Source organism: Macaca fascicularis, chromosome 2 (genome assembly GCF_037993035.2).
Source record: "Macaca fascicularis isolate 582-1 chromosome 2, T2T-MFA8v1.1".
Classification (NCBI taxonomy): domain Eukaryota; kingdom Metazoa; phylum Chordata; class Mammalia; order Primates; family Cercopithecidae; genus Macaca; species Macaca fascicularis.
In genome coordinates this window covers 141,343,275-141,487,453 of record NC_088376.1, presented here as the reverse complement: position 1 = coordinate 141,487,453, position 144,179 = coordinate 141,343,275, and the positions used below count along the sequence as shown (strand labels likewise).

General features: G+C 39.7%; 2 protein-coding genes and 1 long non-coding RNA gene across 7 annotated transcripts; 2 read left to right on the top strand and 1 right to left on the bottom strand.

Annotated features, from left to right (window-relative positions):
* Positions 1–65,398: 65,398 nt before the first annotated feature.
* CRBN (cereblon) lies at positions 65,399–95,009 on the top strand. Of its 2 annotated transcripts, XM_005547651.5 has the most exons (11): positions 65,399–65,469; positions 69,788–69,894; positions 70,795–70,997; positions 72,127–72,276; positions 77,222–77,381; positions 88,743–88,805; positions 90,228–90,312; positions 90,982–91,097; positions 91,554–91,618; positions 92,466–92,597; positions 94,000–95,009. In XM_005547651.5, exons 1-11 carry the CDS (start codon positions 65,403–65,405, stop codon positions 94,178–94,180), a joined length of 1,329 nt encoding a protein of 442 aa, XP_005547708.1. In that variant the 5' UTR covers positions 65,399–65,402; the 3' UTR covers positions 94,181–95,009. The 2 variants fall into 2 exon arrangements, with proteins under 2 accessions (XP_005547708.1, XP_073888848.1); XM_074032747.1 differs by lacking the exons at positions 65,399–65,469; positions 69,788–69,894; positions 70,795–70,997 and adding an exon at positions 72,405–72,545 and having other exon boundaries at positions 72,125–72,276.
* TRNT1 (tRNA nucleotidyl transferase 1) lies at positions 91,614–122,754 on the bottom strand. 4 transcript variants are annotated; one of them, XR_012431365.1, is made up of 10 exons: positions 122,718–122,754; positions 120,520–120,694; positions 107,676–107,869; positions 104,475–104,613; positions 100,396–100,522; positions 98,509–98,702; positions 97,424–97,677; positions 96,951–97,231; positions 95,973–96,112; positions 91,614–92,642 (listed from the first exon to the last, which is right to left on the bottom strand). XR_012431365.1 is itself a non-coding variant. In XM_005547653.4 (9 exons), exons 2-8 carry the CDS (start codon positions 120,665–120,667, stop codon positions 96,968–96,970), a joined length of 1,320 nt encoding a protein of 439 aa, XP_005547710.1. In that variant the 5' UTR covers positions 120,668–120,694; positions 122,718–122,754; the 3' UTR covers positions 95,972–96,112; positions 96,951–96,967. The 4 variants fall into 4 exon arrangements, 3 of the variants coding, with proteins under 3 accessions (XP_005547710.1, XP_045241796.1, XP_073888849.1); XM_005547653.4 differs by lacking the exon at positions 91,614–92,642 and having other exon boundaries at positions 95,972–96,112; XM_045385861.2 differs by lacking the exon at positions 91,614–92,642 and having other exon boundaries at positions 95,972–97,231.
* On the top strand, positions 108,704–123,146 carry LOC102116851 (uncharacterized). The gene is made up of 3 exons (XR_001488848.4): positions 108,704–108,768; positions 116,003–116,040; positions 120,484–123,146. It is a non-coding gene; the product is annotated as an uncharacterized lncRNA (long non-coding RNA).
* Positions 123,147–144,179: the final 21,033 nt, after the last annotated feature.

The following is a 144,179-nucleotide window of genomic DNA, read 5'->3' as shown; positions in this document are numbered from 1 at the left end:
TTTCTCCCTTTAGTCTTTAAATGTCCCTGCATGAAATGAGCACAGTATTTAACACCAGAAAATAGGAGGGAGCCACCTTCCACCTTCTTCTGAACAGTAACAGCAGTCATCTCTATTATAGAAATGTAAACATTCCTGTGGTCCTTTAGAATATCTCCACAGTCTAAATGACTTTCAAGCTGAGTAAGTTTTAAGTTCCTTAAATAAAGTTATTGAAAATGACCTAATAAGTTGCATGCAAAAATTTAAGTACTCTACCCATTACAACCTATTATACTACAACAAGGGAAACATGTATTAGGAATATTTCTTTACTGCACTTATTTTACATAGCGCAGACCTGATGACAGAAACTAAGCTCCTTGGATTAAACTGCTTCAACCTGACCTGATTTATTGGTCCATTTTTAAGTTATAGCTAGCTGCACATGAGTATGAAACGTACCTTTTTGGCCTGAGAAAGTGTGAATGCATATTCTAAATGCAATGTTTCAAAGTAGTGTTTTACTATTATTTTATTTATGCTAAAAGTTTTTTAAGTCAAGTTTTATCAGGGTTTCTGGAGCATAGTTCATGATATATGTGAGTATATCCATCTATACCCCCACATGTAGATGCTGTTGACAGCTGTTGTGATACCTCAGTTGTTGCCTTCTTAGTTTAAAAGAATGTAAGCAAGAGACACACAGTGAAGGAGACGCAACATAGAGCAGTTTATTGCAAAGGAGAAAGAATGCTCTGAAAGTTAGGTGCAGAATAGACATTACACCCTGAGAGAGGATTCAGGACAGCTTGCTCCTAAGGATGAGACAGCAAAGATAGGCACTAGGGAGACCCCCTTTGTGGGAGTCTTACATGATAATTCACAAGTGGTTGGGAAGAGGTGTTACTGGTAAGCATGTTCTGGGTGATCCTCTGAGTGTACATGCGCAGTAGCTATACATTACTTGTTCACATGTTGCATGTCTCATTATCATCTTAAATCTCTACCCTGGCTGTGTTTTTTACTATTATAATGAGCAAAGGGTCAGTATGAGAACTGGACAAATCAAAACGTGCGTACTCTCTACAGGGGAAGTTTCCTACCGAAGATAGCTTTGCTTGACCGAACTTGAGTACAGTGCGAATGCTGAAGCTTATTGGCCTGACTGTAGGGTTGCCACATCCCAAGAATATGGTCATCACTTTTTTGACTTCCTATCCTGCTTCAATACCTACATACATTTGCTATATACCGTTAAAAGAATGTTTGTGGTGTCCAGCTGCTTTGTGTGTATCAATCTTAAGCTGTGTGACCTTAGACAAGCTACTTAATCTTTCTAAGAATTAGAGATAAGATGAATAATCACATATATCTCATGAACTTATTTTGAAGAATAAATTATATAACCACTGGAAAATGATAGATATAATAGCCTGCCCACAGTGAGCACTTAGTACACATTATCTATTGTTATTCACAGGACAATCTCATTTACGCAAAGTGCCTTAGCAATATAAAGGGGAATATAAAAGACAGTCAGGGAAAAAAATGGTCTCTGTATTACTTTCCTGCTTCTGCTGTAACAAATTATCACACATATGATGGCTTAAAACAACATGAATTTACTATCCTACTGTTCTATAGATCAGAAATTAGTTTCAATAGGCTAATATCAAGGTGTCGGCAGGCTTGCATTCTTTATGGAAGCTCTATGGGAAAATCCATTTCCTTGCCTTTTCAAGCTTCTAGAGTGACCCCTTCTTTGAGCTTCAAAGCCAGCAATAAATGGATGATCAAGTTTTCTACTGTATCACCCTGATATTCTTCTTCTATCCCTCTGCCTTTCTCTTATAACAGCAGTCCCCAACCTTTTGGGAACGAGAGACCAGTTTCATGGAAAACAGCTTTTCCATGGAGTGGGGTTGAGGCAATGATTTCAGGATGATTGAAGCACATTACATTTATTGTGCACTTTATTTCTATTAGTATTACATTGTAATATATAATGAAATAATTGTGTGACTCACTATTATGTAGAATCAGTGGGAGCCCTGAGCTTGTTTTCCTGCAACTAGATGATCCCAGCTGGGGATGATGGGAGACAGTGACAGATCAGGCATTAGATTCTTATGAGGAGCACGCAACCTAGATCCCTTACTTGACACAGTTTATAGTAGAGTTTACACTCCTATGAGAATCTAATGCCACTGCTGATCTGACAGGAGACGGAGCTCAGATGGTAATGTGAACAATGAGGAGTGGCCGTAAATACAGATGAATCTTTACTAGCTCATGTGCCACTCACCTCCTGCTGTGCGGCCCAGTTCCTAACAGGCCACGGACCAGTACCTCTCTGTGACCCAGGGGTTGGAGACTCCTGTCTTATAAGGATTCTTGTAATTATATTGGTCTTACCCAGATAATGAGGACAAACCTCAACATTCTTAACTTAATCATATTTACAAAACCCACATATTCACAGGCCATGGGGATTCACAGGTCATTCCCTTTGTCATGCAAGTGCACATAGTCACAGGTTCTGGGGATTAGAATGTGGACATCTTTGTGGGAGAGAAATTATTCAGACTACCACAGTTTATGCCAAATATATGCCATAATAACCACATATTAAGGTTCATGGAGTCTGCTCATTAGAGAGTTCTAACTCAGAGCTTTTTGTCTTATTTTGAGGCTATTCTCATAAACTTGATACTTTATTTCTTTGTGGCCTAGTACCAATTGGAAATAGTCAATTATTTGGTGTTTCAGGATAACATAAATTTAAAAAATAAGAAGAAGAAATAGTCAATTGTGTGTGCCTGGGAAAGGCTGGGAAATTAGGAAATTAGGAAAGGCTGGGAAATTCTGCCCACGTCCCATTGTCCCTTCCTTGGTCACGTGCCTGCCCACTCCCCAACTCAAGGAAGAATAGAAAATATCAGCTGATGCTCAAGAAAAAAAAAAAAATAGTAAACTCCCCCAAACCAGTATCTGTCAATCTGTCACATTTTCTGTCTGTCATAATAATCCAGTTGAAAAGGAAAGCAGAGGAGAGGCTAAGAGAGTAGAAGTGACTGAAAGGGAATACAGAAGCAACTAAGAAAAGCTTTCACATTATAGTTTGCTAAAGGTCCATGAGGAAGAAAGCAAGGGTCTTTAGATGACCTTTGATGCATCTGGCATCAATGACTTAGTCTGGTTTGGTTTGCAGAGCCTTGGTCACTGGGCATACTGTTTCCTAAAAGAGCTCAGAACCACTGTACAATATCCCAGGCTAGATTAGGAGACCAGTGAATAGACCCATGTTCAATGCAAATAGAAGTATTCTTCTACTGAAAATAATGTAATATCCAGAAGATATCAAATTTATCTTTTCAAACAAGTAAAAGGAATATCCAGCAATACTTTTCCAATAAAGGAAAATATTTTCCCTTTTTGCTTTCTATAGCTAATTAAAAGCAGAAAGACACTAGAGGACTGAAAATTGGCCCGAAAGCACAGGCTGAGTACAGTGATTGAAATGATCGAGATGAGTTTTCTAGTATATTTCTTTCCTTATCACAAAACCTCCCTATTACTTCTAGAAGCAATAACTTTTTTTCCATTCTTTTGTAATTTGTTTTAGATAGCATTTTGATTATCAGGTCAACTTTTCTCTGAGTTTGAGGAATTGGGAAACAAAGTTTGAATGCAAAGTTGCCTCCAACTTACTTGGAGTGTTTTGGTAAAGTAAAACAATTGGAGAAGAAGGGAACAAACTGGGCACTCCTAAGGAAAATAAAAACATCAGGCAAGGTTATGAATTTTAAGCCTTGTGTAACCTTTGCAGCATGTCAGAACTTAGAGATCATCATCATCATCTTCCGCACTTTCAAAATGACCATGACAATATATACTAGCCCACAAGTCCAGTGCTAGGAGAAATGAAGGTACTTGACTGAAGTAGGTTTAAAAAATATTGTTCACCTAAGAGGCATCTAATATCCTAACTTCTGTGTTTTAAAACTTTTTTATTTGGCTTTCATGGGACTTTGAGATTAGAAGAGCCTGGACCTGTCAAAACCCAAGAATAAATCAGTACTGAATGAAACACTTGGTCATACAAATAAAAACATTTTCCAGCCCTAATTAGAGGATATACATTTCAATTAGAATGACCCCCTACTGCCAACGTAAGTTGATTAGATGAGATTAATATTTGTAAAACTCCAGGTGAGCCACTCCTTGGAATCAAAAAATTGCTTTTCTGCAAAATGGATTGTGAAGTACAAATGATATATTAGATAAGAAAGTATAAAGTAGCCTAAAATACTACACAAATGCACACTGTAAATGTTTTCAATGAATTTGTTCATGCACAAAAGAGGTATCCTTACTATTGTCTAAAGGTGGGCAGGCCTATGCAAACCTATCCTCAAAGTCCAAGGAAGCTGAGAGGCCAAAGAAAGAGGCTGACAAATCCAGTTTCTCAAAAAGAATCATTGAATAGGGACTTACAAACAGAAGCCATGTCTGGGTCTTATGCAGTAGCAAGACAAGATGGTAGATCCCCACGCCATTAGCCCCAGACTTGGGGCTTATATGCCATAGGGAAAGGGCATATGTGCTTCAGAAGGGATGCATAGAACAATTGCTTAAGGGTAGGATTTATGATATGTACACTCTCTTATACAAGGAACAACAGATAAACTAGAAATCTTGAAGATTTCCAGAACTGGAGTTAATCAGAAATCAACATGGCAGATTAGCATTCAAGATGAAGTTGCTATAGCCTCCACACTCCACCTCCATAATCTATCTCTGACAACTTCACATGCCCTCCTCTTCCATGATGGCCCCTGAGGCTTTAGGGAGGATGATTTACATCGTATAGCTTTAGCAGCAGTGAGTTGGCATTGGAAAACAGATTGGGCCCAGTGGGATTCCAAATGAGGAAGGTTCACAAGCTCTGTAGAATCATTTCTTGGTCTTCAGAATACTATGGCTTTGGTTTTCTCAGGAGAAGTAAAACAGTGAGAGATACATAACATTAATAGTTTGAATAGTAGAAATATAATGCACACGAGGATTACAATCAAAAGAGAATTGGTATGCCTGAATGAGAGCAACAAAAAAGAACCTGGTCCATTAGGGACCCAACTAAAAGCATCATCAAGAAAATTAAAACCCAGTAGTTCTTTAGAGACTTCTTATAGCCAGGAAATTATCCAGGATTTAAAAACTCAAAAACAATGGCTAGGGCTAGAATCTAATAATTAATGGGTCTACTATAGTTTTCTTCCAAAACGTATTTTTTTCTCTTTAGTTTCCCCATTTCTCCTAAGGATAAATTATAGTAGAACTAATTTATTTGGAAAATAAATTTTAGTCTTATTTTACTTGGCCTGGTTATTTGCATAAAGTGCACAAGAATAGTGATTAGCCATATAGGCTTCCTTTAAGTTGACTTTGCTGGAACTTTCATAAGGAATTGCAGATTAAACTTTTTAAAAGCCTTAAGACTAGGAAGCCAAGCTAAAGATTCACCATTTGACTGTGCTTGCAATGCCTGCATGAACTGGGTGAGTTCCTGTCTTCTTGAGTTCCCCAAATATCTTGATGTTCTTGGGCCTATCAAAAAATGGCATTCATTACTTGCCACAGTTCAGGAACCTTGCAAGGGAAACATATAGACAAGGTACTAGGCCAGTCTTTCCAAAAGGCTTTTTATTGGCTCTGTAGCATCAACATTAATTCCTCAAAGCAGTCTGGTCCTATATGAAAATATGGCATTCCAGTCAAAGCCTTGGTAAAATAACCAGTGTCTCCAATTGTGTCCTGTTACAAAAAAAGAACCTGATTCTTATTAAACTTACATAAATAATTATATTGCCATAAAATAAGAATACTTATAAATAGTTTCCAAGATCTGGAGAAATAAGGTAGAGAGAAAAGCAAATTTTGCTCACAAAAGTATGCTTTACCCAATCTATGTTAAGCTATTAATTGCTCAAAAGAAAAAGGTTTTCTTGACTCTTCTTCAATCAGAGTAGCAGCCTTGCAAACAAGATGTTGTCTGTTCACATTGGAACTGCCATCAGCAAACAAAGCAGCTCTTTGTCAGTCAGGTGAGAGCTATTTATTGGGCACTGTAGAATCCAGCATCTCCGTAGAATCCAGCATCTCCTCACATAGTCTACAGTCAGTCATAGGGAAAAGGAGGCTCTCTGCTCGTATTTCCTTCTTGTGCTGCCCATGTAGCATGATCCTACATAAACTATTTATATTTTATTATGGAATTCTTTGGGGTACTTGTATTAGTCAGGGTTCTCTTAGAGGTACAGAACTAATAGGAAAATATATATATATCTGAGTCCCAAAAGTGAAGAACTTTGAGTTTCATGTTCGAGGGCAGGAAGCATCCAGCATGGGAGAAAGATGTAGGCTGGGAGGCCAGGCCATCTTTCCTTTTCATGTTTTTCTGCCTGCTTTATATTTGCTGGCAGCTGATAAGATGGTGCCCACCCAATTAAGGGCGGGTCTGCCTTTCCCAGCCCACTGACTCAAATGTTAATCTCCTTTGGCAGCACCCTCACAGACACACCCAGATTAATACTTTGTATCCTTCAATCTAGTCAAGTTGACACTCAGTATTAACTATCACAGCACTGCTATCGCCATCAGAGTATTTCTCTGACATCACTCTAGACTGCATGGGTATTTCAGGTGCCAAGCTCATGTTATGTCCTCTAGTCATAGGGTTGGCTTCAGTTAATGTCCCATAGCGAGGTAGTAAATGCCCCTCAACTGGAAATTCTCTAGTCCAAAGTCCTATTAGTTGTCATGAGGAGGTGGCTCACAGGCTTTTGCCATAAACCCCAATGAATGATCCATGAAGGTCTATCAAGTAGAGAACTTGTCCCTACCAGCACTCCAGCATCTATTCTACACTCTGAGGACTCAGGCAGTCTTACTGGTTCCCATTTAGCGTGTTCAAGTAACATTTCTCAAATGGCACGTTTACATGCCTTCAGTTCTGCAATACTAGGTAAGGGAAACATTTCCCAGTCAGACACAATGCCTATTCCCATAAAACATTTAGGTGAAAAGACACAACTACTTTACATAAAGCTTAAACATTTTAACTTTTATAATCCTATCAGTCTTTGCATTCTTATGTGCTAGTCCCAGAAATTTTTCTCTCTACCTCCAGACCATTTTACCCTCTATGGTGAAAAAAGCTGTGGGTTCCCAGCAGAAGGTTGAACCCAGGCCCCTTTTATCAATCTTTATCTTGATTGACCTGCCTCAGCATTGCCCTAGGCATTTGTGACTCAGCTTTCTCATTGTAACTCTGCCTTCTGAATTTTTTAATTTCTCTAATCTGGAGTAAATACAGAAAACTGATTTGGGGCTCTTTAACAATGGGGGACCAGCAGGGGCTCCCTTTGGCCCACTCAGCCTTCAATAGTACTGTATTAAGAACTTTGTTTTAACACCATCAGCTTCCATTTTATTCATTTCATGTCTTAATAACCATCTAAAGATTTCCACCCTGCTGAGACTAGTCCCATGACTCTCCCTTTCTTTTTGTGTCTTAGTTTCACCCCACCTGTGTTTTTAAATTTACCCACTTTTTTTTTTTTTTTTTTTTTTTTTTTTTGAGCATGCTGATAGGAGCTTTTTGTTCCTTTTCTTTTCCTTTCTTTCAGACAGGGCAAAACTATGCTGCCCAGGCTGGTCTTGAACTTCTGGACTCAAGTGATCCTCCCGCTTCAGCCTCCCAAAGTGCTGGGATTACAGGCATGACCCACTGTGCCTGCCCTAATTTATCTTATTTTTAAATAACTGTTTAAAATGTTTTACCTTCCTAGGATGAGTTATTTGATTATCCCTCTGCCTTTCCCCATTTAAGATTCAGAGGGGAAAGCTGAGACAGCAAATTCAATAAGACTCCTTGAACTATTGTTTGATTCTGTAAGCATTTATCATGACTTGGGTAATGGGCATATTCAGCAAGTGAATATCTCTGTTATCATAAAGCCAGTCCCCCATGGTTTGCATACAAAGCATATCAGCCACCTCTAACACTAGCTCTCACCTGTGACTGTCAGCCATTACACATACCAAGGTCAAGTTCTCTCACAATACAAAGTAATCTTTGGTACTCCCAAAGCCAAAGAGATCAGTAACATCACACAAAAGGCAGCAGGGTTTAGACATGAGAGGAATCTGTCTGCTTATAACACTTAGGGTTCCATGAGAAAAAAACAGAGTTTTCCCCAAAAAAGAGGAGTCTGGCACTGTTTCTGTTTTCCCCAAGTCATCCTAGGGTGTCAGAAATTCCTTTTAAGTCCCTCATGTGGCATTGATGTTACTGGGAAGGGGTCCTGATGCAGACTTCAAGAAAGGGTCTTGGATCTCGCACAAGGAAGAATGCAGGGCAAGTCCATAAAGTGAAAGCAAGTTTATTAAGAAAGTAAAGAAATAAAGAATGGCTTCTTCATAGGCAGAGCAGCCCCAAGGGCTGCTGGTTGGCTATTTTTATGGTTATTTCTTGATTTTATGCTAAACAAGGGCTGGATTATTCATGAGTTTTCCAGGAAAGGGGTGGGCAATTCCTGGAACTGAGCATTAATCCCCTTTTTATACCATACAGGGTAACTTCCTGACGTTGCCATGGCATTTATAAACTGTCATGGTGTTGGTGATAAGGCTTCTTGAACTGTTGTTTGATTCTGTAAGCATTTATCATGACTTGGATAATGGGCATATTTAGTGGGTGAATATCTCTGTTATCATAAAGCCATCATTTTAGCATCCTAATGCATTATAACTAATGTATAAAGACCTATGGGTACGACTAGAGGTCACTTTCATTGCCATCTTGGTTTTGGTGGGATTTGGCCGCCTCGTTTACCACATGCTGTTTTATCAGCAAGGTCTTTGCGACCTATATCTTGCGCTGACCTCCTAGCTCATCCTGTGATTTAGAATGCCTAACCTTATGGGAATGCAGCCTAGTGGGTCTCAGCCTTATTTCACCCAGCCCCCATTCATAATGGAGTCACTCTGGTATGAACGCCTCTGACATTGAGAGTGGCAAGAGAAAGGATAGACAAGGAAAAAGAGAAACAAAAATAATTCAATTGACTGAGAAGTTTTACAGAGAGAGCAGAGGCCTTAGAACAAAACATATCTATACATATATAGCCCAAATATTATTTTTAACTAAGTTGACTTTTGACTCTGAACTCTTTAACAAACATTTTTTCTAATTGTAATTCCTACTGAAGTCATTTTACTTTGCTTTTGCTGCTGGCTGGGCTCCGGTCAACAAATGGACAGCCTAGAGAAGCAGCCGTCTTACTGTAGCAGCAGTTCACCGCCCTTCCTTACCACCCTGTGATAGACAGCTCTCCAGTAACCAATCACTCTAAACACGCTGGCATTTTCAGCATGTCTCTGTACTTGTGCACAGTCTTCTAAAAAGTGAGCCCCAGCACTTTGGGAGGCCAAGATGGGTGGATCACAAGGTCAGGAGATCAGAACCATCCTGGCTAACATAGTAAAACCCCGTCTCTACTAAAAATACAAAAAATTAGCCAGGCGTGGTGGCAGGGGCCTGTAGTCCCAGCTACTCGGGAGGCTGAGGCAGGAGAATGGAGTGAACCTGGGAGGTGGAGCTTGCAGTGAGCTGAGATCACGCCACTGCACTCCAGCCTGGGCAACTGAGTGAGACTCCATCTCAAAAAAGGAAAAGTGAGCCTCACCACTCCACATACAAAGGGCTGCCACCCTAGGATTTCCCCTGCAGATGCTTCACTCTGTTTGCCCACTTCTTAGCCTCTCAGCTCCTGGCTAACTTGCCACATGTTTTGTGGTGGACAAGTAACATGGTGTGAATTTAGATCCCCACCTAAATCTCATGTCAAATTATAAACCCCAGTGTTGGAAAAGGGGCCTGGTGGGAGGTGATTGGCTCATGGGGATGGACAACCCCTTGCTGTTCAAATTATAGACAGTGAATTCTTATAAGACCTCATTATTTAAAGGTGTCTGGCACCTTCCCCTTCACTCTCTTCCTCCTGCTCTGGCCATGTAAGACCTGTCAGCTTCCCCTTCGCCTTCCACTATGATTGTTTCCTGAGCCCTTGCCAGAAGTAGAAGCCTGTACAGCCTACACAACTGTGAGCCAGTTAAACCTCTTTTCTTTATAAATTACCCAGTTTCAGGTAGCTTGCGTGAGAACAGACCAACACAGCACCTTCCCCTAAAAGTCTGAGGAAGCCGAGAGGCCAAATAAAGACGCTGACAAATCCAGTTTCTCAAAAACATTTGATGGTGACTTAGATACAGAAACCATATCTGTGTCTCAGGCTACGGTGAGACAAGATGGTGGATCCTCATGCCATTACCCCCCAGACCTAGGGCTTATACACCACAGGGAAAGGTCATATGTGTTTCAGAAGGGATGCATAGGACAATTGCTTAAGGGCAGGATTTACGTTTCCTCTTATACAAGCAACAATTGATAAATGAAATCTTAGAGGCCTTCCCAGAACTAGAGTTAATCAAAAATCAACATGGCAGATTAGCATCCAAGATGGAGCTGCTTTAGTTTCCACAGCTATAGATCAGGTATAGCATGGACTTTGGAATCAGCCCTGCATTCAAATCCACTACTCAATGGACATGAAAACTTGAGCAAGTTATATAACTTCCCTGAGCCTTAATTTCCTGTTCTTTTATTGGGAATAATAGGAACCTCACAGAACTACCAGGAAGATTCAATAACAAGGGTCTGGCACAGCACCCAGCACATGGTAGTGCCTTCAGTAAATGTTCGTTTCATTCACTCGTTGCCTCAACACAAGGGTTGATGGCTATCATTGAGAAATGTGTGTGCCCTTGATGTAAGATGTTTGCATGCAATTACCAAAAATCTGAACCCATAAATAGAAGTCACCATGTGATCCAGTCTTTGCCTAGCTGAAGCAGGACACCACAATATACCTCCAAATAATCAAAAGTTTTAGTGACCCAGCAGGGATTTTGCCAACTTTTGTTGGAGATGATGAACCCTATTAAATAGATTGTTTACCTACCTGACAAGTCTTTGTAGCTGAACTTCACAAACTTCTTGGTCTAAGAAATGAAATTAGAAATGTCAAGGGAAGAAATGGCCTGTGAATTTTCTACATGGTAATAATTTGAAATAATGCATCATTTTATAAAAACACAGAGTTCACTTTTATGAAAAATTGCTAACTAGCCTAGAGACTCAGTCTCAAAGAAAGCCAGACCTTGTTTTTGAAAATTGGCACTTAAAAATATATATATATTTTTTGACCAGACATAGTGGCTCATGCCTGTAATCCCAGCATTTTGGGAGGCCAAGGTGGGCAGATCACTTGAGGCCAGCAGTCCAAGATCAGCCTGGTCAACATGGCGAAATCCCATCTCTACTAAAAATACAAAAATTAGCCGGGTGTTGAAAGTGGCACACACCTGTAGTCCCAGCTACTCAGGAGGCTGACGCAGTAGAATCACTTGATCCCAGGAGGTGGAGGTTGCAGTAAGCCTAGATCATGCCACCGCACTCCAGCCTGGGTGACACTGCAAGACTCCGTCTCAAAAACAAAAAAACAAAACACACACACACACACACACACACACACAAACAATTTTTGTTTTCAAAAGCATTGTTGTGCCAACTACGTTCCAAGCATGCGAACTACTTTACATAAGTTATCTCATGTCATCCATACTGGACAGCTTTATGAAAAGGTACAGCCACTGTCAGAGGGACTAGGCTGCAAAGCAGGACTGTTCTGTTCTAGAGGCCATGCCAGCAATGACTATGTAGCAGAAACTACTCAACACACAAGATGTTAACAAACACTCTTTTTGATCAAAAAACCATGAGATAATTCTGATTATACTCTGACTTCAACATAATAACATGTGCATGGTGCCTAACTCTTCCCACCCAAACCAGACAAATTCTCAGATAAAGTAGGAAAGTATCTCCCAGAATGGAGGATTGCACCTCTGGTTGTTTGAAAATGTTTTTAAGTGGTACATGACATTAAATAACATTGACTAACATGTAACCTCTTGATGGGTTCTTCCTGCCTGCTGCACAAATACAGACCATGGCATTGCAGTAAGGAAAGTTTAATTGACACAAGGCCAGCCACACCACACAGGAGACTGTTATTACTCAAATCAATCTCATTGAAGGTTTGTAGGTTTCGGTTTTTTCAAAGGCAGTTTAGGGGAAAGGGTAGGGGTGGCTAAGCAGTGGGTGCTTGCTGCTGATTGATTGGGGGTGCAATCATAGAGGTGTGGAAAATGGTCCTCCTGCATGCTAAATTGCTTCTGGGTGGGGCCACAGGAGCAATGGGTGGGTCCAGTTGGAGCCACCATTATAGGTGTCAGACATGTAAAAACCTGAAAAGATATCTCAAAAGGCCAATCTAGAATAGTGATATTATCTGCAGGAGTAACTGGGAAAGTTGCATATCTTGTTACCAGTCTACACCTTAGCAGAATTTAGGCTCCTCTCCGCCCCCTGGCCTGGTGGTCTCTCACCTTCACAAAGGTGGGTGATTTTTGAGAAGGGCTATTATTTAAAGTATAACCTAAACGTCTTCCAAAGTTAGCTCTGCTTAAGGCCAAGAAAAACTAAGGCAGCTTGAAAACTAAAGGCAGGAGGTGGGTTGGCTAGATCAGATCTCTCCCACTGCCATGATTTTCTCACTGTTACAATTTTTGCAAAAGCAGTTTCAACATAATGAGAAAATCACTCCCTTACATTTTTTATACCCCCATCCTTTGAATACCACAAGGAGAACCTGTCATCCTCATGTTAGCATGTCTTCAACACATTGAATACTTCTCAGTCTCTCCAGTTTGATAAATAGAGCACAGACCTTAGGCTATGATGAGATTTCTGCAGCCAATACTATGGAGTTAGAATTTAATACTTTTGCTGTCTGTATATGTATATTTTTAATTACCTTCTAGTTAATGCTGAGCTTCCATTTATGAGAGTAGATTAAATGTTTCCTTTTTAAATAAATTTATTTCCACCGATAAAGGGAAATAGCTTTAAGAAATATTAAATAATAGAGCAGGTAGTATATAAATTATCAAAGTTCTTAAAATTAGTACACAATGATGGGAAAACACATTAACAGGGTATTGGAATGACTAAAAATTTGGGAAGTTCTCAATTGAAATACATTAGAAGAGTCCTTCTAGAAGCCACTAAAAAACGGTGAATATTACTCTTAAGTAAAAGTCCCAGCCCCAGCAGTACTCAACAGGAGGAGCAATTTTATATACCTGGGAGACACTTGATGATGTCTGGAACACATTGATTGTCGCTTTCTGGTGTGGGGAGGCAGGATGGAGGTAGGAGTTGTGCTGCCTGCATTTAGTAGTAGAGGCCAGGGATGATGCTAAATATACCACAGTGTACAGGACAACCCCCATAAGAAAGAATTTTCCAGCCTATGATGCCAATGGTGGCAAGCTGGAGAAACCCTGCTGTCTCCTGACTGTAAGTGCTGGAAGTGATCCAGAGGCTGACACTTGTCTTCTCTGAAGGCCAAGTTCCTATCTGACAAAGTTCATACATCACATTATAATTGGCAATTCTTGTTGGGCAATTTGCCCTTTGGTTGCAATTCCTACTTGTTTTAGACAAATGATTAGATTGTAAAGTAGCTTCTATTTTAATTTATAATTCAGAGAGTATCCCCGCAGTGATTTGCAGTCCCGCCCCAGTCCTATTATTACCAGATGTGAGGGCCTTTTGCTAACCTTTTTAAATCATTTCATCTTTAAAAAGTGAACCTCATGTGGGTGGATCTGATCCAAAGATTTTGAGGGTTTTCATTTTAACTGTTTAAAACATTTCATTGCAGATTTTCTACAATTTTTTTTCTTTTAGTTTATTCTATGTTTTTATTTTTAATCTATATTTTACTTTAAAAGTTATTCCTAGGCCAGGCGTGGTGGCTCATGCCTATAATCCCAGCATTTTGGGAGGCCAAGTTGGGAGGACTTCTTGAGCCCGGTAGTTCAAGATCAGCCTGGGAACACAGTAAACCCAATTTCTCCAAAAAATGCAAAAATTAGCCAAACGTGGTGTATGCCTACAGTTCCAGCTATTCCGGAGGCTGAGGTGGGAGGATAGCTTGCACCTGGGAGGCAGATGTTCCAGTGAACCAAGATCACACCATTGCACTCCAGTGTGGGCAACAGAGCCAGACCTTGTCTCAAAAAAAAAAAAAATATATATATATATATATATATATATATATACACACACACACACACATATATATTTCTATAATGACATGCAATTTACCACATGCAATTAAACAGATGTGATGTCTGGATTCTGAGCCTCAATTCTTATTATTGGAGAATGCACAGGCAGTTTGGTCTGAAATTGTACAAATTTTGGTCCATACACAAAAACTAAATGTTCAGACTAACACGTGAGTTTATTTTCTTGACTTTTTCTCCCAAATATAAACTATAGAAAGAAAATAGTAGTTTATTGAATACATCTATCACTGAAAAAAGAAAATTAGAATTTTACTATAATAAGCTTATCCTGTGTGTGGTAAGTTTAACTTACTCAGTGGAGAAGAATCGCATAACACTCACTCAAACAGAGAAGAATCAGGTAATTAAAGAGTATTTGTTTGTTTTTTTTATCCTAGAATTATTTAAGTAAGAGAGGGAAAAGTCTTGGAAGCACAAAAATATTTACTAACAATTTACTGCTTACAAAATTAGCCCCTATCCACAAACAGAGACCACTGTCTATGTTAGGTAGCACCTTATTGATTATTTGTCAATTCTGTGCTGCAACAATGCAAAGCAATTGTAGACCAAATAAATCTTGCCCCCAAAATGCAGTATTTTGTAACACCGATGAAAGAGAGAGAAAGCTGCTCTAATTGAACACAAAGCCATTTGACACATAAGGATCTAGTAAAGTCAGATGGTTAACAATTAAAAGAAAAATAGACAAGAATGATTGCAAGATAAATGCTTCAGAGGAGGATGATTTAAGAACAAAAGATGAAAGAGAGGCTCTTGGGAAAATTGATGAAGCCTTCAAACACTTTCACGTAAGTGCCCCCTCTTGATTACCACACTGTGAAAATCAAACATGAAATAAAAGATATTGTGTCTTCTACCACTGAAATTAGTCAGAAAAAATATCATGCTTGTCCAGAATCAATCACTGCTTGATTCATGGTGTGTTCATTCTGACATCTTATGCATAGTTGCATTTATAATCTAAATGATGGTAACTTTGGAATCAAATTTTGTAATTTTCTTCTCATTTTTTGAGATAAAATTCCAATCAAACATTTCACAATTTGGCATACATTTTTGGTCCCCATTTTAATTGCGTTTCTTTTAAATGGTCTTTTTCCAGTGGAGCATCACTTCCTGTAATGGGCCAACTATCACTTCCGGGAATAGAAGCTCATAAAATGATAGAGTTGAATTTTCAGAAGCCATCATGTTTACCACTCTTTTCCAAACAAAGAAATTAAGACTGAATGAGATCATTACCTGTCCTAAGATTATAAACAAACTCTATGAATCATTTTAATGGAGTATAAATATCACAATTTGGCTTATAATAAATAAAATAATTTCTAGACAACAAGGATGATTCTTTTGAAGACAGTGCTTCTAAATTTGAAATCATTTCCTTTTGTAAGAACCACTACTACTTTGCCATATTTTTGCCAGTCCCCTTCATGTTTTCAGTAAAAGGGTGAGAGACTAGGAGTTGTGAATTCTGTATCTACCACTTCCTCTGGAATTGTCATTCTCTGCTCATCCTACAAATCTGTTCCAGCTCAGTGTTTATTTTTATTTTCTCCTTCACTTACTGTAATCTGTGGTGGATCATTATGCAACTAATTCAAATTACCAACATATCATTCTAATAATCTTTTTAACTACACTAAAGTGAATATGGTTCTGATTTAGCAGACACTTACTGTCTGGTATAGGAAACCATGTAAATGTACCTGCTTTGCTCATGCTCCGAGGATGATGACAATATCATGTTCTAACTGTGCTTTTTTCTCCCCATTTCCACCCCACTCAGCATGCCTACCTTTCCAGTTGCCCCAGACTTCTCAAAATGGTGATCCATGACTCAGAAATGGCCTATAACATGTTTTCTTCCCAAACCTATGTGATTTTTAAAAATTTGAATTAGTGGCCAGCTTCGAAAATTGGATTATTTACATAGAAATCCAGATTTCTGGCTTCTCTTGGAAAACAAAGAAGAGCAGATCTTGCAATAATTATTTGCCATCTGTATCAGTCAGCTAAGGCTTGGTAACAACCAAACCATTTTTGCCCAGCACCCACTTTGAAGTTTGCCTAAGTCCCATCAAGCTCTGTTGTTCCCTGAAAAGATAAAATGTTAATTGTTATTTTGTATTTGTGCTAGTTGCTAGTCTTTTTTCTTACAGTGTAATTAAGGTGAAATATTTCTTGTATTCATGTCCCTGGAGAAAGTAGAGAATCAAAAAGACAGGGAGGTCTGTGTGTTTCACAGAAAATGGGAGATAGCCCTCTTACACTCATTTGTTTCACCCAAGGATACTGTGAGTACTACAGTTGGCGGTATCTGATTCAGCCTATTGCTTCAATGACATTTAGTGTTTGTATTAGTCAGGGTTCTTCAGAAAAACAGAACCAATACAACAAATCTGTGTATATGTATATATGTGTGTGTATGTATACATATATATATATACCTATATCTCCATCCATATCTATCTATATACATATGGAGAGGGGTAAGATTTATTATAAGTGATTGGCTCATACGATTATGGAGGCTAAGAAATCCCAAGAGCTGCTGTCTGCGAGCTGTAAGCTGAGGAAAGCCAGTGGTATAGTTCCAGTCCTGAGTCTGAAGACTTGAGAATTGGAGAGCTGATGGTATAAGTTCAAGTTCAATTTGAAGGCCTGAGAACCAGGAGTGTTGAGAGCAGGAAAAGATTGATATCCCTCTAACAGTAAGAGATTCAGAATGAGTCCTCCTTTCCTCCATGTATTTGTTCTATTTAGGCCCCCAACAGATTGGATGAGGCCTACCCACATTTGAGAGGGCTATCTACTGAGTCCACTGTTCAAATGCCAATCTCTTCTAGAAATGCCCTCACAGACACATCAAAAAATAATATCTGATCAGCTATCTGGGCATCTCATGACCCAGTCCGTCAACATGCAAAATTAACCATCCCAGTGATCTTGTAGTAGGGATGAAGAATATGAATCAATACATGAATTAATGCAGAAAAAAAAAAGGTAGATATGTTTCACATACCAAGGTGGTATGTCATCAGGGATATTCCACCAGTGTTGGGAAGTGCACACCACAAATCTTAAAACTAGAAGATTTTCCTACTGGACTACTGTGTATATAATTGTCAGACTGTTTATTTGTAGTCTCATGCCCTTTAAACCCAGAGAATTTGGGGACCTGCAAGAAACGAAAAGAAGGCAAGGCAAGGCAACACAGGTAACTCTCTTGTATTTGGAGCTTAAGAATCATCCTGGATATATTCACTTATTTTCAGCTTCCTTCCCTCCTCCTTTTATATGCTCATCATGAGGAGGCTTCATGCTATCTTAACCTAATTTAAGCTTAAATGGAAACATTTGCCTGTTTTATTATAATAAGAACAAACTAGTACCTTTTCCTCTTTCCAAGTAAAGAAATATTTAGAATGTGTGAAACTGTTGATAGCAAGTCCCAATTCCCTGAAGACAGACTGATCATTTACTTAGCATTCTGCCTTGGGGGCTACACTGAAGATCTCAGAGGTCAAGTCCCAAATCAAAGCTTGAGTGGAATATTTTAAAATACAGCCAGTAATCAAGAGAGTTAAAAGCTCTTTGGCATGTTTATGTCTGACCTTCATCTATTAACCTCAAGGAAAGGTAATGAAACTTGCATTCACGAGAGATGGTATTATCTACTTCAGGATAAATCTATTTAATGAATAAGTAATAAGCAAATTTTTAAAGAAAATGAAATTCCTGGGGACTCTTAGAAAATTTAACATCGCAATTTGGGAATGCGTTTACCATATAACTATGAAAATGATAATGAGCCCACAATTTCTGAGCAAGAAAATTTCTTCGTTACTAAATAATGCACTAGAAAGAAAACAAACCACCACCACAGGAATCTGCAACGGCCAATATGGATTGAATATGGATTTTTAGAACCTTGTTTTAACTAGCTGTATTAAAACGCCCTTGTCACAGTATCGAACAGTAATCAAGACACTAGGGAGGAGATGTGAAATAGACAAGAAACAGCTCGGATAGAACTGTCCTCATCATCAGTGATGTGTAGGATGATGCAAGGGACAGGAGAAAGTTAACCTTGGTGAGGGAGTTTAATCTGTGTGTATTTGCCTATTTATACTCAGGTAAGACAAAGATTAAGCGAAAGCATGTATTCGTGCCTTGCTTCAACATTTTACGAACCCCACTCTACCCATAGCCATCACTTACTGAGGAAACTGGGAACTCCACAGGCATCCAAGACCCTTCACTATCTGGCTGTCACTTCTTGGCTGTAAACAGATTTCCTGCTATTCCCCTCAAGAGGTAGTAAAGCCTAGTGGTTAAGAATCTGTGTTTAAATTCTAATTCTACCACTAACTAGTTGTGGGATAAGGTTACACAATTTATTTTAGCCTCCATTTCTCTATCTGTAAAAGAGGATTACTCACCATAGGCTTAAACAAGGATTAAGTGAGATTGTCTATGTCATATGCCTAAGCACATGCCTGACATAGAGTAGGTATACCAGAAATGTTAGCTATTGTGAAGTTACATTCAGCTTCTCTCTATTCTCTGGTAGTTACCCAGCTTCAGGCTTTTGTGGGTTTTTAGCCCTTCCTGTTCAAAGGCTCTGCCCATCTCATCTCTTCAAGTCCAAATTCATCCTTCAAATGCCTCTCCAGATAGCTCCCTAACTCCCCACCTCCCCTGAAAATCACAGTTCACCTCTCCTGCCTCCTCTTCTGTTCCCTGGAAGCCACACACTCAGCAACTGACCATCAGCTCCAGAAGGACAGGAAGCATGCTCCTGCCATCTTCATCATAACCACGGGGGCAACCCCAGCATCTAACAAGCATTAGGTGCTGGGTAAATACTAGGTGATGAGAGAGGCAGAGAGAAGGAAAGGTGAAATGAGGGAAGAGAAAGGGAGTCTGAGAAAGGAGAGGCAAATGCAGGGTGGTAACACAAATGCATGCAAAAGCAGCCACCCAGAGAAGGCCAGGAAAGGAAGGACCGAGTGTGAGAGAGTAGGAAGCGGATTAGAGGTGGCTATGATTTTCCCCTTCGTGGTTGCTGCTGCCAGCCTGTAAATGGCTCCTGCAGCTCTTCAGTGGGATCTCTGCTAGAATAAAGCAGCTCTGTGTAAACAATATCCCTGTGTGGTCATCAAAGAATGTGCAATAGGCTCTCTGTGTGAGGGAATATATAATAGACTCTCTGATGAGATCGCCACTTTGCCCCTTGCTATTTCTGAGTGCTGCTCTGATGAAATCTCAGAATATATTACAACTAGGACCACTGGAATTTTAGTGTTGATGGGGATGAAGGGGAGAAGGAGAAGCCTTTCTGAAGCTCACAGATTCTAAATGATGATGACCACCACCACCACCCGTGGCCTGCAGTCAGCCCCAGCCTCAGTCTGTGCAAATCATTCTCACTGTGATGCTTGTTCACAATTCTGGCTCTCTCCTCACCTATGCTCTGTAGTGCCTGCTGCCTGTTATCTCTAAAGGATAGATTTGGGGGATTTTTGTCTATTTTCAGCCATCCTGTTAGAATTCAGTAATCCTCTTTCAGGGGTGTCTCTACCTGATATTTTTCATTACTTACTGTCTGAACAAGCCACTGGAGAGGTCCTGATAAGAAAGGTCAAGCTGGGCATTGCTGGGGACAAGAGGTTGTCACATCTGGATGCTTCTCTATAGAACCCTGCTCTCTAGTGCTCAGGGTAAACTTACAGGTTACATGCACAGCTGCTTATGATATGTGGCTTCAGGGATGCAGGAAGGACCGTTACTCCCAAATTCTCCCAGATTGGCCTCTGTTTTGTGAATGATCATGAATGGAGATAAGGCACAGCCTACATATACCTTGCAATAATAAGTAGAGTTACATCTACTATGCCCCTAGTCTAGCATTATGCATTTTACAGACATTATGTGGTTTGAATTAATCCCTATATCAATTGTATGCATTCATATATTCATTTTTACAACAAATATATACTAAGCATCTACCATGTTCCAAAAAAGGTGGATAAAGGAGTTTACAAAACCAAGTCCCCATTCTTATTCCTTTACAGAAACAAACAATAAATATACAACATGTCAGGGGTTACAAATGCTCTGACAAAAATAAGCAGAGCACAGTCATGGAATAGAGATGTGATTGGGATGGGAAGAAGTTATTTTATATAATGGGGTCAGGGAAGGTCTCTCTGATAAGGGCAGTCTTGAACAAAGATCACAAGGAAAAAAAGAAGTAAATGCTCTTGGGAAAGAGGTACAAGCATGGGGGCCAGAAGTGCAAAGGCTCTGAGGTGTGAGTGCATCACGTATTTCTCAGAAATATCATGAAGGCTAGTGTGGCAGGAGTGGAGTGAACAAGAGAAGTAGTAAGGGCAAGATTAGGAGTACATGGCATCCCAGTTGATACAGATACGCTTTGTTTCCCCACCCGTATCTCATCTTGAGTTGTAATCCCCCATCTTGAAATGTAATCATATATTGTTAAGGGAGAGACCTGATGGGAGGTGACTGGATCATGGGGGTGGTTCCCCCCTGCCGTTCTTGTGATAGTGAGTGAGTTCTCCTGAGATCTGATGGTTTATAAGGGGCTCTTCCCCTTATATGGCTGTCTTCTGCCACCATGTGAGGAAGGTCCTTGCTTCCTCTTTGCTTTCTGCCATGATTGTAAGTTTCCTGAGGTCTCTCCAGTCATCCGGAACTGTAAGTCAATTAAACCTCCTTTGTTTATAAATTATCCATTCTTGGGTAGTATCTTTATAGCAGGGTGAGAATAGACTAATACACCAGTATTCTACCAGTCCTCTAGCTTTTCTCCTCTGCCACAAGACCAGGCAGGTGTCTTATAGGGGTTGCTCCACTGGCCTGGCTCCCAGAATAAAAAGATAAATGCAGCTATGGCAGCAGCATAAAGCTGCTGATATGTAACATGAAAGAAAAGTACATGTTTATCATTTTGATCCCACCAAATTATTAAGATTGTTTGTTACTACAACAAAGCTGTGTGGTACTACAAAGAAGGATTCTGCCTGGCTGTCTTTATATTATATGCCCACCCTTGGAATGAGCACTGTTCCCAGGAGAGTAGGGCATTATGTTACCAAAGCCCTGGCTAGACTGTTGTAACAGCCCCCCCAAATCTCCATGGTTTAGAAGATTAAACTTTATTTCAAATCACACAAACACCAGTGCCTACAGTGCCTAACAGAAAAGGGTCTCCTCCATTAAGTGGATCTAGAGTCCCTTATTCTATGACACCTGGTCTAAGTATCTGGCCTGCAAGGTCCCAGGATGTGAGAAAAAAGTTGGAAGTATATAAAGGATGTTTTAAAGGACGTGCCTGGAAATTGCATATACCATTTCTATCCATATCCCACCAAATAACATGGCCCCACCTAACAGTGAGAGAAGCTAGAAAATAATGCAGTTATTCTATGCCCAGGAAGAGGGGAAAATTAAATTTGTTTATTCTAGGACACAATCCCCAAAATAAGCACTAATTTGATCAAGCCTAAGCCATGTACCCTCCTCTGTGGTCAAGATTTTGGCTTTATTACAAAAGGAGAATGAGAAAAATGAATAATCCTAAGAAATTATAACCCTGTTTACTCTGCGAGGTGGAATTGCAGTGGATCACTAAAGGAGGCACAGTGGTCTAGGAATCAGGAGACTTGAGCTCTGGTCCTATATGTTATTCTCATACAGAGAGTAATTTACAATAGACCCCCTTGCTTCAGGAATCTATTTCTTTATGTGTAAAGTGTCAAAACCAACTTTAAAGGTTGTTATTTTGGGTAGACTAGAAGGCCCAGAAATAAACTGTCCATATATAGTCAACTTATTTTGACAAGGGTGCCAAGACCATTCAATGGGGGAAAGGACACTCTTTTCAAAAAAAGGCACTGGGAAGTATGGGTATCCATATGCAAAAGAATGAAATTGGACCCTTACATAATGTACAAAAATAACTGAAAACAGCTCAAAGACATGAATGTAAGAGCTAAAACTGTACAACTCTTAGACGAAAAAATAAGGGAAAAGCTTCTTGTTACTGAATTTGGAAATTGTTTCTTGGATATGAAATACAAATATGAAATATAAAATATTTCATTTGTCAATTTTGACTTTTGTTGCCATTGCTTTTGGTGTTTTAGACATGAAGTCCTTGCCCATGCCTATGTCCTGAAGGGTATTGCCTAGGTTTTCTTCTAGGGTTTTTATGGTTTTAGGTCTAACATTTAAGTCGTTAATCCATCTTGAATTAATTTTTGTGTAACGTGTAAGGAAGGGATCCAGTTTCAGCTTTCTACATATGGCTAGCCAGTTTTCCCAGCACCATTTATTAAATAGGGAATCCTTTCCCCATTTCTTGTTTTTATCAGGTTTGTCAAACATCAGATGGTTGTAGATGTGTGGTATTATTTCTGAGGTCTCTGTTCTGTTCCACTGGTCGATATTTCTGTTTTGGTACCAGTACCATGCTGTTTGGGTTACTGTAGCCTTGTAGTATAGTTTGAAGTCAGGTAGCATGATGCCTCCAGCTTTGTTCTTTTGGCTTGGGATCATCTTGGTAAATGGGATCTAATTAAACTAAAGAGCTTCTGCACAGCAAAAGAAACTACCATCAAAGTGGACAGTCAACCTACAGAATGGGAGAAAATTTTTGCAATCTACTCATCTGACAAAGGGCTAATATCCAGAATCCACAAAGAACTCAAACAAATTTATAAGAAAAGAACAACCCAATCAAAAAGTGGGCAAAGGATATAAACAGACACTTCTCAAAAGAAGACATTTATACAGCCAACAGACACATGAAAAAAAAAGAAATGATTTGCATTTCTCTGATGGCTCATCATCACTGGCCATCAGAGAAATGCAAATCAAGACCACAATGACATACCATCTCACACCAGTTAGAATGGTGATCATTAAAAAGTCAGGAAACAACAGGTGCTGGAGAGAATGTGGAGAAATAGGAATACTTTTACACTGCTGGTGGGACTGTAAACTAGTTCAACCATTGTGGAAAACAGTGTGGCAATTCCTGAAGGATCTAGAACTAGAAATACCATTTGACCCAGCCATCCCATTACTGGGTATATACCCAAAGGATTATAAATCATGCTGCTAAAAACACACATGCACACGTATGTTCTTTGTGGCACTATTCACGATAGTAAAGACTTGGAACCAACCCAAATGTCCATCAATGATAGACTGGATTAAGAAAATGTAGCACATATACACTATGGAATACTATGCAGCCATAAAAATGGATGAGTTCACGTCCTTTGTAGGGACATGGATGAAGCTGGAAACCATCATTCTCAGCAAACTATCGCAAGGACAGAAAACCAAACACTGCATGTTCTCACTCATAGGTGGGAACTGAACAATGAGAACACTTGGACACAGGAAGGGGAACATCACACACCAGGGCAGGACCTGTAGTGGGGTGGGAGGAAGGGGGAGAGATAGCATTAGGGGATATACCTAATGTAAATGATGAGTTAATGGGTGCAGCACACCAACATGGCACATGTATACATATGTAACAAACCTGCACATTGTGCACATGTACCCTAGAACTTAAAGTATAATAAAAAATAAAAAATATTTCGTATAAATATGAAATATAAAAGTACAGGCAACAAAGGTAAAAATAGATAAATTGAACTACATCAAAATTTAAAAGCTGTGCATCAAAAGGCAAAATCAACAGAAGGAAAAGACAACCTAGCAGAATGGGAGAAAAATATTTGCAAATCATATATATAATATGGGGTTAATATACAGAGTATATAAAAGAACTTCTGAAGTTCAACAAAAAATAAATAACATGATTGAAAAATGGACAAAAGACTTAAATAGATATTTCTCTAAAGAAGATACACAAATGGCCAACAAGCACATGAAAAGATGCTCAATACTATTAATCATTTGAGAAATGCAAATCAAAACCACAATGCAATACCAACCACCTTGTGCCTATTAGGATAGCTACTATCATTTAAAATAAAAAAACAGCAAAAAAAAAAAAAAACAAAAAAAAACACACACACACAGTGTTGGTGAGGATATGTAGAAATTGGAACACTTGCGCACTGTTGGTAGAAATGAAAATTGTGCAGTCACTATGAAAAAAAAGCATTTCTTTTAAAAAGTTAAAATTACCATATGATCCAGTAATTCCACTTCTGTGTGAGTGTACCCGAAAAAATTGAAACCAGGTCCTCAAATAAGTATCTGCATACCCATGTTCACAGCAGAATTATTCATAATATTTAAAAGCTAGAAGCAATCCAAGTGTCCATTAAAAAGGTAAATGGATAAACAAAATGTGGTATATGCATACAATAGAATATTACTCAGTCACAAAAAGGAAGGAAATTCTGACACATACTACAACATGGATAAACCTTGATGATATTATGCTAAGTGAAATAAGCCATTCACAAAAAGACGAGATATTATTCCACATATATGAGGTACCTAGAAGAGGCAACATCATAGAGACACAAAGTACAATAGTAGGTGCCATGGGCTAACAGAAGGGGGAAATGGGGAGTTATTTTTTAATGAGTACAGAGTTTCAGTTTTGCAAGATGAAAATAGTTCTGGAGATGGGTGGTGGTAATGGTTGCACAGCAATGTGAATGTACTTAACACTCTGAACTATACACTTAAAAATGGCTAAGATGGTGCATTTTAGGTTATGGGTATTTACAACAATTTAAACTTTGTGTGTGTGTGTGTGTGTGTTGGTGTGGGTGTGGGTGTGGGTGGGTGCATGCACGCACATGCTTTTGAGTGATTTGGGGCCTCAGGACCTCTTTGAAAGTCTTTATAGAAGCTTTTAGACAAAGAAATATTGAAGAAACTTTTAGAGGCTTCAAGATCTATCAAGTTTGTGGATTTCAGGCTCAAAACCTTGGAAAAGGATATGATAGACCCCTTCAACTCTAACACTCTATGATTCAACTGAATATATCAGAGGGTAAAAACCAGAGAGGTATTTACAGTGGAGAGGAGACATAACCTCTGGGCTATGTGTTCTGCAAACCTGCCCCATAGGCTCTCGTCCTTTGCTTTCCATCAGCAATAAGATTTACCCAGAGACATTTTTATCATGTCCCGCTGGAACAGATAAAAAATATGTATATATCAGGTGGATTTATTTTCATACATTTTCAATGAGTTGACAATCTCTTATTCTTGACTGAAATACGGCTTGGGTGATTTCTTCCCATTTGCAATACAGCCCACTTTGTGCATCCAAATGACAAATGGCTGATCCACAGGTTGGTAAATAAGAGAACAGCCATCAGCTGTGCCATGTTCTCCATCATTAACATGAATCAGTTTTACGTGATGCATCGTACCTCTTAGAGCAGAGAAAAACAGCACCTCTGGAATGCAGCTATTGCAGTCTGTCTTGATTAGACCACCAACTCCTTTAGGTATTTTGGCACTTACGTTATCTGTAACTGGTATATCTGTCAGGAAAATGGGTGTCAGCCCCTTTTATTAATGTATTATTCTCAGGAAATAAAGACAACTAGTTACCCCTCACAGGGAGGCAGTTGCGGGGAAAGGAGGGGAGTTAGTTTCACTCTACTCGGTGGCCATGGCTGAGATCCTAGTCTTGGACTAACCATTTTACAAATATCTCAGGTGGATTTTGTGTGACAGAGTATGGATGGTCAGTTTCAAGATATTGTTATTCCTGGCATTTAAATTTCAAAAAGATCAAAGGGTATGTACCTAACTGTAGCATCTTCACAACTCAGGGTTTGTTCATTCTTTCATTTAGTAGATACCTATTAAGTGTCCAAAGTGCACTGGGTATGGTTCTGAGATGACAGAGGCATGATTCCAAAACTCAAGAGTGACATTCCAGTTGAGGAGATAAAACATGTATCCTGAAGTTACCTAGTTTACAGAGACTACATTCCAAAGCCAGCATTCTTCTTGAGGTTTCCCAGAAAGGTCTTGTCCATGTTAAAAAACAAGATATCTTGCTCAAAAAGCCCAACAAAGCCAGTTTTTCCAGTGATTGGAAAGGATCATCAGTTCTTTGAGCACTATATGAAGGAGTTAACTTGCTTGCCATTTTTCTATTTGCCCAGGAAGAGGAAAATGAAATTGAATTAGGTGACCTTCAGTGCTGTCTCTGTGGTAGGAAATACCTTTGGTCCAACCTAAGCCATATGCCTGTCTCTATAGTCAAGGTTTACTATGGGAACTTCTCAGTCAACCATGGGGAACTAGTGTTTACAGATACATGTTTATATTATGACATGTTGTATTAGTCTGTTTTCACACTGCTGATAAAGACATACCTGAGACTAGGTAATTTATAAAGAAAAAGAGGGTCGGGCATGGTGGCTCAAGACTGTAATCCCAGTATTTTGGAGGCCAAGGCGGGTGGATCATTTGAGGTCAGGAGTTCAAGACCAGCCTGGCCAACATATTGAAACCCCATCTCTACTAAAAAATACAAAAATTAGCCGCCGGGCGTTGGGATACATGGTTGTAATCCCACCTACTCAGGAGGCTGAGGCAGGAGAAATGCTTGAACCCAGGAGGTAGAGGTTGCAGTGAGCCAAGATAGTGCCACTGCACTCCAGCCTGGGCAGTGGAGTAGGACTCCATCTCAAAAAAAAAAAAAAAAAAAAAGATGTTTAATGGACTCACAGTTCCACATGACTAGGGAGACCTCACAATCATAGCAGAAGATGAAAGGCACATCTTACATGGCAGTACACAAGAGAGAATGAGAACCAAGTGAAAGGGGTTCCCCCTTATAAAACCATCAGATCTCATGAAATTTATTCACTACCACAAGAACAGTATGGAGAAAACTGTCCCCTTGATTCAATTATCTCCCACTGTGTTCCTCCCATGACATGTGGAAATTATGGGAGCTATAATTCAAGATGAGATTTGGGTGGGGATACAGTCAAACCTATCACATGTCCTAAAAGCAAGACCCTGGGGACTGGCACTAATTAAGGGTATAACAGATTACTTTTATCTCCCACCTTGGGCTTGTTCCAGAGCATATACCCATCGAATGGAATGGCAAGTAAAATAGTCTGCTGTATCCAAATTTTAAAAAAGATCACTTGTGTTTTTTCTTTTATTGTTGGCTAAATGCAGTTTTAAAGTTCAAACAACTTTTCTTTTGATTTTACTCTACAAATAAATACATTTCAAGCTACATTGTGAAAATGCAGTAAGAGGCAATCAAGTGCTGCTGGTCATTGATAACATGGGAGTGGGTGCTTCCAGGTGAGAGAGCTGAGATCATCCTCTTGGAGAAAATGGAATTTGAACTGGACATGAAAGATAGTGAGCCAGAGGATTCAGCCAGGGGAAACAATCAGCAAAGACTGGGAGATGGCCACGTGTTGCATGTATCCAAATAATATCACAGAGTGCATCCATAGGTGATGGTAGAAAAAAAAATTGAAGCAGATAATTGCAAGGCTTGAATGCCATGCTTAGGGTTTTGCATGATTTTGAGAAGGATATGGGAAGTTAGAATACATTTTGCAGTGTAGGAAACATGATGAGAGTAGTGGCAGCAGAGTGTTAAAAGTATTAGAAATGGAAAGTTTGGAGATTTGAAGGCCACGTGGGAGACAGTTGGCTCAGAGGTACAAATTTGCAAGGAGGAGGCAAAGCCGAAGAATTAGAGATGATTTCACTTCCTGTGTGTTTGTCTATCTCCTCAAGTAGACTATTGTGTCCTAGAGGCTAGGGATCTACATTCTTCTGTTTATCTCCTGAAGTTTCTAGTATAGTCCTTGACACAAAGTGAAGCTGAATAAATGCTTGCTGAATCTCATGCTGCCCCCCAACATTTTTCGTCTGTTCCCAGAAACTCTGCTCTCTAGAGGGTAGGTGATTAGTTCTTACTATAAAGCAATCCCAGTCTTTCTTCTTTCTGGGTTATGTTATCACAGATGTTTCTCTAAGGATTAGAGAGACAGATGGAACTGGCCATTGGCATTAGACTGGAAAATTGGTTTACTATATGGGTGGCAGCTATAGGGACTCCTACACTTTCTGTGTTTTTTGTTGTTGTTGCTGTTATCATTTGAGACATGGCCTCACTCTGTTGCCCAGGCTGCAGTGCAGTGGCATAGTCATGAATCACTGCAGCCTCGACCTCTCAGACTCAAGTTTTGACCTCCTGCTTCAGCCCTCCAAGTAGCTGGGACTACAGGCGTGCACTACCTACACCCAGCTAATTTTTTTATTTTTTGTAGAGATGGAGTTTCTCCATGTTGGCCAGGCTGGTCTCAAACTCTTAAGCTCAAGTAATCCACTCGCCTTGGCTTCTCAAAGTGCTGGGATTCTAGGTGTGTGAGCCACCATGCTGGGCCACTTTCTGTGTTTTGATCAATTGATTATTGCTTGTTAGTGATTTGGACTAATAGGAAATCGAGAAACAGTTCAGTAGTCCAACGTTCCTTACATTATGAGACTCCTCACTGCTATGGCTAGCCTTTCAAGCCCTTTGCTTAAAGATTTCCAGGGTCGGGAGAACACTACCCTGACGTTATTGGACTATTCTAATTGTTCAGAAGTTCTAAAACCATTAGCTTTCTCCTATGGGTCTTTTGTGTTACAGCTATGGATACCTCCATACACATACATACCAGCCTTCCCACATCCATCTTCTTCTGGTTGTGGCCCTTTGAACACCTAGATTACTTAAAAATAAGATAACAACTATTTGGAAGTTGTCTTGAGAGACTTTATTAACACATGGCATTCTCAAGCAATAAGAATCATCCCTAGCTCAAATCCAATCCCATTGGGGAGGAAAAGCTTTGTTAAAAATCTTGTTAAAAATCACAAATATTTTTAATCGGAAATTTTACCATATTACTATAGCTTTCCCCATTCACCATAACAATCCACATAGAAAAGGGCATGAAAGGAGAGTCATATAAGGGGCCTCATCTCATTCTTTGGTGTTCCTAGATATACAATATCTCTGATTAATCTGGCTTGTGGTGATTTGACTGTCCAAATTTTGCTTATCATTGGAGTTGTTTGCAGATAGAAGAAGAGAGATATGTAGGAAATAATAAGAGATATTCCACAACATTTAGTTGAAGCAACAGGAAGAGGAAGAAATCTTGAAAGCCACTTTACATCTACATCAATTCATGAAAATCCATTTAAAGTCTTTTAGCCTTGAAAAACATCACAGACTTTGGCAGACAATAGGGCAAAAATGAAAGAGTGGAAAATTTTAGTCAAGTCTGAGTTTGCATCTAACACTGGATATTATTATTTAAAGCATAGTATTTCGGCTGGGCACAGTGGCTCATGACTGTAATCTCAGCACTCTCTGAGGCCAAGGCAGCCTAATTGCTTGAGCCCAGGAGCTCAAGACCAGTCTGGCAACACAGTGAAACCCCATCTCTAAAACAAAATACAAAATTAACTGGGCATGCTGACACATGCCTGTAATCCCAGCTACTCAGAAAGCCGAGGTTGGGAGGATTACAAAGCCCAGGAGATCGAGGCTGCAGTGAGCCATGATTGTGCCACTGCACTCCAACCTGGGTGACAGAGTGAGACTTTGTCTCAAAAAATAAAAACAAAAATAAAACATAATATTTGACCAGGTGCAGTGGCTCACACCTGTAATCCCAACTACTTGGGAGGCTTAGGTGGGAGAATCACTTGAGGCCAGAAGTTTGAGACCAGCCTGAGCAGTATAGCAAGACTTCAGCTTCACAGTAAAAACAAAAACAAAAACAAAAATACAAAAAGTAGCTGGGCATGGTGGTTCATACCTGTAATCCCAGCTTCTCGGGTGGCTGAGGTGGGAAGATCACTTGAGCCCAGGAGGTCAAGGCTATAGTAAGTCAAGATCATGCCACTGCACTCCAGCCTGGGTGACAGATTGAGACCCCCATATCAGAAAAAAAAAAAAAAAAGTACTATTCTATAGCATCACATAGTAATAATCTGCAACTATCAGCCCTTTTTTTTCTAAAGTGAGAAAGTTACCTTTTTCACATAGCAGCCAGCTGTTACTTCTCTCTTAATCCTTTTCTTTTTGGGTCCATACACTCTCAGTTCTTCCAAGCAACCAGCTAGTGGGTAGAGAAAGATAATAAAGTCCCAATCTCTGCCTTAGAGGGTTCACACTCTCCAAATAAACCCACACTTACCCCGTCAACCTTGATATGGTTTGGCTCTTTGTCCCCACCCAAATCTTATCTTGTAGCTCCCATAATTCCCATGTGTTGTGGGAGGTTCCCAGTGGGAAATGATTGAATTATGAGGTGGGCCTTTCCCATGATGTTCTCATGGTAGTGAATGGGTCTCACAAGATCTGATGGTTTTAAAAATGGGAATTTCCCTGCACAAGCTCTCTCTTTGCCTGCTGCCATCCATGTAAGATGTGACTTGCTCCTCCTTGCCTTCTGCCATGATTGTGAGGCCTCCCCAGCCATGTGGAACTATAAGTCCAATAAACATCTTTCTTTTGTAAAGTGCCCAGTCTCGGGTATGTTTTTATCAGCAGTGTGAAAACAGACTAATACAAACCTCTTCTATATACTCTTGGATTTATCACTGTTCCCTTGAAAATATGGCACTTGGGATTAAATTAGTAGTCTAGATCTGGACTGACCAGTGTAGATGGTAATGGGACAGAAACCTCCCATATTGTGTTAAATGTTGTGTTTTTATTAATAAAACCTAACAATTTGCTGGCTTGCAATGAGCATGTGATTAACTGAAATTCCCTGGTCCAGGTACCCATCACACATTTGTGCAATTTACTTATCTGAGCTTTAGTAAAAGACTATATGCATCCCCATCAAATTTTATCTTAATGGTCTGGACTCCCAATTTTTGGTTTGTTAGTATCAAAATCCTTTTTAAATGCTAGACTCAAGTCTCTTTCTAAGCAGAGAGTAATACTCTGTTCTGCCGAAAGTGAGCTAAAGCACTGTAAGAAGTCATTTGCTGTCAATCCCAAATCCCTTGCCATTGAGCCCTTTAAAAATGGCAACAAGGAGAGTTGAGTTCAACACTGAAAAGAATACCTGCAGTAACCTCTGCCTTTGTTGGAAAAAAAATAGAGCTCTATATGAAGAATTTGAATGTTCCCATTCAGACTGTTTGAAGATATAAATCTGTATTCATCCTTATAACGTTGAATGGTTAGCTTAATGTGTGGTGAAATAGGCTCACAGGCTAATTCCTTTATGCCTGTGTGCGTTGTTGCATCATCTGGAAGGAAACAGCATTTTCATCAGCTCTTTCAAGGAATTTAGTGCTCCAGAAGGAGCTATATTTTTCAGGGCTCCCAAACTCACCCCGAGGTACCATAAAAGATTAAACTTGGCTCATTCATGAAAAGTAGATTTTTTAAAATCTTGATTTATTTCAACTTTGTGTAATAAAGCTTTCTGATCAGCCTCATGTGTATAAGAAAAATAAAGAGGAAAGAAATTATGACACAGAAAATATTTTCTGAAAATTGTTTCTTCTCTGGTCAAGATGCATTTCAACAATATGCAAATTAGGCAGTGCCATTGTACGGTAATTATGTTTTCTTAATGTTTCCACAACAGCTCTGCTTTTGCCAGACTTAAAAATTTTAGCAGCATAATGGTCACTTTGGAAGGGATTAGCACCCATTATATCTAGAGAAGGAAGGAAAACCTTGGAAAATCAAATTCAGATAATGCAGAAAGAATATACTTTCCAGTGCTAATTTGTTTTGTAGTTATCTTAAGGGAGAAAAACAGACTTCTATCTCCAGGGAAAAAAAAAGGATAAAATGCAAAAGAATTAATTATAGACATCCTAAAATGCAGAATCCTGAAGTTCTAAAACTATACTTAAAAATCTTCACAGGACCATTGGATCCTCAGGCTGAATGGATTTCAGGGTAGCTGCAACTCATCAAAGCGTGTGCCACAGGATGTAAGTTCTGAGCCATGTTAATAGATGCTGTCTTTCAGAAATATGCTCTTTTTGTCAAGTAAATTTGTAAACTGCACTAGATTAAACAAAGTTAGCCAAGTTTCAGTCCCTATAGGACCTCTCCTAAATATGCCAATGTTGAAGGATTGTCCTCCAAAACCAGATAAATAAAGGACACAGCATTCCCAAATGGAATCCTATTTTCACAGTGATTCTTTTAAGATATGGGTATTTTAAGAAAAACTTGTTAGGGAACATTGGCTACATCAATCCCTAGTGTTATAATAATAATAAAACTGTAGCCCAAGAAATTAAAGAGAATCTTCTGAAGTCACCCAGATGACTAAAGGTTGAACTAGAAATAAAATTTCAGCCCTCTAATTCCCGGTACAGCTCTCTGCTACCTCTTGCATATTCACTGGCTGGTCATTCAGTAGAAGCTCATGTGATAATGACACATCTATAAATTTCTACTTTTTAGAAAATTCCATAATTTTTCTACAGGGAACAACAGATCTGTCATATACTAGCTTATGCTTTTCTTATTCTAAGTGAATTTCACAGTTTAGAAAATTCCAAGTAATCTTGATACATCATTATTACCCAAAAAATTACTTCCAAGTCATTGTTTAAATAGATGAAACCCATTGCAACAGGGGTCTCAGATCTTATTGCCTCAGGGGCTTGAGAGATGATGTAAGTGAAATAGCCCAGCTGTAGCCAGCAATTGCTTGATGGAAATTTGGGATCTTTGTTGCTAGCTCTGAAGAAAAGAAAGAAAGGAGAGAGAGAGAGAGAGAGAGAGAGAGAGAGAAAGGGAGGAAGGGAGGAAGGAAAGAAAAGAGACAGAGAGACGGAGAGAGGGAGGGAGGGACGGAGGGAGGCGGGGAGGAAGGAAGGGAGGGAGGGAGGGAGGGAAGACAGGGCCGGGCGAGGTGGCTCATGCCTGTAATCCCAGCACTTTGGGAGGCCAAGGCAGGCAGATCACCTGAGGTCAAGAATTTGAGACCAGCCTGGACAACATGGCAAAATCCCGTCTCTACTAAAAATATAAAAATTAGCCGGGCATGGTGGCATGTGCCTGTAATCCCAGCTACTCGGGAGGCTAAGACAGGAGAATCGCTTGAAGCCAGGAGGCAGAGGGAGGTTGCAGTGAGCCAAGATCGTGCCACTGCACTTCAGCCTGGGCAACAGAGCAAGACTCTATCTCAAAAAAAAAGAAATGAAAGAATGCCAGAAATGTATGTTTTTATGTGATACTTACAATTTTACATGTTGTCAAGTAGTTTATATTTTAAAATATAGTAAATTTCTGACCAACAAAACATACCTGCAGGCAGAATTCAACCTGTAGGCTGCCAGTTTCCAGCTTCTTCTTTACATTTTGGAATCAGTCCAATTCTCTCCCTTGACTGTGCTTATGCAGTGGTATGGTAAAGACTCTGGGTATCCCCTGGACAGAGTCACACAATGAATAGACCACCTGTTTCCAGCACCCAGCTTCCATTTTCCATTAAAACCAAATGATGCAAAAGAAAGCAGAAAGCCAGAGCTAGGTCAGAGATAAAGAGAGGGAGATAGCTCAGTTAAGATCCTGGCTGCCTCCCACTCAACTTGTATCTCTTTTTCTAGTTAATTTTATTTTTTAATAGACTTTATTTTTTGGAGCAATTTTAGGTTCCCCCGCAAAACTGAGTGGTAAGTACAGGAAGTTCCTGCAAGCCCCCAAAACACAACCTCCCCGACTGTCAACATCCCCACCAGAGAGGTACATTTGTTATAATCAACAAACCTACTTTGGTATATCGTTATCACCCAAAGTCCATAAGTTTGCATTAGGGTTCATTCTTGGTGTCGTACATTCTTTGGGTTTTGACACACATAGAATCACATGTATCCACCATTGTAGTATTATACAGGGTATTTTTGCTGCCCAAAAAGCCCTCTGTGCTCTACCTATTCATTCCTCCCTCCCCTCAAACACTGACACCACTGATCTTTTTACTGTATCCAGTTTTATCTTTTGCAGAATGTCATATAGTTGGAACCACATAGTATTTAGCTTTTTCAAATTGGCTTCTTTTACTTAGTAATATTTACAGTTTCTCCATGTCTTTTCATGGCTTGATAGCTCATTTCTTTTTAGCAATGAATAATATTCCATTAACTGAATATACTTTACAGTTTATTTATCCACTTACCTACTAAAGGAAATCTTGGTTTCTTCTAAGTTACAGCAATTATGACTGTAGCTGCCATAAACATTTGTGAGCGGGTTTTCGTGTAGACATAAATTTTCAGCTCATTTGGGTAAATTTCAAGGAACAAATTGCTGGATCGTATGGTAAGAGTATATTTAGTTTTGTGAGGAAATGACAAACTGCCTTCCAAACTGGCTGTACCATTTTGCATTCCCACTAACAATGAATGAGAGTTCCTGTTGCTCCACAACTTTTATCTCTTTTAATGCCTGATACTTACACTCAGCTTACTGATGGATATGCATTACTCACCAAACAAATTAGTACATGAAGATTCTGCTTCAGGGACCTGGGTCTCAGAATACCTGAGTTCTGTTCTTTGTGTATTTGATTAATTTTCAAAGTTGGACATCTCAAGGCAAAGCAGCTTCTCTCACAACTCTGGCCATGAGACTAGGCTTCTCCTGACCCATCTCTCCAAATTTTGGTTGTGAGAAATCATTTTCTTGTTACGCTTCTGGGAGGAAGTTGGGAAGCATATATTATTAAATATTTTCCCCTTGGACTTTTAAAATAGCCCAACCTGTAGTCTGAGAGCTGATAAATTGAGCCGAATAGAGATCTGGATAAAATTAGAAGTCCCTAAAACCTAGACGGTGGCAAACTTCACTTTTTAATTTCTATAACCGTTTTCTTACACTGCTGAGCTCAATATGAGGGCAGAAGACAACTTTATTTTCCTCTGTTACTTGTTCAAATTTATGGCATGAATGAAATCTTGGTCAGATCTTAGAACTTTCAGGGGTCACTTTCAGATAATTACAAAAACTCCCCATCATTTTCTGTTCCCGAAACAGTCTCAATTCAAGGAATTTGCAATAATCCAAACTCTTATCTGACTGTAGAGATTTTCAGCCTCCAGCATAGTGGTGCTTTTAGTTCTTTTTAGCTTTGCTGAAGTCTATAAAGAGGGTAGGGAGCTTTGGGGTCTCCTGGTCCACATTAGCTGGGTTCACCCCTCCAAGCTGGAACCAGAAGGCGATGGGCAGGTAAAAAGGGCATAGTTTTATGTGACTAGTGATGCCATGATTTGGAGGATGTTTTAAAACTGCCTCTTTCCCTTTGGGGCATTCGTTTCCCTCTGGTTGTGGGGCTTTTGTGTGTTTCTCGGAGATTTCCCTCCTACGAACCTTCAGCTGAACTTCGGAGACATCTCTCTTGGACCAGTTGCACAGGGGTCCCTCCCTTAGGCTCTGGAGTCAGATCTCAGGGGTTTGTATTGTCAATTATGAATAAATTACCCATACCTCAGTTTCCCCACCCAGGAAATAAGGATGATAATAATTATTTCTAATTCATAGGGCTCTGAGGATTTAAGGAAATGATCAATGTAAGTTGTTTACAATAGAGCTTGGTATGTAGTAAGACCTCATAATATGTGTTGTTATTATTAGGCCATGTATCAATATTTTGAAGGGAGTTTCTGGAAGATTAGGTTACCAAAGGCACAATTTTAGAGTCAGATAAGGAGGGAAAGATGGGAAATAACTACAAAAAATTATGGCTTTAAAAAAATAAGAAATATGTTCCAAAGTTATATGTGATGCTATAGTAAAATAGACACTGGGTTTGCCTTCAGAAGACCTGGGTTCTAGTCCTGACTCTGCCTCCCACTGCTTCATGTTCTTGAAAATGTAACAGAACCTCTCTGTTCTTAATTCATGGTTTTAAGCCCATCTCTTAATTTTGCTGGTTTAATATTGGCTAAATCACTTAAATTCTCTAATCCTTAGTTTCTTCATCTTTAAAATGGAATGATCAGTCCAGCCCCCATGGGATTCCACTAGTGATCAAGTGGGAGAGTATATAAATGAGCATAAACCCTAAATCATTAATTCATTCATTCAGCAAACATTTCTTGACATTTATTGACCAATCACATGTTCCAGACACTATCAAACTGTAAACTATTGCTAACATTACCATTAAGGAAGTGGACAAACTCTAATATTTCTTCCAGTTTTAAAATTATTGAAATCAAATAATAAAGGAGGACTCCTTCCTCCCCTTGTCCATGAATGGTTTGTACCCGCCAGCTAAAGAAACAGCTAAGGCAGCTCTGTGCAATAGGACTTTCTGTGGTGATGAAAATACTCCAAATTCACGCCAAAACAGCAGCCACCAGGCACACATGGCTATCGAGTGCTTGAAGTGTAGCTAGTGTCACTGGGGAACTGGATATTTTATTTTATTTTGAATGTTTTATGTGTAAGCACACTCATCTAGTGGCTACCATATTGGACAGTGCAGGATTCTAAGACCCTAAGCAAAAGGTGGTGCAGGCAGAAAAGAGAAATGCAGACCATGAAGTCTAATTCAAGAGATATATTTGCCACTGGGTAGAAGCATATGTTTGACTGTAGATATTTGGTGTTACTGTTTGTCATTATTGAACCCTGGAACTTAGATCATAGTGATTCGTCTGGAAGAGACTTCCAGCTTAAGTTGCAAAGAGACTTGCCGACTGCCTTTACCTAAAATGGGGTGGGGAAAATCCTCAAGACCTCTGTTCTTACAGAGTATAATTTTTGTTTCATGAACAATGAAGAATCAAGGATTTATTAGAAATTTTCTATTCGTTGGTTTTTAAAACAGGCATGGTTAACAGGCATTAAATGCAAACAAATGCATTTCCTCCTAAGTGCTCCACTGATGGAAATATAAGAGTGAATGATTTAGAGAGCATATATTCAGAGCCTCTAATTCTGTAATTTCTATAAATCAGACATTGCTAAATGGTGTTGGGAATTCACACACTGAGAAGAACGTTGGCATGACTTTATGAAAACATAACTAAGGCCGGGCACGGTGGCTCATGCCTGTCATCCCAGAACTTTGGGAGGCTGAGGTGGGTGGATCACCTGAGGTCAGGAGTTTCAGCCCAGCCTGGCTAACATGGTGAAACCCCATCTCTACTAAAAATACAAAAATTAGCAGGGCAAAATGGCAGGCACCTGCAATCCCAGCTACTTGGGAGGCTGAGACAGAAGAATCACTTGAATCCAGGAGGTGGAGGTTGCAGTGAGCAGAGATTGTGCCACTGCACTCCAACCTGGGCAACAGAGCGAGACTCCACCTCAAAAAACAAAAAGAGAGAGAGAAAGAGAAAAGAAAGATGAAACGAGAGAAAAGAAAAGGAAGGAAGGAAGGAAGGAAGGAAGGAAGGAAGGAAGGAAGGAAGGAAGGAAGGAAGGAAGGAAGGAAGGAAGGAAGGAAGGAAAGAAGGAGAGAAAGAGGGAAAGAGAGAAATAAGGGAGGGAGGGAGGGAAGGAAGGAAGGAAGGAAGGAAGGAAGGAAGGAAGGAAGGAAAGAAGGAAGGGAGAGAGAGATAAAGAAAAGAAAAGAAAAGAAAAGAAAAAACTATGGAAGGCCTGGTATGGCTGAAGGGGCAATGGACTCCAAGTTCATTCTCATGCCAGGTCTGGGTTTTTGTTTTTCCTTTTACCATTTCTACAAAATGGGTGCAATTTCCCAAATCTATCAAAATGAGATAGCTCAAAGAGACAAATCTCCTTAACAGAACTGTAAAAGTCTGATTCGATTTGACACCTGGTTTTACCATTTAGTGCCTGTGTGACTTTGGGAGAATTCCTTAACTTTTCCATGCCTCAGTTTCTTAATCTTTCTAAAGTAGGGTACCTGACTCACAGGGTTATGGCAGGAATTTAAATAGTAAATTACCATAAAGCACTGAAATCACTGCATAAAATGGAAGACTCAAGGAATGCTAGCTAATTTACTATGATTAAGAGCTCTTCCAGGCTAAAATAATAACAATAAAAGAAAAATACAATTTAGTGAGAGATTATAGATTCTGTACATTCTATCAGTTCAGAATGACAGAAAAACTTGGCAGGGGCAGAATCATAGAAGTTGGGTTTCCGTTACTCTTGGAAATTGGTGTAGGAGCTGTGCATCTTCACATGTTCTGTAAAACGGGGAATCCACCAACAGGTGAGCAGACAGTGAACAGAGCCAAGAGCAGGGCAATTTGACTATATCTCCCGTATTCCCAGGTGAGCAGAGGAAAAGTAAGACAAATACAACAGAACCAGAAAACAGAACATCATATTGAATACAGGCATATTTCTGAAAATGATCAATTCTAGGAAACAAAAGAAATACTTGGCATCTTCAAAAGGATGCAAGAAGAGTTTCTGTGATGTGAGAAATCATATATATATATATATATAAAACAGACTGCTGTAGAAGACTACAGGGCAGATGCAAAGTTAGCAGGCTGGCCATGGAAAGAGACCTGGGCCTGTCACAGAAGAACAGTGGTAGGATTGGCATGATATAGAACAACTTCAGAAGCCCTTCCAGAGTGCAGAAGAACAGCACACAAGGGGTGAGATGATGAGAGGCCATCAGCACAACAATTAAGAAGGACAAAGGGTGAATTCTCATCTAGGGTATTCACAATGAGGGAAACAGAACATTTAAAGCAAAAGTAATCAACAAAGACACAACTAGAAAAAATAAATGCTCTCGAAGAGGTCGAGGAAATGGGCAAAGTTACTGAGTCTGCAGATGGAGAGACTACCCACTTCCAATACTCAATGGGAAAAAGCTGAAAAAGGCAAGGAGACATCCTCCCCTATAGCCTCTTCCAGCTTCTTGAGGCTGCCTTCATTCCTTGGTTCATGGCCCCTTCCTCACATCACTCCAACCTCTACTTCTGTTCTCACATCTCCTTTTTCTCACATTGACGGTCTTACCTCCCTCTTATAAAGACCCTTCTGATTATATTCAGCCCACCCAGTTAATCATGGATAATCTCTCATTTTCAAGATGCTTAACTGCCATCTGAAACATCTCTTTTGCCACCTGTTTACATATTCACAGGTTCTGAGAACTCACATATTTGGGGGAACATTATTCTATTAATACTAGAACCATAAGCAAGTAACAAGCAGCCTAAACAATGAGAAGTGTAAAGTCAGGTCCACCTGCTTTTTACTTAGAGCAGTTGTTCCCTGGGTGTAGTTCCTGGACCAGTAACATCAGTATCACGTGGAAATTTGTTAGAAAGGTAAATTCTTAAGCCTCACCTCAGACCTATAGAATGGGAAGCTCTAGGGAGGTGAGGCTTAGCAATGAGCATGTTAATAAGCCTTCAAAATAATACTGATGCATGGCCGAAGTTTGAGAATCCATGGCCTAGGGGAGGTATGAGAATCAAGGACCAATATTCTGTTCATGCTGTCAGCAGCTGTCTTCCATTTCTGTTTTGTCAAGGAGAAATGCCACTAAAAGGCCTATAAGAGCTTTGAAGATTAAATTACAATAATCTATAACTATTTTGTTTATTCCTTTTATTGTTCCAAATAGAATTTAAAAAGATAACTTGCAAAAGTCAGTCACCTTAATAGGTAAAGTGTTATTCCTGATTTTGTAATCCCTGGGGAACTTTTGCAGAGAAGACAGAATTTGGATTGAGAGGGTGATGGAGGGCTTGTAACCATAATAGGTCTGTTGCCCAATGTGCACAGTAAGTCAATACGCCTAGACACTGACAGCAAAAAAAAGACATTTAATTGTAGGGCCACCAAACAAGGAGACAGGAGGAAACCTCAAATCCATCTCCCTAAGGAGTTTGGTGCTAGGGCTTTTAAGGGTTTTGGAGTTGGCCAAAATGTGGAGATTGTTGATCGGTAAAAGACTGTAGGGTGAAGTCATAGGACAGGGAGATGAAGAAATAATATTCCCATCCATGCTGATTTGGTTTGGTTTCTCTGGAGGGGTCTTTAAACTGGCATCAGCTGTTTTGCTGGAATTCAAGAATTCCAGATCTGCTTAAGCAGGTTTTTTTTGGCAGTGGTTGGGGGGTGGGTAGGGTAGGGGGCGGTCATCTCTAGGCTGCAGTACAGTGGAGCAATCACAGCTCACTGCTGCCTCGACCTCCCTGACTCAAGCAATCCTCCCACCTCAGCCTCAGGAGTAGCTCAGACTACAGGTGCATATCACCACACCTGGCTAATTTATTATTTGTGGAGACAGGGTCTCACTATTGCTCAGGCTGGTCTTGAACTCCTGGACTCAAGTGATCCTCCTGCCTCAGCCTTCCAAAGTGCTAGGATTGTCGACATAAGTCACCATACCCAGCCTGCTCAAGCAATTCTTAAACAAAAACTTTATTAATCTAATATGACAGATCCCATCTATAGAAATAACAGGGATGCAAATGGTTAGTATCTAGTGTTATGTGACTTTTGGTTACAAGGGAGTAGGTCAAAGTTCAGCCTGATTAATGCTTAATGGTAACTATATTTCTGTCCATAATTCCTGTTAACCCAGTGAGGATGGCTGTAAGCTGAGCCCCTCCTTTCTTCCAGCCTCTCTCCTCCTGTCCCTCCCCACCCTTCCCTTTATCCCTTCCCCTGACCCCCAACAAAGCAGCCCTGCTTGTATTAGTTAGGAGTCAATAAAAACCACATTGGAGGAGGTTGGGCAAAGTAAGTAACCACTGATTTACAAACATTTAAAATGTTAGAATGAGAAAGAGTCTCTGAGAGCATGTTTTGAAGGCCCTCATTTTACAGAGGACTCTGAGGCCCGAGGAGGTCACGCCCAAGGTCACACAGTTAATGTGTAGAAGCCAGGACTAGCTCCCCAGATTCCTGACTTTATGCTAGTCGGGTAGACTCCGACATGCCAAATAAAAAAGCATGAACTGTTTTCACCCGAAACCAAGAATCCTGACTAAAACAGAGTAAATCTGCCCTGCTCTTATTTTCATTATGGTTCCACACTGTAAGGAGAATCAGTTAGCAAAATGTGAGAATCAAGCTCTTTGCTCTACTGCCAGGGCAAAATGAAATTGAAATTTATCTGAGGTGTGGCCAGAGCAAGAGCAGCCCTGTGAAATCTTTGTAGTACCCTAGGAAAGAAATCCCCTGAGGGCCAAAATAAGAATTTTAGAAAATAAGATCACCAAGGGTAGACAGGGGTAATGAAGCCAGTTGCTGGGATGGGGATGGGTGAGGAGTGAGGCAGGGTTGCCTGTGCAAGGTGAAAGGAGACAGAGCCTTGCCCTGTCCCCCAGGCTGGAGTGCAGTGGCCCAATCTCAGCTCACTGCAACTGCTGCCTCCCAGGTTCAAGCGATTCTCATGCCTCGGCCTCCCAAGCAGCTGGGATTACGGGCCTGAGCCATCACGCCCGGCCCCAGGGAGTTCTTGAAATTTATTTACAGAAACGGAAAGAAGAAAAGGATTCACTTTAGCGAAAAGAACTAGAAGAATGAGGAGCAGTGCTTTTGTTTCCTTTAACTGGGAGGATGAAAATTAATATGATTTGAACAGGAAAGAGTTTAGAAGTATAGTGGGCAGGGCCAAAAGGAGACTGGGGAGCCAATGAAGAGGCAGGAGAGGATGTAGAAGCTTGTCCCCAAGGTGAGACACATGAAAAAATTTGTGCCAAAAAAAGGTGGGGCTCTTAAAATAACCCAAGCTCAAGGTATTTCCCTTATTTTTTAATTTTTAAAATTTAAGTTCACTTTTTAGTTGTCTTGGTGAGGGGAAAAAAGGTTGTGCTGGTGGCAAATATGTGTTAGGAATTGGTGAATTCCAAGCACTGGCATCATATAGAGTGAGACCGTCTAGTGAGGTCACAAACCCAGATAACATTAGTTAGTTTGGGAACATTTTTCTACTTTTGAAATCTTACTTGAGCATTTATTTAAATGCCTTTCTTTTCTTATCTGCTTTCATTTTCTTCTTCATTAAGTGCAAAGAGATAGAGAATGTGTGCGTCTGTTTCTGCGTGTGAGCAATTCTCTCAAGTCCAGTATTTCCTCGCCAGCCACTCTCTGTTAAATGCCAACCGCGCCATCTTGTGGCTAATAGATATTTGTGCACCTGGCTTAAAGTTCACTTGGAAAATGAACAAGTCTGAAAAACACCAATATCATGATTTCGCATTAGCTTCAATCATTAAATAAACTATGAATTCTGATTCTGCGTATATTGACTATACTGCAATGCGTTAATGAGCTGGATGCTTGTTGTAAAATATATATGATGAAATGAAGGGCAATTAAAATATAATCAATACCAAAAAACCCTCACTGGAATTTTATGCATAAACATGGGTTTGAGAATTTAGAAGGGTCTATGGGACTACAACTGTGAAAGCTTCTGTTTTCCACTCAAACTAAACTAAAGTCATCCTCCTCTACTTCAGCCACTCATCATGTACTTCAGATTATTTGTTACAACTTCCTGTTACTTTTCTCCCCCCAACCCCCAGCTTTGCATGTAGAATGCAGTGAATTCGACAAGATTAGGGATTGCCTTTGCGTTTTTCAGCGTTGCATCCCCAATGCTTAGCATTGTTCCTAGCACACAGTAGACACTCGACAAATATTGGTCAAATGGATTTAACTGATTAAAAATAATAAATAAAATAAGCTCTTAAAAATAAGCACTTATAGGACTACATATAAATTAGAGAAACCCAATCGGGTGAATAAAGAAACTGTGGTATATATATGATGGAACACCACTTAACCATAAAAAGGAATGAATTAATGGCATTTGCAGCAACCTGGATGGGATTGGAGACTATTATTCTAAGTAAAGTAACTCAAGAATGGAAAATCAAACATTGTATGCTCTCATTCAAAGGGGCAGCTAAGCTATGAGGATGGAAAGGGCATGAGAATGACACAATGGACTTTGGAGACTCAGGAGGAGAGGGTGGGAAGAGAATGAGGGATAAAAGACTACAAATTGTGTTCAGTGTATACTGCTCAGGTGATAGGTGCACCGAAATCTCACAAATCACCACTAAAGGACTTACTTATGTAACCAAATACCACCACCTGTTCCCCAAAAAAACTATGGAAATAAAAAATTAAAATAGATAAATAAAAATAAAATAGAGAAATTCCTCAAGAAATTCCTCTAACCAAAGTGAAATGACATTTTTTCAAGGAATTTGGTGACACTGGTTTAGGTATGTACCTCTGGTACTTTTTTTTTTTTTTTTTATACTTTAAGTTCTAGGGTACATGTGCATAACGTGCAGGTTTGTTACATATGTATACTTGTGCCATGTTGGTGTGCTGCACCCATCAACTCATCAGCACCCATAAACTCGTCATTTACATCAGGTATAACTCCCAATGCAATCCGTCCACCCTCCCCCCTCCCCATGATAGGCCCCGGTGTGTGATGTCCCCCTTCCCGAGTCCAAGTGATCTCATGCACACGTATGTTTATTGCGGCACTATTCACAATAGCAAAGACTTGGAATCAACCCAAATGTCCATCAGTGACAGACTGGATTAAGAAAATGTGGCACATATACACCATGGAATACTATGCAGCCATAAAAAAGGATGAGTTTGTGTCCTTTGTAGGGACATGGATGCAGCTGGAAACCATCATTCTTAGCAAACTATCACAAGAACAGAAAACCAAACACCGCATGTTCTCACTCATAGGTGGGAACTGAACCTCTGGTACTTTCAGAAGCTGCAGTGTTTCTGGCCATGCTGCTGAAAGTAAAACTGGTAGAAGAATGCTTCCATTATTCAGTGATAAGTCGTTAGTAATGAAAAGTCCTCTTTAGAAGGCTGGGGTCTATTAGCAGTAAACTGGTGCCTTTTCAAAATCAACAGTCAACTCAGAACAGCTGGGAAATTTATATGTTTTGCCAGATTTCACTGGGTTATTAGGTAACATTTAGATAACGGATTTAAGCCCCACCATCGGGAGCTTAGTAACTCGCTAAGCTTGTGGATTTCAATGCATGGAAGCAAAGTGCTGGGGCTCTTGTCTTCTTGGATACGAACTTAATCATGTCACATCAAGCATTCATTTTAAATTATAGCACCACATCTGTATTTTGACTTCTGACAAATGCTAAGTGTGTCTTGACACATATATTATTGTCATGGTAAGAGCCTATGTGAAAACCAGAAGAGACGGTGAAAGAAAACCAAATTGTACACGGGTTTGAATTTGAGTTTGTATCAATTTTGAGTTTTTGTTGTCTTCATTCAATTCAGAGAGCAAGTTGGTGAGTTCCCAAATGTTCTCCAAGGGGGACTATTCACTAAGAATCTGAGAACCTCCCAAAATAAAATGAGGTGCAGAGGAGCCCTGGCTGTAATTAGAGAAGGAGAGGTGCTCTGATTGGCTCTTCTTCCTCCCGCACCTCCACGATTGCTACAGGTCCCAGTGAACTAAGGAGGAGAGTGTGGAAATGAGAATCTACCAGCTGAATTGTATTTATTTTTGGCAGTGAGGGACAAAATTTAATGTGCATTAAAATCACCTAGGAAGCTTGCTAAGATGTGGACTTTCAGACCCATCCCCTTGTGGCTTTATATATGTATAGGAATTAGGAATCTGGTAATTCTGATAGAGAAGAGCCATAGAACACACTTTGGGAAACATTGATCTACTACTTTCAACCAAACAAGTGCAGGGACTCTGATTTGTTCACGAATGCATCCCAAGTGCCCCTAGCACAGGATCTGGATGCAATGAGTAACTTGTAGGTGTAGACGATGGACACGTGGATGGATGAATGAGTGGATGGATATGTACATTCAGGGATTTAAAGACAGGATGAACAAGAGTTAAAAAGAGAATTGTAAAGTTTCCAGGGTTTCAAAGATTCTTCAAACTTATTCTTAAATATTTGATTGATATGTTGCATTTGCCCCTGATTACGTGCGACCTTTATTTAAATACCATCTCCCCTTGGCGACAGAGTAGTTTTGTCACTTGAGATTAAAAGTGATTTTGTTTGTAAAATGGCAAACCATCTTGACATTTCATCTGCAAACCATTTAACAAATTTCTGTTCTCATCCAAAACTACTCTTCCAAGTAGAATAGAGACTTCTACCAGTGGTTTTATGAAACAAAATACTTCTTTGTAGTGAGAGTCCAATCAGAGGTACTCCAGGAGAGGTGGAAAGAGGACTAAGCTATGTGCCAGGAGACCTAGATGCCAAGTGTATTCCTTTGCTAACAAGTTGAGTGACCTTGATCAAGCCATGTGCCTGGGTGAGCACCAGATTCCCCATGTGTAAAGTAAGAGATTTAACAAAATGGTCCCCAAGGCCCTTGGAGCACCACATATTACTTAGCATCGTTTTGAGGCTTTCGGTTTCCTCACATGTCTCATTTTTGGGTGTAAAAATTAGGCTTTCCTGAAGGCCTCCCTGAATTATATCATGATAGGTAGAATAATGGTTCCCCCAAAGATGCCCACATTTAAATCTCCGGAACCTATGCATATGTTACCTTACATGGCAAGAGGGAGTTTGCAGATGTGATTAGGCTAAGAACCTTGAAATGGGGAGAGTAGCCTGGATCATACAGGTGGGCCCAATCTATTCACAAATGCTTAAAACCTGGATTATACAGATGGGCCCAATCTAAGCACAACACCTTAATATCAGAGAACTTTTCCCAGCTGGGGTCAGAGAGAGAAAGGGAGCTGTGAGGATGGAAGAAGGGTCAGCGAGATGTGATATTGCTGCTTTGAAAACTGAGAAGAAGGCCATGAACCAAGGAATGCGGGCAGCCTCGAGCCACTGGAAGAGCAAGGTGAGTGTTTCGTCCCTGGAATTTCCAGAAAGGAATGCAGACCTACCAACACCTTGGTTATAGCCCAGTGAGAGGTGAATTGGACTTCTGTCTTACAGAACCATGAGACTTTTGCATTGTTTAAACTTCCAAGTTTGTGGTAATTTATGATAACAGCAATAGAAAACTTATAAATACATTCTAAGGATACAGGAAATATTCAGGAGTCTAGCACTTTGCACAAGCCAACCCACTGTGCAAACCAGGGCTTCCTCTGCAGTGGTCCACAAGGGTCATTTAACCTGGACCTTATACTCATCACAGTCCTCAAATTTAGATTTTGACACTTAGCTCCAAACAATTCCTTTGAAAACTATGTGTGTGTATAAAATGCATGTGTGCATATATGCATATGTGTGTGCCTATATATGCATACATACACATATATTCAGTCAGATATAGTCAGTGAGATTATTTCTTCAGCATCCCTAGAAACCCATAGAATGATCTGAAAACACAATTGATAACTTGTAACAAATGCCACTCAAGTGAAGCCAGTTGCATTGGGTAAGCCCGGTATAAATACTGAAAGAACACTCTGAGGCAAGTAGCCTTTATCATGAAGCTCTGGATCAGAAAGCTAATTAGTCTGGGTTTGATGAACTCAGAGGCTAAAAGGAGCACCTGGATACATGTAAAATTATAATGCAGAAGGGAACGGTGGAAATTTCCCAGGCCTCCTCCTTCATGCCACAGACTGAGACTCAGACAGTCGAGAACTATTCCAAAATCACACCTGAAATATTCTCTCGGCTATAGTGGAAGTTCTTATAATCAAAAGGAAAACAGAACTGGAAAGTGAACTGGTATCACCATGTCCTAGAACCTGTATCACGTGAGCCTATCTCGAAAGCCAGCTGGTGTGTCATGTTTCGATGGCTTGCTAAAGCAACTGGGAAGATGAGCGTGGTTTAAGAAGGCAGCGGGTAGAAGAGGGGCAGCTGGGATACAAGAACCGATTCTCATCTAGGCAGTCAGCACACCCTGGCTAGCAATAGACACACGCAGCTCAGTCATAAAAATAACCTCTACTTTAAAGTGGGCTACAATCCACATTGGCCCAAATTATCTGGATGAATTCCCTATCATCAAACGTTAATCGAGCACCATCTAGAATATTAGAGCTGGAAGAAACTTTGGGAGCATCTAGTTTATTCCAGTTATACAAATGCAAACAGGCCTAATAGGTTGAGGGTTCCTCCTAGTGGCAGAGCCAGGATTTCAGCCCCATTGATTAATTTCCAGACACTTGCTTTTTCTCCTCTGCTCGCTAGAACTTGGATGATCCCTTCTTATGAAGATCCTCAAAGCGTCATGAAATGAGTTCAGTCTCAGTTCCATGTACTAGCATTGCCTAACTGTTAGTCTAAAAGTATGCCCCCTGGAGTCAGGGTTCATGTCCTCTGGTAGAAGGGAAAATGGACTCAGAATGTAATCCCAACTCTGGTGAAAAAATAAAAAGCGTTCCACTTCTAGGCTGAAGACACAACTTCTGTAAGGAGATTTGAATGAAAAGCACTAATTATTTGCCAGCAGTCTGATATTTGAATCACCCACAGTGTTTCCAATGCCACAGACTTCTCAGTTTTCTTTCATCCATCAAGTAATGCTGCCTTAAAAGGCTGTCAGTGATCAGCACAATATATTTTAACATTAGATAAAGAAGTCCATCCAGAGCCTTTAGAAAAAACTCAAATTTGCTGTTAAACCTAATATGAAGATATTATTCAAATACTTCCAATCTCAGACCTTTGCTAAGGCAATTTCTTAGATCTTTGCTCCTGATTTTTCTAAATTCACTCTCCGAATGAAGAGACCCACTAAATGTCTCCCTGTCAAGTTTTAGGAAAACTGACTTGACTGTTAAGGGACAGAGGGATTTCAGATTTGAGACATCTGCATTCTATGGGGATACTTGATGTGTGTCTCTGTGCTAATTTTAAATATCATCATAGAAATGAAATACATAGATAAGAGTTGTGTTAAATGAGCACTGTACATGGATTATCCATTGCAAAGACTGATAGTGCAATAAAATACTCTTACCATTGAAAATGTGAGTAATAAAATGTAATCTTTCTTTGATTCTGAATGCACTTTAAGATTGTGCAGTGCCTTGGATTTATCACAGGGAATATTACTTTTTATGGATCATAGGACCATAGAACTTTGGAATTGAATGGAACATTTTGGATCATCCAGTTAAGGGTTGACAACTAGGTTTTGCCTAGTTATGAACAACAATTGATAGTTATGGTTCTGGTGTGCTATGCTGAGAATTCTAAGGCTATGTTTGGATTCAGTGAAAAAGTATAATGAGATTGATTAGCAATGTCTGCCTAGGGTGGGAGGAAGAAATAGTGGCTGGTTTGGCACATATTTGGTGTCCTTAACAAGTCCAACCTCTTCATTTAACAATGAATAGCCTAATGTCAAACATAGTCAAAGGATTTGCCAGAGTCAACCAGCTGGCAAAGTTGTGGTCAAGCAGAACCAACCACCACCATTGTTACCACAGGATGTTAGCGCTACAATTTCAACTGGCATCTTCTAGAAAATAGAAAATAAAATAACAATTTCTTGGATGTCTAAAAACTTTGGCAGAAAAAAATAACCAACTAAGCAGAAAATATATTTGGATGGTGATATAGTTTACCTAGGAAATTGATAACAGTTCATTGAATAGTTTAAAAGAATTTGAAGTCAATTTTTTTGTGAAGCACCATGTAGTTTAAACTATAATTATGCTTTTAGAATTCATTTTTATACTCTGAAATATGTTTGTTTTCTCTATGCAAGTTACTGTATTAGAGTTGTGAGAATAGTAATGAAATATTTTAGGCAAAAATCCCCTAGCATTTAACAGATACTTAAATCTAGCACTTGCTGGATTCAGACAATGTACTCAGGCCTGGAGATTCAATACCAAATAGAACCCTACGTTAAAGGAGTTATCGGCATGGTTGGCAATATCTGGCACCATAACCAATGGTTAAAGCAACTTTGTTTTGTTTTGTGTTTTAAATCTGTAGAGAAATCCAAGAAAAGAGATAAAAGTCATGTCCTAAAGAAAGTTAATAGTAAGTGATGGCTGGGCACTGTGGCTCACACCTATAATCCCAGCACTCTGGGAGGCTGACGTGGGAGGATCGCTTGAGGTCAGGAGTTCAAGACCAGCCTGGTCAACATGGTGAAACCCCATCTCTACTAAAAATGCAAAAATTAGCCAGGCATGATTTCAGGCACCCATAGTCCCAGCTACTCAGGAGACTGAAGCAGGAGAATCTCTTGAACCCAGGAGGCGGAGGTTGCAGTGAGCTGAGATCATATCACTGCACTCCATACTGGGCACTACGGCAAGACTCCATCTCAAAGAAAAAAAAAAAAAAGGAATAGTAAGGGAGAAGCTGAAAAGTTGACAATTTTTTTCAAATAAATGCTCGATGATTTGAAACATCAAGCTTTTAAGTATTTTAAATCTTTTCACTAAAATATAGCACATGTACAATAAATGAAAATATACAGCTCAATGAATTGTCCCACAATGAACAGAGTGATCACAACCATGAAACCATTCAGAGCAAGAAATAGAACACAACCAACTCAGAAACCCCTTTCATCTTCCTTCCAATCTTTACGCCTTACATTAGCCCAAGGGTAATTACCTTCCTGACTTCTAACACCAGATTCATTTCTCCAATTTTTGACCTTTCTGTTGATGAATCACATTATATTCATTATTTTATATCTGGCTTCTTTTGCTTGATAGTGTTTTGTCAGAGTTATCTATGCTCTGAGGAGCTATAATTTATTTTTATTACTGTATAATATCACACTGTATAAATATATTTTAGTTTGCTTATCCATTCTGTCATTGAAGGATAAATATCTCTGTTACTTCCAAACCAGAATTACTACAGATGACTTTTGTTTTTTTATTTCTTTTTTTGTTTGTTTGTTTGTTTTAGTGGAAGCAAGTTCATTAGGAAAGTAAAGGAATAAAGAATGGCTACTCCATAGATAAAGCAGCCTACAGATGATGTTTCTATAAACATCCTTGTACATGCTTTTAAATGCATGCATTTCAACTAGGGATATACTTAATATTATAATTGCTGGGTCATTGGTTTAGATATGACTAACATAAATACTTCCAAGCAGTTTTCCAAAGTGGATGTAACCAATTTATACTCATACTTGTAACATAGGAGAGTTTGCATTGTTCTACATCCTCATTCTCTTTGGTTATTTTCATTATTTTTAATATTAACTGGTCTAGTAGGTATTTCATTAGAGTTTAAATTTGCATTTTCCTAATTACGAAGAAAGTTGAACATACTCTCATGTTTGGGCATTTGGAGACCCTTTTATGAAGTACATGTGAAAGCCTCTTGCTCAATTTTCTTTCAGATTGTCTATTTTTTTAATTTGTAGAGTTTTTTCTTTTAAGAAATTGAACTATATTCAAAGTAAGAACTACAGTTCATCAAAAAGCACCACAAGAATGTGTGTCAGTCAGGGATAAGTCAGGTTTCATAAACCACCCCAGTTATATGAAGAGAGAGCTTAATACAAAGAATTGCTAACTAGATATAGAATTGTAACCAGGTAACTGAAAAGGCAAAAAGAGAACATTAAGGTAATGTGGAGGTAACAGTTGCAGGTCTAGAGTACAAAAGGAAAGGTTGGCATTATTAAACTCAGAAGCTGGAAGCAGCAGCCTATTGAGCTGAAATTCAGTCCTCTGAGAAGGTGCTGGTCAGCTACAGCCAGGATCTCTGACAGGTTGAAAGGCTGGTTCTGCAAATGTTGGAAAAACTGCATACTGGATGTGACTGCTACTACGGGAACACACTGACATTGGAGAAGTAGGACGAGCATTATGCTCCCAGGAGCAAGAAGCAGACAGGAAGGAGTGAATCCCTTTTTTCTCCAGCCCTGTGGTTTCCCTCTAGTACCTCCTAGTGGGGCAAAAAGCCCAATAGCTCCCGGGTAGGTTGGAGCAAAGAGACAGTAGGTTAATTACTGTCTGGAGAACAAAAAGGCAAACCAATGAGTGGGAGAAGATATACAACAAACAATGGACTTGGCTCTAGATTTGAGTGATATATAGCAGATAATAATAGTGTAACTAAAATGTGGGTTAGTTGCTCATCACTGGCAGAGTTTAATTAACAAGAGTGAGGTCTGGCATAAAGAAAGTGATTTATTTCCAAAGCTAGCTTACAGGAAGCAGCACAGGCATCCCACCGTTAAAGGTACCGCTTCCCTTTTGGAGCAGAAAGTGAGCACTTTTAAAAGACAGGGGAGAAAGTGAGCAAGGACAAAAGTCCTCATACTAGCTTATCTACCAGGCAGTAGAGCTGGTGACTGCTGGCGTTTTCCTGGGCAAGCTGTTATCTCTCGAGGCAACTTCCTGGACGGTGAGAGTTCCCTAGCAAACATGCTGCGGTTTGTAAATTAACTGTTAAGAGTTCTGTCTTAGAGCACACAGTTACATGAACTTACCCAGTAGGAAAATGTCTGAAGGGGAGGTAAAAATCCATATAGTTCCATTTCTGAAGGGCTAAATAGGATGTGGGGAACCAGGAGAACAATAAAAGAAGAGAGAGAGAAAAACCACCTCTTAGAAAAATGGGGTTATTCGGTTACAATTGCTAAGCTTTGAGATAGTGCTTACCACGTGCCAGCCCTGTTCTGAGGCTTCACCACGTTGTTATAATCCATCTCACAAAGACCCTTTAAGATGTAAACTATTATCATTCCCACTTGAAAGATGAGGAAACAGAGGTAAGAGAGTTTGAGTAATCTGCCCAAGGTCATACAGCCTGGAAGTGCCAGATAGAATAACAATTCAGATAGATTTAATTCATTTTTATCTTTGTACTCAAATTCAAAAATAGGATTTACTGTTAAAACAGCTATAAAAAATTATAGTAAATGAGACATAAAAAGTAATAGCAGGTCTCCTGACTTAAGGGAACTTTTACAGTAATCAATAATTTCCAGTCATAAAGATGTGGCTCATAAAAATTATTGCCGATGGCGTCCATATCTTTTATCCTTTACCTTCTGGAAAATTCTTATCTGCTTTTACTTGGTCTTTCAATAATTCTTGTCACTATATTAAAAAAACAGATTTATTGATGTGGGTTGTTTATGTTTACTGGCTGTTGCTTTGCTTTCTGCACTTTGTTCTCGCAGATGATAATTGTCTGGGTGAGAATAGTTCTTCTTTGCCTTCTCTGGAATCAAAATTTAGGCTCAAACTGCTCCCAAAGCAGTAACCCACAGGAAAACTCTAGATTACTCATTGCCTGTGCATGATTGTATGAATGTAACTGAACTGCCTGTAGGCCCAGTAGTTTCACTTTTCTCACCTGTGGATGCTGCCTGCCCTTGCTGATCGGTCAGAGATCTGGAGAAAATAGACTTCATTGATTTATTTATGCTCGCTCTCAAGTGTAGGGTAAGCTGAAAACCTGACTTTCTTTAAAAGACAAATCAGTGTTGGCAGTCTTCTAGAATGAGAGTGGGGAACTAAGGCTTATTGGGCCCCCTCTGGGTCTCAAGCACTGTGTGGTGAGTAATGCCACTGCCTCCTTATTGGTGTCTCCTAGTCCACACTTATCCAGATTCTTCTGTTCCCCCACCTCGCAGCCAAATACTGATTTCCAAATGCAAACCTAGTCATAAGATTCTGCTTTTGGGAGGGTGAAAATTCTTAATATGGCCCACAAGGAGCTAATTTTCTTGTCATCTGCAACCTCAACCTCCTGGGCTCAAGCGATCCTCCTGCCTCCGGCTCCCAAGTAGTTGGTACTACCGGTGCATGCCATCATACCTGGCTAATTTTTTTTTTTTAATAAAGACAAGGTCTCACTGTGTTGCCTAAGCTGGTCTTAAAACCCCAAACCCAATTGATTTTCCTGCCTCAGTCTCCCAAAGTGGTGTGATTGCAGATGTGAGCCTCAGCCACTTTTACCTTTTCTCCCTGAGCCCTGGCCTCAGTGAGTCTCTCCAGCCTCAGGGTTCTTGCATATGCCTTTCCTGCTATGCTGTCCCTCCCTCACCCACACCCTCTTCCCTAGTTACCTCTTGCTAATGTTTCAGACATTACTTCCCAAGGGAAGGTCCTGTGCCTTTCTTCCCCAGACAGGTCAGGTCCTCCAATTAGAGGCTCATAGCACCATGGACTTTCTCTTTATAACATTCATCATTTATGTTATATACTGGCATGTTTATGTTTAATCAATGTCTGCTTTCCCCATTAGAACTGTAAGTTCTGGGAGAGGGTGGGGCACATCTGTTTTGTTCACCACTGTCTGTCCTCAATACCTAATGCTGCACTTCAATATGGCAACCATTTGAAAAAGATGCGATGAAGGGTAAATTAACTTACATTACATCTCCATGATCACAGCTGGTGGGGAGAAGTGAGCAACCCACCTGTTCAATTTCTGGTCTAAATTTTTCCATCAACAAGGGCCAGTGCAAATCAATATTCTGATGTCAGCTTTTGATTTATTTGTCTATCTGGAGAGGCTATAACTTCATCACTGTCATCACAGCAGTGCACACACAGTCATGAGGGTCACTGTAGGAGCAGTCTGATTGGAAAGTTCTAAGGTAGGGCCTGGGGTCTATCTGCATGTGAACAGGCACTCAGATGTCCTAGGCCCACTTTGAAGAACAACGCCCTGGTGCTCACCCTATTCCATCCTCACCCCAAAACAAACTCTGGCTGCAAAAACATTTTCTGCACTTCAAGATCTCTGTATAGTCACATTCCACGCTGCATTAGTTTTCTTGTGCTTCTATAACAACCACAAGCTTGGTGGCTTCATACAACACAAATTTATATTTATAGTTCTGGATATCAGAAGTCTAAATTTAGTCTCAGTCAGCTAAAATCAAGGTGTTGGCAAGGCTGCATCCCTTCTGGAGGCTCTTGAGAGAATCCTTTCCTTGCTTTTCTCAGCTTCTGGAGGCTGGTGCATTCCTTGGCTCATGGTGGTCCCACATCACTGGACCTCTGTTTCTCCTGTCAAATCTGTCTCTGACCCTCCTGCATCCTTTTTTTTTTTTTTTCCCCCTGAAAAAGAGTCTCACTCTGTCACCCAGGCTGGCATGCAGTGGTGTAATCATGGCTCACTGCAGTCTCAGCCTCCTGGGTTCAAGCGATCCTCCTGCCTCAGCCTCCAAAGTAGCTGGTACTATGGGTACATGCCACCATACCTGGCTAACTTTTTAAATAGAGACAAAGTCTCAGTGTGTTGCCTAAGCTGGTCCCAAACCCCCAAACTCAAGCGATTTTCCTGCCTCGGTCTCCCGAAGTGCTGGGATTGCAGCACTTGAGCCACTGTGCCCAGCCCTGCATCCTTCTAATAGGGACCCCTGAGATTAGATTGAGTCCACCTAGATATTTCAGGAAAAATTCTCCATCTCAAAATCCTCGATTTAACACATACGCAAAGCCTATTTTGCCATGCAAGGTGATGTATTCACAGGGATGTAGAGTTCTTCAGGGGACCATTATTCAGGTTGCCCAAACCCTACCCCATCATTCATTCTTCCCTTCTATTTCTAGGGAAGAAATGCCCCTTGCATTTGCCAAGGCTTACATCATAACTTTCCCATGTTCTGTCCTTTACCTGCTCCCACACAGTCTGCTCTTCCTCTCAGCAACTAATTCCCCTCATTGTCTTTAAATGGAGTTATCAAGTTCTGAGTTTGCTTTCCCAGCTCTGCTACTTTGATGCTGTTAAGTAGTCACAGAGCTTTGACTCCCTAGTTCCCTTTAAGTTGCCTTACAGATACCAACCTTTGGGACTATCTGGAGGATTAACTCAAATAATGATTGAAAATCTCTCTCCCAGAATATGGCTGGTGGAAAGCATTCCACACATGTAGGTTGTTGTATTCATTACCTTCAATATCTCCCTCTTTCTTCTGTCCTATCCTGGGGACCCGGAGGTCTATACTACTTTTAGTGATGACTGGGTTCTCACTCTAAGCCATCATTCGATAGCACATACCATGACTAGACATAAGCTGGACTTTCTCCTCTGAGTTGAATTCAGTCCAACAATTGTTTGTCAACATTTCACTCTATGCTATCACTGAGTGTACAAAGATGAGTGAGGCGTGGTTCCTAACCTCAATCAACATTCTGCAGAGCTGTGGAACTGGATATGGAAAAATAAAACTTCAAAATAAAGTGCCTGGAAGAAAAGACATTTGAGCTGAGTGATACAGGAAATACTTTTGCAAGAAAAAGGTTAAACTATAAGCATTATTGCTATTTGTAATCATTGATTATATCTCTGCTCGAGGCATTGGGCCAATCTCTGTCATCAGCAAGATTCACGCTCAAGTGTTTCAGAACAGTGAGAGCTTCACCACTCTCTTCTTTCTGGCCCAAACCTGGTAAAGAGAGCTTGTTAGAGGGGCCTGGATAATCCCCAGATTCCCTACTTTTTCAGCAACAGGCATGATATAAATTTAAAGCAGCACAGTCAATTTGCTTTATCGGAATATGGTGACTGCCCAAGGGTCATCAGCCAGCACAGAGACTCCTGCCAACAGGAAAATGGCCATGTAATGCAGCTCAAAAGACATCCAGCTGGGCTGTAAATCAGCAGCGCTCAGACTTTCTAGATGCTGACTCATTACAGCAGAGCAGAAGACCTAACCCTCCCCATCCCATGCATTCCTGCTTTGCAGAGCAAAAGACTTCTGTGAAGACCAAGAATTGGAGTAGGCACAGTAACAATAAAACTCGCTAAAAATGCATCAGTCAATCAACATAATGAACAACAAAAGCAAGTTCCAATACTTTTCTCAACTCAATTAATGCAATAAAAGCAACAACCCAAACCCAAACCGACTTAAGACAGTGCTGACACTGTGTAAGTAATATAGTACCCTTCCAGAAAGTTGTGGGAACCCCTTGATCTATGCCTGTACAGTCTCAGTAGAAGTTTTGCAATATTGTCAAAGCATTGGTTGGCTGCCAGACTTATTCACAGAATATAAAATGAAAGTGTATAGCAAAGTCTAATAATGCCCTAATTTTTGTTTATGAAAACCAAGTTTTAGTTATTCCTATTTTAAATTTGTATTAATAAAAAAAATCTTTAGTTGCACATCAAAATGAAAGTCCACAGGCTTGTCTTCACTCCCCAAAGAAAAGATTTAACATTCAGGGATACATTTGTATCTATCCAGGAGGACCCCTTGTAGAGTACAATGGCCTCATAGCCCTACCCTGAGAAACACTGAGACCAACATCCACTCCTTATCTCTTAGATCCCTTGATGTCTCGTCCCTGGCATCTGTCTTGGGGGAAGCTGAGCAGTATCACATAGGACTGAAAGAAGTAAGAATAGGACCACAAATCTAAAGCAAGAGGAATAATCTGGGGATTGACCCAGGCAATGGCGGAAGAAGGACCAAGTGAATAGTACAAAAGTTAAGGAACACACAGTGAGTTAAGATATGAAAAGGACTGAATTCACAAAGCTGTAGAAAAAGTGAAAGCTGATTGAGACCTAGAAAATCATTTATCCTGAACCTGTGTTTTCAGAGGGAGAAAGTGACTTGTGATCACAAAAAATAGGGATAGTAGCACCAACCTCTCAAGATGGCTGTAAAGTTCAATGAAGGAACACATGCAAAACACAGATATCGATTTTGGATCAGAGTAAGTGTTTAACAAATGTTTGCTCATTCATGAGTGACAGAACCTGAACTAAGTCTTCTAATTTAGAAGCAAGTACTGTCAGGCTGACAGAAATCCCAAGTATGTAGAAGATTCATAATAAAACAATGGTAACCTTTAGAGCCTGATCCTGGGCCCAAGCTGTAGTCTGTTCACAGGGATCCTGTTCAGACAGGAATGGATCTCAGGTCCGAGATGTGCCTCCATCCAGTAAAGTTAAAGTCATTTGCTATGTGGTATACTCTTATAACATAAAGTTCTTATAGACAGCACTTGTCACGTTGGGATGTATACTATTATTTGTATATGTGTGTCTTAGCTACTAGTGGGACCTTTGGAAGAAAACATACTTCCTTTTAATTTTTTTATAATGAAAGTAATTTGTTATAATTATGTTTATGTATAATTTCTTATAATTATGGCATCTTAGAAAAATAGGAAGCTTTTAGAAGCCAGTAGAGAGAAAACTCCTGGTATCCAGAAGTACCCACTGTTTCAAAGTATTTATTTTGGTGTGCATTGTTTTGTCTGTGCATTTCTTTTTACCTATATATATACACATGCAAGAAGCATACAACTTGCTGAGAAAAAACAGTTTCTGTCTAAGCATGCACCTCTGTGGACTAAGTTGGATCTAAGCCCCAGTAACAAGTGGACAGGGAAGACGTGTGTTTGTGTGTGTTTGTGTGTGTGTGTGTGTCTGTATGTCAGGGTTTTCAGTAATGAACAACAGAAACTGATTCTGGCTTACCAAAGCAGAGAAATCATTTATTGGAAAGATATCAGATAACTCACAATTTGTTATTTAGCTCATTTCCATCTTGCATGTTTCACATAATGCTGATATAAACATCTTTGTGGATCAATTTTGTCTGCTTTTTGCATTATTTCCATGGGATAGATTTCTAGAAGTAAAGAATAAAGGTTAATCCTTCTAGATCATGAGAGTCCCTATTTTGGATCTTTAATTTTGATTAATATCTTAGATGGCTAATTAAAGTCTACAAGTAATTTTTATGAAGGAAAATGAGTGGTAAATCCTTTCAGTGTATGTATATCTAAGACGCATACACTATAAGGCCTACCAACTGCTCATTGCTCCGATTGTGGCTGTTGCTATGGGTACACACAGAGAACTGATGACATCCCTGAAATTTAGTTGATAGAGAAGCCTCCATGTGCTGCTACTGCTGCCACCACACTAACTAGCCTGGTGTTCATGCTGAATCCAGCAGCTGAAGCAATGTAGCTGAAACAAACCCTCTATTTAATCTTTCTTCTCTGAGATGGTCCCTGCACTCCTTCTCCAGCAACCATCATGGTTCATACTGTTTCTCTGGAGAAAAAATATATAATAATGTATCCTACTTAACTAGATACCTGTTATGCCGTTTATGTGCCTGCTTCCCAACCTCTACCCTCAAACTGTAATCCAGCCCAGGGCAGAGGTTACATTTTGGTCATCTTTCTTCTCTGCTAGCTCATTAGCCTCATTCACCCAGGGTAATGGACTCTTCTGTCTGTTTTCTTTTCTGCTGTACCCCTGGTTCCTGTAAAAAATACCGGGTGCATAGTAGACATATAGTGACTATGTTTATTAATTTGAGTTGAAGAATAGACAAGTAATTCAGAGTCTAGAGTATTAGCATGATTTTTGTCTCTGAACACATTGGGGTTCTGTTCTCATCTTGGTCTTGCAGGTCACTTTAGCCTTTTTCTGCCTTATGGCTTTTCAGTTAGCTCCTTTACTGAAACACATTATTGGACTCTTATATCCATCTTTCTATTTTTCATTAATTAAAAGCTACGTTACTCATGCATCCATTAGTAACTTCATATTCAATATCTTCCCCAATTAACACCTAGGTTCTAAAATTTTCTGTTTCCTTATATACAAATAGTAAGCTAATGTCAGTTGCAGCAAACGATATATTTACTAGGATTTGGGGACCTAAATCCTCTTCATGCTATTGGGAATGATATTTATTTAGACTGTGATTTGACCTGTTTTTTGTCTCTCTTCTCAGTCTTTGTGAGTTGGTTAACTTTTTCATACAGTATAGGTCTTCTCAGTTACGTGATTCTACTTACATCTGATTTCAGTAATTATGCTGGTCTGTTATTTTTAAGCTAGTTTCTTAAGAAGTTATTCTGTTTCTGACCACTGAATAGCATGATAGCATTTTACAACTGTCCAGGGATTGTGAAACGTTGGTCTTCCTGAAGTACAGAAGGGTGATGAAAACCAAGAACATCATCCTCAGTGTAGTTCTACTTTCATTTGCTATACTTACATTTCCATGTAAGATTTCCTCAGAGCAAATAATTTTGAAGCTTATATATGTGAATATATATGTGTATGCACGCATACATTTGTATGTATGCATATATCAACATATGTACACAGATATGAAAATCACTAAGTTAGTACCACCCTGTGGCAGAGATTACAAATGTAACCAAGTTCCACTTCTCCTACACAGAGTATTAGACTACTCTGCTCCCTTGAAGTTAGACTGAGCCCTGGGATTCCCCTTGGCCAGTGAAATATGAGTGAAGGTAATATGTTTCTCTTCCAGGCAGAAGCACTTAAGAGACAGTGTTCAATTCTCTGAGCTTTTTCCTTCAGCCATGGGCAATCTGCAATTATAGAAGCACATACTGATGTGAAGTTTCCACAAGACCAAAGCAGCCTTCGCTGGTGATCTGTCAATAGAGAACATGGTGCCCTGGAGAGTCACCAAATCCATAGAACATTTGATTTGAGCAAAAAATACACCTCTATTGGTTAAGCTGCTGAAATTTTTGTTACTGTAGCAAAACCTCACATATCCTGGCCTTTGTAAACCCTTATGTGCAAGACCAAGAATACAAGTGCAAGGAGGAAGACATTGAAATACCCCAACAAAAGTTACAGGTGGAACTAAGGCAATGACTAGAACCGAGGTCTCCTCTCTCCCTGCTTTGTGTTCATCCCTCTGCAATATTCCGTACGCCTTTGCTTCCAGTGGAAATAGCACGTAGTGTCAGGACAAGCTATTGAGTGAGTCATGAACACAGTTTTGCACAGAAGTTGAAAAACCATAAATTGCCCAAAATTTTACTATCTTACAAAAATCTTCCCTACTTTACCTGTCAGGTCAGAGATGGATGTAGTGGCAGGAAGTCTCAGTAAATTGCAACATTAAGTATCATCACAAATAATCATTTTTGGCAAATAATCCAACATGCCTGGGACTCGTATAGGCTCTAGTGTACCTGAAAATATTACTGTAGCAGGGAAAGTTGCATATAAACGTATTTTTTTCAAATCCCAAATTATTCACCATATTACTGAAATACGAAACTGAGTCATTAATAAAACTGTCAACATTTTGAAGGGGCTATGAAATACCCTTACTACCTCTGGTTTTCTGCCTGCTAACTGAGCAGGCTTCCCTGTTTTTCTTCTCTTTAGGTCTGCATAAAGCTGACAAGATCCATCTTTCATTCCCTCATAACTCTGGGATTTACAGGATCAGATGCTGCCATACACATTCCACAGCCATGACTTCCAGCCCCTGCGCTTGATGGTAAAAAGTAGACTTAAAAAAAAAAAAATGCATTCCTGAATACGTTACTATTTTTCTTGATATATAGGTTGCCAAAAAGTTTAAAAGATTTTTCCACTGGGGCAAGTTTAGGAAACTGTTTGTAGCCTCTGTGGACTGGGAACTTGAGAATTACCCTGATTTAATTCTAAAGACTCTTTATTTTAAGTTAGTGACAGCACAACTAGCATAGTTCTAAGAAAATTCATGAACATGATTCTCTATGACTGAATCAGAGAGCTACAAAGGATTTAAAGATCCATAGTTATGATCCTTCCTTGTCAAGGGAGGCTGAATATGAATGGGACTCCCCAGGCAGATAACGATGTCCACATAGCCCCATCACGGTGCTGCAAGCACCTCTACTGCTCTATATGTAGGACAATTTATTGTACAAACTGGCACACTTTGAAGAGTGGAATGGGGCAAGGGGTGGGGCTGCTCTGGTAGTTATGCTGATACACCAAACACAAACCAAGGCTGTCCTGGCCAAATCCCAATGTAGGGTTGCTCTATCAATTGCTACACACTCATATAAGTGGTTGCACACACAAATGCAGGCCAGACCAAGGCAGGTAACACACACACACACACACACACACACACACACACTGGCTGGTTGGCTTCTGTGACCAACAGGGGTTGCCCCAACTAAACCAGGCATTGTTATTTAGTCAGAGATAATTGTTCCCATGCATGAATCTGACTTATGGTGGCCAAATCTTCCCAGTTTTAAAGAGAAGCATGAAATCAATATTGGTATGTGTATTCTTCAATTGCCAAATGCTGGCTGGCAATCATATAACTCAAAAACTCAAAATACCGCACAGGGCAAGAAAGCCTCTAGCTTGAGAGGTCACCTGTTTGTGACCTGCGTCTCACAGAGTGGCCGAGGGAACTGTGGCACTGTGAGAGGGACATGTCTGTGGAGCTGCTTGTCTCACCTGTGCTTTTGCCCCAAGGGAGAAAGCATTGGAAGATTTATGCACTTCCAAAATTAATGAATTCATCTATTCAAAAAACGATAACCAAATACACCTACAAGTTAATCTAGCTTTGCTTTTCCTAAAGTTCACAATTACCTTTAAAAACAATTTTGGACCTTTGGACTAGGTTGGCTGGTTTTATCCATCAAACCAATATGGGTCTTAATCTTCATCCCAGCAGGAAGTGGGGAAGAATGACATCTTTGCCTTTCATCATGGAGGAAAATCTCTTCTTAAAGTTGTCTTCCCTCTTCATCATCCTTAGAGGTTACCAAGCTGACTTTCTCTAGGTGTCATTAGCCAGGACCAGGTCAGGTGATATCATCAGCCATAGAGGAGCTTGGGGGAATAGAGTGGGCTCATTATTATAGGCTTACAGCAAAACATGACCCCGTAGCAGAGTACACTATTGCCCCAAACAAAATTAGAGTTCTTGGCAAGGAAGGAAAGAGGAATTGCTGTTGAGTCAGTAGGAAATCGGTGTCTGCCAGAACTGTGCAATTTATCTTTCATTTAATGAACATTTTTTGAGCAGCTTTTAAATGCCAGAACCTGTTCTTGGGAGCAGAAACCCCCAATCCAGACTTTATACTTTTGAGTGGGGAGAAATGAGACTGTTTTTAAAAGTAAGCCTCATAGGATTTTATTATTTTATTATTATTATTTTGGAAACAGGGTCTCACTATCTTATCCAGGTCTCATAGTATTTTAAAAGTTGAGAAATGCTTAGATGAAGGCAAATGAAGCAGAGAAGAAGGATAGAAAATGGTGGGAAGTCGGGGAAGAGGGTCACAATCTGACACTGGGTAGTGTGGGAAGGACTCCCCAAGGAAGGGGTATTTGACCCAAGATGTGGAAGTTACAAGGGAGAAAGTCATGCATCTATGCAGGAGGAGAGCATTCCAGCCAAAGGAAAAGGCATTTGCAAATGCCCTGAGGTGGCCATGTGTCCGTCCATGTGGTTGTGGAAGAAGAAGGTCAGTGTTGATGGAGGGGAGGGAAAGCCCAGAGAGCAGTAGTGAAGTAACATCAGGGAAGGATACAGGGGGCCCACTGTGCACTATAAGGGCCACTGCAAGGGAGATGGGGAGCCAAGGAAGGGTACTGAGTGGGGAGTCACATAATCTGACTTGTGCTTTAACAGGATCGCTCAGACTTTGTTGAGAAAGCACTGTAAGAACTAAGGGTAGAAGCCGAGAAACCAGGATTGATGCTATTGCCATACTCCAGACAAGAGATAATCAACTGCTTAGACAAGAGTGGTAGCATTCTTTAACACATTAAAAAATATGTAGAGGCTGGGCGTGGTGGCTCATGCCTTAATCCCTTAATCCCAGCACTTTGGGAGGTGGAGGCGGGCAGATTACTTAAGTTTAGGAGTTCAAGATCAGCCTGGGCAACATGACAAAACCCCATCTCTACAAAAAATACAAAAATTAGCTGGCTGTGGTGGCTGGTGCCTACGGTCCCAGCTACTCTGGAGGCTGAGGCAGGAAGATCACTTGAGCCCAGGAGGTGGCAGGTGCAGTGAGCCAAGATTGCACTACTGCACTACAGCCTGGGACAGAGCAAGACCCTGTTGCGAGAAAAAAAAAAATTATCTATCTCTCTATCTATATGGGGGGGAGAGAGAGAGAGAAAATACAAAAAAAACAGGGGGGTGGGGAGACAGAAATGTCTTCTCCCAGTATACATATCCGTTGCTGCTAATATTGCGTAGAAGCCAGAAATCGAAAGAATGATAGTCTCTTTCATTTATGTTTTCTCCCATCTTCTACCACCCTTAATTCTGCACTATTAAAGTTAATTCTTGAGCTGTAAGACAGTGATCTATGAACCTATATATTTCTTTTCCCTCTGGTTTGCAGAGTTCCTTATCCATTGATACTTCATGCAAGCAAGAGGAAATGTGAGGAACAACTCAGTATGATATCTTCTTTCAGGATAAAGTTACCAAATTAAACATAAATGGTAAATGATCATGTTTTCCTTTTGGTTTTAATAACCAGTGCTTAATCCAAGAAACCTGCTTGCTTAGATATTTTTGTTCAATGATCATCTGTTGTTATCCCTATTGAAAGGTGTAGCTATGGATGACTGGGTAGACTCTTGAGGGATAAAATGAAGGAGGGAGCAGATGGTGAATGTGAAGAGAGGGGAGAAAAGGAGGAGAATGGGGGAGTAAAAGATACGCAGATGTGAGGTCTGGTGATCTGCAGCAATGCACAAAAGAAGAAAGAAAAACAGTGCTTTTCCAGCCACATCTGTGGACTCCACCAGGCTTACAGCTGTGCTTTCTTGTCCAGAGAATTCTTGATTGACCCAGGGTTCAGACAACTCTGATATCACCTCTGGGGAGAACGACTGGAAAGTCAGAGCTTACTTGTTTAGAAGCCAGATGCTTGCATAAAGAAAATTCTGCTGCAGGTAAGCACAGGTTATTGAAATTCTACAAACTATAATGAGACTGATAATGCTACAGCATCACACACACACACATATTACTTAGTGCATGCTCCCTGCTTGCCCGCGTTCTCTCTTTCACGTGTGCACACACACGCACACCCATACACCGGCCATTGCCTCATCGTTCTGTTCTGGTATTGTGGCATATAATCATCCTTCAATTGACTGGAGTGATCACCTTAACTCTGTTAACTCATTATGTAGTATGTGTAATTGTTATTAACCTAATCGTATATTGCAGACATTATTAACTGGAACAAATAGGAGACACTATTTGGTTTATTCTTATTTTGCAAACGGGTGAATTGAGGCCTGAGGCCATAAGTGATTTGACCAAGACCACAGACTGATTCGGAGACAGGAGGCAAAATGACACAGGAATGATTCACAAACCTCTGTCACAAGGGAGTTTTCCGCTTGTAACTTATCAGGGAGGCAAATTTTCTGAAATCATTTTTTCAAATCTCAGATCCATGACTTTTCTGTTGAGCAATGCTGCTGCTGCCTCTTAGCCTCCACACACCACCACCTCTACCATGTTCAGCTGTTTTATCTCATTTAAGGATTTTTCAGTTTTCCTTCCTCGCCGAAAAAATGATATTGAAAGTACACTACGAAAACTTTTGTCCACCCTCCAAAGCAAATATCTTGCCAGTCACAACTCCACCATTATAACAGAATTATCTTCATTTTTTACATAGTCTTTATTTCTTTTTTGCCACAGTGACTTGTTTTTACATAGCTGAAGTCATAATGAGTAGGTTAGTTTATATTTAGACAGTTTTATTTACCAATTATAGGCGTTTTCCATTCTGTGGATCATCATTTCAAGTAGGAGGTTTCTGATGAATACTTGTTAATTTTGTAATGTAATGTACATATATGGAAACTACTGAAGTTATTGAAGTTACATGTACATATATTGAAACTACTGAAGAAAATCAGCAATAATTTAACCACCCTCGGAATAACTGATGGATTTCCCCAGCCTTCACATATATGCTTATTTTATATATGCTTCATATTTTAAGAATTGAAACTATTGCTGCATGAACAGGTTTCTATTTACTCCCTACCCTCTTCGTTTAAAACAAGGTGGAGACTAAAGGCTCTCAGCCTCAGTTTCTCCATATGCAAAATAGTACGATTAAATAAGTCATGCTAAAGGCTGGAACAAGGTGAGGACTCTGCAGCGTGTACGCCGGGCACTCAGCCCTGGATGGCGGGGAACGGCGTTCTGTCCCTGGTGCGGAGCGCAGGCCTGTAATTGTCCCTTCCGCCTAGGGCATCACTCCCAGGCCTGGGTACGCGCCGCCGTCTGCTCCTCTGGGGCCGCCAGGGGGCGCTGTGGCCCCGGTGCGCGGCAGCGGCAAGACGCGGACCCTCCCCCGGAGTCTCCGGCACCGCCCTGTCCCAGCCTCCTTTGCGGGTAAACAGACATGGCCGGCGAAGGAGATCAGCAGGACGCTGCGCACAACATGGGCAATCACCTGCCGCTCTTGCCTGGTAACCGCCCGGAGTAGTTCCCTGTAGTCGGGAGTGCGGCGAGGCCCGGAGCCGCTAACGGTGCAGCTGGGCCTGGGAGGCGGGTGTGGGGGCGCCGAGACTGGCCAGCTAGCCCAGCAGGGCCGCACCAGGAGACTGCTTCACGTCGGCCCTTGGCCAGCGATGGAGTCGCGGCACCTTCTTCGCTGCTCTGTTGCCCCGAGCCGTGAGCCAGGGTGTCGGGGGACGTTTGCTCTTAAGAACAGGAAACTCATCCTCTCCATCCTCCCTGTGTCCTGAGTGTAGCTCCTAGGAAATGCTCTGGAACTAGAGGGCCGGGTCAGATTCACAGCTGTTACTTTTGCTGGTTTCCTTCCTTTTAATAAGAGTGACAGCTAACATGTACTAAGCACTAACCGTGTTACGAGCCTTGCACTTAACGCTTTGCCTGCATTTCGCCTTTTAATCCTTTCCACATCACTTTTCAGTTTCTGATTTGATCAGCGAGTATTGGATTGCAGATTAGTTCAGTGACTTGCGCAAGGTCACACAGCAGAGTTAGGATTCCATCCCGGGTGTGTCTGTCATTATATCTCTAAATCTCTTCTCTATTTTGTTTTTCTTACTGTTGGTCTGTTTTTCTCAGGCATCTACGATTATGCTTTATCAGAGAGACTTAGTTTTTCTTTTTCCTGTATGTTGTGTGAAATGTTTAGACTTTGGCCTTGTGTTGAAATACTGAACAGAAAAAAAAAAGGCATGGAATATTGTATAAACTTCTCATGCAATGCCTTTCAAGAGATGCTTTCCAAAAGGCGTATCATCCAAACTTGAGACTATTAACTGAGTCCCTTGGTTAATCAAGTATGTTAGGTGTTGTGGAGATGAAACGAGAGATAATACACAATCTGATACTTGAGGTTTACTGTCTAGGCGGGGCTGCTGAGAATATAACTAAACATAAATCAACTGCAGAGGCAGTTGATTTAGGGCCAGATAAATGAATGCTATTGTGGTTCTTCAGAGGCAGAAGTTGTTCAAGGGTCAGAGGAGCTGGGAAAAAGCCTTTCAAGGTAGATCAGGAGACATCCAAAAGCACATATTTAGGATATGATTGTGGAACATAAGGCCTAGGAGGTAGATTGGGTTTAAGTTGCTGGGAAACTGGCATCTCTTGCCAGTGTGTTTGGGGTTTTTCCCGTGGATTGCCAAGAAACAGTTTTCGGTTTCAGGTAATTGCCTAAGGAAATCTATGCTTGGAAGATTAATTTGTCCACTAGTAGCAGCATGGAAGAGACTGAGTGCACGCCCACCATATAGGAGAGAACTTTTCTATAAAAATAAACCATAGTCAGTGGTTGTTCTTGAAGCCATCCTAGCTGAATTGACACAAGGGTAAGTGTGCCAGCCTTTGATGGAAAGCTGAGCTGTTTTTTCAGAGACATTAGCCCTACTCTCTGTGCCAAATCCGGTGTTTCAGGGAGAATGGTAAATAGAAGAGGAAGGATACTGATGTTCTGTCGGCATTCACATGGTGCTTCTGCATGAGATGAGTCATCAGACTTCACTGTGATAGCTCTGAACAGTCAGCGTGTTTTGTGTGTGTGTGTGTGTGTGTGTGTGTTTCAGAAAAACATCGGGAGAGGGCCCAGAGATGATGTAGATATAGCAATAATGCCTTTCCAAATTATGTAAATTTTGGAAAGCATTTACAAACATTGGACTTTCCATAATTCCATGTAGTATGAGTTGTTCTGAAGAATAAGTCCTCTAAGTTGCAACAAAAAGCTTTATAGTTGAGATGTGAAGAATTTATCCTAGGCAAATGAAACAATAAACATAACTGAGTATGGGAAAGTGGGTTTTAGCCATATTTATGAAAAAAAAAGTTACTAAAGAAATTATTTAGAGACTAGGAGTCAGAAGAGTTAAAATGTAAATTTTTAACAATATTAATTCCAGCCTTTGAGCTAATAGTTTATCTTTTAAACTTTCTGTAGTAGAGCAATAAAGTGGATCGTGCTGCATGCCAAGTGATAGCCATGCTGTCAGCGTTGGAAATACAAAGAATTTGATACAGAATATTTTTCTCATCCATTTAGATTGCCCTATTTTATCTTTTGGTGAAACTTACATGTTCCAAGGAAAATTTGTATGAAGTGTTAGAGCATTGACTATTTACATATAAGTTGAAGTAATTCTGTTTTTGACAAAGTTTTGTATCTGGGAAATTGTAACAATGAATAGAAAGTCCAAGGCAGTTACCATATTGAAAAACATTTTTATTTTCTGTCAGGGACCTGGCTACAGGTGGTTTGACTTAAATAATGATATGTAAAGGAAAAAAATGATTATTTTGTATTGACATTTTATTGATTTAGAAGTTTATTTGGGGCGTTTAAAAATACAGGAACTGGGAGGTGAGAAATGAGATTCAGTAATTCTTTATTGTTAGTCTAGGCCAGGGTTTCCCAACCTCAGCACTTGACTTTTGGGCTGGAGAATTCTTTGGGTGGGATTGTCTTTTGCATTGTAGGCTATTTAGCTGCATCCTTGGCCTCTACCCACTAGATGCCAGTCAGACTCCCTTAGTTATTACAACCAATATCCCCTGAGGGGCAAAATCACCTGTGGTTGAGAATCACTGGTCTAGGATAGGAAATTTACTCATAGTTTGTATGAAACGGACAGACTCACAGTTAGTATAATAGCATTTGTATTGTGTAGCATTTTCTAATTTTCTTTGCTGTCATTGGTAACATCTAGTTTTCTAAGACGTTCTTCTAAAATGTTTTATGCTTCATGCAACTTTATTTTTAAATTTAAAATTACTAAGCAAAATAGTATGAAAATGATTGCAAAAATTTCTTTTTTTCTTTTGAGATGGAATCTTGCTCTGTCACCCAGGCTGGAGTGTAGTAGCACAATCTCAGCTCACTGCAACCTCCGCCTCCTGGGTTCCAGCAATTCTCCTGCCTCAGCCTCCCCAGTAGCTGGGATTACAGGCACCTGCGACCACACCCGGCTAATTTTTGTGTTTTTAGTAGAGATGGGGTTTCAACATGTTGGCCAGGCTGGTCTTGAACTCCTGACCTCAAGTGATCTGCCTGCCTCGTCCTCCCAAAGTGCTGGGATTACAGGTGTGAGCCACCACACCTGGCCTTCACTTTAAAATAATGTAGTGACAGCCACAGAAATGTTATCATTAGAAAAATGCTGTGAAATTCTTCCTGCCAGATTATCTTTCTCTGTTTTAATTAACAGATCTTGCCTGCTTTGGTTTCTTTTCTTACTTATGTAGGAATTCTTTGAAGTTGAGAGTTTGAGAGAACGTTAGAGGTTGACGTGTTTAAGCCTATCATTTTGCAGATGAGGAAACTAAAATTTAATTGGGCAGAATGAGTTGTCTAAGGTGTTAAAATTAGTTTCTGGTGAGGGAGAAGAGAAAAATCTCCCATATAGAAGAATTTTAAATAACGTATATAGGTATTTCCCTTTCAAGGGAGTGGAGCATAACTCATCACCGCTTAAGTGGAGGCTACACCTAGTGATTTGCTTCCAAAGAGTATAATGTGAAAAGGAGGGGGAAAGGAACTTTATAGTGGCAAAACCTGACACATACTGCTTTAGCCAGGTGATCAAGGTTCATAGCAGGACTAGTTCATAATATGTAGGCTTGATATGTAATAAAAACAGCACATTGGCGACAGACCCCATTTCTAAAAAACAAAAGAATAACAACACTTCACTTTTTCCTCCCTGAAACACGTATCCTCAGTCTAATTGTGGGAATTACATCAACAAAACCCAGTTGTGGGATACTTTTCAAAATACCTGACCAGTACTCCTCAAAACTCAGAAACAAGCAAAGTCTGAAAACTACACTAGCCCAGAGGAGGGTAGGGAAACATGATAACTAAATGTAATGTGGGATCCTGGAACACAAAAAGATTAGATAAAAACTAAGGGGATCCAAATAAAATGTGAAGTTTAGTTATAGTAATGTACCAAGACTGATTCCTTCGTTGTGGCAAATGTACCATACTGATATAAATTAACTATAGGGGAAAAGGGTGTGTGACATACAGGAGCACTCTGTATTATCTTTGCAACTTCTCTATAAATGTTAAACTATTCTAAAATTCACAGTTGACTTAAAAAAAAAAATAGCTACTGACAGAGCCCAGCATAGACCCCAGCCCTCTGACTGCCTCTTCACAGTACTGTAGAGTTTACCAAATGCATGTGGTTTTAGAAGTACCCCTTTTTTGAAGAAGGAATTATGTGTTTGAAAGGTTTTCATTCTTTTTTTTTTTCTTACAATATTCTACTCTTACAGCAGAGAGTGAGGAAGAAGATGAAATGGAAGTTGAAGACCAGGATAGTAAAGAAGCCAAAAAACCAAACATCATAAATTTTGACACCAGTCTGCCAACATCACATACAGTATGTAATTTAGTGATAGATCTAATATAATAGATACAAATTTAAATGTAGATAAAAGTTCATAAATACAAGTGACTGATATTTGTATTACTAGATATCAGAAATTGTGGATGAGGACATGGGCTATTTGCCAGTAGATAAACATTTAACTATAATTTTGAAGAAGCTTAATACTATGTTGTGGTGGAATTGTTTGAAGAATTGTTGCTCTTTATAGTCTTTCTAGTAATTGAGCTATTAAATACTTCTCTGTACTTCTAGGTACTAGAGTGTTACTGAACATACATTTTTTACTTGCTGTTTGTGATATTTGGACATAGAGATATTTCTTGGTAAAAATAAAATACTTTGTATTTAAAAATTCTTGAATTTCTGTGTTTGTGAGATATTCTTCATAAAAGATTAGAAATTCTTCTAAGAGTTAAAGTTAGATTAAAAATTATATTTTCACATGGGATGCTTATATACCACATTTATTAAGTGTTTGTAACCCCATTTGTATTTTTTTTTTTTTTTTGAGACAGAGCGTTGCTCTGTCACCCAAGCTCGAGTGACTGCAGTGGCACAATCTCGGCTCACTGCAGCCTCCACCTCCTGGGTTCGAGTGATTCCCCTGCCTCAGCCTCCTGAGTAGCTAGGATTACAGGCATCCACCACCACACCCAACTAATTTTTGTAGTTTTAGTAGCGACAGGGTTTCACCATGTTGGCCAGGTTGGTCTTGAACTCCTGACCTCAGGTGATCCACCCATCTCGGCCTTCCAAAGTCCTGGGATTGCAGGTGTGAGCCACTGTGCCTGGCCTGTATTTCTTTTAATGTGATTTGCTCTTTAGTCTGTTGAGCTTATATTTTTATTACATATCGATCATGACGCTGTACCTATATATGTTCTTAAATAGTACCTAGGCGCTGATATGGAAGAATTTCATGGCAGGACTTTGCACGATGACGACAGCTGTCAGGTGATTCCAGTTCTGCCACAGGTGATGATGATCCTGATTCCCGGACAGACATTGCCTCTTCAGCTTTTTCACCCTCAAGAAGTCAGTATGGTGCGGAATTTAATTCAGAAAGATAGAACCTTTGCTGTTCTTGCATACAGGTAAAATATTAGAGTCCATTTGCTTAATACATTTCCTCTCATGGGTAATTGCGGTGGTCATTGTTGAAGCCAAAGCAGGCTGTTATTATGCATGTACAGGAGAGGTTGGGTAAGAACGTGAGGTTAGGAGTTTGGTTAAGTAGAAGTTTCATAGTGCAAGTTGGAGTATTTTTGTTCATTTAATTACCATCTTACTCAGCTCTACACCTTCATACACAATTTAACTTTCTGGTATTTGAAAAATTTTTAATCATTTATATTTGATGAAAAACATTTCTGAAATCTTGGTTTCAATAACTGTCTTTATTAAAGAGAAATAGTGCTTTTTTATTTTAACCTAAGGGATTACTTTTCCGAAAGAGTGGTCTTTTCTTTCCTTGTCTCTCAAAATTCATAGGTTGTACCCTTTAAATTGAAGCTGAATGTTAAGTATCCCGTGGCAAATAAAGGAAATCTGCAGTAGAGGCGGGAAATACATACAGGAAGCTCCCACCCCAGTACAGTGCTGCCAGTAAGCAGCAGAAATGATAAGTCATTTGACAGAGTGAAAGAATGTTTGGTTTGGGAAATGAGTTTAAACCCCTGTAAGTTCTAAATTATTTTCAGTGACTAGAAATCTATTCTTTTCCTAAAGTTCTCTAATCGTACTTCCTGAATCCTCCTTCTATATCCCCCATGTGATTTAACAATAAATAAAATTGGCCAGGCACGGTAGCTCACGCCTATACTCCGAGCACTTTGGGAGGCCGCGGCGGGTGTATCACCTGACGTTGGGAGTTTGAGACCAGCCTGACAAACATGGTGAAACCCCATCTCTACTAAAAATACAAAAATTAGCCAGGCGTGGTGGTGTGTGCCTGTAATCCCAGCTACTCAGGCGGCTGGGGCAGGAGAATCACTTGAACCTGGGAGGCAGAGGTTGCAGCAAACTGAGATCATGCCACTGCACTCTAGTCTGGGTAACGCAGCCACACTGCATCTCAAACAAATAAATAAATAAAATTATACTAGCTTTGTAGTAAGGGTTGAGTCTATAAATTGTTTACCCATATGTATTGCTTTTGCATACTTTGCATATATTTAAAACTCAAATGTTCAAAATTCTTTCCTTTTAAAATTGTCTTGGAAGCAATATACAGGAAAGGGAAGCACAGTTTGGAACAACAGCAGAGATATATGCCTATCGAGAAGAACAGGATTTTGGAATTGAGATAGTGAAAGTGAAAGCAATTGGAAGACAAAGGTTCAAAGTCCTTGAGCTAAGAACACAGTCAGATGGGTAAGAAATAACATACACCTTAATGCTCTGTGAATGTTTTATAATGAAATAGTTTTCTTGTACTTTGTTATTCTACTGACCTTTCAGATTTTGTAACTTTTAACTAGTTGTTCTCTTTCCCTTCTAAGGTATAGCCCAGTGGTTTCCAACCTTGCTATGCATCAGAATCACCTGGGAAGCTTTTAAAACTATAGAAGCTTGAGTTTCAACCTCATCTCCCATCTCCAGAGAGTGATGAGGCTGCAGCATCTTTTAAAAATGATTTTCAGGTGATTCTAATGTCTCTCCAGGTTTGAGAATAGTAATGTAAATCCAAAGGGAGGTGCTGTTTGGGACTTGGCTTCTTTAGGATTGAAGGCCTCTCAGAGCATAAGAGGATAGGGAGACCACAGGCTTGTGAGCTATTTGTGTGCTCACCAGGACAGCTGTGGTTTTTGTAGCATTGCTATGATGTTTGAAAGCCACACGGGTTACATCTGCCAACTGCTCCATCTGAGCTATAAAAGCCATTTATATTTAGTGTCCTTCTCCAGTGTGAATTTTATATCACCCAGAAATGCTATTTACATAATAAGTGATCAATAAATACTTGTAGTCTATGTGCCTTGTGACATTTAGAAATTCCCTGAGTGTACTGTTTCAGCAGTTACTCATTTTGACATAGCTCGAATGGCTGGGTTTTGCACAAATTCGAGGGATTCACATTAAAGCAGACACAGAAAAGTCCAGTTTATCTTATTTTATCCTCTTTTAAAAAGGAAACAAAGTAAAGCATTTGCCTTGATCATTGGATATTACCTCTTAAGGGAGTGCTTCTCAACTGTGGCACATCACCTCTGAGGTCTTACAGATACACAGTCCTGGTACACAATACAAGTACTAGTGAATTGGTTTCCAATTTATACCCAGAGTTGAAAATCTCATCAGACCTCTGTGTTGCCCAGGTAGTATCTTCTGGACACATGGAAGTTCTGAGTATTTTGGGGTTTTTATTTGGTGGGGTGGGGATTAAGACTGAAAAAAGAATGTGAACAGCATGAGGGCAGGAACGTTTTGTCTATTTTGTTCACATGGTGGGCATTCCTATATATTTTTTAATTATGGAAATGTTGACATGTCAGATAGCTCCTTGGAGCTAAAGAGAGCATAGAGGAATGTGAGATGGGATTGCCAGAGCTCTTAGGGTGTTTAGTTCTCTCCAGGTACTTCCTCAGAACATTCATTGTGCACACTTTGATAGCCTTACCACATTGCCCTGTCCTGATGGGATTATATGTCTGTCTCCCTCGATAGATAACCTGCTTAAGAACAATGACCAAGACTTATTTATGTTTTACTTTTAGGACCATAAATGTTATATAAATGAATGAAAGAATGATTTCCTGGGGGTGGTCTGCATTATGATAATTAGAAAACTGTTTTGTTACTGTGGATTTTGCTAACAGTTCCATTTTTAAAGTACTTCTTACTTCATACAATTTCAATTGTGAATACTATTCTAGAAACCATAAAGGAAAGTTGACTTGGGGAAAAGTATATTTCTCAGACTGTCTTGACATTAGTGAGTTTTGATTGTGGAAAAACTATTGAACACAAGATGGCAGTATATCGTTAACTCTGAAAACGAGACAAGGAATGAATGCTTGACTCTAGTAAAGATTAACATCAGGCCACATGCAGTGGCTCATGCCTGTAATCCCAGCATTTTGGGAAGCCAAGGCAGGACGATCACCGGAGCTCAGGAGTTCGAGATCTGCCTGACCAACATGGAGGAACCCCATCTCTACTAAAAATACAAAGTTAGCCAGGCATGGTGGCACATGCCTATAATCCCAGCTACTTGGGAGGCTGAGGCAGGAGAATCGCTTGAACCCAGGAGGCAGAGGTTGCGGTGAGCCAAGATCGTGCCACTGCACTCCAGCCTGGGCCACAAGAGGGAAACTCCATCTCAAAGGAAAAAAAAAGATTACTATCAAACTGATACAGGCGGATAAGACTTGGAAAGGACACATTCTCTCTAGTATTCTGTAGACCCATTATTAAGGTCTCTCATAAGGGTATGTCTGTCTTCATTTAAAAGGCCTCTGTGGAATGAGATTTCTCTTGGCTCCACTACTTCTCTGGCCCTGTAACCACCTTCACTGGAAGTGGTGAAATGAAAGAAATTCTGGAGATGATTTAGTGCAGTCTCCTCTTTTTCTATATCAGAATGCTAAATACTAGAGAGGTTAAGTAATTTGCCTAAACAGCAAATAAGCGACAGACCTGATTGGTTCTAGGTCCCCTGACTTCCAAACTGGTACTCCTTCCCTTATACCAGGATTTCTTCATAGCACATTTGAAACTCAAGCCACCTTCCCTTTCTCCAGTAAAATATTTAATATTCATTTGTTTTAGAGAAATAAGCATATAGAAAACTAAAAAAAATTAAAAAATAAAAATATCCATTTGTCTTTTACCTAAATGACACTTCATTTATTGAAAGTACACTACAGAGGCCAGGTGTGGTGACTCATACCTGTAATCTCAGCACTCTGGAAGGCCAAGGTATGTGAATCACTTAAGGCCAGGAGTTCAAGACTAGCCTGACCAACATGGTGAAGCCCCATCACTACTAAAAATAAAAGAAATTAGCTGGGCATGGTGCCTGTAATTCCAGCTACTCGGGAGGCTGAGTCATGAGAATCACTTGAACCTGGGAGGCAGAAGTTGCAGTGAGCAGAGATTGTACCACTGCACTCCAGCCTGGCCAACAGAGTGAGACTCCATCTCAAAAAAAAAAAGTATACAACAACCAGAATCGTGGGGGGCAGGGCGGCAGGAAGGGCATCTTCTGAACACAAAGAAATTTCTTTTTAGTAAAAACACAGGTCTCATTGACATAGGACTCTTCAGAAGTTCCTACTTGTTAGCATGTAGAGAGGAGGAGGGGATTGATATCCTGTTGGCATCACAAGAGAAGATCTCTTACCTGTCATGACTGAGACCAGTAATTGTTAGTCAGAAAGTTAGTTGAAGCTGGAAATCACAAAATGTTACACATATATAGCTTAAACATTTTATTTTAACTTAAAATGTATAAATTCATTCATTTTTCATTTGGGGAGACCAGCGTCTTTTAATTGAAGCAGGTCTGCACATTGGAGATGACTGCAGACTTTCTAGCACTTTCATTGTATATTATCCGCAGTTTATACTGCTAGTTTTTCTTTAAAGAGGGATTCTAAAGATAGTCACAAGGCAATTTGAGTGCAGAAATTTTCCAGATTTGTGCGGTTTTTTTCCTATTAAAGTTGCATATACCTAAGTTGAAAGCAGTTTTTTTATGTCTCTACTTAATGTTCCTTGAAGCAATTTTATTGTTGTACTCATATTTCACTGGTTTTTATAACATTTATATAAATTATGTTGCTGTAATCACAAAACAACTCTGATAAACAGGTTGGAAAGAAAAAAAACTGGCTTATGTTAAAAACAAAACTCAGCTGCTGGGAGAACCAGCCACTGCGTATGCAGTGGATCCTGGCCGTGTTTAACCAGGTAAAGGAGAGCATTCTTTCATCCTTCAAGGCAATTCAAACAGCTTGTACTGCAGACTGTTAACATGATCTGTAAGCCACGGGATCAATAATGTTACTGTTTTTATCATAATCAAATCTTACACAATAGTTTGGTAAAGCAAAATTCTTAATTCAGTTTCCTATAACCTTAAAGAAGAATCAGCTTTCTAAAAATTTCCATAGGATGGTATATACTTTTGTCTTCATAATATAATTAACAGGTTATTTGTGTTCATGAATCAGGTGAAGGAAATTGAGATTTTGTTTCTAATGAGCTCTAGTAACATAAGAACACTTGACCATAGTTTGACTATAGTAAAATGTTTTAACATTTTCCCAAATCATGTAGACAAATTTTTTGAGTATTTCTAATGAGTTTGCAGGAAGGAAATAAAGTTGGTAGAGTGAGTCTACTATTATCATTAAATTAAACCTAGGTACTTTCTAACACACTCAGCTATTTTTCCTTTTAATAAATAAGTAAAATGTCAGAATTTCATCCATAATATTTTGTGGTCAAACAGGGGTTATTATGAAAGACTACTTTAGAAGTCTTAAGTATAACTAATAAAGCAGAGACTTTTAATATATTTGACTTTGTCAGTCTGACAGTGTTTTATACTAGCATTTGAATATAGTTACATATTCTACATTTCAAAAGCTACACTCTAAGAGATACAGCGCCTCACAGGAAGATAGCTCATGCATACAACCTTCCTGTTTGCACTAGTTCATCAGATATTTGCAATTATGATATTCTCAAGTAGCATTTTGGAAAAGACTTTATTATGACATTTTAAATAACTTTTAAGAATCTAATGTATAGTTTGATCCTCTGTAGAGATAAACTTTTAATGTGAAAAGGAATGCATACAGAAAGATTGCATGTAATTCCCTAGTATTATTTTAATTCATCCATGTAAATGCATTCTTGATTTTTCTCTTCCTTTCTCTACTCAGATGACTTATGGGAAAGGATAGATGTAAGAGTTAAGCAGCATAAGAAGTGGGGGGATAGAAGAGTTTGGGTGTCTAAAGAATGTTTAAGAAATTAGAAGTATCAAGCAGTAGTTAGTTGTATGTTGGTTTTTTAAAACTTTGTTTCATTTATAGACTCTGTATTTATCTGAAATGTGTAGATCTCCCTTTCCATTCCACAGTGACATTGAAAAGCCATACCTTAGGCTATCTTTGGTTTTAACTTTGGTATGATTTATGAAATAAAATTATTTTCTGAAAATTTCTATATCTAAACATCAGTATTTGATGAATGTTTAAAAGATAAAACTTGGAAAATCATAGTATTTAAAATTATCACTGTTTAGAAACTTATAGTTTTAGTCGATTTTAGAAATGAATACCATGCTTGGTTCTCTTTATTTTAGAATCCAGCAAGCTAAAGTGCAAATTCTTCCCGAATGTGTGTTGCCTTCAACCATGTCTGCAGTTCAGTTAGAATCCCTCAATAAGTGCCAGATATTTCCTTCAAAACCTGTCTCAAGGGAAGACCAGTGTTCATATAAATGGTGGCAGAAATACCAGAAGGTGAGAAACTAATTTTTTATGCATCTTCAAAAAGTGAAGATAGATTGTTTTTTTCCTGTTTTAAGAAAGAAACACAACTCTCATGATTCATTCCCCAGACACCTTGTGTGGCAGTATTCCAGCTACATTTGATCATAGCTGGACCCTCTAAAAATTGCACAGGCAGCTATTTTATGTAAAAGCAGTTTACAAACACAATAAAATGTCACACAGCTGTAAGATATCCTTGTTATTATGCTTATTGGTTATATTAATCACTTATGATTTTTAATTCTGTGGGAATTGCTTATTAAACTATGATCAAATTAGATGTTTGGCTCTTGAATCATAAACATCCATTATCTTAAGGAAGGGAGGATTTATTTGGGGTAGAGTAGTAGTAGAAAAGTAGAGTTTGTTTCTTCTTCCAGATCAGAGAGAAAAGGTTTCTTTTGCTATGTGTTTTAATGAAACGCAGTTGACATCACAAAAATTGACTTGAGACTAGGTGCTCTTTAAAAATGTCGCTTGTTTAGGCACTAATTCCTATGTTATATCCTTTCACTAAATCATAATTGTCATGTGGAAAAAAAAATTGAGGGAACCTGTTTCTATTCATTTGTGAGATGTGCACTTTTAAGTATAGTTAATATTTATAATTGCTACCTAAAGAAAAAGATTACTAGTTTCTAAATTTAGAATAATTGGGTTTTTTGAGGTTTTTCTCTTTAATATGGAAAGACTGTTTCCATTGTAACCTTAAAAGTTCTATATTAATCATCCCTTTGTTAAGTCATGAGGATTTAATATTTTAATGTAAATACAGATTTCCAATTTAACGTAAATCATTATGGATAATTAATGAAGTGGACTTATACACTAGTTACTGTACCAAACTTTTATTGCTCTTACTGTAGAATTCCTCCAGTTTTCCACGAAAACTTGTGCAGAATGGGTACTTGATGAGCATCAGGGTTATAACCAGGTATCTATAGGACTTCCTGGTCTTATCTTTATTTCAGTTAACTGATCTGTTTCATGGTACAGTGTGTTTTGACTAGTGTTTCTAAGGAAGATTCTAATGAAGATATAATTAGACTGCTTTAAGACTCCCAAACAACCTTGAAACTAGTATTTTTTAATGTTTAATAATATTGATACTGCCTTAACAGGCAGCTTTTGTATAGCTGTGTGTATTAGTCCATTTTCATGCTGCCAATAAAGAGATAACCAAGACTAAGCAATTTACAAAAAAAGAGGTTTATTAGACTTAAAAGTTCCACATGGCTGGGGAGGCCTCACAATCATGGCAGAAGGTGAAAGTCGAGGAAGAGCGAGTCATGTCTTACAGAGATGGTGGCAGGGAAAAAGAGCTTGTGCAGGAAAACTCCCATTTTTAAAACCATCAGATCTCGTGAGACTCATTCACTATCACAAGAATAGCACAGGAAAGACCCACCCCCATAATTCAGTCACCTCCCACTGGGTTCCTCCCATGACATGTGAGAATTGTGGGAGTTACAATTCAAGATAGGATTTGGGTGGGGACACAACCAGATCATATCACCGTGCAATACTTTCTTCCCTATACCAGATACAGACACTTTAAATACGCATTTGCCCTTGTTTCTTTGAACTGTGGGAAATTTTGCTTCCATAGTCATTTTAAATGTTACTGTAGAAATAAGTATGTCAGTGATCACTGTCAGTATGTGGCCCCCCAAGGAGTAGATTTGGAATATATTAAGTCATTTAGTGCCTAAAAGTATGTTTGGCACTGGTTTGCTACTGAAATATGTGGCAAGGTAACTGCATCAAGATGTTCCCTATGTGTCATCTCAATATTCACATAGTTGTGTATTTCATATTAGATATTTTTTTTCAGGGGGTACAGGCATACCACGGAGATATTGCAGGTTCAGTTTCAAACCGCTGCAATAAAGCAAGTATCACAATAAAGTGAGTCTCATGAGTTTTTTTGGTTTTCCAGTGCATATAAAAGTTTTATTCACACAATACTGTAGTCTATCACATGTATAATAAGATTCTATCTAAAAAACAATGTACATACCTTAAATTAAAAAATGCTTTATTGCTAAAAAATTCAATCATCTGAGCCTTCAGTGAATCATAATCTTTTTTGCTGGTGGATAGTCTTGTTTTGCTATTGATGGCTGCTGACTAATCAGGGTAGTGGTTGCTGAAGGTTGGGGTGACTACAGCAGTTTCTTAAGACAGCAATGAAGTTTGCCCCACAGATTGACTATTCCGTTCACAAAAGATCCCTATGCAGCGCTGTTTGATAGCATTTAAGCCACAATAGAACTTTCAAAATTGGAGTCAGTCCTGTCAAAACTTGCTGCTGCTTTATCAACTAAGTTTATGTAATATTCTGAATTCTTCATGTCATTTCAACATTCACAGTATCTTCAGCAGATTTCTTCTCAAGAAACCACTTTCTTTGCTCATCCATGAAAAGCAACTCCTAATCCGTGTTTGATCATGAGATTACAGCAATTCAGACCCATGTTTGGGTTCCACTTCTAACTTTAGTTCTCTTTTTATTTCTGTCACATCCACAGTTCCTTCCTTCAGTGAAGGCTTGAAACCCTCAAAATTGTCATCCATGAGGGTTGGAGTAAACTTCTTCTGAATTCCTGTTAATGTTGATGTTTTCACCACCTCCCATGAATCCTGATTATTCTTAATGGCACCTAGAATGGTGAATCTTTTTCAGAAGGTTTTCAATTTACTTTTTCCAGATCCATCAGAGGAATCACCATCTGTGGCAGCTATAGCCTTACAAAAAAAGTATTTCTTAGATAATAAGATTTGGAAGTCTAAATAACTCCTTGATCCATGGGTCACAGAATAGAAATTTTGTTACCAGGCATGAAAACAGCATTAATCTCCTTGTATATCTCCATCATAACTTCTGGGTGACCATGTACATTGTCAATGAGCAGTAATATTTTGAAGAGTCTTTTTTCTGAGCAGTAGGTCGCAACAGCAGGCTTAAAATATTCAGTAAACCATGCTCTAAACAGATGTTCTGTCATCCAGACTTTGTTTCATTTACAGAGCACAGGCAGAGTAGATTTAGCATCATTCTTAAGGGCCCTAAGATTTTTGGAATGGCCAGTGAGCATTGGCTTTAACTTAAAGTCACCAGCTATTAGCCCCTGAAAGGAGATTTAGGGACTTTCTCTGGATTAGGCTTTGGCTCAACGGAAATTTGTGGCTGGTTTGATCTTCTATCCAGACCATTAAAACTTTCTCCATATCAGTAATAAGGCTTTTCGGCTTTCACCAGAGTAGCACTTTGTATTCACAGCTTGGCTATTTGCCCCAGGAGACCTAGCGTTTGGCCTCTTTCAGCTTTGACATGCCTTTCTCACTAAGCTGTATCATTTTTAGCTTTTGATTTAAAGTGAGAGATGTGTGACTACTCTTCTTTTCACCTGAACACTTAGAAGCCATTGTAGAGTTACTAATTAGCCTAGTTTCAATATTGTTGTGTCTCAAAGTAGGGAAGCCTGAGGAGAGGGAGAGAGATGGAGGGGCTGGTGAGTGGAGCAATCAAAACACATTTGTTAAGTTTACTGTCTTAAATGGGTGCAGTTCATGGTGCCCCAAAACAGTTACAATAATAACATCAAAGTTCACTAATCACAAATCATCATAACATATATACAATGAAAAAGTGTGAAATATTGTGAGAATTACCAAAATATGGCACAGACAGGTAATTAGCACATGCTATTGGAAAAATGACTTGATAGACTTGCTTGAAACAGGGTTGCCAGAAATCTTCAATTTGTTTTTAAAAAAAAGAAGAAAAAAAGGCAGTATCTGTGAATCGCAGTATGCTTGTATTAAGTATTTGGGTATATAGAATAGTTCTTCCACACCAAGATGGGTTAAAAATTCTTAACCATTAAAAATCCTAAATTAACTCTTCTTTGCAAAGTTCTAAGTATAGGTTGAGAGCAGTGGTAGTTACTTCCTGACTTAAGTGTTCTGTGCAGCTAGTTCTGTGACCTGCCCGTAGGATCCTGCAATCTTAAACCTGAACTTGGGCTAAGCAAGTAAGACTGCTATTTAAATTTGTTTTTTATGTGAGTTACTGCTTAAATTCTTCCTGTTCTATGGTTAAAGCACCTTGCTTACATTACATTCCAAATTTGTCCCATACAACTGGGTTGCCACTGGCTTAACAAGACAAGAAAACATAGAGCTGCGAAGACCAAAGAAGCATGTATTTGCCTGGGTTCAGATCCTCTGAGCTTTTCCTCTTGTCTTAATTAGCCCTTGGTTATTTTCATATTCAGAGTTGCCAAGGGCTAAAGAGAAGATGCTAAGGAATGAGAAGGCCTAAAAAGTTTTAGGTGATACAGATATCTCCATCCCATATATGTCAGGTTATCTAAAGGGTTCCCTTGTTTAAACCTTGATAGAATTTCTTAGGTTCTGAAATTTGGAATCTAGATCACTAGGCCAAGAGCAACTGCTAGCTGATCTATTTTGGACTCCAAGTGACCTACAAACTCTGTTCTGCTTTAGAGAAACCACTTAGAGCCATTCTGTGTGCATCAAAAAGGAATCTAACAGGGAAAGGGGATGGCAGATATCTTTGGTAGGAACTCCATATGCAGTGGGACCATCTGAGTGGTTTGGCATGCTGCACCTTTAGTGGGACGCTAGCTTACCATGGGGCTGGATTATGTAACAGTGCTTGTCTTTAGACAGATACAAGGTTCAATTCATTCCTTTCTTCATAGAGCTTGCTTGTATCTGACTTGTCCATCCCACCATAATCTGAAGCACAGCATATGTGTGTTCTGTCTCCATGTCTTAGTAATTAAAATGGTCAGAGTTGGGAGATGCTTACATAACTGTAAGCTCACTCAAGCTAATAAGGTTGGCACACACTTTTCCTGCAGAAAAGGAACTTAAAGGATCCAGGATTGTAGTCTTCCTGAGATGTATTCAGTTAACCTTGAAACGGCACACAGCATTTGCCATGGAAACCTAAACATCCCAAATGACATGAAATAAAATTATTTAAACTTCTGGAAGTGTTCCTGTGTTATCTACCATTCTGACAAGGAAGCATTAGAGAATATTCAGCACGTGTCTCTCATGATTAAGGAGTTAGGCCAGTGTAATTAGGAAACACTTTCAAAACCCATTCCATCTAGAGACCTTTCTTGTTCTGGAATTCGAGCTCTGAAACTGTTTGCTGCTTTTCCCATCACAGTGCCTTTCTCTATTCACTGGTTTACTGTAGGGCGATTTGAGAATCCCCCTACAGTAAAAATCTCCCTAAAAAAAGAGGAAATTTTGTTTAAACCTGTTTGGAGTATGACTTAAATGTTTCTAAGTATATTCCCTGCTTGCCCAGACCACCTGCTTATTCATACATCAAGGCTTACTGTGTTAATCAGAAAAGAGCTGAGTATGAAATGTTAAGTCAAATGAGAAACAAATAGATATTAAGAAAGTAATTGGTGCTCATCTTTCTGGCCTCTGCTGAACTTAGCCATGGTTGTTCCTGTTTATGGCATAGAGCAGGGAGGAACTGAGCACGAATTTGGAAGGGCAGGGGCCTCACACATAATCTCTCAGATTAGTGTTTAAATCTCCTCCTAATTTTCTTTATCTAGATATAAATGTTCTTATTTCTTTCTTTTATAGAAGGATACATACCTTTTTATTAAAAGTGTATCTTACAGGAGATTCTTTTGTATTAGTTTATAGAGCATTGCTCATTCTTAAAGCTGCACAGAATTATTTTGTATGGATACACTGTATAACCAGTCCCATACTGATGATAGATCTGTACTAAATAACATGTACAAATGATCTTTTATATAGGTAAATATTTATGATAACTTTTGAAGAGTGAGGTTATTGGCTTACAGGATAAATGCATTTATAATTCTGTCAGTTTTAAAAATAATTTTGAGGCCGGGCACGGTGGCTTACGCCTGTAATCCCAGCACTTTGGGAGGCCGAGGCAGGTAGTTCATGAGGTCAGGAGGTCAAGACCAGCCTGGCCAAAATGGTGAAACCCCATGTCTACTAAATATACAAAAATTAGCCGGGCATAGTGGTGGACGCCTGTAATCCCAGCTACTCAGGAGGCTGAAGCAGGAGAATCGCTTGAACCTGGGAGGTGGAGGTTGTGGTGAGCCAATATCGTGCCACTGCACTCCAGCCTGGGTGACAGGGTAAGACTCCATCTCAAATAATAATAATAATAATAGTAATAATAATAATAATAATGAGTTATTTTCAAAATACTTAAGGTGTTTGTACTTGTTTTTATTATCATTGTTTCATCATGGCCTCACAGGCAATGTAGTATCAAACCTGATGTTTGCTGATCTGATAAGTGAAATATATTACATTGAAGGTTCAATTTTAATTTCTGAGAGCAAGGGTAAGCATTTTGTTGTAAGAGCAGTTTGTGTTTCCTTTCTATAAAGTATTTGCCCATTTTTCTACTGGCTTGTTGATTTCTTGGAGCTCTTTGTAAGCTTTATAGTCTCTGTAATTAATGAGTTCCAAACATTTTTCCTAGTTTGTCTTTCATCTTTTAACTTTGTTTTTGGTGTGCTCTGTCATACAGAACTATTTTTGTTGTTCTTCTATAGTTTACTTTTTAATGCTTCTATATTCTAAATCATAGCCAAAAATGATGTTCCCATGCAAAGGAATGTCTCATGTTTTCTTGTATACTTACTGTGGTTTCATTGCTTTTCCGTGGAAAGCTCTGATCCTTGTGTAGTTGATCCTGGTATAAATTCCACTTTACTTTTTTCCAGATGGCTCCCTGTTGTCCTACTACCACTTTTTGAATAGTCTATATTTTCCCCCATTGATTTGAGATCCCATCGTTGTCACAGACCAAATTCATGTTTATTTTACTTTTCTTCTCTTTTGGTCTACTTGTGTGCCATCATCATATTGTTGTAAATGTTGGCACTTTATAATCTGTGTAAATAAAAATAGGGCTGGTAAGCCCCTCACTGCTCTTTTGTCAAGCTTGTCAGTGACTACCATTGATGAACATGTCCTTGTGAACTTGAGAATCTGTTTGACCTTGTTCCAGGATAGAAATAGTAAGAACAGTAACATTTATTGACTATTTTTATATAAAGAAGAAAAGTCTTGAAATCTTAGGCTATGTATAGTCAGGTGCTTCCTCAGAAAGTCTGGTCATTTCCCAGGCATACATATTGTATGTGCACTTGTATATCTATCATTAGCGTATAAGCCTCAGGAGCAGGAAAAAGAGCTTATCATTCCATTCCAGTTCTTATTACCATGTAGGAATTTGGTTCATGAAAGGAAACAAAAACTGGTAACTTTTTAATTATTTGTATAAATTATTTCTGTCATTTACATTGCTGATTATAATAGGATTTAACACAGTAAGTGACCACTTTTAGTCACTATATAAAGGAAGTCAGTGGTAGTGATTTACTATTTATGTTTAGCTTTTCACATTACTCTTTTCATTTTCATTGCACTTCAAAGACTCACTTAAATGGAGTTTCACATTTTGTGAACATTCTACATTGTTGGGAGGCAAAGCTGAAGCCATAGTTATGAGGCTTAAAAATGGAGGACTGTGATAGATTACCTCCAGGTAACATTCATTTTAAGGGCTTTTATGCCTGCTTTCAGTAGTAAATCCTGTTCCCAGAGTGAATACTACTTTGCTGGAGAATCAGTCATTGGTCACTTTTAAGTGCCTAAACTTTTTGGCTAGTATTAAAATTTTCTTGAAGTACAACCATTTTATGACATCAATCATGGTATTGATATATTTAAAGAATAACTATAAATTGCTAGAACTTATCATCCATTTTACCCAGATATAAGACAGGAGCCTTTCCTATTATGCCAGAAAGCTAAATGGGACTCTTAAATTTGAGGATGTTGAAATGTCTTAAATTTTGGCAGTTGCTCTGTAACAGCTAGCTAATGTTTTCTGGTATATGTCTCTTCCGTGTGTCTAACTTACATCACAAATATTAAGGATGGATTATGCATATTTGAATCTGTCAGGATGCTCCAGATAAAGAATTTTGGAGGTCTTCTGACCCTGAAAAGAAGCTACCTGAAACTGTAGCTTGCTCATGGGCATGGTGGCAGAGTGAATGCCTGATCCAGTGCATTGCTCTTAATATGCTAGTGTGCCACATTTTATTCTCTTTATACTTGAAATTTATAATTATTTCAGATTCTTTTTCTTGACACAGGTGCCAAATGAAATTACACTTTTGTAGTACACTTTACATTTTTTTTTGTATTATAAAAGTAACCATTCTGATATGTGAAGTATATTTTAATAACTGAATGAGGAGTGTGTCAGCCAAACAAACTTTCAGTTGGGTCTTTGTCATTTTGTAATTCTAAGAATATATAAGTTAGTAAGCTTCTTCCCTCTAAAATATAAGCTCCACAGGGCAGTGAATTTTGTTGGTTTTTCTTTCATTCACTGGCATAGCCTAAATGTATAAAAAATAGCCTGACACGTGTTAGGCATTGTATTAGTCTGGTCTCACACTGCTAAGACATACCCAAGACTCAGTAATTTATAAAGAAAAGAGTTTTATTTGACTCACAGTTCAGCATAGCTAGGGAAGCCTTAGAAAACTTACCATCATGACAGAAGGGGAAGCAAACATGTTCTTCTTCACATGATGGCAGGAAGAAGTGCCAAGCAAAAGGGGAAAAACCCTCTTAATAAAACCATCAGATCTCGTGAGAACTCACATGTATCATGAGGGAAACATGGAGGTGCCTGTCCCCGTGATTCAATTACCTCCCACCGGATCCCTCCCACGACACATGGGGATCATGGGAACTACCATTCAAGATGAGATTTGGGTGGGGACATGGCCAAACCCTATCAGGCACTCACAGTATTTGTTGAATGAATGATGATTAGAGTCTCAGACTCCCTGTATACAAATCCTAGCTCCTTCCTATTTACTGAGTCTGTAACCTTGGGCAAGTTATAGCATCCTTGTGTGCCTGTTCCCTTACTTTAGAATGGAGATAATAAACTACTAACCTTAGACTAGTCTTAGAAATGTGAAGTTCTTGGCACAATACTAATGGTTGCCATTGCTGTTCCTGAAGATTCAGAGCTACTTGATGTGCTCTTGGTAGTATTTTTTTAAATTCTGTAACTGGACTGTGACAATAATCTTACCATTAGATATTTAGTCTTAAAAGTGAAGGACAACTTATTGGAGATTACCCGAAGGGTCTCATAGTCTGACTCCTCAGGCTTTAACCACTACCAGAGCACACAGTAGGAGGCTATCTCAAATCACCTTTGGCAGGGGTCCCCAAATCCTGGCCCACAGACCAGCACTGGTCTGTGGCCTGTTAGGAACGGGGCCACACAGCGGGTGGTGAGTGGTGAACAAGCAAGTGAAACCAAGCTCCACCTCTTATCAGTGGCAGCACAAAGTCTTACAGGAGCACAAACCCTATTGTGAACCGCGCATGTGACGGATCTAGATTGCATGCTTCTTATGAGAATCTAATGATGAATGTAATGCACTTGAATCATTCCAAAACCATCTTCCACCCCATCTTTGGAAAAATTGTTTTCCACGAGACTGGTCCCTGGTGCCAAAAAGGTTGGGGACGGCTGATCTTTGCATAGTCTCAAATATAAGGATTATATTAAGCCAGAAATGTTTCTCATCAAGGAATCCTTTGTTTTGAGCTGCAGGTCGTGTTTTAGAACAAGTCTGTCCTCTTCCATGTTGCAACTCCTAAAATATTTGAAAACAGATATGTCCACTTGAGAGATAGCTCTGAACTGAACATCCCTGGTAATAAGACATTCCCTTTGATAATGAAAGTTCCCATATTTGAACAGCATGGAATAGAATAACATTGTCTCTCAGATTCTAGTCTTCTATTAAAACCGCAGTTACTTTTGCACCAAACTAACATAGCTAGAATAGGATTGGGGTAGTAGGTAAGTATAGGGTGTGAGTGGTGTAGCACATCATACAGTTGTGTAGCACAATTCCAGCTATTAGCTCAGTCCCAAGTCCCTTTTATGTGTGCTGTGTTCCCACGTTTCCTGCAGATCTTACCCATGCACTTGCAAGATCAAATGATTAGGTATGAAACATATGTAGGTTAAGTATTCAGCATATGAAAACATACCTAGTCATTTGATCTTGCAGGTGCAGGAGTAGGGTCTTCACTTGTTTTGTTAAATGTTACCTTGTTTTTCTTGTTCTGGTCTGTTAAAAGTGCCTTTTGATCTACCTTATTCCTTTTCTCTCACTTTCATGTGTCATGTCACATGTCAATTAACATTTTATTTACAGTGAAATTACAAAGATTTGTACATATGTAGGTTTTGTTTTGAGAAAAGTGATAATTCTTTATATTCTGCTATACCTTGTTCTTTGATCACTTGCAGAGCATTCCTTGGTATAAACATATTCTAACGTATTTCACTCTATTTTTGATTGATGTTTAGGTTGTTTCCAATTTGTTGCTATTAGCACTGCTGCAGTGCACCCCTTCAGTAATATTTTTGTGTCCTATAGACCATTGCTTCTCTTTCAAAAATTGTGTGGTTATTTTTGCGGTTATTTTTCCAAACGAACTTTAAACTTATAAATTCCATTCTCACTGGTATTGCAATGAATATGTAATTTGAGGACTGACATCTTAACAATATTGAGTCTCCCCCTCAAATACTGAAATTCTACAGAAATTAAGTACAATTCACATTTGTATATGGACTTAGGCATGGTTCTGTTTGGATTTCAGTTACAATTGGAGGTCATATATAATCGGTTTCCCCTTTCTTTGAGTTTTATGAAATGAGGAACTTCATCATAAAGTCTCAAGTGTATAAATATTTTATCCTTCTTGGGATTCTGTTACTTCTTATCTTTGCCCTTATAGTGATTCAGCTGGTTCTCATTTAAAGTTTTTACACAAAAACAGTTTGGATTATATTTTGAGGTTTTCACTTCAGATACTGGACAAGTAATTACTAATATAAAGGCAACTAACATGGTCATAATAGAAGTATGGTGTTTACTCTTCACATTTATCTTCCCAAAGTTGCCTTCAGCATTGAAATTTTAATGTTTGACCTTTTTAAATAGGAATTAAGATTCTAGTTACTACTATATATTTGAAGGATATAGAAGCATGATTTCACACTTCATAGTCACATTATGGGATTATCTACAAAATTTTTTAGCTTTTTAAAATTAGATGGTTTCCTAGGCCAAAATCATTTAGATGTTGCTCTTCCAGTATTAGAATCTTTATTCTGTGGGGTTTTTTAAGTGCCTTTTTTTGTTTTGTTTTCAGAGAAAGTTTCATTGTGCAAATCTAACTTCATGGCCTCGCTGGCTATATTCCTTATATGATGCTGTAAGTAACTTACCTTAAATTTACTTTATATATGGTAGGCCATGTCATAACTAAGGGTCATTAAAAAACAAAGGTTTAGTTTTTCCAGTTTCTAGTGCCTTATAACTTAAGAACAAAATATCCTAAGAGTGGTGGCTAACACCTGTAATCCCAGCACTTTGGAAGGCCAAGGCAGATGGATTGTTTGAAGCCAGGCATTCAAGACCAGCCTGGGCATCATGGTGAAACCCCATCTCTACAAATACAAAAATTAGCCGGGTGTGGTGGCATGCGGCTATAGTCCCAGCTTGGGAGGCAGAGGTGGAAGGATTGATTGAGCCTGGGAGGTCAAGGCTGCAGTAAGCTGAGATTGTGTCACTGTACTCCAGCCTGGACAACAGAGCAAAGACAAAGAAAAAATTATCATAAGACTTTTTTAGAGTTTTACTAAGCACGTGAGATTTTGTTGGGTTGGGTGATAGTTACATTTAGAACATGAAAGCATCCATCTATAACAGTTTTGGTTTTTCTCTAAACAAATATATTAACTTACATCTCTTGATCATTAGTCTATTAAGTAATGCATCCATGAGGGGTTTTGCTCCTTAAAATTTAACACTAGGCATTGCCACATTTTGCAAAACTAAGTAAGGGACAGTGTTGAAATGGTTTAAAGAATCTGGATTTCAGATCAGAGACTGACTTCAGAGTCTGATGTCTGTCATTTACTCTGGGCCTGGAGCAAATTACTTCTCCAAGGACCTGTAAAATGGATACAGTGGTAGCTATTGTAGTTGGTGTGCATAGCGGGCATTCAATAAATGCTAGCCATTTCCCTTAATGAATCACTGCCCACTAATCTGGAGTCCTGGGAAAACTCAGCAGCATGCACAATACTAAAGGAAACTGCAGTTGATCTCTGCTTTTTAGCAGCTTTTAAACAATTACAAAGACACAATATATGAGTGTTTTTGCATATGTTTTGCATATGCTTGTGAAAATTATGTAGTAAATAGGTGCCAAGTAAGGTATGTAGATAGCAGGTGCTAGTGCAAATTATAGGTGCCATAATCCCTATGGACTGAGTCAGAAATGGCCTAATAGAAGGCAGAAGAGAGGCCAGTTCCAAGCAGGGGCACAGAACAGAGCAATCCACAAGGGAGTTGGGAGCACATACCGCTGGGATAAGACAGTGAGTGAGAAAAGGCTGGAAGGCAGACTTAATGCTGGGCAAAGGAGCTGGAGCTTGATCATTGCTGCATAAGAAAATGGAGGCATTTAAACTGGGACTGAGATGGGACTGAGTGATTACTTAAATTGCTGCCAATGTGTTAGTTTTAAGAGTTGAAAAGCTTAATAGTAGATTTTGATAAGTCCATGAACTTGATTATTATACCTTTATACCTTTATTTTAAACAAGATTATACCTTTATTTTAAACAAGGAAACCTTAATGGACAGAATCAAGAAACAGCTACGTGAATGGGATGAAAATCTAAAAGATGATTCTCTTCCTTCAAATCCAATAGGTATGAAGTTAGTTTACTGCCTGGGGCCTGGGATGTCTTGCTGTAAAAAAAATAGCTTTCTAATGGATGAAATCATATATTTTAGTTTTGGTTTTTTTTTTAGACTGATTAAAACATTTTAATTCTGAAAAGCATAACTTCCTTTGAGCAGTTGAAAAAAAAATGAGTATTTCAAAATTAATTGCAATAAAATCCTTATATTCTGTGAACACTCCAATTTCAGACAATTTCAGACAAATTGCAGGAAGTGGCTGTCATCCAAAAACACCTCCTGAGTGTGAGGATTCCTTTCTGTGTTCTTTAAGGTGCCTTTGAAACAAGTGACTTTAGTTCCAGGACTTGCCTTAATTACATAAACTCTCTTCATCTGTTTACAAGGTATAGTTTAGTTATTTTTCTAGTCTCTTGGCAAATAACTTCTAACATGGATTTGAGTTCACGTTTAACGTAAAAGGATTTTACCAAAAAAAGTATAGGAAAAGAAGTTAAATTTAGAGCTTCTGAAAAGTATGTGTTTGACAGCTGGTATATTTTCATATTGTTTATACATGTATGAAATGTGTAACCTTATAGAGAAGGATTTATTTCAAAAGGACATTATCTGATTTGTAAGTTGTCTGATGCTTGTCTGACTCTTAAGTTTAAAACTTGAAAAACCATGTCTTGAAGATTTTTCTTACAGAGTAGCTGCTTGTCTTCCTATTGATGATGTATTGAGAATTCAGCTCCTTAAAATTGGCAGTGCTATCCAACGACTTCGCTGTGAATTAGACATTATGAATAAAGTGAGTAAAGTGAATATGTTTTTGATGACCATGTTTTATTCAGGCTGGAGAACTAGGATGCTCTGTGGGGTCCAATGGAGCTATATATAAGTCCAGTAATGTAGTCAAGCAATTCAGATTTCAATTGGGATCTTACAGATAAACTCAAATTGTTTTGTGTTTGTCAAATATGAATACATTTATCAACTTAGTGAAAAATACTTGATTTCTACATGGAAATATCCAAGGTTATATATCACTATTCTTTTACTCTAGAGAAGGTCATTTAGTTTTATGTAAATATGTGGCAGATCTCAGTTTCAGTGATTTTCTTGCTCCATCTTTAAGTGTTTTTGAATGCTTGGAAGGAAAATGTGGTATTCAGAGAGGGCAATATCTTTATGAGTTTCTTGATCTATGTGATTACATGATAAAATGAATGCCAGTTTTTCCCAATTCTTCTCTCAAATTTTTTAGTGTACTTCCCTTTGCTGTAAACAATGTCAAGAAACAGAAATAACAACCAAAAATGAAATATTCAGGTAAGGTCTTTATTACATTTTTAATATACTTGCCTTATCAGAATTACAATCAAGACTGTGTTTCTGTTTTCCATATACTTTCCTCCAATACCTAAAAGTTACAAACACTCAGCAAATGAAATATAGGGAATTAGTTCACTTTTGGTAAGACCATCTTCCAGATTGAGTACTCAGATCAACAATACATGTCAGGGATTATTCACAGGTAATGAGCATGGTAAAGTAAAACAACTGAGCAATTCTTTTCCCCCTAATTCTATATATTAGACTGTCTTAGAAATCTACACAATATATTGTCTTCAATTAGGCCCTAACATAGATGCCTCAGAAATTACATTTCAGTCATCAGTTTTGCCATATAGGGCCAAAGTAGGACATGCTTCTGAACACTGATGCTCTGATATAACAGTGTTTGATGAATTTGTCATAAAATGATTTTCAGAGTTATAAATCAAGAAGGTAAGGAAACTGCTTTCTGCAAAATAATCAACTGCCCCAAAATGACCGCACAGGACCTTGTTATTGCACTTATACTCTCAGACTCCTTTAGAAGCATTTGAATTTTATATTCTTTACAATGTCTGTCTTGAGGAGGATTTTAAAAACAAGTACTATTTCCTTTGGGTCATCACAGAAAACACTTAGACATTTAGACAAAACAGGCCTGTCTGCCAGCTACACCCCCACCCCATTTTAATACTAAGATCCTGGTATTATGTAAAACTGAAAGATTAAAAACTATATAGCTCATACCTCATTTCTTGGTGAACTTCAGGAAAATTCTAAGCATTTAATAGAATTAGACTTCTCATTTTGACTTGTCCTCCATGTTGATTCTTTGTTTTAGTTTATCCTTATGTGGGCCGATGGCAGCTTATGTGAATCCTCATGGATATGTGCATGAGACACTTACTGTGTATAAAGCTTGCAACTTGAATCTGATAGGCCGGCCTTCTACGGAACACAGCTGGTTTCCTGGGTAATGTTATGGTGGTGGTTGCTTTTTTTTTTTTCTTTTTTTACCCTAATTGGGCAGAAAAATCCAGAGTCCTAAGCAGAGTTGCTACAATCTTTATAATAAAAAGTAGACAAATGAGTAATTTTATACAAAAATTAGCTGGGTGTGGGGGCAGGGGTCTGTACTCCCAGCTACTCGGGAGGCTGAGGCACAAGAATCGCTGGAACCTGGGAGGCAGAGTGTTGTAGTGAGCCAAGATTGAGCCACTGCACTCCAGCCTGGCGACAGAGTGAGAATCTGTCTCAAAAACAAAAAGTAATTTTATTTAAATGTCCTTCATTCCACAAATAGCTAGAAACATGTTGCACTTTTTGTATCTTTTATATAGCATCATTGAATGAAAAGTTAAGAAAAGGTTGACAACTGCAGTTGTCCTCAAATTACTGTATCCAGTTAAATCCAAAATTGTTTTTTTCTGTCACATAATTCTGAAAATCAGCTGTTTTATGACCCAGTAAAACTTCATATCTGGACCATATTCTGTAGTAATGTAAAACCGGAGAATGTTTACAAAGCAATGATAGACTAAGAAGGTGCAGAACCCATTGAATCCTGCTTTTCTTCTGGTTTGCCTTTCGTTGTTGTTGTTGTTGGCTTCAGCTTAATGATTCTCAAAAGTATGATCCTGGGAACCTGCTCCCTTCCCTCAGCCGTACTATCTTCAACTATCTTCAGTTTTCAAAGAGGGATGCTAAGAAGGGATTACATGCTACTCTAGAGTTAGGACCATGTCACTTGGATTGCCCTATCTATCTTATTTGGCACCCTATGTGAGGACTAAAACTAGAATACATTTGTTACTATAAATAGTAAATGTGGCATACTATACCTAGGGGAAAAAGAAATAACAGTTGCAATTATGTGGTTTATCTTAAAAATAAAATGCCATGGTTTGTATTTCTGGTTGCATTATCTGACAATCATTCTTATTTTAGAATAGTAGTTTTCAAGTATTTTTTGAGACGTGTCCTTCCTGGCCCATCCAGTTTAACTCAGACAGAAGTGCCTATTTCTGCAGGTGGTTGCTGTTTCCTAACTTGGCTGCAATACAACACAAGTTAGAATGTGGTCTTGGCAACCAGCAATTTGTATAAAGAAATTTATAAGATTACTCTTTATTTCTATGCAGAAGAATGTGAACATGGCTTAAGAGCATAAAATTATATATAACAGACTGATGTATTACCATAGGATGTATCCAAATTAGAAAATGTTTTTAGGTTTCAGGGAACTGTATGGATCAAATCCTAAGGATTAAGGAGATATTCTAAGGTCTGTCTTCATGATAGGTTGATATGATAGATAGGATAGGCTTGGAGTACAGAAGTGTTTCCTTAGCTGATATCTTTCCTTATTTTCTTAGGTATGCCTGGACTGTTGCCCAGTGTAAGATCTGTGCAAGCCATATTGGATGGAAGTTTACGGCCACCAAAAAAGACATGTCACCTCAAAAATTTTGGGGCTTAACGCGATCTGCTCTGTTGCCCACGATCCCAGACACCGAAGATGAAATAAGTCCAGACAAAGTAATACTTTGCTTGTAAACAGATGTGGTAGAGATAAAGTTATCTAACAAATTGGTTATATTCTAAAATCAGATCTGCTTTGGAAATTATTGCGTCTGATACATATCTAAGTAAACACAACATTACTTGGAGGGTTGCAGTTTCTAAGTATACTTTTGGAGAGCATGAACAGCAGTCTAGAATACTAGAAACATCTACTTGGGTAGCTTGGTACCATTATCCTGTGGAATCTGATATGTCTGGCAGCATATCATTGATGGGACATGAAGACATGTTTGGAAATGAGATTATTTCCTGCGTAAAAAAAAATTCCTACAATGTGAAACGAATTATTTGATCCTGATGTATGGGACAGCATATCTGTACCAGTGCTCTAAATGACAAAAGCTAGGGTGACAAGTACATGTTCCTTTTTGAAAGAAGCAAGGCAATGTATAATTCTAAAAGGGCTTTGTTCCTTTCCATTTTCTTTAGCTTCTCTGAGATACTGATTTGTAAATTTTGAAAATTAGTTAAAATATGCAGTTTTTTGAGCCCACGAATAGTTGTCATTTCCTTTATGTGCCTGTTAGTAAAAAATAGTATTGTGTATTTGCTCAGTATTTGAACTGTAAGCCCATTTATACTGTTCCATACAAAAGCTATTTTTCAAAAATTAATTTGAACCAAAACTACTATTACAGGGAAAATTTGCCAAAACATGTCCCCTCACACAGGCTACACGTGATACTGTATTTTGTTCAATGTAAATTGAAGAAAATCTGTAAGTAAACCTTAAATGTGAAACTAAACATGTTCTTTGTTCAAATAATATAAAATATCACTCATAATTTTAAAGTTCTAAAAAGACTGCTTTGCCACCTACCTCTTTGCTTATATTCAACGGTTTAGTGGGTCCTTTCACATTTGTGTAATAACTTTGGTTTTATTGATACTCTTTTGCTACTTTAAAACTAATCAGGTTAAATGTTTACTCAAACTAGAGTAATAGTATGAGGCCAAAATACATGCCTTGAGTGGAGTGAAATCAGTTGAGTATCACATTGCATATTTATGTAAATAGAGTAAATGAAAATTCAAGAATGCTTCTATTCAGGATATGCCCCTGCCTTATTTTTTCTAAGCTCTACTTTACTACTTTTTGAGACAGAGTCTTGCTCTGTTGCCCAGGCTGGAGTGCAGTGGCACGATCTCAGCTCACTGCAACCTCTGCCTCCTGGGTTCAAGTGATTCTCCTGCCTCAGCCTCCCGAGTAGCTGGGACTACAGGTGCCCACCACCACGCCTGGCTAATTTTTTGTTTTTAGTAGAGACGGGGTTTCACCGTGAGAGCCAGGATGGTCTCGATCTCCTGACCTCGTGATCCGCCCGCCTTGGCCTCCCAAAGTGCTGGCATTACAGGCATTGAGCCACCGCGCCTGGCCTACTACTTTTAATAATTGTGGGTTTATATGACTTCATTGGTTGTTCATAATAGTTCTTACACTGCACTAAAACTGACTCTAAGTGGATCCCAGGAAGTTCTTTTCAGCAGCATTTGCAATGAGTTACCTTTCCCCCTGAAAAGTTAGTTATAATTTCAGTATGTCCCATACTGCTTACTAGCAAATAAAATTTTCTGATCTGTAAAAACACACATATAATACTACTGAAAATGGCTTTACACATGACAAAACCAAACCTCTGATAGCTAACTCTGCATACTTTCTATACAGAAATGGTATGTATTATATGATTTTGGGTCTAAATCTGTATTTTGGCACTACTTAAATATTTCAAAGTATTATTTTATAATGCATTTAATTACTGACCTGTGTGCAGTCATTTCTGAGGCTTTCTTGCATCATAGCCCCTGTGACACTTCCTCTTAGAAATATTATACTCTACAAAATTGTTTTATCAAGGTCCAAAATTACTATTTGCTCATAGAGCACAAAGATGTTATGACTGGCTACACAGAAAGGAAATAATGATATGTCAGTATAGCAGCTGAAATAAACAGTTTGTGTTATACATTTTATTTACCTAATGAAAGCATTTAGGACTCAAATCTTTAGAGAACAAATATGTAAGAATGTAAACCATATCCTTTTAATTAATAAAATAACATTTACTTTAAAGAGAGGCATATTACCACTGTATATGACACCTGATATACATTGTCAGATACCACATAAACACATTTATCTTCCAATACCAATGTTTTATTAAAATAATAGGCTCAAGAGTAACCCTCAAGTTAATCCCATGACTGTCCCAGGCCCTGCAGCATAAAGAAATCATTGTGACAGGAAAATATCAACCACATACTAAAGCATAACTTGCTAGAACAAATCCTGTACGTATGAATGCCAGCAACTGGGGACACATTTAGTATTCATATTTTATGCAGACTTGTCAGTTATTTCCTTTTTAAGCCCAAGTTTCTTTTGGAATTCAGATAAGAACTGACACATCATAGATAGTCATTGTTCAAGGTAACCCAGTTATTTCAATTGCAAACAATAAACATTTTTTCTTCAAGACAGTTACCACTTTTTAAGATCTTAGTACTACCCTATGCAAAAACAATTTTTTTAAAAAGGCTGAACAGGTTAAGATGATAGCCAACTATGGAAACTATTCCAAAAGAACTGTACATTTCAGTGATATAAATCGGATCTCAGTTTAGTTCTTGAAATATATTTCACAAAATAAGACCCTTGTTGTTCTACAGAGGTCCCCTAAACTGTCTTTTATTATGATGTAGTTTCTAAAACCTCATTAAGAGGGGAGAAAATTAATCTTACCAGAAATGCTCTGCTTTTTAGTAGCCATCAGTTTTAGGTCTTTTTATGTAACTCAGAAGTTCATCTTTTTCCATTTGGTAACCACTTTTTTTCCACTGTTCTCGCAACTGTTGTAATAGAGCCCCAATTTCTTTTCCTGAAGAAATGCCCACTTTTCTGATGTCATGGCCACTTACAGGAAATGGAGGAATGGACCACTGCTGCATTTCCTTTAGGAGACAGTGCTCTCCTTGGTACTTCAGTAGTTCACATACACGAGTAGTTGCATCAGGTTCCCTAGACTACATGTCAAAATCAAAATTTAGTTTCATCACACATGAAAACATACACTTACGATCTTATCCTAAAATTTAAATACTCAAATTTTTTCCTTTAAAATAAGTAAAGTTCACAGAATTGTAGATCTTAGTTTTGATAAATTATAAATTAGTGACAATACTTCATATTTCTGACCAAGCCGAGTATATACTTACATCTATAATGAAGTCTTGATAGGGTTTCAATGGGTCTGAACTATCTGTTGCTTTAATTAAATCTTTCCTATTTTTAACTATAAATAAGCCAAGGTTTTTCTCTTCTTTTGCGATCTTCAACCTCAAATCCAATTTTGTGACATCATCTTGTACTTTGAATAATGAGGCCAAAAGAGTCATTGGCTTTGGTGAAAAACCTTCAACATTTTTACTGACTTTGTCAAATTCTTCTAGACTTGCATTAGCAGGTAAACCTGTAGGGATAAAAGCATTTTTCACCTGTTTTTAGTGGGGGAAGAAAACCACTCATATCCTAAACCTTGCCACTGTTTTAGTATACAGAAATGCTTTGTCACTAGGATACATCATATAGGTTCAGTCTGATGTTCCAACTTACAGGCAAACCACTAATATATTATTGTTATTCTCTCCCCTATCACCTTCAAAACCTCTAAAATGTTGTTTCCATTAACAAGCTACATCAAGAGGTCCAGAGGTAGTGGTGATGGTAGTGTCAGATTCACAAGGCATATTCTTTCTAATCACAAATTCCTGACTTTCCACTGATACAACATCCACCCCCCATTCAATAATGTTACTGAAATTTGAAATAATATACCCAAGCTTCCAGAAGTGTGATAAACCATATAATCCCACTGTTCTTTGTGAAAATGAATTACATTTACTGAACAATTTCTGTGTACAAGTTACTCTTCTAAAAGAGCTTTACATGTATTAACTCACTGAATCATTTAGCTTTTCTTTTAGACATACGGTATATTACTTTTAAACCCCTTTTTTGGGTTAGAAACTAACCCAAGTTGCAAAGACTAGATAAGGGGCTGAGCTTCCTTCAAACCTAGATCTGACTCGAGACTACTCTACAAGCATCACAGGCTGTCTTTGAGCTGTTCCCTACTCACGACAAAATGTACCCACCCCATAACCAAAACTTTGTCTTATTTTAAAGTACTCCATTTCTTCATCAAGAATTCAACCAAATGAGTCAAACATTTTTTCCTTATGAAATTTGAAACCAGATATTTCGGTGCCAAAAATTCAAATACTTTATAACTTGCTCTCACCTATATAAGGAGCCACATCAAGATCATAGATAAGGTGAATCAAATGATTTACATGGTTACCAACAAGAATTTTTTTCAGTTCCACCCAAATCCTCTCTCCTGATATTCCAGCCAAGCCTTTTGCATTTTCTGCAATTGCTTCCAAAGTCTCAGCATCGTGGTCACCAGGTTTGTCTACAATTCTCCCATAAAACCTACAAGACAAAATCTTCACAGGGTATTACCTCTATATTGGCATGTCACAAGAAAAATCTGTTTTTCATTTTTATTGATACTATCCCATACATCTACTGGTATTTTAGTAGAAAGCAACTGGTCATTTCTCCACCTCCTCTTTCTTTTCCCAGATAAGAAAACCCTACATCTAATAAAGTATAAGTAGCCTTTCTGAGGTTAGCAAGAACTAGAACCTCAAGGTCTCAACCTCACTTCCAAATCATTGACTTAAGACGTTCAGAATGGTCATCAAATGCAATTTCTGAACTGGCACTTGCAGTAGATGAAAAAAAATAGCATTCTTGTAAAGGGAGCAAACCAAAACAAGACTGCAGTACCTTAACATAGTCGTCTTAATTCCTCAAAACTTGCCTGTCTGTACACATTAATACTTTCAATGAAAACCTTCAAATATGACTAATCTAGTTGCACACCCTGGAGTATATTTCACGGAATCTTGGCACTGGAAGCCCTAACGTACATGTGTTTTACCACTCATATCCTTAAAATTCTAATGAACACCCTCTATTCATCAGTGGTCCAAAGTTAATGCTAAATAAGTAAATTAATGCTAAATTTGGATTAGTGATCCAAATACAGCTAAGTCTTCATCTATGTTCTATAATTTGTAAGAGAGACTACAGGTACTCAAGTTAAAAAAAAACTACATTTATTGACAAAATATGATCTGTTATAGAATATTCTGAGAGCAATCCCAACCAGTGAAAAATGAGTATTACTTGACATCAACTAGCCAATTCGGATAGTTTTTTAAAAAGGTTAGTGTGTGACATTTAAAAATCACTGCTACTCACAAAACTAGTCGTGCATTTCATATTTACCAACTTTATCCAAGTTTTTCTTTTTTTTTTTTGAGATGGAGTCTTGCTGTTGCCCAGGCTGGAGTGCAGTGGCACGATCTCAGCTCACTGCAAGCTCCACCTCCCGGGTTCATGCCATTCTCCTGCCTCAGCCTCCCGAGTAGCTGGGACTACAGGTGCCTGCCACCATGCCTGGCTATTTTTTTGTATTTTTAGTAAAGACTGGTTTTCACCGTGTTAGCCAGGATGGTCTCAATCTCCTGATCTCATGATCAACCTGCCTCAGCCTCCCAAAGTGCTGGGATTACAGGCGTGAGTCACCGTACCCGGCCCATCCAAGTTTTGAGCATGTCTTTATACTTTGATAGTTTTAATCATATAACAGGTATTTCTTTTCAGCAAAGTCATTTTGTTGTGAACTATCACCTGATTTCCACGACCACCTAAAACCATAAGCTGTATGAAGGCGAACACTTCCACTCATTCATTACCATGTTTAATACACCTAACACAGGGATTGACCTGTGGTAAGCATTCAAACATCTGTGTAACTAATGGATCAATGAAGGAAATATCAATCAAAAAGAAAAATGGGCATTTAAAAAAATGACTTAAACCAGAATTACAGGAAAGATCACAAAAAGTATATGTGCATTCTGGGAATGAAAATACAATATGAAGTAGCTAAGTAATTTTCACTCATAAGGCATAGGATGCCAGGTCTCCACTGGAGACAGACATCTGGGATGTCACCATTTTGTACACTGACCTGCTGTAGGTTTCATATGACTAGTGTTACGCTCTAGTGATTATATTAAAACTATCACTTTTTATTTTTAAAAATTCTTACCTGAAGTATCTTAAAATTCTAAGATAATCCTCTTGTATTCTCTGTTTAGCATGTCCAACAAATCTAACTTTCTTATTTTTTAAATCTTCATAACCATTAAAGTAGTCAAATAAAGTGCCATCAAAACCTATTCGTTAGAAGAGAGAAAAATCACTGTTGGCAAATAAGAATTTGAAAACACAAGAAAATCAGCTAAGCACTATCACAAACAGTAAAAATTCAGCAGGAGGAAGAGTTATTAAAACACAGGTATTCATATATATCAGCTATCAAATGGAAGACAATAAAAGACAGTCTTTTAGTCTGTTTAGTTGCATTTACAATTGCAACTAAAAAGGTAATTCAAGAATAACCTAAACAAGAAATATGCAAAATTTGTATGAGGTGGAGTGGAGCCAACAAGACACCATACAAGCTAATTTTCACAATATGGGAAAATAAACAATAGCCAAAATAAAATGGAAAAAATACATAACAGGATTAACAGAAGAAACGAAAATATTTCATATTCTTGGAATGGGGAAGATCTTTCAAACTCTACTTAGCAAGAAAACAGAAAACAAAACACAAAACAACAGGATTTTCGAAGAAATAATTGAATGACATAAACAATCAAAAATGCCTGTATGGCAGAAACTACTGTCACACAGAAAGTCGTAAGTGACATCTTTGGAAAAATACATGTAAGCCCGTATTAAAAAACATGGCTAATTTCCGTAATATATAAAAATTATTCTAAATAAGGCCACATAAATAGAAAAATAGGCTACATATAAAGGAAATGTAGAAATCTCTTTAATAATGAAGATTTTCAACCTTAGTCATAAATCCATTTTTTGTTCTTTGAGGCAGATTCTCACTTTGTCACCCTGGCTGCAGTGCAGTTGGTGCAATCTCAGCTCACTGCAGCCTCCCAGGTTCAGGTGATTCTCCTGCTTCAGCCTCCCAAGTAGACCTGCCACTACGCACAGCTAATTTTTGTATTTTTAGTAGAGACAAGGTTTTGGCATATGGGCCAGGCTGGTCTCGAACTCCTGACATCAAGTGATCCACCTGCCTCAGCCTCCCAAAGTGCTAGGGTTACAGGCATAAGCCACCATGCCCGGCCAGTAAACACACATTTTCGAGATAGCATTTTTCAGATCGGCAATGATGCAAACATTTGATAACAGTGTTAGCAAGGGTGTGGTAAACATGGGCAGTCCTGTTCGTTACAGATCAGGAGACTTCACTACAGAGCCTTTAAAACTTTGTGAATTTTGAACCATGTTAATCTATTAGCCATTCACAAAAATGGTAATAAACAAATTCATATGTCAAACCAAAAAAGAAAAAGCAACATAAAATAATTTTATATATATGTACATAAAACCTTAAGTATTAATTAGTAGAGTGACCACTTCATACTGGTTTGCCTGAGACTTTCCTAGTTTTAAAGCTGAAAATCACACATCCAAGGAAATATTTCAAACTCAGACAAACTAAGACAGTTGGTTACCATGGAGACTTAAGAAAAAGAAAAAGGAATTGAGAGCCGAAACACAGACACCATTCAGCTAACCAAATGGGGAGGTCAGTGATCCTATGAGATACTTCACTCTGTAGCATTACAGAAGAGGCACTGACAACTACTTGTCAAAAATACCTCTTAGTTGTGTTTGAACTTGAATGCTCTTTGATTATCCCAAAAGCAACAGTATATTGGTAAGTTCACACTTAATGCTTAAGTCTTCCCAAGCTGTTAAAAGTTTTATATGCATATAGTAACTTTTAAAAGGGAACCATCTTGACGTATATGGCAAATTTCGAAGGCTCCAGATTCAAAAAGACATAGAAGAAAATGAAGATAAAAAAAAAATACGTAAATAAACATACAAAAATATGATAACAAAGTAGCAAATATGGTATATCCATCTCAGTGTTATTTCTCCTAATGAAGAGACTTGTAACTCTCCCTGGGGAACCTAAAGGCAAGATCAAAATTTGGAGGAAAAAAAATCACAGGAATATGATCAAAGCAAAAATAAGGGTTTGGAAAGCAAAATAACCAACCATAAATGCCAGAACTATGAATGCTTGATCCAATAAGGCTTGGAAAAAGCCAGGATAGAAAACTACACAAAGCTTAGTAAGCACCATATTGGTGTGTATTTTGTTTTGCTCTGAATATCATCCTTTTAAAATACAGTAAATAAAAATATGAAATACAGCTGAGTTGCAGGGAATAATGTAGTGGTTAAGAATGTGACCTCTGGAGTCAGGCTGCCTGAGTTGGAATTCCGATCCTACACTTTACAAGCTGTGCAACTTTGGGCAAGTTACCATCGGTTAAATAGCAATATCTGCTTTGCAGGGTTGTCAGGAGATTGTATATAACGTGCTTAGAACAGTGCCTGGTACGTTATAAGGGTTCAGTAAATGTCAGAAAATGATAGTTCCAATGAGAACAGCTTTTATTTTATAAACTTGGACACTGAAAAAGAATGTTGGTTTCTCTCTTTCAGTATGCTTATGAGAAGTCAGTTTGACAAGACTCTCTATATTGCACTACTTGGAGCAGTTTCTTCTATGAGTAAATATGAGAATAAATAAATACCTGGAGCTCTGACTATATTAATTGAGAGAAAACGCACCAATTGGGCTCTCTATGGTCATATATTGCCTAGGCTTTGCAAACAAGCCAAAATAATGGTTCTCTATGACTTAAACTAAGTTACTTAGTATCTCTCAGTCTCAAGTTTCCTCTTCTATCAAGTGGGCTTAACACACTTTATGATGTTTTTCTGCGAGTTTAATGAAATAAAGTATATCAGGTACCCAGTGTTGTACCTAGAACCCAGCAGGTACCCTAGAAATTGTATCTGCCATTACTGTAATCAGCAAGAGATCCCACCTTAGCTTATAAACTTCTTGCCCATCCATGCATGAAGCAAATCCTATTACTTCATCCTTTTACCACTATTGTTGCTACAAACTACGTTATGAATAGCAGATGTTTCATCCTTTTTTAATCCAAAATCTTAAACATAAAGGGCTTGTCTTAACTTTAAAGTACAACATATGATGCATCAGTAACGTATCAAAACACTAACCTAATTCATATCTACCCCCTATATAATTCCCAGTGCTTTCATTAAACATAAAAGTTAAGCTGAAGTAAATAGGTTTCATCTTACATACTGACTCTGATTATTGATGACTGCTAGAAAACAATGCTAAAAAAGAATCTGAGGTTGTGTGTAGGCTCAGCAGTAAAAAAAGGTGCTGAAGTCATTCACCATTGTTTGCCAGGGAAGCAGAAGAAAGAGTGAATACACATGCATGAAAGGTAGTGCAAAGGAAAAAGAATGATCCTGGGTGTGTGTGTGGAGTGTGTACATGTACCGTGTGTGCATTTTCCTTCCCTGAAATGTTAATGTTGTTCAGATGCAGTTAAGAAGTTAGCACTGACTGAATGTGTACATGTGTCAGGCACTGTTCTGAGCATTTATAATTATTAACTCTTAAACCTCACAACGGCTGTACAAAGGAAGCCAATATTAATTAACGTTTTTGTTTTGTGGCTAGTGAGTGATGGAGTCAGAATCTGACCCCAAGGATTTTGGCTCCAGAGTCTATTCTTTTTTTTTTTTTTTTTTTTTTTTTGAGACGGAGTCTCGCTCTATCACCCAGGCTGGAACGCAGTGGTGTGATCTCGGATCACTGCAAGCTCCACCTCCCAGGTTCACGCTATTCTCCTGCCTCAGCCTCCCGAGTAGCTGGCACTACAGGCTCCCGCCACCACGCCCGGCTAATTTTTTGTAGTTTTAGTAGAGACGGGGTTTCACCATGTTAACCAGGATGGTCTCAATCTCCTGACCTCATAATCTGCCCGCCTCAGCCTCCCAAAGTGCTGGGATTACAGGCGTTGAGCCACCGCACCTGGCCCAGAGTCTATTCTTTTAAGCAATCTGCTAAACCATCTCTTAGAAGAAATTAACGCGAATTCTGAAGTTGAATAACGTTTCCAGAATGTAGGTTTTACTTGAAAAGAAGGCATTCTGATAGACTCAAAATATGGTTTTATCTGCAAGTATTACCTAAAAACATAGAATTTATAGTGAGATCTCTGCGTTCCGCATCTTTCTGCCAGTCAGTTGTAAATTCTACCTCAGCATGTCTTCCATCAGTGGTGACATCAATCCGTAGTGTAGTAATCTCAAAATTTTCTTCATGAAGCTGCAATTAAATACATGGGGTTTTTGTTGTCATTTAAATTCGGTTTCCATACTACTGAATTGAAAAAAAATAAGTTTTTGTCTTTATAAAGAGATGGTACTATAAGCCCTGACAGTTATAATCTTTTTAACATCAACTACCATATCTAAACATTGAAACAGAAAGATATCCACGTCATTCAAAAACAGATCCAAAGACTGATTTTTTTTTAAAATATCCATCATGATTAAAAAAGATGAGTTTAACTTACAAACATGTCACCTCTGCCAGGTGATGTGGAGAAACCCTCAAAAATGTTCTTCAATTTCAAATCAAGCTGTTATCTGAAATACTTTTAATAGCTCCTGTTTGCAAAGAGGTGAATGTCAATTTATGGAACATATGCCATTGAGCAAAAGACTGATAAACAGTAAGTACAGTTAACAGATCCTGTAACTCCCTTACTGATAATTCCCAGGGAAATTAAAATAAAGGCTGGGGTGGTGGCTCATGCCTGTAATCCCAGGATTTTGGAGGCCAAGGCAAGTGGATGACTTGAGCTCAGGAGTTCAAGACCAGCCTGGACAAGATGGTGAAACCCCGTCTCTACCAAACATACAAAGAAAAACAGCCAGGTGTGGTGGTGCATGCCTGTGGTCCTAGCTACCTGGGAGGCTAAGGTGGAAGGATCGCTAGAGCCCGGGAGGCAGAGGCTGCAGTGAGCCGAGATCACACTGTGCACTCCAGCCTGCACAACAGAGTGAGGCCCTGTCTCAAAAGAGAAAGAAATAAATTAAAATAAAGAGTTACCTCTATCATAGGAAGACAGACTACCTCCAGCTGGGGAAGCTGTGTAACTTCGTGATAGGGTGGCATCTGTGCCAAGCCTTGAAAAAGCAGCAGGGTTTGTACATGCAGGTGTGGCAGGAAAATTTCAAATGAAGAGAAAAGATGACCAAAGGCAAGGTGGAGAAAGAGGAATACATGTAAAAGAGAAAGTATATTTGACAGACAGCATATTAGCATTTAGGAGTAGAGAATAAAGTGTTTTATGTGCCAAGAGTTAAGAATGTCTTCATTTAGGAAGTGAAAGCCATTCATGATCACCAGAAGTCTGTTGTAAGATTTCTCTCAATTTCATACATACTCTTCTCTAGATACAAGCTACATCTATCTCTCACTATAGAATTCCAGAACTCAAGAATTTGAGGCACACGTATCTCTGAAGGCAAAGAATACGGTAAGGTTTGAAATAGGAAAACTGTTTCAAACTCATTTTAAGAAATAATCAGACCCACCTAGAATGACTCCCTTAACGAGGCCGAAAACCAGGGATTGACCCTCTAGAAAGGTTGAACCAAAAATAATCAGAACTTGTTTCACCAGGCACAGATGCTCATAGGAATGAAGCATCATAATGAAAACAAAATTAAAGTGAAAATTAACATGACCCTCATCCCTTTCCCTACTTGGTTTCAAGATGCTAACAATCAGGCTCATTCCCTGGCATAATACTGGAGTATTCTTCTCTGATTTCTCCTAATGAAAACTCCTACTGAGACTTACACTGGGAGTCCCAACTGGCTGACACTTCCCATGCAAAACTACAAAAAAGCCCTCAAGTATACAGCATCACCCAAATATAAAGGCAGAGCCAAAGAATACCCATATTTAAAGAAAGCCAACATGAAAGAAAAAACTCTGAAGAAACAAAGACATTGTCAAAATAACTATAGTAGATATCCTAAGAGAAATAAAAGATCTTGCATCTGAAACATGAACGGGAAGCTTTCCAAAGAAATATACTAAGACCGACCTCTTGAAATTCTACAAGACCACAGAACTTGCTAGTATTATACAATGACTGGGAGACGAAGTTAAGGCACTCTCATAGAAAGTAAAAGACAGGAGAATGTAAAATAAAGACAAAACATAAAACTAGAAGGTCAGTCCCAGCAATCCAGCATCCAAATAATAGGAGTTTCCAAAGGAAAAAACATTTAACAAAAGGGATGAAATTATGAAAGAAACATAAGAAGGCCCACTAAGTGGCATGCACAATAAGTGAAAATTATCCAAAACAAGTTATATCATCTTGAAATTAAAAACATTAGACATAAAAGATCAGAAAGACTTCCAAAAGGAAATAATGGCAGTCAGGTTTTTAAACAAAAGAGAAATCTAAATGGAACTAGACTTAGTGGCAGTACTGGAAGCTAGAAAACAATACCTTTAAATTTCCGAGTAAAAATTATTCCCAGTCTAGAATTCTATAACCATAACTATCAAACCAGTGTGGAGGTAAAATAAACACATTTTCAGACGTGTAAGGCTTCCTCAGGTATTGGATTATTAAAATGAGGGCTTAAGCCAAGAGAGAACAGCACATGGGACCCAGGAAACAGGAGATCTAACAAAATAGGCCAAGGAAATTCCTGAAAGTCCATATTGGAGCAGGAAGACAGCACCAGGTAAGATGTTTCTCAAAAACGCAACCGAAACTTGATGTAATGTGTTTAAATCTTTTGAGAGGAACTCTACAGTTCTGGCAGAGTGCAGGAATAAATTAGTGGTACATGGAAAGCTATGTAAAAGAAAAATGCTATTAACTGCAGGAAAATTAAAAACCATGCCAATAGAAGAAATGTAATCACAATATACTCCACAATCTGGCTGTAAACAATACAGAGTCGTAAACGTGAACCCTGAATATTGACTTAACCAAAAATTATGATATAAATATACTAGGAAGATAGAAGTAGGAGAATTACATGTGCTTGTTGTTGAGAAGGGTGTGGTAAGAAAGCTAAATCATCTTCCCTCATGGAAAGTCAATACATAACACATCTTAAAACTGCGATAGTAAAAACTAAAAAGTAAACACCATAGTATACAAAGGTCTTTTTAGAATTGGAGAAATAACATAAAACTTAAATATGACTGCAAGAACAGAGGACTGCAGGGTTTCAGACAGGGGTAGAAGAGAATGATTTTTCGTTATTTGCTCTTAACTAGAGAAAATTATTAAGTTTTTAAAAATTACCAAAAAAGCAATGTAATTAACTGTCACACTTTTGACTCACCCTGGCAGTAATTGTTCCGTGCTTTTCTCCTTTGTTGTTTATCATCCGAATCCCAGCTGACTGAAACATCTCCTTCATTTGAGTAGGGGTAGCAGTAGTGGCAAAATCTACATCCTGAGGCTTTACTCCATTTAACAAATCCCTCACTGCTCCTCCTGCTATTCTTAATTCGTGATTCTCTTTGACAAATAATTCTGAGATAAGAGAAGAAAAGATTTTTATTCCCAAGTTCTTTATTTCAATGTGTTTAACCACAAAGTACGAGGCTTTTCCATCTAGTTGGAACAGCAGAGATTCATTTAACTGAGGCTTTTCTTATGAAAAATGAGAACAAGGCCCAAAGAAGTAAAAAGACTTGTCTTCAGGAGAGTGCCTCTGAGGACCAACGGGAAACAGGGAACTTGCAGAATTTTCCTTTGCTTATTCAGAAGATAATTCAGAATTCCACAATGCCTCAAAGTGATCAATACAAATTTGAAGTATTACTAAAGACTAAAGCAGGTTAGGCGCAGTGGCTCACACCTGTAATCCTGATACTTTGGAAGGCTGAGGCGAAAAGATCACTTGAGCCCAGGAGTTCAAGATCAGCCTGGGCAAAAAGCAAAAACTCTAACTCTACAAAAAATAAAAATAGCCAGGTTAAATGGCGCACACCTGTAGTCCCAGCTACTTGGGAGGCTGAGGTGGGAGGATGGCTTGAGCCCTGGAGTTCAAGGCTGCGGTGAGCTATGATCGTGCTACTGCACTCCAGCCTGGGTGACACAGCAAGACCTTATCTCAAAAAAAAAAAAAAAAAAAGTAAATCAAACAATTCTACTTTCTTTTCCCCATTTATGTGCATACTTTAGAAATGGTAACATGTTCTTTTATTTCTCTGTGTGTATAAATAGATGTTGAGGCAGGATGTTCATGCATCAAACTATCAGACAACATTAGTCTATACCACTTATGATAAATGTTTATAGCTAAAAGTCCTTCAAGAAATGATCTGTATATAATTCTAAAATCAACTCCTATCTGTGCTCTAGGTAGAACCGTTTGGACACTGAACAACTACAAGCAAGTATATAGCTGACTCCTCTATATGTACAGGGTAAGGCAAAATCCACTATAACTATATCCATATGCCCACATGGAACCTAGTGAGAATGGCATCCAGGAGCTGGCCTGTCACAATATTAGGTCCTGGGGTCCTGTGGAACAGAAACAATTTCACAAAACATCAATATCTACACAAGCCCATTCTGTGCCATGATGGATCGATCAAGACAACTCTGTAATCAGCTAAACATACACAAAACATGAACACTGTACATGATACACCCTACAATAGTTGGTAACAGTGACTGTGCCTTACCAATTAGGTTTAGTCTCACAACTGTACTCAACTTCTAGGAAAGCATTATTAAGACACCCAATCAGAGAATTACTTCTGCTTCCTGAGAGCATCTAACCCACTGCAAAGCTCTACTACCTTAAATGCTCTCCAATATGACCCAATACAAGCCCAACTCCTATTAGAAGTCATTTCTAAAGCCCTCTTACTGAGCATACCTCTGGGTTCTCCAGGGTCAGCATGCTACTCCTCACTCAGCATGTTGCTCCTCACTGCCAGGAGTAACAACCCAACTTGTGTCCCTGTTGGTCTTTGGCTAGTGGGCAGTGACACGAGCATTCAAATAAACTCATCATACATCAAAGTTCCAGCACCTCTAATCACAACTCAGAACATAATCCTCCGTCCCTACCTAAACGTCTTCTGTTCTCTATCCTGCCCACACTCCTCTTCTACCTATTCTTCCCACATCTTTCAGCCCCATTCTCTGTAGACTCCTTAAAATGATTTGCTTAAAAATAACAAATGCGGGGGCGTGCCCAAGATGGCCGAATAGGAACAGCTCCAGACTCCAGCTCCCAGCGTGAGTGACACAGAAGACCGGTGATTTCTGCATTTTCAACTGAGGTGCAGACCGACATCTCACACCTCACACGGCAGTGTACACCCCTGAGACGAAGCTTCCAGAGCAAGAATCAGACAGCAACACTCGCCGTGCAGCAATATTCTATCTTCTGCAGCCTCTGCTGCTGATACCCAGCAAACAGCATCTGGAGTAGACCTCAAGCAAACTCCAACAGACCTACAGCTGAGGGTCCTGACTGTTAGAAGGAAAACTAACAAACAGAAAGGACACCCACACCAAAACCCCATCAGTACGTCACCATCATCAAAGACCAAAGGCAGATAAAACCACAAAGATGGGGAAAAAGCAGTGCAGAAAAGCTGGATATTCAAAAAATCAGAGCGCATCTCCCCCTCCAAAGGAACACAGCTCATCGCCAGCAGAGGAACAAAGCTGGATGGAGAATGACTTTGATGAGTTGAGAGAAGAAGGCTTCAGTCGATCAAACTTCTCAGAGCTAAAGGAGGAACTACGTAACCAGCGCAAAGAAACTAAAAACCTTGAAAAAAGAATGGATGAATGGATAACTAGAATAATCAATGCAGAGAAGACCTTAAAAGAACTGATAGAGATGAAAACCATAACACAAGAAATATGTGACAAATGCACAAGCTTCAGTAACCGACTCGATCAACTAGAAGAAATTGTATCAGCGATTGAAGATCAAATGAATGAAATGAAGCGAGAAGAGAAGTGTGGAGAAAAAAGCGTAAAAAGAAATGAACAAAGCCTCCAAGAAGTATGGGATTATGTGAAAAGACCAAATCTACATCTGATTGGTGTGCCTGAAAGTGACGGGGAAAATGGAATCAAGTTGGAAAACACTCTGCAGGATATCATCCAGGAGAACTTCCCCAACCTGGTAAGGCAGGCCAACATTCAAATTCAGGAAATACAGAGAATGCCACAAAGATACTCCTCGAGAAGAGCAACTCCGAGACACATAATTGTCAGATTCACCAAAGTTGAAATGAAGGAAAAAATGTTAAGGGCAGCCAAAGAGAAAGGTCGGGTTACACACAAAGGGAAGCCCATCAGACTAACAGCAGATCTCTCCACAGAAACTCCCCAAGCCAGAAGAGAGTGGGGGCCAATATTCAACATTCTTAAAAGAATTTTCAACCCAGAATTTCATATCCAGCCAAATTAGGTTTCATAGGTGAAGGAGAAATAAAATCCTTTACAGATAAGCAAATGCTTAGAGATTTTGTCACCACCAGGCCTGCCCTACAAGAGATCCTGAAGGAAGCACTAAACATGGAAAGGAACAACAGGTACCAGCCATTGCAAAAACATGTCAAAATGTAAAGTCCAATGATGCTAGGAAGAAACTGCATCAACTAGCAAGCAAAACAACCAGCTAGGCCGGGCGCAGTGGCTCAAGCCTGTAATCCCAGCACTTTGGGAGGCCGAGACGGGCGGATCATGAGGTCAGGAGATCGAGACCATCCTGGCTAACACGGTGAAACCCCGTCTCTACTAAAAATACAAGAAAATTAGCCGGGCGAGGTGGCGGGCGCCTGTAGTCCCAGCTACTCGGGAAGCTGAGGCAGGAGAATGGCGTGAACCCGGGGAAGCGGAGCTTGCAGTGAGCCGAGATCGCGCCACTGCACTCCAGCCTGGGGCACAGAGCAAGACTCCGCGTCAAAAAAAAAAAAAAAACAACAACCAGCTAATATCATAATGACAGGATCAAGTTCACACATAACAATATTAACCTTAAATGTAAATGGACTAAATAGTCCAATTAAAAGACACACACTGGCAAATTGGATAAAGAGTCAAGACCCACCAGTTTGCTGTATTCAGGAGACCCATCTCACATGCAAAGACACACAAAGGCTCAAAATAAAGGGATGGAAGAAGATCTACCAAGCAAATGGAGAACAAAAAAAAGCAGGGGTTGCAATCCTAGTCTCTGATGAAACAGAATTTAAACCATCAAAGATCAAAAGAGACAAAGAAGGCCATTAAATAATGGTAAAGGGATCAATTCATCAGGAAGAGCTAACTATCCTAAGTATATATGCACCCAATACAGGAGCACCCAGATTCATAAAGCAAGTCCTTAGAGACTTACAAAGAGACTTAGACTCCCATACAATAATAATGGGAGACTTTAACACCCCACCGTCAACATTAGACAGATCAACGAGACAGAAAGTTAACAAGGATATCCAGGAATTGAACTCAACTCTGCACCAAGCGGACCTAATAGACATCTACAGAACTCTCCACCCCAAATCAACAGAATATGCATTCTTCTCAGCACCACATCACACTTATTCCAAAATAGACCACATAGTTGGAAGTAAAGCACTCCTCAGCAAATGTACAAGAACAGAAATTATAACAAACTGTCTCTCAGACCACAGTGCAATTAAACTAGAACTCAGGACTAAGAAACTCAATCAAAACCGCTGAACTACATAGAAACTGAACAACCTGCTCCTGAATGACTACCGGGTATATAACGAAATGAAGGCAGAAATAAAGATGTTCTTTGAAACCAATGAGAACAAAGACACAACATACCAGAATCTCTGGGACACATTTAAAGCAGTGTGTAGAGGGAAATGTATAGCACTAAATGCCCACAAGAAAAAGCAGGAAAGAACTAAAATTGACACCCTAACATCACAATTAAAAGAACTGGAGAAGCAAGAGCAAACACATTCAAAAGCTAGCAGAAGGCAAGAAATAACTAAGATCAGAGCAGAGCTGAAGGAGACAGAGACACAAAAACCCTCCAAAAAAAAATCAACGAATTCAGGAGCTGGTTTTTTGAAAAGATCAACAAAATTGATAGACCGCTAGCAAGACTAATAAAGAAGAAAAGAGAGAAGAATCAAATAGATGCAATAAAAAAATGATAAAGGGGATATCACCACCGACCCCACAGAAATACAAACTACCATCAGAGAATACTATAAACACCTGTACGCAAATAAACTAGAAAACCTAGAAGAGACGGATAATTTCCTGGACACTTACACTCTCCCAAGACTAAACCAGGAAGAAGTTGAATCCCTGAATAGACCAATAGCAGGCTCTGAAATTGAGGCAATAATTAATAGCCTACTGACCAAAAAAAGTCCAGGACCAGACGGATTCACAGCCGAATTCTACCGGAGGTACAAGGAGGAGTTGGTACCATTCCTTCTGAAACTATTCCAATCAACAGAAAAAGAGGGAATCCTCCCTAACTCATTTTACGAGGCCAACATCATCATGATACCAAAGCCTGACAGAGATACAACAAAAACAGAGAATTTTGGACCAATATCCCTGATGAACATGAATGCAAAAATCCTCAATAAAATACTGGCAAACGGAATCCAGCAGCACATCAAAAAGCTTATCCACCATGATCAAGTGGGCTTCATCCCTGGGATGCAACACAACATATGCAAAGCAATAAACATAATCCAGCATATAAACAGAACCAAAGACAAAAACCACACGATTATCTCAATAGATGCAGAAAAGGCCTTTGACAAAATTCAACAGCCCTTCATGCTAAAAACTCTCAATAAATTCGGGATTGATGGAACGTATCTGAAAATAATAAGTGCTATTTATGACAAACCCACAGCCAATACCATACTGAATGGGCAAAAACTGGAAGCATTCCCTTTGGAAACTGGCACAAGACAGGGATGCCCTCTCTCACCACTCCTATTCAACATAGGGTTGGAAGTTCTGGCTAGGGCAATCAGGCAAGAGAAAGAAATAAACGGTATTCAGTTAGGAAAAGAAGTCAAATTGTCCCTGTTTGCAGATGACATGATTGTATATTTAGAAAACTCCATCATCTCAGCCCAAAATCTCCTTAAGCTGATAAGCAACTTCAGCAAAGTCTCAGGATACAAAATCAATGTGCAAAAATCACAAGCATTCTTATACACCAGTAACAGACAAACAGAGAGCCAAATCATGAATGAACTCCCATTCAAGATAGTTTCAAAGAGAATAAAATACCTAGGAATCCAACTTACAAGGGATGTAAAGGACCTCTTCAAGGAGAACTACAAACCATTGCTCAGTGAAATAAAAGAGGACACAAACAGACGGAAGAACATACCATGCTCATGGATAGGAAGAATCAATATTGTGAAAATGGCCATACTGCCCAAGGTAATTTATAGATTCAATGCCATCCCCAGTAAGCTACCAATGACTTTCTTCACAGAATTGGAAAAAACTGCTTTAAAGTACATATGGAACCAAAAAAGACCCTGCATTGCCAAGACAATCCTAAGCCAAAAGAACAAATCTGGAGGCATCACGCTACCTGACTTCAAACTATACTACAAGGCTACAGTAACCAAAACAGCATGGTACTGGTACCAAAACAGAGATATGGACCAATGGAACAGAACTGAGTCCTCAGAAATAATACCACACATCTACAGCCATCTGATCTTTGACAAAGCTGACAAAAACAAGAAATGCGGAAAGGATTCCCTATTTAATAAATGGTGCTGGGAAAATTGGCTAGCCATAAGTAGAAAGCTGAAACTGGATCCTTTCCTTACTCCTTATACGAAAATTAATTCAAGATGGATTAGAGACTTAAATGTTAGACCTAAAACCATAAAAACCCTAGAAGAAAACCTAGGTAATACCATTCAGGACATAGGCATGGGCAAGGACTTCATGTCTAAAACACCAAAAGCAACGGCAACAAAAGCCAAAATTGACAAATGGGATCTAATTAAACTAAAGAGCTTCTGAACAGCAAAAGAAACTACCGTCAGAGTGAACAGGCAACCTAGAGAATGGGAGAAAATTTTTGCAATCTACTCATCTGATAAGGGCTAATATCCAGAACCTATAAAGAACTCAATCAAACTTATAAGAAAAAAACAAACAACCCCATCAAAAAGTGGGCAAAGGATATGAACAGACATTTCTCAAAAGAAGACATTCATACAGCCAACAGACACATGAAAAAATGCTCATCATCACTCGCCATCAGAGAAATGCAAATCAAAACCACAATGAGATACCATCTTACACCAGTTAGAATGGCAATCATTAAAAAATCAGGAAATAACAGGTGCTGGAGACGATGTGGAGAAATAGGAACACTTTTACACTGTTGGTGGGACCATAAACTAGTTCAACCATTGTGGAAAACAGTATGGCGATTCCTCAAGGATCTAGAACTAGAAATACCATTTGACCCAGCCATCCCATTACTGGGGATATACCCAAAGGATTATAAGTCATGCTGCTATAAAGACACATGCACACGTATGTTTATTGCAGCACTATTCAAAATAGCAAAGACTTGGAATCAACCCAAATGTCCATCAGTGGCAGACTGGATGAAGAAAATGTGGCACATATACACCATGGAATACTATGCAGCCATAAAAAAGGATGAATTCATGTCCTTTGTAGGGACATGGATGCAGCTGGAAACCATCATTCTCAGCAAACTACCGCAAGAACAGAAAACCAAACACCACATGTTCTCACTCATAGGTGGGAACTGAACAATGAGATCACTTGGACACAGGAAGGGGAACATCACACAACGGGGCCTATTGTGGGTAGAGGGGAGTGGGGAGGGATAGCATTAGGAAATATACCTAAGGTAAATGACAAGTTAATGGGTGCAGCACACCAACAAGGCATATGTATACATATGTAACAAACCTGCACGTCGTGCACATGTACCCTAGAACTTAAAGTATAATAATAAAAAAACAAAAAACAAATGCTCCCTCCCTCTACCCTCTTAACTTAATTAAGGATATCTTTTCCACAAGCTCTCCCCAAGAATAAGTGCTCATATTCCCCTAATGCCACACTTCCCATCAAGGCCCACTTCCAGGACCACGTCGCATCCCTTAAATCCAGCCTCCACCATCCAGACTTGGGGATCTAAAACACTAGGTTAATTTATGCTATGCATTAACTGCTCGTCCTAACTATTCACAACACAGTACCCAAAACACCAGGTTAATTATGCTATGCATTAACTGCTCCTTCTAACTACCCACAACACAGTACCCAAATTCCTCAGTGCTATATCCAAAGGCTTCCATGACCTATTTGTCTCATCTCTTGCTAAACTTTGCATCACACTTTGCCTGCACCAGCTGTCTGCACCAAACTCTCCCCGTAGTTTTCCTCCATAATTTTGCTTGTGTGAGCCACTTCGCTGAAATACCTCCCCAATTTACGCTCGCTCAGTGGCTGGCTGTCACACTTCTTGGCCCATAACCCACGCTAAGACATTCACATAGCAGTCACTGAAATTTGTATGTCTACATGGCAAACAAAAGTATCATAAAAGAAAATCTGCCCTTCATATCATGCAATCTATTCTATTCTTTTTTTTTTTAAATACAGGTCATGACGACTAAATTGACTTCATGGCCCACTAAGAGGTAACTACCCAGTTGGAAAACATTGATCTAGCTCACTCTTACTTATCTGTTGTGATTCACTTTAGGAAGCCTCACCTGAAGGTGAGGTTAGGTGAATTTCTTCTAAGAGTCTAGTATAGCGTATCTTTATACATACCAATTATATTAAAATTACCTGTTTTATGTCTTTGTCTCCCCACTTCTCAGGGTAGAAAACCTATCTTATTCATCTTTATACCAATTTGGCTCATAATTAAACTGAATTAGGATATTCTAGCTATTAAAAAAAAAATGACTTCACTGGAAAGTATTGGGATTTTTTAAGTTTTCTTAAAACAGTATCAGGTAGCTGTTCTGAAATTCAAGCAAATAAAGGGCAAGTTTTACGTTCATTTGAACCTACTATAAATAATGGAATGAAGAAGGTCAAGGCTTAATTTACATAGATAACTACTGATGTAAGATTCTCATGCTGGCTTTACTAAAATAAAACAATAAATTCAAAGTTAGTATGTTAACTGCATTACAAAGAGATCCAGAACTCAAAGTAATATATTCACCATTTTGATTAGCCCTATGTTATTAAACCACTCCAAAGAACTTGCCATTCAGGATTTTCAAAATAACATTTAAGACAATTGAGAAAGACATATCAAGGCATATTTATCTGTCTATATGAAAGAGCAGTCATAAAAATTATAAGAAAAGCATAATTTCACATTGGCCTAAAACAGCAGGGACTATCAACCTTAAAGATGTATTTATTCCTGTTACTGGTATCTTCTATCTTACAGAAACAGGGATGCAGTCAACATTTCAAAAGACTTTGCAAGCTACGTTCAATGAAATAATTCAGTGAAAACAACACCTAATGCAACCAAATTTAACTGCAAACTTAAGCTAAAAGTCAAGTCAAGAAATGCAGACTCTCATCATCCCCAAACTGTGTTTATTTGCTCCAAATGCCACATCTGATAGAAAGCAATTGTTAATCATTCTTATTAGCAATTCAAAAGACCATACATTAATGTCAGAAAACTTTTATAATTGTCACCTCTTTTTAATGTTAACTTTTAATTAAATTTTCATGAACTTCTTCCCTTTACAGCTTTGAATTTTGACAACTGGAGGCTGGGGTGGGGTAAGGGGCAGTGAGTGGGAGCTATGAGTGGGAAGACATGATGTAAGCATTACTACAGGAAAACAGACCATCTGTTCTAAGAGTTCCGGACTTCAAGAGAGTGATCAGTTGTTCCTATTGTGCTAAATTTTAATATGATGGCCTTCTGACATCACATAACACTGAGCACTATCACCCCCTATAGACAACAGCCAACAGACCACAGAAGTCCTTGCTCGTCTATTAATGCTGTTAGCTCAGGCAAAAATCATCTGCATTGGGAACTTCAGCCTCATCTCTAGGACAGAAAAATAATCTTTTTTTTTTGAGAGAGGGTCTCACTGTCATCCAGGCTGGAGTGTAGTGGCACCATCACAGCTCACTGCAGAGCCCTGACTCCAAGTTTAAAGAACCCCCTGCCTCAGCCTACTGAGTAGCTGGGACTACAGGTGTGCATCACCATAACTGGCTAAATTTATTATTATTATTTTTGTACAGATGGGATTTCACTATGTTGCTCAGGCTGGTCTCTAACTCCTGGGCTCAAGCAATTCTCCCACCTCAGCCTCCCAAAGTGCTGGGATTACAGGCGTGAGCTACTGCAGCCAGCTGAGAAATAATCTTATATGCCACTAGCATGTGATTGTCCTGAAGCAAAAAGAAAGATACATAAAATAACCTGACAAATTATAAAACCCTTATGACATGACAATAATACACTATTCTAGTCTCTCATATTCTTACATACTAAAAACTAATTTTACACATGGCAAAGCAGCTATTAAGATTTGAAAATTGGTACAGGATTTAAACTCCAAGTATCACTATACAGCAGCCATCACAAAGGCTGTGTGTTTTTGTACATTTTGTTTTTATACAGAACATTACATTTTACCAGGGCACCCAAGTTCTTTGACATTCTAACTTGTTAATCGTTGCACTAAAAGATTCCATTCTTGACACTTCTCCAGTAGCCTAGAAAAAGTCAACTTTAGAATATATCCATGTTCTCATTTGCTAGTCCTTCAAGGACAGGACTCTGAAAGCAACCACCACCTCTACCTTACCATACCATTTAGGCTCTAACTTCCTTAGGACCTTATTTCTCAGGGTGGAGAAAATCCAGTTCTCAATGTCAGGTTGAGAAAGTCAAACACACTTGTTAAAATGATGTTCAAGAAACTAGAGTAATCAGTATCTAGAACCTTATTTCCAAAAAATGCAGAATGACCTGAGTTAGGCCATCAAGAGTTAATTACTACTCCTTCTTCCAAGAGGCCTCTTGCAATTGAAGTTGAAAAATTGGGGGCTGTGAAGGGCATACACAGAAAGAAAAAAGCTTCAACTCAACCCAAAATCAGAGCTTCAAAATCTGCACTATTCAAACAGTAGCCACTTGTACTTACTGAGCACTTAAAATGTGGTGAGTCTGAATTCAGATGTGCTGTATTAAATGCATGCCAGATTTCAAAGACTTCCAAATAAGAATATGAAATATCTCATTAATAATTTTTTTTTTTTTTTTTTTGAGACATGGTCTGTGTCGCCCAGGCTGGAGTGGAGTGGCACAATCTCGGCTTACTGCAACCCCCACCTCCCAGGCTTCAGTGATCCTCCCACCTCAGCCTCCCAAGTAGCAGGGACTACAGACACATACCACTATGCTTGCCTATTTTTAGTAGAGATGGGGTTTCACTGTGTTGCCCAGGCTGGTCTCAAACTCCTGGGCTCAACTGATCCACCTGCCTCAGCCACTCAAAAGTGCTAGGATTACAGGTGGGAGCCACTGTGCCCGGTCTCATTAACAATTTTTATACAAAATTCATACTGATAGTATCTTATATATATTGGATTAAATTAGATGTACTAAAAATAATTATTAAAATTTATTTTACCATTCCTATCTTTTTAATGTGGTTAGTAGAAAAGTTTATATTACATATGGGCTTATAAATTTCTATTGGACAGTGAATTTTTAGCAATTTTCACTCTCTCCAATTAAAAAAGATAGTGAAGCATCGGTATAACCAAACCTGCATTTAAGCCCTCTACTTAAAAGTCTGTCTAAAAGAACCTAAAAGAATCAACATATTCTGGGCCATTTATCTCTGGCACGTACCTAAAAAGCCATCATCTAATTTCAAGAACAGGAAAGTAGCTTTGAGAATAAGCTAATACAAGGTGAGTCATGTTAAAGTAATGGTTCGTCTATCTTCTTGCATCAGAATTAACTTGTGGAGCTTTTACTAAAAACATAGATGCTCATCCCACCCAGAGATTCTAATTCAGTAGGCTGCAGGTAGAACCCCAGCATGTGTTTTAAAGCTCCCCAGGTGAATCTAATAGATAGCCAGTGCTGTTTAGGTCATATTTCTACATATACTACTAAATATATTTATGAAGGTGCTACTAAAATTCCCACAGGCTTTGCAATGCTACTGTGTGGCTGCTTTATAGCAACATCAGTAGATGACATTAAGAACCAATACTAATAAAACTGTGGCAACAGCAAGAAACTACTGGAGTCAGGCGCTTAGCTAAAGCCATTTCCTATGCTCCTTCCAGACAGGTTTTGCAACATGCACAATGGAGGTAACTCCTATTTCCTTCTTCCTTCAGTTCTCATGAAAGCACTTATACCTAGGAAGGAAACAGATCTTGGTGGTTACAAGCTGGGCTCTGAAATCAGACTGCGTAAGTTTGAAACCCAGCTCTCTAGTTAGCAGTTACAGAAACACAGGCAAAGCACTTCACATGCGTAAGAATCTGTTTTCCACATAACAAGTCAAAATGTACGTACTCATTAAGTCAGTAGGACCAGTCCTGTAATGTATGGAAAGTACTTAGCACAGCATACAGAAAAGCATGCTTTTTATTGCAGTCAACTTCTTGCCTTTTCCAGTGATTTAGCTATATTTTTGGATCACCCATATGTAAGCTTTTTTTTTCTTTTAATTTTTTTTTTTTTTTTTTTTTTTTTTTTTGAGATAGGGTCTCACTCTGTTGCCCAAGCTAGAGTGGCATGATCATAGCTCACTGCAGCCTCAAACTCCTGGGCTCAAACAATCCTCCTACCTTGGCCTCCCCAAGAGATTACAGGCTGGGTACACCCAGCCAAGCCTTTCTTCCAACAATGAAAACATACAGACTGGGCACCGTGGCTCACACCTGTAATCCTAGCATTTTGGGAAGCCAAGGATTGAGCCCAGGAGTTTGAGACCAGCCTGGGCAACACACAGAGACCCTCTACTTATTTTTTTTTTCTTAAAAAATAATTAAAACAACAAAGAAAATATCCAAATGTAGGCTTAAAAAGTTAACCCTCTACTTCTCCATTTATACAGGTTTCCAGATCAAGAAAAGGTATCCTAATCTCTCACCTGTCAGATTCTTCAATCCTTCTGTGAAAAGTGACTGGAATTCGGGAGACTGCAACTTCATTGTAAATAGATACTGCTTCAGAAGGCACAGCCTATTCCACCTACAGCTCAGTACTGGCCTGTGCCAATGATACAGGCACCTCAGCATCTGGAGAGGTGGTCACCAACTACACGTCTACAAGGCAAACACACAGGCATACCAATGAAATTAAAAGTGAAGGAAAGTGAAGGAAAATAAAGGGGCACATTGCAAGTTTATCAACTTCAGAAATTCATCTCTTGTTCAGATGAAAAAACTGAAAAAGGTGTCAATTTGAGGGATTAAGACTAGATCTATGTATCTACCTGGTTTTGTTCTCCAGAAGCACTTACTGTGGCAGGCGGGGTCTAACTAACGCAGGCCTCCGTAATAACTGTTTCAGTACTGAGTGGTTGAAAAAGCTAGCCAGTGCCCTTAAACAAGGGTGGAATGTAACAAAGCAAGAGTTTTGCCTAAGACTTTCCCGGACCTTGAAGCATGATAAAATAACAAAGGAATTCTTTTTTTTTTTTTTTTTTTTGAGATGGAGTCTCCTCTGCCGCCCAGCCTGGAGTGCAATGGCACGATCTCTGCTCACTGCAACCTCCTCCTCCTGGGTTCAAGCGATTCTCCTGCCTCAGCCTCAGGAGTAGCCAGGATTACAGGCGCACGCCACCACATCCGGCTAATTTTTTACACTTCCGGGTACAGACAGGGTTTCACCATGTTGGCCAGACTGCCCTCGAACTCCTGACCTCAAGTGATGTGCCCGCCTGGGCCTTCCAAAGTGCTGGGATTACAGGCGGGAGCCATCTTGCCCAGCCACAAAGGAATTCTTAACAAGACCCGTTTAGAATTAAACAAGTTTTACTGGGGATCCGAGGAAACTCCCCAGGCCTCCACAAACAAGTTTACTAGCGGTCTGAGGGAACTCCCCAAACCTCCATGATTTAGCAGTAGAGAATATAAGGGTAATCACCCCAGCACCTGGACCCATTTAGATTAAGTAAATTTACTAAGGCTCTCGAGGAAGGTCTTCAGGATGCAGATCTTATAGATAATTCGTTAATCACTTATGTCTTTAGATGAATGCAACACTTACACATACACATATAGCTTAGAAGGTATATAAGCTCTGGAAAACTTCGTTATTCTGAGTTGGTCTGGGATATTTTCCAGGCCTTCTCCCTGTACCCGGTTACATAAATAAACTCCCTTCTTTCCTAGTTTATCTGCATCTGGTTATTGGGAGGCGAGAATAAGCAGCCTAACCCTCGGTTTGGCGGTTTGGTCGGGGAGTATTACCGCTACACTCGCATGCCACATGGTACTGTGACGGCACTCTCCCCAGAGCAGGGCTTCAGTCAGTATGTGAAGGGTGCGGGATTCTAGAAACGCTATCCGAGTTTCTGGACTCCAGAACTTGTCATGGTCACAGGTGTCACATAAGCCCTCCGGTCCTATGAAATTACTCGGCACAAATATCACCCTACTTCCCCACCTGCACTCGAGAATTCATGACCCTGGGATAGCGCCTAGGAATTGTATTTTCCCATGAATTAATTAGTTTTGCTGCCATTTTCCTCATTATTTTCCTGTCATCTTGCAATCTCCTCTGATTTCCAGCACACCCTGCCTTCCCTTCTACGTATCACATCCTCGTTCCCCCCATACAGGGGTTCTGCCCATAAGGAGGCAGCAGCAGCTCTTCAGTGGCCCCGGTGTAAACCTGCAGAGAAAAACCATTCCATTCCACGGAAGCGGGCTGGAGGAGCTGCGCTTCCCAGCAGGCCACGTGGGACCCACTTAATTTCCGTGCACCTCCGCCTCAACTCAGGAAAACGCTCTGGGGACCCCCGCCCTGAAAAGGCGCGTCCCGCCCCCCAGGCCGGGTGCTGGCGACAAGGCCCAGTGAAAAAGCGTCTCGGGGCAGTCCGCGCGGAGGGGAAAGTGCTGAGGGAAGCCAAGGAATCCGCGCCTGCGGTCGCCAGAAACGTGGCGGGGACACGACCTCCTCGTCGGAGCTCTTATGCCCAGTGCTGAGGAGGCCTCTGGCCACTTCCCACTCCCGCCTTCCTCGAGGACTCAGGGCGGCGGCTCCCCTGGCCCACAGCAGGAAGGAAGGGGCGGCAACCCACGCCACCAACTCTGCCCCTCTGAGCGGCGCGAGCCCGCTTACCGGCCCCGCTGCCGCCGTCGCCGTCGCCGCCACGCGCACTTCCGGGACGGTGAACGCGATGACGTCGCCAACGCACATCGGCTGGCGGTAAATGGGAAGTAGCGGCAGGGCGAGGGCGGAGGCGGGGTCCGGACCGAAGGGCTTCCGGCTTCCCTCGCCCCTCCCCACGGTGAGGCTAAACTCTGAGCCGGTTTCCCCGCCCCGCCGAGGCCCGTCTGGGTGAAGCGGAGCCTCGGGGGACCCTGAGGAAACCGAAGCGCGTACGCTTAATTGCGCGCCTCTTACTGCACCTCTGGCTGGCCCTGAGCTGCTCAGAGGCCCATCTGCGCGGTATGCCTGTGCGATCGGGGACAACTGGCAGCTGTCTTCCTTTTCAAAATGAGACTGTTAATAAAACCTACCCCAGGGTAGGACGGATTGTTCGGTAAATGTTATTTTATTCTTGTTTAACTATTCTGTACTCTAATCTCTGCATAGGGTTAAGTCCACAGTTGACAGAGTCACACGCATTCGAAATCTAAGCCCTCCGGTCCTATGAAATTACTCGGCATATTTTATTTTCTTACCTGGTTTGTGTAACCACTGGCCGCCTTGGCCTGGAGGCTTCCCAGCTGTAAAGTGGAGAACTTAGATTTGAGTCAGTTCATTAATTTTTTCTAGAGCGGAGAAGAGCAAAGAGAGTGGCAAAGGAGTAGTACAGCCCTTGAGCCCTTAAAGTGCGAAAATGTGTAGTTTTTGTTTGTTTGTTTATGAGACGGAGTTTCGCTCTTATTGCCCAGGGTGGAGTGCAGTGGCATGATCTGGGCTCACTGCAACCTCTGGCTTCCAGTTTCAAGCTATTCTCCTGCCTCAGCCTCCCGAGTAGCTGGAATTACAGGTGTCTGTCACCACACCCAGCTAATTTTTAGTAGAGACGGGGTTTCACCATGTTGGCCAAGCTGGTCCCGAACTCCTGACCTCGTGTTCCACAGGCCTTGGCCTCCCAAAGTGCTGAGATTACAGGTGTGAGCCACTGTGCCCGGCTGAAAATGTGTAGTCTTTTAAGTGTAACTTTACATCACTTAGCTTTCCCTAAAATTTTCCTAGAAAAATGTATGTGCATGCTGTTTCTGTTCTTTTGCCCACCCCCATGCCTACTTGTTCTTCCTAAACTCTTCAGCCCCACTCTCCGTAGACTCCCTAAAATGTAAAAACATTTTACTAAAAAGTAAAATGTTCAATTACCACACCTCTTCAAGGTGTTAAATATCCTGTTTCTGGAAGCAGAGGACTGGCTTTCCAAATTGACATTCAGATGCACAGCATTGATATAATCCGGTGCCTTAACAGAACAAGGAAAGCCCCAAATCATCCTTTCAGGCTTGTCTCCTGTTTCTCACCACCATGACTCTAGACAAACTGGACCAAACTCTCCGTTGCTGTACCCACCTAGAATAGATTCTCCAAATCACCACCAATGAAGGCAACACTAATATAACTATTATAACTTACTTCGTACCACTTACTGTGCTGGGCACCCTCAACAATTTCTGGCCTTGTAAATCTATAGTTTATATATACATGTGTATATACAGTTGTCCTTCGTATCCATGGGGTATTGGTTCCAGAACATCACCCCAACCAGTGTTCAAGTTCTTTATATAAAATGGCATAGTATTTGCATATAGCCTATACACATTCTGCAATGTCAGGCCTCTGAGCCAAAGCTAAGCCATCATATCCCCTGTGACCTGCATGTACACACCCAGATGGCTGGTTCCTGCCTTAACGGATGACACTCCACCACAAAAGAAGTGAAAATGGCCCGTTCCTGCCTTAACTGATGACATTACCATGTGAAATTCCTTTTCCTGGCTCATCCTGGCTCAAAAACTCCCCCACTGAGCACCTTGTCACCCCCCACCCCTGCCTGACAGAGAACAACCCCCTTTGACTGTAATTTTCCTTTACCTACCCAAATCCTATAAAACGACCCCAACCCTATCTCCCTTCGCTGACTCTCTTTTCGGACTCAGCCCGCCTGCACCCAGGTGATTAAAAAGCTTTATTGCTTACACAAAGCCTGTTTGGTGGTCCCTTCATATGGACGTGCATGACATTTTGGTGCTGTGACTCAGAGCGGAGGACCTCCCTTGGGAGATCAATCCCCTGTCCTCCTGCTCTTTGCTCCGTGAGAAAGATCCACCTTGGGTCCTCAGACCGACCAGCCCAAGGAACATCTCACCAATTTTAAATCCGGTAAGCGGCCTCTTTTTGCTCTCTTCTCTGACATCTCTCACTATCCCTCAACCTCTTTCTCCTTTCAATCTTGGCGCCATACTTCAATCTCTCCCTTCTCTTAATTTCAGTTCCTTTCCTTTTCTAGTAGAGACGAGACACTTTTTTATCCATGGACCCAAAACTCCGGCGCCAGTCACGGACTCTGGAAGACAGTCTTCCCTTGGTGTTTAAATCACACGGGGATGCCTGCCCGATTATTCACCTACATTTCAGAGGTGTTTGACCATGTAGGGATGCCTGCCTTGGTCCTTCACCCTTAGTGGCAAGTGCAACTTTTCTGGGGGGCAAGAACCCCCCCCAACCCCTTCTCTCCCTGTCTCTACCCATCCTCTGCGTTTCTGGGAGGCAAGAACCTCCCGACCCCTTTCCCACTTTTCTGAAGGGCGAGAACCCCCTGACCCCTTATGTCCATGTCTCGACCCCTTTCCCGCTCTTCTGGAGGGCAAGAACCTCCTGACCCCTTCTCTCCATGTCTTGACCCCTTTCCCACTTTTCTGGAGGGCAAGAACCCCCCCCCAACCCCTTCTCTCCGTGTCTCTACTCTCTCTTTTCTCTAGGCTTGCCTCCTTCACCTTCCACCCTCCATTCCTCCTTCTTCTCCCTTAGCCTGTGTTCTCAAGAACTTAAAACCTCTTCAACTCACACCTGACCTAAAACCTAAATGCCTTTTTTTCTTCTACAGTGCGGCTTGACCCCAATACAAACTCAACGGTAATTTCAAATAGCCAGAAAACGGCACTTTCGATTTTTCCATCCTATAAGATCTAAATAATTCTTGTCATAAAATGGGCAAACAGTCTGAGGTGCCTGATGTCCAGGCATTCTTTTACACATCAGTCCCTCCTTAGTCTCTGTTACCAATGCAGATCGTTCCAAATCTTCCTTCTTTCCCTCCCGCTTGTCCCCTCAGTCCCAACCCCAAGTGTCGCTGAGTCTTTCTAATCTTCCTTTTCTACAGACCCATCTGACCTCTCCTGTCCTCGCCAGGCTGAGCTAGGTCCCAATATTTCATCAGCCTCTGCTCCCCTACCCTATAATCCTTTTATCACCTCCCATCCTCACACCCTATCTAGCTTACAGTTTCGTTCCTCGACTAGCCCTCCCCCACCTGCCCAGCAATTTCCTCTTAAAAAGGTGACTAGAGCTAAAGACATAGTCAAGGTTAATGCTCCTTTTTCTTTATCCGACCTCTCCCAAATCAGTTAGCGTTTAGGCTCTTTTTCATCAAATATGAAAAACCCAGCCCAGTTCATGACTCGTTTAGCAGCAGCCTTCAACCCTGAGACACTTTACAGCCCTAGACCCTAAAAGGCCAAAAGGCCGTCTTATTCTCAGTATATATTTTATTACCCAATCTGCTCCCGACATTAAATAAAACCCAAAAAATTAAATTCCCGCCTTCAAACCCCACAACAGGACTTAATTAACCTCGCCTTCAAGGTGTACAATAATAAAGTAGAGGCAGCCAAGTAGCAATGTATATCTGAGTTGCAATTCCTTGCTTCCACTGTGAGAGAAACCCCAGTCACATCTCCAGCACACAAGAACTCCAAACGCCTGAGCTGCAGCTGCCAGAGATTCCTCCAGAACATCCTCCCCCAGGAGCTTGCTTCAAGTGCCAGAAATCTGGCCACTAGGCCAAGGAATGTCCTCAGTCCAGGATTCCTCCTAAACCATGTCCCATCTGTGCGAGACCCCACTGAAAATAGGACTGTTCAACTCACCTGGCAGCCACTTCCAGAGCCCCTGGAACTCTAGCCCAAGGCTCTCTTGACTCCTTCCCAGATCTTCTCGACTTAGCAGCTGAAGACTGACACTGCCCGATCACCTCGGAAGCCTACAGGACCATCCCAGACACTCTAGGTGACTGTCACAGTGGAAGGTAAATCTGTACCCTTCTTAATCAATACCGAGGCTACCCACTCCACATTACCTTCTTTTCAAAGGCCTGTTTCCCTTGCCTCCATAACTGTTGTGGGTATTGACAGCCAAGTTTCTAAACCTCTTATAACTCCCCAACTCTGGTGCCAACTTGGACAACATTCTTTAATGCACTCTTTTTAGTTATCCCCACCTGCCCGGTTCCCTTATTAGGCCAAGACATTTTAACTAAATTATCTGCTTTCCTGACTATTCCTAGGTTACAGCCACACCTCATTGCCGCCTTTTCCCCCAGTTCAAAGCCTCCTTCGCATCCTCCCTTGTGTCTTCCCACCTTAACCCACAAGTATCGGATACCTCTACTTCCTCCTTAGAGACCAATCATGCACCCCTTACCATCTCATTAAAACTTAATCACCCTTACCCCACTCAATGCCAATATCCCATCCCACAGCATGCTTTAAAAGGATTAAAGCCTGTTATCACTCACCTGTTAGAGCATGGCTTTTTAAAGCCTGTAAACTCCCCTTACAATTCCCCCATTTTACCTGTCCTAAAACCAGACAAGGCTTACAGGTTAGTTCAGGATCTGCGCCTTATCAATCAAATTGTTTTGCCTATCCACCCCATGGTGCCAAACCCATATACTCTCCTATACTCAATACCTTCCTCCACAACCCATTATTCATTATTCTGTTCTAGATCTCAAACATAACTTTCTTTACTATTCCTTTGCACCACTCATCCCAGCCTCTCTTCACTTTCACTTGGACTGACCCTGACACCCATCAGGCTCAGCAAATTACCTGGGCTGTACTGCCGCAAGGATTTACAGACAGCCCTCATTACTTCAGTCAAGCCCAAATTTCTTCCTCATCTGTCACCTATCTCGGCATAATTCTCATAAAAACACATGTGCTTTCCCTGCTGATCGTGTCCAGCGAATCTCCCTAACCCCAATCCCTTCTATAAAACAACTCCTTTCCTTCCTAGGCATAGTTAGTAAGGTCAGAATTCTTACACAAGAGCCAGGACCACATCCTGTAGCCTTTCTGTCCAAACAACTTGAACTTACTGTTTTAGCCTAGCCCTCATATCTGTGGGCAGCGGCTGCCGCTGCCTTAATACTTTTAGAGGCCTAAAAATCACAAACTATGCTCAACTCACTCTCTACAGTTCTCATAACTTCCAAAATCTATTTTCTTCCTCCCATGTGATGCATATACTTTCTGCTCCCTGACTCCTTCAGCTATACTCACTCTTTGTTGAGTCTCAAACAATTACCCTTGTTCCTGGCCCGGACTTCAGTCCGGCCTCTCACATTATTCCAGATACCACACCTGACCCTTATGACTACCTCTCTCTGATAGTATCTTCCTCATCTATCATTGAGGCTACTGCTCTGCCACCCTCCACTACCTCTCAGCAAGCCCTAGTTGCCTTAACTCAGGCTCTCACTCTTGCAAAAGGACCACGCGTCAGTATTTATACTGACTAAATATGCCTTCCATATTCTGCACCACCATGCTGTTATATAGGCTGAAAGAGATTTCCACACTATGCAAAGGTCCTCCATCATTAATGCCTCTTTAATAAAGACGCTTCTCAAAGCCGCTTTACTCCCAAAGGAAGCTAGAGTCATTCACTGCAAGGGCCATCAAAAGGCATCAGATCCCATCGCTCAGGAAAATGCTTATGCTGATAAGTTAGCTAAAAAAGCAGCTAGAATTCCAACTTCTGTCCCTCACAGTCAGTTTTTATCTTTCACATTAGTCACCCCCACCTACTCCCCTGCTGAAACTTCCACCTATCAATCTCTTCCCACACAAGGCAAATGGTTCTTAGACCAAGGAAAATATCTCCTTCCCCCTCACAGGCCCATTCTACTCTGTCGTCATTTCGTAACCTCCTGCATGTAGGTTACAAGCCGCTAGCCCGTCTCTTAGAACCTCTCATTTCCTTTCCATCATGGAAATCTATCCTCAAGGAAATCACTTCTCAGTGTTCCACCTGCTATTCTACTACTCCTCAAGAATATCCCAAGCCCCTTCCCTTCCCTACACATCAAGCTCAAGGTTTCCCCCCCCGCCCAGGACTGGCAAATTGACTTTACTCACATGCCTCCAGTCAGGAAACTAAAATACTCTTGGTCTAGGTTGACACTTTCACTGGATAGGTAGAGGCCTTTCCCACAGGGTCTGAGAAGGCCACTGCAGTCATTTCTTCCCTTCTGTCAGACATAATTCCTCGGTTTGGCCTTCCCACCTCTATATAGTCCAATAGCAGACCGGCCTTTATTAGTCAAATCACCCAAGCAGTTTTTCAGGCTCTTGGTATTCAGTGAAACCTTTATATCCTTTACCATCCTCAATCTTCAGGAAAAGTAGAATGGACTAATGGTCTTTTAAAAACACACCTCACCAAGCTCAGTCACCAACTTAAAAAGGACTGGACAATACTTTTACCACTTTCCCTTCTCAGAATTCAAGCCTGTCCTCAGAACACTATAGGTTCCAGCCCATTTGAGCTCCTGTGTGGACACTCCTCTTTATTAGGTCCCAGTCTCATTCCAGACACCAGCCCAACTTGAACTGCACCCCAAAAACTTGGATAGAGCCTAAAAAGTCACCAACCAAGCAAGTAATTACACTGAACCCCCTTAGACTCCCTCTAATTGGATGTCCTAGGTCCTCCCAATTCTTAGTCCTTTAATACCTGTTTTTTCTCCTCTTATTCGTACCTTGTGTCTTCCATTTAGTTTTTCAATTTAGACAAAACCACATCCAGGCCATCACCAATCATTCTATATGACAAATGCTCCTTCTAACAACCCCACAGTATCGTCTCTTACCACAAAATCTTCCTTCAGCTTAATCTCTCCCACTCTAGGTTCCCACGCCGCCCCTAATCCCTCTTGAAGCAGCCCTGAGAAACATTGCCCATTATCTCTCCATACCACCCCCCAAAAATTTTCACCGCCCCAACACTATTTTAATTTTTCTTATTAATATAAGAAGATAAGAATGTCAAGCCTCTGAGGCAAAGCTAAGCCATCATATCCCCTGTGACCTGCACGTACACACCCAGATGGCTGGTTCCTGCCTTAACTGACCATATTCTACCACAGAAGAAGTGAAAATGGCCTGTTCCTGCCTTCACTGATGACATTACTTTGTGAAATTCCTTTTCCTGGCTCATCCTGGCTCAAAAGCTCCCCCACTGAGCACCTTGTGACCCCCCACTCCTGCCCGCCAGAGAACAACCCCCTTTGACCGTAATTTTCCTTTACCTACCCAAATCCTATAAAATGGCCCCACCCCATCTCCCTTCGCTGACTGTCTTTTCGGATTCAGCCCGCCTGCACCCAGGTGATTAAAAAGCTTTATTGCTCACACAAAGCCTGTTTCGTGGTCTCTTCACACGGATGCGCATGACATGTAGTATACTTTAAATCATTTCTAGATTACTTATAATACCTGAAATAATATAAATGCTGTGTAAACAGTTGTTATGCTATATTGCTTTTTTGTATTTTTTAATTGCTATTTAATTTTTTTTTTTTTTTTTTTTTTTTTTGAGATGGAGTTTCACTCTGTCACCCAGGCTGGAGTGCAGTGACACGATCTCAGCTCACTGAAACCTCCGCCTTCCACTTTCAAGTGATTCTTCTACCTCACCCTCCCAAGTAGCTGGGATTACAGGTGCCCGCCACCACACCCGGCTAAGTTTTGTGTTTTTAGTAGAGACAGGGTTGTACCACGTTGGTCAGGCTGGTCTTGAACTGCTGACCTCAGGTGACCCACCCACCTCAGCCTCCCAAAGTGCTGGGATTACAGATGTGAGCCACTGTGCCCAGCCTTACTTAATATTTTGACCTATGGCTGGTTGAATCCACCGATGGAGAACCCATGGCTATGGAAGGCCAACTGGAGAAAGAGAGAGAGAGAGAGAGAGAGAGAGAGAGGAGAAAGAGACAAAGTAAGAGAATTCCTACTGTACTGGCCAAGAAAATGAAATGAAAACAGGGATATTACTACAGATCATATAGACATTAGTAGGAGATATTATAAACAATTTTATGCCAATTAATTTGACAATGTAGATGCAATGCACCAATTCTATAAAAAAGACAATTTGTCAGAGCTGAAATAGGGTAGAATTTAAAAATCTGAATAGCTCTTCATGTTTAAAGAAATTGAATGTTGTTCAACAGACTTCCCACAAAGAGAATTCCAGGCCCAGATGGTTTCAGTGGTCAAATTTATCAAACATATAAGGAAGAAAGAACTCCAGTCTTGTGCAAAGTTTGTTTAGAAAATAGAGGAGGAAACAGTTTTCCTCTCCTTTTGAGGCCAGCATAACCCAAATAAAATAAAATCAGTATTACAAAAAAAAAAAAAAAATTAATGTACAGCTTAATAGACCACATGACCATAGAAACAAAAAAGCTTTAATAAAATGTCAGCAAATTGAATCCAACAGTGTATAGAAAAATAATACATCATGATCAATTTGGGTTTATCCCAAATGCAAGGAATACAAGGTGGATTTAATGATCTAAAACCAATCAATGTAATTCACCATATTAACTGAAAAAGAAAAACTGTCATCATCACAATAAATGTAGAAAGACCACTTAAAATTCAATCCCTACTCAAAAATTGCCAAAAAAAATAAGATTAGAAGGGACTTCCTTAATATGGTAAAGGGCATTCATGAAAAATCCATAGCCAATATCAGACTTAATGGTAATATATTGAACACTCGCACCCTCATATCAGGAACAAGGCAAGGATGCCCCCATCTTACCACTTCTTAACATTTATCTATCACCATTAACAAAGCAAGAAAAAGATATGGAAAGTGTAACAATTCAGAAGGAAGTAAAATTGTCCCTATTTTAAGATGACATGATGGTGATTTTACACAGAAATCATAGGAACTGACAAAACTACTAGAACTAACAAGTAAATTTAGGAAGATCTCAGGATACCAGGTTAATATACATAAATCATTTCTATTTTTATATACTATCAGCAAAAATATAGTATGTAAAATATATATCACATATGAAGAAATAAGTATAATAAGAGAAGCTATATGGTTAACAACCAAACATATGTAAAGACACTCAATATCATCAATCACTAAGAGGCCAGATATGGTGGCCCTTGCCTGTAATCCCAACACTTTGGGAAGTGAAGGTGGGAGGATTGCTTGAGCCCAGGAGTTTGAGAGCAGCCTGAGCAATATAATGAGACCTTTTCTCTATAATTTTTTTTTTTTTTAATAGCCAGGGTTGGTGGTGTGTACCTGTATTCCCAGTTACTCAGGAGGCTGAAGTGGGAGAAACACTTCAAACCCAGGAGGTCCAGGCTGCATTGAGCTGTGATTACACCACTGCATTCCAGCCTGGACAACAGAGTGAGACCTTGTCTAAAATAATAATATAATATAATATAATATAATATATAAAATCACTAGGGGAATACAAATTATACAACAATGAGATACCTTTTGGTTTTTTTAAGATGGAGTCTCACTCTTTTTCCTAGGCTGGAGTGCAATGGCATGGTTTCGGCTCACTGCAACCTATGCCTGCCGGGTTCAAGCAGTCTCCTGCCTCAGCCTTCTGAGTAGTTGGGATTACAGGCATGTGGCACCACACATGGCTAATTTTTGTATTTTTAGTAGAGACAGGGTTTCACTATGTTGGCCAGGCTGGTTTAGAACTCCTGACCTTGTGATCTGCCGCCTCAGCCTCCCAAAGTGTTGGGATTACAGGCATGAGCCACCATGCCTGGCCAACAATGAGATACCTTTACATACCCATTAGAATGTCTAAAATTGAAAAACCTGGAAATAGCAAGTGCTGATGAGGATGAAGAGCAACTGCAACTCTCATACACCGTGGGTGGGATGGCCCAGTCACTTTGGTAAACAGTTTACTGGTATCTGATAAGACTAGCTATACATATACCTTATGGCCCAGCAATCCACTCCTAGATATTTACCTGAGAGAAATAAAAACTTATGGTCACACTAAAATGTATTGAGTGGTATAGTCACAAATTATTCCAAACTGGAAATAACTCAGATTTCTTCCAGCAGATGAATGGGTACACAACCTGGAGCATATCCGTACAATGGAATACTACTGAACAATATGAAAGAGCAAACTTCTGATACACACAGCAACACATCTGAGTCTCAAGTGAAGAAAGCCACTTTCAAGAGGCTGCATATAACAGACTCCATTCATAAGACACCCAGAAAAGGCAAAACTATAGGTCGGGCGCAGTGGCTCATGCCTGTAATCCCAGCACTTTGGGAGGCCGAGGTGGGCGGATCACGAGGCCAGGAGTTCAAGACCAGCCTGGCCAACATGGTGAAACCCCATCTCCACAAAAAAAATACAAAAATTAGCTGGGCTTGGTAGCGGGTGTCTGTAATCCCAGCTACTCAGGAGGCTGAGGCAGAAGAAGCGATTGAACCAGGGAGGCAGGGGTTGCTGTGAGCTGAGATCGCACCATTGCACTCCAGCCTGGGCGACAGGGCGAGACTCCATCTCCAAAAAAGAAAAAAAGAAAAGAAAAAGGGAAAACTGCAGAGACAAAAAACAGATCAGTTCTTGCCAGGGGGCTCAAGATGGGAGGAGGTATTTACTACAAAAGCGCATGAGAATAGTGAGGGGAGAGAAAGATGATAGAATTGTTCTATGTTTTGATTATAGTGGTGATTAAATAACTCTGTATGTGCCATAATGCATAGAACAGTATTGTATTAGTTCATTCTCACACTGCTATAAAGAAATACTTGAGACTGGGTAATTCATAAAGAAAAGAGGTTTAATTGGCTCATGGCTCGGTAGGCTGTACAGGAAGCATGGCTGGGGACGCCTCCAGAAACCTGCAGTCATGGTGGAAGGTGAAGGGGAAGTAGGCTCCTCTTACATGGCCAGAGCAGGAAAAAGCGGTGGTGGGGAGGTACTACATACTTGTAAATTGCCAGATCTCATTGCAACTCACTATCAGGACATGGCCAGAGCAGGAAAAAGGGGTGGTGGGGAGGTACTACGCACTTGTAAATTGCCAGATCTCACTGCAACTCACTATCAGGAGAACAGCACTAAAGGGGAAATCCACCCCCATGACCCAGTCACCCCACCAGGCCCCACCTCCAATATTAGAGATTACAATTTGATGAGAGATTTGAATGGGGACAAAGACCCAAACCATACCAACTACATTTAAAAGGTAAACTTTCCTGCTTCAACCTCCCCCCAAAAGTAATTACATTTTTATATATTAGCAAAAAAAATTAAGAACATGAAACTTAATTCAATTATTGAAGCATGTACCTATGAAAGCAGGACAGAACTTTGAGGCCATTAAACTAAAGGGGGAAAGAACTCTGGACAGAATGCCCAGTTCAACCCCTTAGGACATGGTGAAGACAACCAAAGCAATCTCAAACTCCTCTCTCCCACACAAGACATTTTCTATTATCTCTTAATATACACCCATCCTAAAGGAAATAAAACTTTATCTGCAAAGGAACTGACGTTTACTGCACATAAATCCTACTGGAAATATTCTCTTTCTGTAGGACATACCCAAAAGTAAATACCATAGACATGGAGTACTGTTAGCATCTGGCAAGTTCACACCTTTCTAGGGAAACACCACAGTCATGAATATTATTCTTCAGTTAGAAGGCTACACATTATTAAATAAAATCAGGAGGCCACGAGTGGTGGCTCACACCTGTAATCCCAGCAATTTGGGAGGCTGAGACATGCAGATCACTTGAGGCCAGGAGTTCAAGACCAGCCTGGCCAACTTGGTGAAACTCTGTTTCTACTAAAAAAAAGAATAATAATACAAAAGCTATCTGGGCATGATGACACATGCATGAAATCCCAGCTACTCGGGAGGCTGAAGCAAGAGAATCGCTCAAACATGGGAGGCGGAGGTTGCAGTGAGCCCATATCCCACCACTGCACTCCAGCCTGGGCGATAGAGCGAGACTCTGTCTCAGAAAAGAAAAAAAAAAAATCAGAAAAGGTAAAAACAGCTTAGAAATATATATATCAATATTTCTTAGATACACCAATGTTAGGTCTGAATGCTAGTTTGAGTGTCCTTCAGTGCTTACTAGAGGCACCCTCAAGAGTTTAGCAATTGCCTCAAAGGATTTCCATCTTTCTTCATAGTAAACCAGATCTTAGATCCTGTTGTTTGTATATCTTTGTATGTCTCTCGGTTTATCTAAATTTTGACTGTGTGTCTGTGACACTGATTCATTCTGCACACTAGAGAGAGAAGCAATGGAACACAGAGAGAAGTTGTGAATGTAACATTACTTCCATTCATTGATGCATTCATTCATTCACCAGATGTTTCAGTGCTCATGATTTGCCAGTACCATGGGTAAGAATAAGGCTTCCTACCAATTGTATTGTGTTTAGAACAGTGCCAGGCATTTTATTTCGATTAACTTGTTTAATCTTCACAAACATCCAATTAGGTACTTTATAGAAGAGGAAACTGAGGCATAGAGAGGTTTATTTGTCTAAGGTCCTACAGAGAGTAAGTGGCACAAGCAGAATTTGAACCCAGACATTCTGCCTCAAAACCACCATTGAACACTGATAAGGCTGGAGAAGAAGGCAGAGACTAGAGCGTGCAGTGCTGGGTGCTTCTCAGGACGACATTTGGATTCAATTTTAATGGCAATAGCAAAACATTAAAGGTTTTTCAAAGCAGGAGTTTTCATAAACCTATTTGTGCTTTCCTGCAGTCAGGCAGACTGCAGCATGAAAATGGGTTGGAGAGCCCCGGCAAGAGGCTGGGGCAGTTGTGCCCAGGAGGGTGGGCCAGGATGTTGCCACAGCAGGGAAGAGAAGTGAGTGGATACTAGAGTCAAACTGGAAGGCTATGAGGGTGGAATGGAATGAGACATGAGGAAAAGAGGAAATCACCCATGACCCCTGCATTCATTTCCTATGGCTGCTGTGACAAATTACCACAAACTTCATGGCTTAAAACCACATTACTGTATCATCTCATAGTCCTGGAGGTCAGAAGTCTAAAATGGGTCCACAGGACTGCCTACCACAACCTCTGAGCCTGAGCTTTAGTAACTTAGTGGATGAAAATATAACAGAACTATCAAGGAAAATGATGTCAAAAAGAATTGATGGCTCGACTTAGCATTAACTGCATCAGCCTCAATGCTGAATACTTTCTCTATTTCCCCCTCTTTCTGGCTTTTAGGCAGGTAGTTCAATTTCATTTCTTCATTTAATTTTTTATTTTCCTTTTTTTTTTTTTTTTTTTTTAACATGGAGTTTCACTCTGTCTCCCAGGCTGGAGTGCAGTGGTGTGATCTCGGATCACTGCAAACTCTGCCTCCCGAGTTTAAGCGTTTCTCCTGCGTCAGCCTCCAGAGTAGCTGGGATTATAGGCACCCACCACCACGCCCCACTAATTTTTGTAGTTTTAGTAGAGACGAGGTTTCATCATGTTGGCCAGGCTGGTCTGGAACTCCTGACCTTAGGTGATCCGCCCACCTCAGCCTCCCAAAGTGCTGGGATTACAGGCATGAGCCACAGGTAGTTCAATTTCAAATGAAAACCCACAGCTGAGTAGAGGTAGACCCATCAAAAAGCAGGGTGAGACCTTTCTGATGGAGTTTGCCACTGCCCACCAGCACTTACTCCAGGACTGTCCCCTCCACATCAGCCTTCCCTAATATATCACTGTTCCCAGTGCACTTATATTTTAAAATAGGACAGAGAAGGAAGAATAATGCTTTCCATAAAATATGAATTAGGCTGGGTGCAGTGGCTCACACCTGTAATCCCAGCACTTTGGGAGGCCAAAGTTGGAGGATCACTTGAGCTAAGGAATTAAGAGACCAGCCCAGGCAACATGGCCAGACCTTGTCTCTACTAAAAATAGATTTTTTAAAAAATCAGCCAGGTCTGGTGGCACAAGTCTGTAGTCCCAGCTCCTTGGGAGGCTAAGGCAGGAGGATCACTACAGACTTGGCGCAAGTCTGTAGTCCCAGCTCCTTGGGAGCCCAGGAGATTGAGGCTGCCGTGAGTCACGATTGTACCACTGCACTCCAGCCTCAGCAACCTAGCAAGATTCCAACTCAAAAATAAATAAAATAGGACAGTGAAGGGAAAATAATGCTTTCCATAAAAATATGAATTAGGCTGGGCACAGTGGCTCACACCTGTAATCCTAGAATTTAAGGAGGCCAAGGCAGGAAGATCATTTGAGCCCAGGAGTTTGAGACTAACCTGGGTAACAGTGTGTCTCTGTCTCTGCAAAAACTTAAATTATAGCACTTTAGGCCTCCTGGGGAAGATATTTGAGGCAATATTTAGACAAGTCAGAAAAAACATAAATATGAGCTATTTTTAATATTCTGCAATTTATTCACACCCCTCCCCACCCTCACTTTTCATTGTAAATGACACTGAGTAATTTGTTTAAAAGAACAAGTTCTGTTTCAAGAATATGTTCTTTCTTTGAAACAACAAAAAGTACCTGTTTGGAGAAAAAGTCATTGCTAGTTTTGTTCTCATAAAAGTTTAATAGAAGGCAACCAAAGTTTAAGATCTCCCAGAGGACAAATAAAGATATTTCTCAGCAAATGCAGAATCACAATTTTCATTGGTGCTGGGGGATTTTACACACAAATGCAATTTTATTTTACATTTAAAAGAGGTAAGTAAATAGACAAATCAATTTTAGCTGCTCTGAAATGTCATACTGGGTCATTAATTTTAAAAGATGGGACTTCAATAATAGTTAAAAGAACAAAGGCCCAAGGGTAAAGACTGAGAATAATCACCTTCAAATTTCTGAATTATCAGCAGCCTCAGATCAGAATCAAGAGGAGCCTAATTCAGCTTCCTTGTGATGTTCTCCTGTATTTTTTACCTTCAAAATATAGGTTCAAATGGAATTCCCTTTTACAAAAACAGAAACCCTCTTTCCTTAAAGCACGAGGACCTCCTCTGTGTGCTGGATACTCGGATGAATTCTGGCAAAACCAAGCTCGATAAAATAAAGACCTATTGTCTAATCTGCATTCAGATAGGAGATATGACACTTGCACCTGGCCATCTCTGTGGTGGAGACAGAGATATCAACATAATATTTGGCATGATACAAAATTTAAATGAGGCCAGGCATGGTGGCTCATGCCTGTAATCTCAGCACTTTGGGAGGCCAACGCGGGTTTATCGCTTGAGCTTAGGAATTCAAGACCAGCCTGGGCAATATGGCGAAACCTTCTCTGTACAAAAAAATATAAAAATTATCCTGGCATGGTGGTGTGCGCCTGTAGTCCTAGCTACTTGGAGGGCTGAAGCAGGAGGATCACTTGAGCACAGGAGGTCAAACTGCAGTAAGTCATGATTGCACCACTGCACTCCAGTCTGGGAAACAGAGTGAGACCCTCAAAAAACAATTATATATATATAAAATATATATAATTATATATTTAATTATATATTTATATAGATAATTATATAATATATTTATATAGATAATTATATAATTATATATTTATATAGATAATTATATATAGAGATAATTAGATATATATATATATAACGTTAAGTAGACAAATACAAGCAGCAGTTTAATGCACACTTGAGGGAAAGACGAGAGAGTGATCTTCCCAAATATGAAATGACATTCAGACTTATTCTGAAATAATCAGGAGTTTCTCAAGAGGAATTCCCCACTCACCACCATCAAATCAGATAGTCCAAGTTAAACAATTGTACTGTTTTGTGAAAATAATAATTATGACAATCATAGAATTAAAGTTTCGCCATTCTAGGCAATGTGAATTTGGAGAGCATGACAAAGAGTCTGTGCTATGTAAATTCTGTGAACCTCGGTATACTCATCTGTAAAATAGGTTTATAGGACTGTGATGTGATCATGTGTATAAGGCAATTGACAGTCCCAGGAAAATGGTAGGTTCTCTTTTGACTGAAATGGGACATTAACCTACATTGAAAACATAAGTTTAGCCCAGGTGTGGTAGCTTACACCTGTAATCCCAGCACTTTGGGAGGCCGAGGTGGGCAGGCCACCTGAGGTCAGGATTTCGAGAGCAGCCTTGCCAACATGGCGAAACCCCATCTGTACTAAAAAATACAGAAAATATTAGCCAGTCGTGGTGGTGCATGCCTGTAGTCCTGCCTACCCAGGAGGCTGAGGCAGGAGAATAGCTTGAACTCAGGAGGCAGAAGTTGCAGTGAGCTGAGATCGCACCATTGCACTCCAGTCTAGGTGACAGAAAGAGACTCCGTCTCAAAATAATGATAATAGTAATAATAATAATGTTTAATTGTATAGTTTTTACTATTGTTTTTACACATTCTGGTTGATTTCCTTTATTTAGTTTTCAGAGCAAAGAACTGGTCTCTGACTAAAGAACTGATAAAAGGACTAAAGAACTGAAAAAAGCTTATGCTACTGAAATGCTTTACTGAATAAAGATATGCTTTTAATTTTAGCTACATGTGACAACTCCACAGGTTGATTTTACACTAGAATTTTTCTGACAACTACCCAGAATTCTGTTTCAATCCTGTGAGGGCATCTAATCTTGCTAGGGTATTTTTTAATGACAGTTTTATTGAGATATAACTTACATCTCATAAAATTCACCTATTAAAGGGTACAAGTCAATGGTTTTAATATATTCACAGAGTTGGCAACCATCACTACAATCAATTTAAAATATTTTTATTATCTCAGAAGAAAATCTCATACCCATTAGCAGTAACTTCTCATTTTTCCCAAACTCCCTCCATCCCCTGGCAGCCCTAGGCAACCATGCATCTATTTTCTATCACTATAGATTTGCTTATTCTGGACATTTCATGTAAGTGGAATCATGCAGTGTGTGACCTTTTGTGACTGACTTCTTTTACTTAGCTTCGTGTGTTCAAGGTTCATCCATGTTGCAGTATCAGTGCTTTTTTTGATGGCTGAATAATATTTCATTGCATGGACACACCACATATTCTTTATCTATTCATCAGTTGCTGGACATTTGGGTTGTTTTCACTCTTTAGCCATTATAACTAATTCTTCTGTGAATAGTTACATATAAATTATTATGTAGACACATGATTTTAATTCTCTTGGGTGAGTATTTGCCTAGGAATGGAATTGCTGAGTCGTATGGTAACTCCACATTTAACCTTTTGAGGAACTGCCAGGCTATTTTCCAAATGGGCCGCCTCACTTTACCTCCCCAGCAACAGTATGTGAGGCCTCCAGTGTTCCCACATCTTCATCAACAGTTGTTATTGTCCTTTTCATTTCGACCATTGGAGTGGGTGTGAAGAGGTATCTCAGTGTGGTTTTAATTTGCATTTCCAATAACTAATGATATTGAACAGATGTTCCTATGCATCTTGGCTATTGCTACATCTTCTCTGGAGATACATCTGTTCAAATTCTTTATCCCATGTTTAAACTGGGTTATTTTACTTTTTTATTTCTTGCGTTCTTTCTTTGAGAAAGGTCTTGCTCTGTCACCCAGACCGGAGTACAGTGGCATGAACAAGACTCACCATAGCCTCAAACTCCTGGGCTCAAGCTATCCTCCCATCTCAACCTCCTGAAGTGCTGGTATTACAGACTAAAGTGGGTCATTTTTCTTTTTATTGTTTGGTTGTAAGAGTTTTTGACGTATTCTAAATAAAATTTCCTTGTCAGATATATCTTTGCAAATATTTTTCCCATGCTGTGGCTTGTCTTTTCACTTTATTTTATTTTGTTTTATTTTATTTTATTTTAGACATAATCTTGCTCTGTTGCCCAGGCTGGAGTGCAGTGGCACGATCTCAGCTCATTGCAACCTCTGTCTCCTAGGTTCAAGCCATTCTCCTGTCTCAGCCTCCTGAGTAGCTGGGATTAAAGGCACCCGCCACCACACCTGGCTAATTTTTGCATTTTTTAGTAGAGACGGGGTTTCACCATGTTGGCCAGGCTGGTCTTAAACTCTTGACCTCAGGTGATCTGCCTGTCTTGGCTTCCCAAAGTGCTGGGATTAGAGACACGAGCCACTGCATCCTCTTTTCACTTTCTTGATGGTATCCTTTGAAGCACAAAATCTTTTAATTTTGGTGAAATCTATTTATCAATTTTTTTCTTTTATTCTGTCTGCTTTTGTATCTTATTTAAGAAACCATTGGGTGGGCACAGTGGCTCACACCTGTAATCCCAGCACTTCGGGAAGCCAAGGCGGTTGTATCACCTGAGATCAGGAGTTCGAGACCAGGCTGGCCAACATGGCAAAACCCCATCTCTACTAAAAATACAAAACTTAGCCAGGTGTGGTGGCACATGCCTGTAATCCCAACTACTTGGGAGGCTGAGGCAGGAGAATCGCTTGAACCCTGGAGGTAGGGGAGTTTGCAGTGAGCCGAGATCACAGCACTGTACTCCAGCCTAGGTGACAGAGTAGGATTCTGTCTCAAAAAAAAAAAAAAGGAAAATAAAAGAAACCATTGCCTTATCCAAGGTCATGAAGATTTATGCCTATTCTTTCTTCCAAGAATTTTATAGTTTTGCCTCTTACTTTTAGGTCTTTGATCCTATTGGAATTCATTTTTGTCTATGCTGTGAGGCATTCTTTTGCGTGTGGATATGCACCACTTGTTGAAAGACTGAATTGTCTTGACACTCTTGTCAAAAATCGATTGACCCTAAATGCAAGAGTTTATTTTTGGACTCTCGATTCTATTAAATTGATCTGTATGTCTCTAATGTTTTTTAAAATAACTTTTTCTGCCTGCATTTGTACAGAATAAAACATTTGTAAATATAGAAACACAGAATAAAAGTAAAAGAAACATTAACCCTGCTGTGGTAGAATGAACTGTTGGTCCCATTTCTTCACTCCCCACTAGGGGTTGTCCATGTCCACACCCTTATCATGGTGGAATGTACTTTGGGCTTCGTCCATTTGACTCTGGGCTTGGCCATGCAATTTGCTCAGACTCTTGAGATGTCAGGGAATGTGACAGGAGCAGATGCTTGGTTTGTGCTTGTGCAGTTGGTCCTGCTCTCTTGCATTTTTGCAGTCACCATAAAAAGATTATGCCCTGGGTAGCCACTGATTCCAAATGAATGGCAGATACTTGGAACAAATCTGAACTCACTCTGTGATCTGGAGCCCAACCCAAGATTAAGCAGACCCCAGTCAAAACTCAGACACATGGGTTAGAAATACATGCCTATCACAGTTTACCACTGAGGGATCTGTGGTTTTTTGTTCTGTAGCAACAGCCAACTAATACATCTACCACTTAGACATAACTATTCCTATCAGTCTGATCTTCTGACCAAAAATAAGATTGTAAAAAAATTGTATGTGTGTATACCCTCCTGTTGTTTTTACTTTACATTTTTTCATAATATCCCATGTTATTAAAAGTTCTTGATTGGCTCTTGCCTGTAATCCCAGCACTTTGGGACGCCAAAGCAGGAGGATCACATGAGGCCAGGAGTTTGAGACCACCCTGGCCAAAATGGTGAAACCCTCTCCCTACTAAAAATACAAAAATTATCTGGCATGGTGGCACATGCCTGTAATCCCAGCTACTTCAGAGACTGACGCACAAGAATCACTTGAATCCAGGAGGCAGAGATTGCAGTGAGCCGAGATCCTGCCACTGCACTCCAGCCTGGGTGACAGAGCAATACCCTGTCTCAAAAGAAAAAAAAAGTTCTTGATAAACATTCCTTTTAACATCCACATCACATATTTCAACCTTGAGCAGTTACATATTTCTCTTCACCATTCCTATATTACTTTTACTATTCCAAGTAAAGGTACAATGAATTGTTCTCTCTTTTGTATAAATCTTGATCTACATTTTTCATTATTTCCATGGAATCAAGTTCTCGAAGTTGATACCTTTAACAAGCTCCTTTAACCAAAGTTCATGGTGGAGCCACTGAACCATGATTTTCATTTTATTACTATTCATATTTCTATTTGGTTAAACTCACATTGTTTTGCTTAAGGGATGCAGACATATTTAATTTCACTTTAAAAAAAAAGACTTTTGTGAATTTTTCCAGCATGTTCTGTCATACTGTCTTCATTTATATTTTATTATAAAGAATTAAATTATTGCCATAAAAAACAAACAGGCCTCACTCGGTGCCTCATGCCTGTATCCCAGCACTTTGGGAGGCGGAGGCGGGTGGATCACCTGAGGTCAGGGGTTCGAGACCAGACTGACTAACGTGGTGAAACTCCATCTTTACTAAAAATACAAAAAATTAGCTGGGCGTGGTGGTGGGGGCCTGTAATCCCAGCTACTCGGGAGGCTGAGGCAGGAGAATCGCTTGAACCCAGGAGGCAGAAGTTGCAGTGAGCTGAGATCACGCCATTGCACTCCAGCCTGGGCAACAAGAGCAAAACTCCATCCCAAAACAAACAAACAAACAACCCTCCCCCCGCAAAAAAAATACAAGTCCCTGCCTCTCGTTTTTTCCTTTGTGCTTATATAGAAACGTAGAGACAATGTCTCTGTGTGAGCATGTGTTTGTTTTGCTTGTTTGCTTGTCTTTATTGGCGTAGTTAATTACAGATCATATACCCAGGAAGGTGGTATGGAAGGAGTAGCCAGATCTAATTTTCTTTATACCCTTCACCATGCCTAGCATAATGCGTAGGTGCATTCAATGAGTATCTGAGTAAATGAATGTAAGAAATATAGAGACCATTGGCTGGGTGTGGTGGCTCATGCCTATAATCCCAGCACTTTGGGAGGCCAAGGTGAGTGCATCACTTCAGGTCAGGAATTTGAGACAAGCCTGGCCAACATGGTGAAACCCCGTCTCTACCAAAAATCCAAAAAATTAGCCAGGCATGGTGGCGGGTGCCTGTAATCCCAGCTACTTGGGAAGCTGAGGCAGGAGAATGGCTTGAACCTGGGAGGCGGAGGTTGCAGCGAGCAGAGATTGCACCACTGCACTCCAGCCTGGGCAACAGAGGGAGACTTTGTTTCAAAAAATAAACATATATATATATATATATAGAGAGAGAGAGACCATTAAAGCAGACTTTTAAGCCAGAAATTACTGTCTTCACAATGATTAATAAGTATTTTTAAGGCTTCATTAGTGAGAAATATGCTACAGGTATAAACAGATGTGCAGGACTTAAAAGAGTAGGCCAGATGGTTGATACTATCGCTAAACTTTTCTGGGTGCCTCTTAGCAAATAAATGGATCT

Coding starts and splice junctions, on each gene's coding strand:
- TRNT1 (XM_045385861.2), bottom strand. CDS start 120,667: ATGCTGAGGTGCCTGTATCATTGGCACAGGCCAGTACTGAGCTGTAGG. Junction 107,870..120,519: donor AGGATTGAAGAATCTGACAG/GTGAGAGATTAG, acceptor CTCTTATCTCAG/AATTATTTGTCAAAGAGAAT. Junction 104,614..107,675: donor ACGGAACAATTACTGCCAGG/GTGAGTCAAAAG, acceptor ATTTAATTGCAG/CTTCATGAAGAAAATTTTGA.
- CRBN (XM_005547651.5), top strand. CDS start 65,403: ATGGCCGGCGAAGGAGATCAGCAGGACGCTGCGCACAACATGGGCAAT. Junction 77,382..88,742: donor GGTGGCAGAAATACCAGAAG/GTGAGAAACTAA, acceptor TTTTGTTTTCAG/AGAAAGTTTCATTGTGCAAA. Junction 88,806..90,227: donor TATATTCCTTATATGATGCT/GTAAGTAACTTA, acceptor ATTTTAAACAAG/GAAACCTTAATGGACAGAAT.